The 127662-nt window shown below is 37.4% G+C and overlaps 3 protein-coding genes and 1 pseudogene across 5 annotated transcripts; all 4 read left to right on the top strand.

The window, feature by feature from the left end:
* Positions 1–9044: 9044 nt before the first annotated feature.
* VN2R566 (vomeronasal 2 receptor 566) lies at positions 9045–24264 on the top strand. Of its 2 annotated transcripts, XM_056825078.1 has the most exons (6): positions 9045–9268; positions 11581–11872; positions 12417–13220; positions 17900–18127; positions 20531–20658; positions 23385–24264. In XM_056825078.1, exons 1-6 carry the CDS (start codon positions 9045–9047, stop codon positions 24262–24264), a joined length of 2556 nt encoding a protein of 851 aa, XP_056681056.1.
* Positions 24265–34421: 10157 nt separating this feature from the next.
* VN2R565 (vomeronasal 2 receptor 565) lies at positions 34422–45976 on the top strand. 2 transcript variants are annotated; one of them, XM_056825079.1, is made up of 6 exons: positions 34422–34645; positions 36585–36876; positions 37732–38535; positions 40895–41122; positions 43466–43593; positions 45076–45976. In XM_056825079.1, exons 1-6 carry the CDS (start codon positions 34422–34424, stop codon positions 45974–45976), a joined length of 2577 nt encoding a protein of 858 aa, XP_056681057.1.
* VN2R564P (vomeronasal 2 receptor 546 pseudogene) lies at positions 55820–80373 on the top strand (annotated as a pseudogene).
* On the top strand, positions 85668–98268 carry VN2R563 (vomeronasal 2 receptor 563). The gene is given in 6 exon segments (NM_001099555.1): positions 85668–85891; positions 87550–87841; positions 88374–89183; positions 91430–91642; positions 94101–94228; positions 97368–98268. Coding segments are annotated over 6 exon segments (2568 nt in total).
* Positions 98269–127662: the final 29394 nt, after the last annotated feature.

Here is a 127662-nt window from a genome sequence, read left to right as displayed (position 1 = left end):
CTTTGCTGTTCTTACTCTCATTTTCTGTCTCTCTTTCTCTGAATGATAAAGACAAGTGCAATAAGGTAGTGAAATGACAGAATGTAAACTTCAATTTAACAAGATAGAATTCACTAAGTATATATGTGTGTATCAAGTCCTACACAATTTCAAAAGCATAATTTCACAAATACACAGTTGAAGTAGAATATGTAAATGAATGAAATTAACTTTTATTTCTGGGTAAATTTCTGGAATAAATGATTAGAATTTTACTTCTAGAAAGCTAGACAGGGAATAGGAGATTAGAGAAGATTGAATAAAACTTGACTCCTCTCTGCTGACAGAGGTGATGTTCCCAAAGTTTCAACTGAGACATTCTATCTAGATGTGGCCATTGGAGATATTTATTATACTTCACTAGGCATATTTGTTACAAGAGTTTTATTTTCTCCCTTTCCATTTGGGAGAAACTTTCCATTAAGTGAAAAAATATGATTTAAATTTTTTTTAAGTGTCATTAAATTACATGGACCAGCACCAATATATCAAGAATAGGTCATATAAAACTGACTGTATTGCCCGTCTTAACCAGGTCTCTAAATAGGCATGTATTGAACAATCAGTCAACAATCTTTTGCTATTTGCTTTCTATGTGTTAAGTTCTATGATGAGTAGAGAATATACACCAAAAGTGAAAAGGATTTAGTATACTATAATGTAAATGTTTTCTGAATAGTTTCTTAAATTTTAGCCAAAAGAAGAGAATATTATGCACAGTAACAAAATTATAATGACAATAAATTGTGAAATACTTAGGTTCTCTGATTAATACAATGAACTACAATTCCAAAGAACTCATGATAGAAAATGCTATCCATTTTCACAGAGAACTGACGAACTCTGAGAGTATATTGGGGCAGATTTTTTCACTTTCTTTTTCTTGGTTTTGTTGACATCATTGTCAATGTGGAAAGATGTTTTGCATTATTTCTCCTGTATAATAGGTATTATAATGCTTGCCTTCTCAGTGAATACGTGTATTTTTTAAATCAGCAATAAAATTTTTAAATTAGAAAATATTTGATGAGGTATGGAAAGTTATTACTTTATGAAAAGTGTTGATATGTGTTACAATATGCTGCACTGAAATAGAATGGGAATTGATTGAATGGCTAAACTGAAAGAGAATCAAAAGTCTTAAATTTCAACTTGGAAAGAGATTATTAATGATTCTATAATTTACTCTAGTTTCTTTACATTTTCTTAGTGAATGAAGCACTGATTTAGTTGCTATCCTAAAAAGTTTGCAGAATGTAGAAAATTATAATTAATAAAACTTTCTCTGTCTTGCTTTCTCTGTGTCTCTATCTATCTATCTACCTATCTATCTATCTATCTATCTACCTATTTGTCTCTATCTCTGTCTCTCTCTCTGGCAGGAGCAAATAAGATCTTAAAAGGCCAGAATATTGAACTCAATAGACGATGATAGACTTCTATAATGATACATATAAAATCATATACAAACTCAAAAATTCAATTTCATAAATACTGGATTATGGCATAATATTAAATCAGTTAAATTAACTTTGATTCCTGGAAAATTCTGGAATAAATAATGAGAAAATTAGTTCTAGACACCTATAAAAGGAAAGGATGATTACGAAGGACTCATGATGAAACATACTGCAATGTTCCCTCACCTCTAGACACACAGGTGACAGAAAAAGAGTAAAAATTGAGCCATGTATTAGGGTACGGCCAATGGAGAGATTAGTATTGCTTCACTACACATACTTATTAGGAGTTTTGTTTTTCCCTCTTTTCTATTTTCAGGGAGAGTGCCTTTAGCAGTCTGTACCAAATATTTAGGGATTTACATGGACTGTCATTCAATATGGGTTGGCACAGTGTCATAACAGTCAAAAAATTCATTATTCTGGGCCAAATTAGGAGAGCATGACAGTGAGAAATAAGGTAATAGTCATATTCTGCTCTGCCCTTGAATGACAAAATCTGAATCAAGAAGTACAGTTCTTAATTACAGAGTTTAGATTGCATATTGATTAATTGGAGCAAATCAATAAGAGGCCTTGTAAGACCCTGAGGTGTTCTGAGAGCATGCCAAAATGGGATGGAACTAGAGTGGTAAATAAAAATTTACACAATGAACTAGTTATGATAAAAGATTGCTTTGGGCTTTTCAAAAGCTGGAAAATGAAAATGTTGCCAACTAGAATTCTCTCAACAACTCCCACTGTGGACCCATTCAAAATGATGGAATAGCAGCCAAATAACTGAATTCTCAGAATCTTAGTTAAAGTCTTCACATTCTACTCAGGAATTTTGCTCAGAAAGTTCTCCACTAGAAAAAAGATCTACACTAAATTAATTAACTGAGTTCAACTTTCATCAGAAATTCAATCAATTCAACTCTATTTCAGCAAGGAAATGCAGTTCCCAGTAGAATGATAGCTAAATTGAGTTGACTCAAAGAATTTCTTTGTTAAGACTGAGTTAAGTTAAAATAAGTTAAGATAAGTTAAGATTGAGGCCCTCTGGAGTCAAGGCTGGTTTAGAATTAATCAAAGTCCTTAATTCTTGGTCAGTGTACCATAAAGCACTAAATGATATCATTGACAGGTTATGGTGTCTGGTGGGGAAAATACTGAACTTGCAATCCACATACTCATGATGGTATTCTAGCTTGGAATACTTACTATATGATCATGCTAATTTTTTCTTTCATCTATGCCTTAGTTCCTTCATGATTTTAAAATGACAGTAATAAATACAAGTGAAGTTACAAAATTGTTAGACAGAAATTCCACTCTAAAAGGGAGAAGAACTGTATAAAAGTGAATCATTTCTTCAAATACTTTGTCTTCCCTTTTTCCTTTATACTTCCCATATGTTTCCCTTTCCTTATTCTTCTTTATGCTTCTCTGAAATTTGGATCTCATCTTCATCATCATCTGTTGCTCATTTTTTCACTGGTAGTCTTCTTCTCTCCACCTTTTTGTTCTACATATCTTTCCTTCCTTTTTCCTCAGCTCTCCTCATTCTTCACCCTCCTCTGCTTCTTCTCAACTTTCTTTTACCTCTCCTCAACCTTCTATTGAATTTCTTTCCCCTTTCTTCTCCACAATTTTCTTCACTTTTCCCTGATTCTTCACAGTTAGTTTTATCATCAGAGGAGTTATCCCATCAGGCTCTGTAAATGGTATTTTTGACTTCAAGGGGATACAAGATCCAAACTATGTAGAGTCATGACTAACTAGTCTATATATCTTTGCACATCTCAGACCTTTTATAGGAGAGAATGCCACACTCAATGTAATGGGAAGAGTTATGAAACAACTCAGTGTGTCCCTGCTATCACAGTGGCATTAGGCTTAAAGTATCATCACAGATCCAAGCAGAGAAGTATCTCTTCTCACAGCTCTATGCACAGTAGAACGAAAACTCCCTTAGTTCCTGGACTATTTTCCCCAGATCCCTGTGTATAAAGCAGAGAATTAGCCTGGACCCCTAATTGTATTGCCATAAAGAACTCTCCATTGAAAAAGTTCCTTCTGCCATTACAGTTCTAGGTTGTTAATAAATCTTTAGTGTATTGGATTCCTGTTCTAAGTGTAAATTGGACATTTCATGATATCACTGAATCTTTAACATTTAAAAAGATAGAAATTAGAAGATGGCAGCTTAGCAAGCAGCAAAGTGCAGACCTCGTGGAAGACCCTTCCTTACCGATACAGACTGAATGCTCCTAGGGCACCAAAATTCAATCTGAACAACAGGACAGAAGCGGGGAACCCTCCTTCTGGACTCAAATCAAAAGGTACGCTCCCCCAAAAGCCAGAATCCGAGAATACTCAGGGCTAAGGGGAAGGCAGAGGGAAGGTCCCACGACCCCTCCCCCACAACCCAGAGGGCTGAGCCCCCAGCAGCAGTGGGGACCTCTGAGCGGGCAAAGGTGCTGGTTTGCAGGGTCTACCTTGGGAGCAGCGGGGCGCCGGGCTAGGAACATCCAAGTTGGACAGCAGGGAGGAAGCCAGGGAGAAACAGGCCATGGCTGGGTCCCTCCATTGGGCTCCTGTCTCACCCTTGCCTCAGGCACATCCAGACCAATCCAGTTGAACTAATCCCATCAGAACTCCTCAGAGTTTAGGGAGGTGGGCAAAGGCACCTGTGGACAGCTGAGAAGCAGCTGGAGAGAACTGGAGAGAGCCTGGGCGGCCCAGCCTTCCAGGAGTCTTCAGAGCCTCAGAGCTTCATACCACATACAACCCAACCCACCTGAACTCAATCCAATCAAAAGCCTCCAGAGGACAGGGAAGCTAACATTCCTCCCCTAGAGACTGTACCAAGAGATCTGACAAAGCTCCAAGAGGGGAGACTGACAGCCCCAAAACCAAAACAAAATGAAAGGAGCAAGAGCACAGACAAATACAGGGAGCAAAGAAGGGGTAAACTCAAGCAAACAACAGAAAAAGAAGAAAGAAATTACAATAGACAGCTTCTGCACAGGTAATGAGCAAACAGCGAATGAAACAGAGGGGGAGGGATCAGCAAAGGAAAAATCAGAAATCCCAGCGAATTGGATACAGGCTTTGGAAGAACTCAAAATGCAATTCAAAACACAATTAAGAGAGGCTGAAGACAATTGGAAAAAGAACTCAAAACCTAAGATAAGTCATCTGGAAACAGAAAATAGTGTCTTGAAAGCCAAAATCAACCAGCTGGAAAATGAGGCAAAGGAGATGAAAGATGAGGAAAAGCAGATGAAAGATGAGGTGAAGAAGATGAAAGATGACCTCCAAAGAAAATCAGACCAAAAGGAAAAGGACGACCAAAAAACTAAGAATGAAATCCAGTCTTTAAGAACCAGAATACAACTTGAATCAAGCGACCTCACAAGGCAACAAGACACTATAAAACAAAACCAAAAGAATGAAAACATTGAGGAAAATATGAAGCATCTCATTCACAAAACAGAGGATTTAGAAAATCATTCAAGGAGAGACAATTTAAGAATTATTGGCCTACTAGAAGACCATGACAAAAGAAAAAGGCTGGACATTATATTACAGGAAATTATTAAAGAAAACTGCCCCGAAATCCTTGAACAAGAGGGAAAAGTGGAGATTGATAGAATCCACAGATCACCTCCTGTACTTAATCCCCAACTGACAACACCCAGGAATGTTATAGCCAAATTCAAGAACTATAAGACCAAAGAAAAGGCATTACAAGCTGCCAAGAAGAAATCATTCAGATACCAAGGAACCACAGTGAGGATAACTCAGGATCTGGCTGCATCCACACTGAAAAAAAGAAAAGCATGGAATACGATATTCTGGAAAGCAAGGGGACTAGGTCTACAACCAAGAATCAACTACCCAGCAAAACTGACTATATTCTTACAGGGGAAAGTATGGTCATTCAACAAAATAGAAGAATTTCAAGAATTCATAAAGAAAAGACCAGACCTGAACAGAAAATTTGATGTCCAAGCACAGAACTCAAGAGAATCATCAAAACGTAATTTAAAAAGAGGGGGGAAAAGAAAAACAAAAAAAAATTTTTTAAGAGACTCAATAAGTTAAAATGATATGTATCCCTATAAGAAAAGAGGTCATTGGTAACTCTTAAAAACTGTTGTTATTAGCTGGGCAGCAAAAAGAAGTATACTTAGAGGGAACAGCAACAAACTGTATAGGATGAAAGGACAAGACATAAATAGGTATATAGATATATACATGCAAAAATACATACACATAAGTATGCATATATATAACTAGAGCTTAAAATAGGTTAATATTAAAAGAAATGGGAAAAGAAATAAATGGGGGCAAATTTATATGTCATAAAGAAGCTCATGGTGGGAGGGGGAGAACAATACACTAGAAGGGTAAAGAGGTCAGAGACAGGAAATATTCAACTTTTACATGCTTTGAAAGTGACTCAAAGAGGGAAAAACAATCCAATCCATTGGGGGTAGAGAATAGATTTGTACCCTATAGGGGAGTAGAAGGGTAACAAATGGTCTGATGGGGAGGGAAGCACTACAAGAGAGGGAGGGAGCAGGGGTTTAATTTTAGAAAGACTACAGGGGAACAAAGGGGGGGGATAAATAGAAGGGGGGTAGAAAGGGAAGTAAAATAAGGGTGGGAACAAGGGGGACTGTTCAAAAGCAAACATTGGTGTAGAAGGAAATAGTGAAAGAAGAAAAGGCAGGTAAAGGAGCAGAAATCAAAATGCTGGGAAATACATAGCTAGTAATCATAACTCTGAATGTGAATGGAATGAACTCACCCATAAAATGCATGCGAATAGCAGAGTGGATTAGAATCCAAAACCCTACCATATGCTGTCTACAAGAAATGCATATGAGAAAGGTAGATACACATAGGGTGAAAGTAAGAGGGTGGAGCCAAATCTATTGGGCATCAACTGACAAAAAGAAGGAAAAAATGCAAAGGAAGGAGGACTTGTAGTCCCAGATCTCAAACTATACTATAAAGCAGTGGTTATCAAAACAATTTGGTACTGGCTAAGAGACAGAAAGGAGGATCAGTGGAATAGACTTGGCGTAAATGATCTCAGCAAGACAGTTTATGACAAACCCAAAGAATTTGGGGACAAAAGTCCATTATTTGATAAAAACCGCTGGGAAAATTAGAAGACAGTGTGGGAGAGATTAGGTTTGGATCAACACCTCACACCCTACACAAAGATAAATTCAGAATGGGTGAATGACTTGAACATAAAGAAGGAAACTATAAGTAAATTAGGTGAACACAGAATAGTATCCATGTCAGATCTTTGGGAAGGGAAAGGTTTTAAAACCAAGCAAGACTTAGAAAGAGTCACAAAATATAAAATAAATAATTTTGACTACATCAAATTAAAAAGTTTTTGTACAAACAAAACCAATGTAACTAAAATCAGAAGGGTAGCAATAAATTGGGAAACAATCTTCATAAAAACATCTGACAAAGGTTTAATTACTCAAATTTACAAAGAGCTAAATCAATTGTACAAAAAAATCAAGCCATTCTCCAATTGATAAATGGGCAAGGGAAATGAACAGGGAGTTCTCAGCCAAAGAAATCAAAATTATTAGTAAGCACATGAAAAAGTGTTCTACATCTCTTATAATCAGAGAGATGCAAATCAAAACAACTCTGAGGTATCACCTCACACCTAGCAGACTGGCTAACATAACAGCTATGGAAAGTATTGAATGCTGGAGGGGATGTGGCAAAGTAGGGACACTAATTCATTGCTGGTGGAGTTGTGAATTAATCCAGCCATTCTGGAGGGCAATTTGGAACTATGCCCAAAGGGCGATAAAAGACTGTCTGCCCTTTGATCCAGCTATAGCACTGCTGGGCTTGTACCCCAAAGAGATAATAAGGAAAAAGACATGTACAAGAATATTCATAGCTGCACTCTTTGTGGTGGCAAAACATTGGAAAACGAGGGGATGCCCTTCCATTGGGGAATGGCTGAACAAATTGTGGTATATGTTGGTGATGGAATACTATTGTGCTAAAAGGAATAATAAACTGGAGGAATTCCATGGAGACTGGAACAACCTCCAGGAAGTGATGCAGAGCGAAAGGAGCAGAACCAGGAAAACATGGTACACAGAGACTGATAACTGTGGTACAATCGAAGGTAATGGACTTCTCCATTAGGGACAATGCAATGTTCCTGAACAATCAGCAGGGATCTAAAAAACACTATCCACAAGCAGAGGATAAACTGTGGGAGTAAAAACACCGATGAGATAAGCAACTGCTTGACTACAGGGGCTGAGAGGAAATGACTGAGGAGAGACTCTAAATGAACACTCTAATGCAAATACCAACAATATGGAAATGGGTTTGAGTCAAGAACACATGTGATACCCAGTGGAATTGCGTGTGGGCTATGGGAGAGGTGGTGGGAGGGGGGAGAGGGAAGAAAAGAAAATGATCTTTGTTTCCAATAAATAATGTTTGGAAATGACCAAATAAAAAGGAAAAAAAAGGGGAAAAAGATAGAAATTACGTTACAGGAGAGACACTATGTGGTCCTTTGTCTGAGAGACAGAAGTAAAATAATGTGACTGAATTAATGCAAGCAGACAGCAGAGGGGCTGGTTAGTGGAGTGATTATGGTAAACAAAGATCATTTTCTCTGCAGCAGGACTTGATACAAATCCCCATTCCAAACATCAGTGTTGAGTCTTCGTCAAGCAATAACTGCTGGAAATATCTCTATATACTGAATGAGCAACAAGATAGTCTTTACCAGACTCATATATGAGAAAAATACACTGAGAGTGAATCCAAGCTGCAGGACTCTCATTTAGAATTGGGGACAGAGAAGGCTGAGATCACAGAACTCCTAACCACTCAGTTCCAATCTCTTTCTGACCTTGTCACCTCTCACAAAATATTTTCTGATGAAACTCCCCCAAGACCAGAGTCACTGTGTAAGCCAGATGCCTACATAGATTCTCACATGCTAAGAAGTTTCCCTGTTCTGAAAAGCGCATGGGACTCCAACTCACTTTGTCCCAGTTGGCCTTGCTGAGGACCCAGAAGTTGGGAGGATCAAGTGAGAAAACAAGATTTTACTCAGACACAGGGACACAGGTGCAGAGCCCCCAGCAGTTGTGGTCCCCAGAGAGCCTCACTGATTGAGCTCTCTCTGTCTGCAGAAGGGGAAGCAAACAGAAGATCCTGTCCTTATCCAATAACAAGGCCATTTGTTTATAATTACCTCAGCCCAAGTTCTTCATAAATACATGTTGGTCAGCACTGCCTCAGTCCTGATTGTCACCCAGAATTGTATTGCATTGTGTGTGCATGACTGTCAGGGGCCAAACCAAGCTGGAACTACTGCTCAGGAAAGAGACCTCTGCTAGAGGTCCTCTGCTAGAGTGTCCCATTCCGAGGCACCTGAATCTGCTACAGGTACTGTTTCCCAGCTTCCCCCAAAGCATATCACAAATTTCTTGTGAAAGCAGGTGGACTTTGGCTGAGAGCTAAAGGGTAGCCTACTTGATGTTCTTCCAACTTTATTTCTTCCTGTTCCTGCAGCTGCCACTCTCTATGGGCAGGGAAGAAGGGACCCCCTGCCATGCAGAAAGAACTTTCAGCCCCACATACTATAGAGATGGGGATCTTGTTATTGGAGGATTTTTCCCTTTACTTTTACATAAATTGAACAAATTCCCACATTGGAAATGGTTTATGCATCACCCTAAGGATATAGTAAAACAGCATCAGTAAGTACTTATTCTATTTTATTGTAGTTACTTTTTTAACTTGCCAACCATTTATTTTCTTCCTTGATCACCTACAATCTCCCATTGGAAAGAAAAGGAAAGGCAGGGGGAAAATTTGTAAAAAATAAGTTTAATCAAGCAAACATTTCTAATTTAAATTTCTAAATTTATTTCTATTAAAAAATTACTATTTTAGCTACATCCAAGAATGAATGTCTTAATGTGGAGAGATACTCATCACATTTCTGTAAGGAAGTGTATATGTTCTTCATAATCAATCCTCTGTGATCATTGCTGGTCCCTGCATTGCTCAGAGATCTTCAGATTCTCAGATTATTTGCTTTTATAATTATATGCATTTTTCTAAGTTCTTCTGTCTTTCTACATCTCAGTATGTGCAAGTCTTCTGCCATTTCTGTGAAATCACCTTTCTCTTTTTTCTACAGCTCAAATATATTCCATTATTTCCACATATCAAAATTTGTTCAGCCATTCCCTAATCAATGTATATCCTCTTAATGCTCAGATATTGGCCATTACAAAATGAATATATAAACATATGTCTATATACACACACATACATACATATACATTAAACACCAAGATCTTTATATTTTCTTTACATTCTTTAAGGTATTGATTGGTCAAAAGATGTCTACAATTCAGTGACATTTTGAAAATAGATACAAATTGCTATCCAGAATGTCAGCACTATGACTATTACATTAAATTCCTCTCGTGTTTGTTTCTTTTTTCCAACTTTACCAATATGATGGATATGTAAACCTAAAAATTTCTTAGACTTATAAATGTTGGAAATTTCACCATTGGGAAATTTCATACTTGAAAAATTTCCTATTGATAGTCTATTGGAATGTGAACCCCATTGGCATGGGAGGTTCCTCCTCCTCCCTTCTTAAGATTACTTTAGGACAGAAACCTTTTGCTGAACAATGGAAAGGGCTTTGACCTATGCTTAAGCATAGAACAGGAATTTCTTTGAGTCATGATTGATTTTAGAATTGATACAATAGAGATACTTGGAATGACAGAACCAGGTCTTGGAACTTACAATCTCCACCCTACTCAGTCCTAACAGGATTAAGGAAGGGCTGCAGCATAGATCAAAATTTAATTATTCCAATCTCTACCCTACTCAGGGTAACAGGATTTAGGAAGGGCTGTAGCAAAGGATCAAGATTTAATTATTTGAGAATATGACCTTCAACAGACATGTGCAAAGCCAAGACCTCTGGGCAGTCCTCGGTAAAGCTAGAGCCACCATTGGCACAGGGAAGACATGGACAGTGATTGGTAGATGTGAGAACTGAGGGGAGGGAACTTGGATGGTTTGCTTAAAGAGAGAGGGGTCTGAGGACTGAGGGATAGTTGGTTGGAGAGTTTTTTGGCTCTGAGAGATTGTGCTTGCTCTGAAGGAAGCTGGAGGTGGAGGCCCCTGAGAATGTTTCTCCATTTTGGTCACATGAGTAATAGGGACTGATCTCCTTTCTTTGCCCCAGCTATCTAAGGACTTGGGCCTTTTGGCCCAGCCTAAACAGAAGGGGTATTTAAGCCCTATTCCCTTCTCTCCCCCTTTCCCTCTCCCTCTCTCTATCTCTAATGCCTTTCTTCATCCTGTTTGTAATTAAACTCCATAAAAGGTTGACTGCTGACTTGAGTTTTCATTTAGGAATTACATAGCTGAATTCCTTGGCGACCTTAAATTAATATATATCAGTCTTCTAAAGTGATTTCCTTGTCACAGATATGAAGGAGAAATTCAGAGTTGCTATTACTTCCATTTTGCTGATCATTAGTCATTTGTAAAAATTTTAATAACTTTAGATTGTTTGGAATTCTGATCTTCAGACCTACCTGTTTAAATCCTTTGAAATGCATCAATTGGGGAATGGCTCTTGTTTTACATACTTCATTCAATTCCTTAAATATCTTGTAAATGACGTTTAATGATGTACTGTATGTATTTTTGCAGTGAAAATTTTCCCTTGTTATATTAGCTACAGTGGTTTTGTTTGTGAGGAAAAGAATCACAGTTGCTGGATATAATGATAATTTTCAATCTTGTCATCTTAGTCCCTGACAGTAATAGAATAAAATTTTCAGAATATAACACTGAGGCTACACAAGAGACTCAAAAAGAAGTAATTGCCCTTCACTGAGTGAATGTGACCTCAGAATTGTACCTTCATAAGATGGAAAAAATTCTCCATTTAAAAATTTCTGTTCCTTTAGAGGGGAAAGAGTAGGACTAAAAATAGTTCTTGTTCCTAACAATCTCCTTAATCCCGCAGGTGGAAACACAAACACTACTATCAGGTCCTGGCCTTGATATTTGCTGTAGAAGAGATCAACAGGAACAGCAAACTGTTACCCAATATAACCCTGGGATTCCACATCTTCAATGCTTATCACAAGGATGAGACAACCTTGGAGAGCTCCCTGCTGTGGCTGTCAGGCCAGGGACAGACCATTCCAAATTACAGCTGTGAGAGGCAGGGCAAGTCTATAGTGGTCATTGGAGGAGCCACTTCTGAATTGACTATTTCCATGGGATCCCTACTTGAGCTCTATAGGATCCCACAGGTAGGGATGTATAGGTTCAATTCAGCCTATACTGCTTTGAGGACACAGAAAGGATTTGATGGCTCGGCTACTTGAAATTTAGACTCCAAAAGTATGGGGGAACCCTAATGTCTAATATGCCTGTCAGGTGCCTCCCAGAGAAGGGAAAGGAAACTCTTCATATAAGAGAAAAAATTCTTCACTTCATCAATTCTTGTAGGAAGCAGCAAATTGTCACCTTCAGAATTTGTGAAACAACGCAATTAAATGCAAATACTTGTTAATCAAATATTTTCAACTCTCTGTGCACAGTATTACAGATTCAAAAAGGTTTAAAAAGTCAGAAAGCACTACCTTTATATCAGTTTGAGCTAGGTCAGGTTTTATGAAGGACATGATCCCCTAGGTGGAGCCCTGAATTATCAGGAGTTTTTTAATAGCTAGAGATGAAGAATTAATCCATTCTGGGATAAAAAGGATGAAGATAATGGGTTGAGAAGGGAGGGTGAAAAAAAAATACATTCTGAGAATGAATTTACTAAGCTCATGTTTTGTTCCTATTTAGGTCACCTATGGTCTCTTTGATCCATTCTTGAGTGATCCAGTTCAGTTTCCTTCTGTCTATCAGATGGCCCCCAGGGACACCTCTCTTCCTCTTGCCATGGTTCGATTAATGGTGCATTTCAAATGGACCTGGGTGGGATTGGTTGCTTCAGATGATCCAAGAAGTGAGAAATTCCTCAGGGATCTTCAAGAAGAAATGGTCAGAAATGATGTCTGTGTTGCTTTTATACACAAGGTCTTTACTGGTTTGACAGAGGATAATCAGTATCTTTTTTATTTTCTCAACGAACTATTTTTTTCTACAGCCAGGGTGATTGTAATTTATGGAAATACAGATTCACTATTGACCCTGAGGTTTAGAGAAGTTCCTCATGCCCTTGTATACAGAATGTGGATCACCAGCAGTCACTGGGATATTGCCAAAAAACCAAGTTATGTCTATTTTGATCATTTCCATGGAGCTTTGATATTCGCAGATCAGACAAGTAAGATTCCTGGTTTCAAACATTTTCTGAAAACCATTCACCCTGCCAAAGACCCAGAGAATATCTTCCTTCAGGACTTCTGGAATTCAGCTTTTGGATGTACATCTAAAGTAGGAAAAGGAGATGGAGCTGTCTGTTCACCAAATGCTTCCTTGGACACACTTAGATTGAGCTATTTAGACATAACTATGTCTGACCAGAGTTACACTGTTTACAGTGCTGTGTATGCTGTAGCCTGGGCCCTTCATGAAATGTTCTTGGTGAGATCAGAAATGAAATCCAATAGCAATGGGAACAACTCAGGTGCTTATCCCTGGAAGGTAAGATCTCCCCTTAGCTACTGATTTTCAAATATTGGACTGTGGGCACTGTTGACTTCAGGATAGAAAAAGCAGATTAATAACTCAGGTCTCCTCATTTGTCAGTGAGTAACTCTATAGATTCAAGGTCTAATATGCTATAACTAGCCATTTTAGAGTTATGATCATTTTGTTTACTGTTATAAGCTATACGAATGAGAATTAAACTCAACTGGTCTCTTAAAGTTTTGGGGAAGTTTTGTAGGTTGTCATTTCCTTCTTTAATTCATTTTATGAATGAGGAATCTGAGGTAAACAACATTTAAGAGAGTTCTTTAAGGTCTCACTGCTAACTAATAAGCGTCTGAGGCCAAATACAAAAGTATGAAAATGACACTTCCTGACACCTGAACCTGACACCTGAACCAAACCTGGTACTTCATCCATTCTTCCACCTAACTGCCCACTGAAGGTTTTCACAGGTAGATTGTGACCAGCAACACTTCATGCTCCATTCCTCCATCAGTATAAGGAAGTCAAAGACAGGTATCTTTCCTTTCCCTAGCAACCTTAGTTACTCCAGAGCATCTGGTACAACAGATAGAACCTTTGTTTTGAAGTCAGAAAACCTAGGTTCAAAACTTCCCTCTGATATTTATTCACCAGGTATCAATAAAGAATCCCATGACCTCCCTAGATTTCATCTTTAAATTAACAAGGTTGGATTAAAGGACACTAAGGGACTTTCCAACTGGAGATCTAGATCTTAACAAGAGATGTTGTCTTAAAACAAAGATTTCTGTATTGACTTTTCAGAATAAAAACAGGACAATAGAAATATCTTTTAGATTTGTCTTTCCTCTCCTGCACTAGCCTAATGACTAAACTATGTTGTAAAGCCCTTAATAGACATTTGTTGAATTAAAAAAACCTCTTTAACTATAATCTTAGATTCCTGTTTCCCCCTTCTCTGATTCATCCTTTAGAAAGTTGACAAAAAATCAGCCAACAATTTAAAATGTTCTTTTATGTGACACTAAATATACTACACAATGGAGATCTAAAAACAAAAATGAAAAAATCCCTACTCTGATGAACCTAACTATAGTGAACCAGGTATGAACTAACCTTGAAAGTATTGTTGATGTATACAAAAACTGACTCTTGTGAACAATATGCTCATGTACCAAACTTAAGCCTTGTAACAAAGTGTAATTATGAGCTTATTGTATGCTGACCTCTCCATAAGCCTTCAGTCCAAAAGTCAATTGGGTCTATGGGTGGGGCACTGAGACCTAAATTATCTTAGCCAACACCTCTTTGATCTTTTGGTTGTTAACTGAGCCAGTGTTAAATTCTCTGCCATGTCACATGTTCATCAACTACCTACCATCACCCATTCCTTGATTCTCCAATAAAAGATTGGGGACACTTGTACCTCTCCCTTTCCACCATCAGAGGAGCATGTACATTGGAGCCCATATTGTCTTTCTTCCTTTGTTGTGTTCCTTCTCTCTTAAAACACCTCCACTCACTTTCTCTCAATCTCCAGTTTCCCTTCTCAGGTGTTCACCCATGAATATATTAATTTGTGGATGCTGGACAGCTACCCTAACAATGGAGAGGACCACATAAAAATATATCTGTGTGTATGTACGTGTGTGTGCATACATACACCCATATGTACATACATCTACAAGTTTATATACACATTTATATTCTTGAATGGGTATGGATTATGTTTAAATTCAAGAGAAATATAGAAAATATAAAAATAGAGAATATATTTTCTATAAATATATATGCAAAATAAGAAATGTAAATAAAAGCAAATACAAATACATTCAAAGGTATTCATGAATGAAGACAGATTGGCAAAATAATCTTCCTAAATTCTAATCATGCCACTCTCCTAATCCAATATGATATTATACTTTTGCTCAAGATCCATCAATGACTCCATAGAGCCTTTTAAAAAAATTAAATTAGAATTGAAAGTGTTTTCTCTCTACTTTTAGCTTACCATGCTGATTTCAAAGTATACTGAATTTTTGAAAAATCAATTACAGAGTATGCATTTTAACACAATGTGTTCTATCAAAAATAAACTACTGAAGATGCTAAATGATCACACTATTGCAAATATTAATAATATGGTGTCACGGGAAAAGTCCACCCTTGCCCAAAACTGCAGGGTATCCCGACTGGGTGAAAGATCAGTCAACAAAAATAACAAACAGAAAACAGCTTAATCATAGCAGCCATGGGATTGCTTTGCATCTGACAGCTTCTCCACTTTCCTGATGTCTGATCTTTATTTTTATACCCATTCTCTTGGCACACATATACATAAAATCAAAGAGAGATAATTGGAAAAGTGATAAATCAACTTTTAACAAATCACTTGATTAATATTCTATATTTTTGTATTGTGACTACAGAAAGTATAAAGGTTGCACACAAGATAAATGATTTTTGTCACAGGTGGCTTAATTTTCTCATTACCCTGTGAGAAGTTTTGAGCTTACAAGCAATCAAGGAAAATTGTGTATTACTTTTAATAAAATGGAATAATTAATCAGCAGTTCTTAGAAGACAACTAAACAATCATATCATGGAGGCTGAGGGGTCTGGGAACACAATTCAAATTTAGACAGGTGGCTTCTAGGGAGTTACTGATTTGTGTGATTGAGTCACTGAGGCATACTGAAGCTGGAAGTTCTTGTACTTATCGCTTGGGCCCCTATGATTGATTTGTGTGCTGCCTTCATGAGAAGAGGCTTCTGTACGTGGGAAAGTTTTTGGCTTGGCCTGTAGCTGTGGTTTTTCTGGGAATTATGTACGTAAGTAAAAGTTAACCCATGATAGTCTTTTTGGGATTGGATTTGAGGGTCTGCTCTTTTGTTGATGTTTTGTAGAATTAGAGAACAGGTGTTTTGCTCTTGCATTATTTCTTTTGTGACTTGGGGGAACAATAATCATGTCAATTCATAGGTAAGGGGCATTGATGAAAGAGGTCATGCAAAAGGGGGTTGGGTGGGCAGTCACATCTCTCCAAGGACACTCTGTGGTCTCCTCAGCTACCACTATTAGAGGAGAGGAGACGAAAAATCCAAATCATGTAACCATGGAATAATATTCTAAATTAATCAATTAAATAAATAAATTTTAAAAAGAAAAGAAGAGACTATAGTGTATTCTCTAAATTTAGGCTTGCATCCCCCAATCCATGCCTTTGGAAAGGCCCTTAAGTTAAGGCTAAGATGTACTTCTACTTCACAATTGCTTCCTAAAATCTCTAGCTTCCTTACAGACTCAACTTATATTCTTGATATTTGCAAATTCTTTCTTCATTTGCTGATCATATGAGATATTATATTTAAAAAGAACTTAGCAGTGCCTGGCACATGCAAGGTGATATATAAATGCTTCCTCCTTCCCTCTCTATTTGATATTTTTTTCTTACTTCTGGATGTTATTGTAATAATTTAAATGGGTTTGATAAATAAAAGAATTTTTAAAATTTTTGTGTAGCTGCTTATAAAAATTAACTCTCAAGTCACAAAGCTCTTAGTAGCTTTATTACAGCAAGGTATAAATAGTAAAGGGAGATATGTCAAAAGGAGATAGAAAATATTGCCTTGCTAAATTCCCTAAGTCTACCTCAGAGTGCCTCACTGAAGAGAGCATTCCACTGATAAGACAGGAGAAAAGCAGAAAGGCCAGTGTCTCTGACCAGTAGTTAGTCATCAAAGCCAAATTCCTTGACTCACCAATATTGAAGTGCTCCAGTTCAGAAGAAGTCCAACACAAAGACACCCACCCAGCAGAATCCCTCTTTAAACAAGAGCCACCAACACAGCAGAATGAATCAGAATACCCTGGGCTGAACTTTATAAGCAGTTTTCTCCACAACACTTTCTGACTCTCTGTTTTCCTTTAACTGTGGGCTGGTGTATCTCATCTCAGGAACCATTCAGAGTTTCTTAATTTGCCTGAAGAGGGCAGTGCCTGTGGGATCCACCTCCCAACATCTGAGGGTGTAAACTTTTATCAAAAGAATGCTCAAATTCCTGGCTGATTGAGAGTGGAGCATTCCAAGTACTTCATTGATTAAGTTAAGATAATTAAAAAAAAACTCCCTTTCACAGTATTTACTTTTCTGTTTCAATGTGGTTGCCTTCAGTAGAATGTAAGCTCCTTTAATGAAGATACTTTTGATTTTCTTTTAATAATTCCAGGACCAATTTATTGGCTTTTAAATAGTGGGTAATGAATAAATGGATATGAACATTTGGTAGACTGCCTGGCAAGGGGACTCACAAAACAAAGGAGGACATTCTGCAGCACATCCAATACTATGCACCAGCATTGCAAGCTCTTTTTCTGTGCATCCTTTCCCATTTCTGCTCTCATTCAATTCAGAGGACCTTTATAGCCTTTTTCTCTCTTTTCAACTATTGCTACCAAGACCTTGTGATTTGACCAAACCTTCTAATCAAGTGAGGCTTATTTAGATCCTGCTTCTATTATTCAATTTATTAGGGATCCATCAGTTTCATGACAATTGAAAAGTCTAAAGATGGACTAATCCAGCTTTTATCCAACTATTCAATAAAAAAAATATTTAGGCAGCCTAGACTCTAGTACCCATCCCTCAGAGACTCACCTACATAATTTTTCATCTTTTTCACTTTTAGCTCCACTCCTTCCTGAAGAATGTCCAGTTTAACAATAGTGCTGGGAACCATTTAGTCTTGGATAAGAAGATGAACTCTGTGGCAAACTATGATATTCTCAACTATGTGACCTTTCGTAATGACAGTGAAGTTCTGGTCAAAGTGGGAGAGTTTATTTCTGAGGCTCCAGTTGATCAAGAGTTCATTATCCAGCAGAAGGCAATAGTGTGGCCCAGAAAATGGGGAGAGGTAAAGAATGATTGAAATGTTTATTTAATGAAAGATGTAAACCAAAGCAAATAGCACACCAGAATTGTCACTAGCATTTTTCACACCTGGTTCAAATGGCACAAAATTTTTTTGCAGGAAGCAGCTTGAAAATCAAGTTTTTACGCCAAATTTAGCTGAGATAATGTTGAGAAAACAGTACCAAGATTAATTCCTCTTTATTTGGAGAGCCTGCAAGACAATAAGATTATTCCACTGTACAGCTGTGGAAGGGGGAAGCAAGAGAATCTACCTGGTTCATAGCAGTCACAGAAAAAGGAAGTAGACTCATTCAGAAACTTCTTATTAGACCTAATGATTCTTGATCAATTGCTGCTATACCCAGCAAAATTTCTATGGTACCGTAGTGCTCTAAGGAATAGCAGACATATAATATTTAGGATTACTGGGTGAAAACCCTATTTTATCAAAATTCAATTAGAGCTCCCATTAATGGGGATAATATTTCCATTTTTATGTTGATCCACATACCACACTTAGAAATCTAACAGCTACCTTTACTATCTAAATTCCTTCTTCCACAGGCCACTAAATGATGAACTATATAGTCATCAAATCAAAAGATGACAAATCTAGGTCCATAGTATCATGGAAAAGGCCAAAATCCCTGCTTAAATCAGTATAAAGTACTCAGTCACTTGGAAGTTTTACGTGGTTGAAACAAAATTATTCAGAGAGTGGAAGTTTGTCTAAAATTATATGATCTATAGGGCTGAGAGAGGGATTTATCATTGTTATTACACAACACAATTCCTTAATCACTCATCCACTCCACTATGTATTCATTCAAAAACTATTTGTTAAGGATACTATTTGAGTAGAGTCCTGGGTTGGATGTCTGAAAAGTTACAAGGATAATACAAGTATCTTCCATGAATGGTTTCTTACTATTTCACCTTAGAATTTGCATTTTAGAGAAAATTACAATTGTTCTGAAATCCTGGCTAGAAAAAATTCGCACTTTAGGCTTAGGTTTAGGTCGCCATATTACCTGACTTTCGTTTGTCTGCCTTCTTGTTCATGATCAAGGCTTAATTCATGTTCCTAGTAATATTTGGTTCAGCAAACAGCATATGAAATTGTACACTTTCAAATACACACCAAGGAAAAGTGTATTAAAAACTGGCATTTACCTTAGACAGCCTTCTATCTAGGACATGTGCTGCAAAATGTGTATAGAGCTGGGGATCCCTATGGATTCTCTCCTCTCTGCCATGTTGACTCACGTCTAACTATAGTCCTCAGTGATATAATGGAAAAACCAAATTTACTCTAAACATTTCACTTCCAGACAATTAGAATCTTTGGTTTGAAGAACTACTTTGTTTTATTCAAATCATGGCTTTTTTTTAACTGATTTTTAATAGTTTATAAAGCTCATTCATATTTGATTCTGATTGAATCAATTGAACAGGGTTCCCACTTTAGATATGTGATCACTTTTAAGTAGAAGTAATACAAATGTAAGTGCTACTCTTACCGTACACACTCAAATACACACACACATGCAGCATGAGACACAGAGAGAGAGTCAGAAAGAGAGAGAAAAGGAAGAGATAGATATGGAGGTCGGGAGACAGAGACAGAGACAGAGATAGACAAAGAGAAAAGTTTACTGTCTCATACTAAGTCACTGGAGTCTCAAATCTCAAATAGTTCTTCTTTGTGGAGGTAGTATCTACATTATCTTTTTTAAATACATCCCCAATACTTTGTATGTTAGTTAGGTAGTTCGATAAGTAGAGTGACAGTCAAGAAATCAGAAATATTGGATTTTAAATCATTTCTCTGATATTAAATATATAAATCCTGCCACACCACTTAACCATTTTCCACTTAGTTTCCTCATTTACAAAATGAGAAAGACAAGGAAATTCAAAACCCCTCCATTGTCTTTGCCTAGAAAATCACAAATAGCATCACAAAGAGTCAAATACAACAGAAATGAATAACAAATACTTGTATTAAAGAATCTTAGAAAAAGGCTCAATTGATAATAAATTCTAGTCACTAAGATTATTCCTTCTCCAAAAGTTTTCATATGCCAGTGTAGTAGGGGGTTTGGGGAAGGACAGACTCCACACCTCAATTCATATCCTAAAAACTTTTTCTCCTCCATAAAAGGAAAGAAATAGAGCTACTTTGATCTTTAGCAAATTGCATCTTTTTTTCATGGAAACTGATGCAAGCTTTTGAAGATAGGAATGTTATATCCCTGAAAAAAGAGCATTGGTAGCCTTTACAGAAAAGGACGATTGTGTGCCTGTAGCTAAAACCAAACTAAAATTAGATAACAAAGCACATTAACACATGCATATGCTGACTCCAAACAACATCAGTATGACTTGGATGATTTTTGTGTAGCCTCTTCCCTCCAGATGCAGCAAAGTCTGTAGCCCAGGATTCCACATAAAAGCCCAGGAGGGAAAGCCTGTCTGCTGTTTTGACTGTGCACCCTGCCCACAGGGGCAGATTTCCAACCAGACAGGTAAGTCTATGGACTCATAGCAAACACATATTCAGAGAAATGAAATAAAGCTGGATGCCACACAGATCAAAATGGAATAATGGAGAACCCAATTCCTATGGAACATGACATGAGTGGAAACCTAGGAGAAAACTCAGAAAGATCAAACAGATTAGAGTCAAGAGTGATCAAAGTTAGTGACAGTTGATGTATTTGAAGTCCACCAGATTGGAAATTTCTTACCCAGCTTTTCTGTGGCACAATTATTGGGGAATAAATGTTTGAAATCTCTATTGACAGTGATCATTACACTACATCACCATTACATTAATAGAGGGCTTTGGGATTTTCAGGGGCTCTTTTCTCTCAAGACCCCAATGACATAATAGTTGTATTGAAGAGTAAGAAAGTGACCAACTGCAGTAATACAGTTATTAAGAAGAGTTCAGAATCAAACCCAGAACACTGCACAGAAGTCCACCACATTTTGAAATTCATCTCAACTGTTTCTCCTGGATGCTTACGTGTATGTTGTACTATGCATGCCAAAAAGGCACATTTCTGTTGCTCTTTGACCTCATTCAGGTCCAAGTTTCTCCTGTTTCACCATAAGGTTTGGATCTCTGAGATGAAACATGAATACTTTGAAGAGTATATTGAGGTAACAAAGCTGAGTAAGCAGCCAGAAATTTAGAAAATCAATGTGAGCATAAGGAAAATGGGAAGTAATGTAGACTATGGAAATAATCTGACCTAGAGCAATGTCTCAGGGGGAGAAACTCTGTGAAGGAAGTTCTTTCAATATTCTTAGGAATGGAAAGTGTTTGGGAGGATGCCCCTCTTCAGCAATAGATCAATACAAGTGTTAGCTTTCAAAGGGGTGTCTCCTGATCATGGCTGGAAGATACACAGAATCTTGTTTTATAACCTGAAATGGCAGGAATTGAGCCATGACATGCCCATATACCCTTTCCATTGGGGGAGGGATTACTTTTTTCTTGTAAGTTAATGGACTGGACAATAATATTAATAATTATATATTAATATTAATAATAAAAAAATAAATATTATAAATATTATGAATTTAATTATTATTTCATATGAAAAGTGGATGGACCCAAACTTCCATTAGATTCCCAGTATATCATACTGTAAGGGGGGAAATGAAAGGGTTTGATCTAAATTTAAGAGTGTAGTCCCCAGGAATTATTAGTCACTTCCAAATTACTTTTATAGTAGTTTATTTACAAAAGAAGAAAAAATGTAAGCAAGAAAATGAGAGAGAGTAGATATTTACTTGGCCTGTTCTAAACCAGGTAGGGCTTGAGGGGGCACTGACAAAGAAGGTTCAGAGGTAAATTAAACAAGGGTTTTAGCCATAAGGTATTCTCTGAGACAAGGGGACTCTCCAGAGGCTAGTACATCCAGAACAAACCAGGGAAAGGAGTCAGCATTTTTTCTCTCACCCACGTGGTAGTCCTAATAGAAAATAGAAAGTAGTCCTCAGCCAGAGCTCTTCTAAGGACCGTGAAGTAAAGTCCCAAGGCAAAAGACCTCCTCACAGGAAGTTCTTGCCACTTGTAAAAACCATTACTTTAATCACTTCCTGTGACTGCCTTCCATTTTTACAATGGCCAATTACAGCTAGATCTTTGTTTAGGACTGTCCAGTGTACAGTCAGTCGATTCTTATTCATTACATACTATAACACACATGGGTTGCAGACCTCCCCATATTTTAGGATCTGTGTGATGTGTACACTTCTGGTGATTACATCTAAAATTCAGAAGGGAAAAGTTTAATCCCATCTTCACAGTACTCAAGTGGCCATCCACTTTCTGCTAAAAGATCTACAAGAAGGGGATAGCCAATACTCTCAATGCAGTTCACTAAATTTTTAGAACACTCTCATTATTAATATCTCCTTCACACAGAATTTCTCTGTTCTCTAAATTTCTCTGTTTTCAATTTCTGGGCTGAATTGTATGTTGCCCTCTAGCAAAGTCCTCTAGATAGCCCTCTCCCATCAAATGGAGTAAATATAGTCCTTCCTCTAATATTAATTCTTTGAATATGAAGTATCACCTATCCTCTCATCTGAATTTTTCCCCAACCTAAACATGCACAGTTCCTTCCTTCAATATTCTTAGAATACTCAGAGTTGAGGTCCAGGCAAGGAATTTAAGAATCACATTAGTAAAACCCAAAAGACATCTTGTCATCAGCTAATGCCATCTAAGTATATCATCATAGATGAACTCACCATCAACAGGAAAGGCAACAGAATCAAGACCTTTAAAAATTATAGGTACTGCATCCCCGCAGACAGTTCCAGAAGAGCTCTAGAAAGACTAACTTAATGAGTATAATTGAATCATTTTCCTGAGGGAAAAGTCTATAAAGAACAGATAGATACAGGATGAGGAGATGGACACTGAAAAGAGAGATTATCAACATTCATTAAATCATTTCAACAATAAACTCGATTTCTTTACTTTGTGATATATTAACTCATTTAATCCTCATAACAACTGGGTAAGGAAAGGGCCACTATTATCCTCATTTTAGAAGGGATGAAATTCTGAAGAAAGTTAAATTGACTTCTGGGATCACAAATTACAGATTATGAGAGGCAAGAATCAATAGAATCAAATGGAGAAATTTGTAGTATTACAATATACATTTGGGACTCACTGATAGGGAAGGTATGCACGCCTGCCATTCTAAGACCTTATTGTTCTCTTCAGACAGAGATCAATGCATGAAGTGCCCTGAGGACCAATATCCCAATAGGGAGAGGATTCAATGCCTCCCCAAAAGGGTGACTTTCCTGGCCTATGAAGAAACCTTGGGCATGGCCTTGGCCTCCATAGCTGCTTCCTTCTCTCTTCTCACAGCTCTGGTTCTCTGGGTCATTGTGAATCAAAAAGATACCCCCATAGTCAAAGCAAACAATCGGGATCTCAGCTACATTCTCCTCCTCTCCCTTTCCTTATGCTTCCTTTGTTCCCTGTTCTTCATTGGCCGCCCCACTGCAATAAATTGCCTCCTCAGACAAACAACATTTGGAGTCTTGTTCACGGTGGCCATCTCCTCTATTCTGGCCAAAACCATCACTGTGGTTCTGGCCTTTAGAGCCACAAGACCTGGCAGCAGGAGCAGAAGATGGGTGGGCTCCAGAGGTCCTATTTCTCTTGTTGTCTTCTGTACCTTCATTCAAGTCATGCTCTGTGCAATCTGGCTCTTGCTCTCTCCTCCATTCCCTGATGCAGACACACACTCTGACCCTGAGCACATCATCCTTGAGTGCAATGAGGGCTCTCTCATTGCCTTCTACTCTGTCCTGGGCTACATAGCACTCTTGGCCCTAGGGAGCTTCACTGTGGCTTTTCTAGCCAGAAATCTCCCTGATACCTTCAATGAAGCCAAGTTCATCACCTTCAGCATGCTTGTGTTCTGCAGTGTCTGGATTTCCTTCCTGCCCACATACCAGAGCACCAAGGGGAAGATGATGGTGGCTGTGGAGGTCTTCTCCATCTTGAGTTCCAGTGCTGGCTTACTAGGCTGCATCTTCATCCCTAAGTGCTATATAATCCTTCTACAGCCACAGAAGAACACCAAGAAATTTTAAAAGAAAAATCCCATTTCCTGAGACAAGAAGCTTTCAGAAAATGTCTTCATTACTCACACAAATAACAAGATGTTTAAAAAAATTAATTAATCTTGCTTGAAAATCTCTCAATTTTTCCCCAGCTGAAAATATTTATAGCAACTTTCTTTGCAGTGTCAATGAACTGAGAATAGGGGGGATAGTCATCAATTGGGTAATGGGTATAGAATTTGTGGCATATGTTTGTAATGAAATACAACTGGACAATAAAAATGGCAAATCAGTTATTTTTTTAAAAACACATAAAGACCAAAATTAAATGAAGAATGAAATAAACACAACCAAAAGAACATTATAGAGAGCAACTGAGACATTATTTAAAGAATAACTTAATGCTCTCCTCAAGAGAAAAAACTGTTAAACAGAAACATGATAGAGATAGTACATACACACACACACACACACACACATATACATATATATGATTAAAAATTCCAAGAGATTGAGTTACATATAGGAGAATAAAATTATTGGTCAGGCTAACAATAACTAGTAAATTACTTGGTCGGTTATCTCTCAGTGATCAAAGAAAAAGATATGTAGCATCTTAAGTCATAAAATATAATTTTGGAAGCTTGTTATAAAGCCCTCCTCTAACTATCTTCTCTTGGTGAATATCTAATGAGAAGGAGGACTGATTTTCCCTCAGTTCCTCCATGATTGCTTCATGACATTGACAGGAGCCATGCCTGGTCATAAGATTCTAATTGCCTTTAGTGTTCTGGACAGGAAGATCAACTTGGGGCTGAATAAGTTTTAATCTCCATAGCTCATTTCAATCGGGAACTCAAGGATGATGTCTTCCTGCCTGCACACATTATCAACTTGAACCAGTCTTGTTTAACAGGCAACATATCTTCAATTTCAATCACCCCAATTTGTAAGATGCTCTGAGGCGTGGAATATAAAAGCATTTCTTGGCTTTCTTAGGAACAAAGAGATAGCAAAAGAGGTTTGGAAGACAGACTCAAGACTCAATTTCAAACTTAGAAATAAAAAATTATCACATTTATATATGTATAAATACATATGCTATGTCTATTTCTCATTCTGTCTCTTGAGCTCTCTGTGTCTTTTATCCATCTCTATCTCTATCTCATCTCTGTGTTTCTATATGACTTTCCTGTTCTTACTCTCATTTTCTGTCTCTCTTTCTCTGAATGATAAAGACAAGTGCAATAAGGTAGTGAAATGACAGAATATAAACTTCAATTTAACAAGATAGAATTCACTAAGTATATATGTGTGTATCAAGTCCTACACAATTTCAAAAGCATAATTTCACAAATACACAGTTGAAGTAGAATATGTAAATGAATGAAATTAACTTTTATTTCTGGGGAATTTTCTGGAGTAAATGATTAGAATTTTACTTCTAGAAAGCTAGACAGGGAATAGAAGATTAGAGAAGATTGAATAAAACTTGACTCCTCTCTGCTGACAAAGGTGATGTTCCCAAAGTTTCAACTGAGACATTCTATCTAGATGTGGCCATTGGAGATATTTATTATACTTCACTAGGCATATTCGTTACAAGAGTTTTATTTTCTCCCTTTCCATTTGGGAGAAACTTTCCATTAAGTGAAAAAATATGATTTAAATTTTTTTAAGTGTCATTAAATTACATGTACCGGCACCAATATATCAAGAATAGGTCATATAAAACTGACTGTATTGGCCGTCTTAACAAGGTCTCTAAATAGGCATGTATTGAACAATCAGTCAACAATCTTTTGCTATTTGCTTCCTATGTGTTAAGTTCTATGATCAGTAGAGAATATACACCAAAAGTGAAAAGGATCTAGTATACTATAGTGTAAATGTTCTGAATGGTTTCTTAAATTTTAGCCAAAAGAAGAGAATATTATGCACAGTAACAAAATCATAATGACAATAAATTGTGAAATACTTAGGTTCTCTGATTAATACAATGAACTACAATTCCAAAGAACTCATGATAGAAAATGCTATCCATTTTCACAGAGAACTGACGAACTCTGAGAATATATTGGGGCAGATTTTTTCACTTTCTTTTTCTTGGTTTTGTTGACATCATTGTCAATGTGGAAAGATGTTTTGCATTATTTCTCCTGTATAATAGGTATTATAATGCTTGCCTTCTCAGTGAATACGTGTATTTTTTAAATCAGCAATAAAATTTTTAAATTAGAAAATATTTGATAAGGTATGGAAAGTTATTACTTTATGAAAAGTGTTGATATGTGTTACAATATGCTGCACTGAAATAGAATGGGAATTGATTGAATGGCTAAACTGAAAGAGAACCAAAAGTCTTAAATTTCAACTTGGAAAGAGATTATTAATGATTCTATAATTTACTCTAGTTTCTTAACATTTTCTTAGTGAATGAAGCACTGATTTAGTTGCTATCCTAAAAAGTTTGCAGAATGTAGAAAATTATAATTAATAAAACTTTCTCTGTCTTGCTTTCTCTGTGTCTCTATCTATCTATCTACCTATCTATCTACCTATTTGTCTCTATCTCTGTCTCTCTCTCTGGCAGGAGCAAATAAGATCTTAAAAGGCCAGAATATTGAACTCAATAGACGATGATAGACTTCTATAATGATACATATAAAATCATATACAAACTCAAAATTTCAATTTCATAAATACTGGATTATGGCACAATATTAAATCAGTTAGATTAACTTTGATTGCTGGAAAATTCTGGAATAAATAATGAGAAAATTAGTTCTAGACACCTCTAAAAGGAAAGGATGATTACGAAGGACTCATGATGAAACATACTGCAATGTTCCCTCACCTCTAGACACACAGGTGACAGAAAAAGAGTAAAAATTGAGCCATGTATTAGGGTACGGCCAATGGAGAGATTAGTATTGCTTCACTACACATACTTATTAGGAGTTTTGTTTTTCCCTCTTTTCTATTTTCAGGGAGAGTGTCTTTAGCAGTCTGTACCAAATATTTAGGGATTTACATGGACTGTCATTCAATATGGGTTGGCACAGTGTCATAACAGTCAGAAAATTCATTATTCTGTGCCAAATTAAGAGGGCATGACAGTGAGAAATAAGGTAATAGTCATATTCTGCTCTGCCCTTGAATGACAAAATCTGAATCAAGAAGTACAGTTCTTAATTACAGAGTTTAGATTGCATATTGATTAATTGGAGCAAATCAATAAGAGGCCTTGTAAGACCCTGAGGTGTTCTGAGAGCATGCCAAAATGGGGTGGAACTAGAGTGGTAAATAAAAATTTACACAATGAACTAGTTATGATAAAAGATTGCTTTGGGGCTTTTCAAAAGCTGGAAAATGAAAATGTTGCCAACTAGAATTCTCTCAACAACTCCCACTGTGGACCCATTCAAAATGATGGAATAGCAGCCAAATAACTGAATTCTCAGAATCTTAGTTAAAGTCTTCACATTCTACTCAGGAATTTTGCTCAGAAAGTTCTCCACTAGAAAAAAGATCTACACTAAATTAATTAACTGAGTTCAACTTTCATCAGAAATTCAATCAATTCAACTCTATTTCAGCAAGGAAATGCAGTTCCCAGTAGAATGATAGCTAAATTGAGTTGACTCAAAGAATTTCTTTGTTAAGACTGAGTTAAGTTAAAATAAGTTAAGATAAGTTAAGATTGAGGCCCTCTGGAGTCAAGGCTGGTTTAGAATTCATCAAAGTCCTTAATTCTTGGTCAGTGTACCATAAAGCACTAAATGATATCATTGACAGGTTATGGTGTCTGGTGGGGAAAATACTGAACTTGCAATCCACATACTCATCATGGTATTCTAGCTTGGAATACTTACTATATGATCATGCTAATTTTTTCTTTCATCTATGCCTTAGTTCCTTCATGATTTTAAAATGACAGTAATAAATACAAGTGAAGTTACAAAATTGTTAGACAGAAATTCCACTCTAAAAGGGAGAAGAACTGTATAAAAGTGAATCATTTCTTCAAATACTTTGTCTTCCCTTTTTCCTTTATACTTCCCATATGTTTCCCTTTCCTTATTCTTCTTTATGCTTCTCTGAAATTTGGATCTCATCTTCATCATCATCTGTTGCTCATTTTTTCACTGGTAGTCTTCTTCTCTCCACCTTTTTGTTCTACATATCTTTCCTTCCTTTTTCCTCAGCTCTCCTCATTCTTCACCCTCCTCTGCTTCTTCTCAACTTTCTTTTACCTCTCCTCAACCTTCTATTGAATTTCTTTCCCCTTTCTTCTCCACAATTTTCTTCACTTTTCCCTGATTCTTCACAGTTAGTTTTATCATCAGAGGAGTTATCCCATCAGGCTCTGTAAATGGTATTTTCGACTTCAAGGGGATACAAGATCCAAACTATGTAGAGTCATGACTAACTAGTCTATATATCTTTGCACATCTCAGACCTTTTATAGGAGAGAATGCCACACTCAATGTAATGGGAAGAGTTATAAAACAACTCAGTGTGTCCCTGCTATCACAGTGGCATTAGGCTTAAAGTATCGTCACAGATCCAAGCAGAGAAGCATCTCTTCTCACAGCTCTATGCACAGTAGAACGAAAACTCCCTTAGTTCCTGGACTATTTTCCCCAGATCCCTGTGTATAAAGCAGAGAATTAGCCTGGACCCATAATTGTATTGCCATAAAGAAGTCTCCATTGAAAAAGTTCCTTCTGCCATTACAGTTCTAGGTTGTTAATAAATCTTTAGTGTATTGGATTCCTGTTCTAAGTGTAAATTGGACATTTCATGATATCACTGAATCTTTAACATTTAAAAAGATAGAAATTAGAAGATGGCAGCTTAGCAAGCAGCAAAGTGCAGACCTCGTGGAAGACCCTTCCTTACCGATACAGACTGAATGCTCCTAGGGCATCAAAATTCAATCTGAACAACAGGACAGAAGTGGGGAACCCTCCTTCTGGACTCAAATCAAAAGGTACGCTCCCCCAAAAGCCAGAATCCGAGAATACTCAGGGCTAAGGGGAAGGCAGAGGGAAGGTCCCACGACCCCTCCCCCACAACCCAGAGGGCTGAGCCCCCAGCAGCAGTGGGGACCTCTGAGCGGGCAAAGGTGCTGGTTTGCAGGGTCTACCTTGGGAGCAGCGGGGCGCCGGGCTAGGAACATCCAAGTTGGACAGCAGGGAGGAAGCCAGGGAGAAACAGGCCATGGCTGGGTCCCTCCATTGGGCTCCTGTCTCACCCTTGCCTCAGGCACATCCAGACCAATCCAGTTGAACTAATCCCATCAGAACTCCTCAGAGTTTAGGGAGGTGGGCAAAGGCACCTGTGGACAGCTGAGAAGCAGCTGGAGAGAACTGGAGAGAGCCTGGGCGGCCCAGCCTTCCAGGAGTCTTCAGAGCCTCAGAGCTTCATACCACATACAACCCAACCCACCTGAACTCAATCCAATCAAAAGCCTCCAGAGGACAGGGAAGCTAACATTCCTCCCCTAGAGACTGTACCAAGAGATCTGACAAAGCTCCAAGAGGGGAGACTGACAGCCCCAAAACCAAAACAAAATGAAAGGAGCAAGAGCACAGACAAATACAGGGAGCAAAGAAGGGGTAAACTCGAGCAAACAACAGAAAAAGAAGAAAGAAATTACAATAGACAGCTTCTGCACAGGTAATGAGCAAAGAGCGAATGAAACAGAAGGGGAGGACCCAGCAAAGGAAAAATCAGAAATCCCAGTGAATTGGATACAGGCTTTGGAAGAACTCAAAATGCAATTCAAAACACAATTAAGAGAGGCTGAAGACAATTGGGAAAAGAACTCAAAAACTAAGATAAGTCATCTGGAAACAGAAAATAGTGTCTTGAAAGCCAAAATCAACCAGCTGGAAAATGAGGCAAAGGAGATGAAAGATGAGGTGAAGAAGATGAAAGATGACCTCCAAAGAAAATCAGACCAAAATGAAAAGGATGACCAAAAAACTAAGAATGAAATCCAGTCTTTAAGAACCAGAATACAACTTGAATCAAGAGACCTCACAAGGCAACAAGACACTATAAAACAAAACCAAAAGAATGAAAAAATTGAGGAAAATATGAAGCATCTCATTCACAAAACAGAGGACTTAGAAAATCATTCAAGGAGAGACAATTTAAGAATTATTGGCCTACCAGAAGACCATGACAAAAGAAAAAGGCTGGACATTATATTACAGGAAATTATTAAAGAAAACTGCCCCGAAATCCTTGAACAAGAGGGAAAAGTGGAGATTGATAGAATCCACAGATCACCTCCTGTACTTAATCCCCAACTGACAACACCCAGGAATGTTATAGCCAAATTCAAGAACTATAAGACCAAAGAAAAGACATTACAAGCTGCCAAGAAGAAGTCATTCAGATACCAAAGAACCACAGTGAGGATAACTCAGGATCTGGCTGCATCCACACTGAAAAAAAGAAAGGCATGGAATACGATATTCTGGAAAGCAAGGGGACTAGGTCTACAACCAAGAATCAACTACCCAGCAAAACTGACTATATTCTTACAGGGGAAAGTATGGTCATTCAACAAAATAGAAGAATTTCAAGAATTCATAAAGAAAAGACCAGACCTGAACAGAAAATTTGATGTCCAAGCACAGAACTCAAGAGAATCATCAAAAGGTAATTAAAAAAGAGGGGGGAAAAGAAAAACAAAAAAAAATTTTTTAAGAGACTCAATAAGTTAAAATGATATGTATCCCTATAAGAAAAGAGGTCATTGGTAACTCTTAAAAACTGTTGTTATTAGCTGGGCAGCAAAAAGAAGTATACTTAGAGGGAACAGCAACAAACTGTATAGGATGAAAGGACAAGACATAAATAGGTATATAGATATATACATGCAAAAATACATACACATAAGTATGCATATATATAACTAGAGCTTAAAATAGGTTAATATTAAAAGAAATGGGAAAAGAAATAAATGGGGGCAAATTTATATGTCATAAAGAAGCTCATGGTGGGAGGGGGAGAACAATACACTAGAAGGGTAAAGAGGTCAGAGACAGGAAATACTCAACTTTTACGTGCTTTGAAAGTGACTCAAAGAGGGAAAAACAATCCAATCCATTGGGGATAGAGAATAGATTTGTACCCTATAGGGGAGTAGAAGGGTAACAAATGGTCTGGTGGGGAGGGAAGCAGTACAAGAGAGGGAGGGAGCGGGGGTTTAATTTTAGAAAGACTACAGGGGAACAAAGGGGGGGATAAACAGGAAGGGGGGTAGAAAGGGAAGTAAAATAAGGGTGGGAACAAGGGGGACTGTTCAAAAGCAAACATTGGTGTAGAAGGAAATAGTGAAAGAAGAAAAGGCAGGTAAAGGAGCAGAAATCAAAATGCTGGGAAATACATAGCTAATAATCATAACTCTGAATGTGAATGGAATGAACTCACCCATAAAACGCATGCGAATAGCAGAGTGGATTCGAAACCAAAACCCTACCATATGCTGTCTACAAGAAACACATATGAGAAAGGTAGATACACATAGGGTGAAAGTAAGAGGGTGGAGCCAAATCTATTGGGCATCAACTGACAAAAAGAAGGAAAAAATGCAAAGGAAGGAGGACTTGTAGTCCCAGATCTCAAACTATACTATAAAGCAGTGGTTATCAAAACAATTTGGTACTGGCTAAGAGACAGAAAGGAGGATCAGTGGAATAGACTTGGCGTAAATGATCTCAGCAAGACAGTTTATGACAAACCCAAAGACCCCAGCTTTTGGGACAAAAGTCCATTATTTGATAAAAACTGCTGGGAAAATTGGAAGACAGTGTGGGAGAGATTAGGTTTGGATCAACACCTCACACCCTACACCAAGATAAATTCAGAATGGGTGAATGACTTGAACATAAAGAAGGAAACTATAAGTAAATTAGGTGAACACAGAACAGTATACATGTCAGATCTTTCGGAAGGGAAAGATTTTAAAACCAAGCAAGACTTAGAAAGAGTCACAAAATGTAAAATAAAAAATAATTTTGACTACATCAAATTAAAAAGTTTTTGTACAAACAAAACCAATGTAACTAAAATCAGAAGGGTAGCAATAAATTGGGAAACAATCTTCATAAAAACCTCTGACAAAGGTTTAATTACTCAAATTTACAAAGAGCTAAATCAATTGTACAAAAAATCAAGCCATTCTCCAATTGATAAATGGGCAAGGGACATGAACAGGCAGTTCTCAGCCAAAGAAATCAAAATTATTAGTAAGCACATGAAAAAGTGTTCTACATCTCTTATAATCAGAGAGATGCAAATCAAAACAACTCTGAGGTATCACCTCACACCTAGCAGACTGGCTAACATAACAGCTATGGAAAGTAATGAATGCTGGAGGGGATGTGGCAAAGTAGGGACACTAATTCATTGCTGGTGGAGTTGTGAATTAATCCAGCCATTCTGGAGGGCAATTTGGAACTATGCCCAAAGGGCGATAAAAGACTGTCTGCCCTTTGATCCAGCTATAGCACTGCTGGGCTTGTACCCCAAAGAGATAATAAGGAAAAAGACATGTACAAGAATATTCATAGCTGCACTCTTTGTGGTGGCAAAACATTGGAAAACGAGGGGATGCCCTTAATTGGGGAATGGCTGAACAAATTGTGGTATATGTTGGTGATGGAATACTATTGTGCTAAAAGGAATAATAAACTGGAGGAATTCCATGGGGACTGGAACAACCTCCAGGAAGTGATGCAGAGCGAAAGGAGCAGAACCAGGAAAACATGGTACACAGAGACTGATACACTGTGGTACAATCGAAGGTAATGGACTTCTCCATTAGGGACAATGCAATGACCCTGAAAATCAGCAGGGATCTAAAAAACACTATGCACAAGCAGAGGATAAACTGTGGGAGTAAAAAGACTGAGGAAAAGCAACTGCTTGACGACAGGGGTGGAGGGGATATGACTGAGGAGAGACTCTAAATGAACACTCTAATGCAAATACCAACAACATGGAAATGGGTTTGAGTCAAGAACACATGTGATACCCAGTGGAATTGTGTGTGGGCTATGGGAGAGGTGGTGGGAGGGGGGAGAGGAAAGAAAAGAAAATGATCTTTGTTTCCAATAAATAATGTTTGGAAATGACCAAATAAAAAGGAAAAAAAAGGAAAAAAGATAAAAATTACATTACAGGAGAGACACTATGTGGTCCTTTGTCTGAGAGACAGAAGTGAAATAATGTGACTGAATTAATGCAAGCAGACAGCAGAGGGGCTGGTTAGTGGAGTGATTATGGTAAACAAAGATCATTTTCTCTGCAGCAGGACTTGATACAAATCCCCATTCCAAACATCAGTGTTGAGTCTTCGTCAAGCAATAACTGCTGAAAATATCTCTATATACTGATTGAGCAACAAGATAGTCTGTACCAGACTCATATATGAGAAAAATACACTGAGAGTGAACCCAAGCTGCAGGACTCTCATGTAGAATTGGGGACAGAGAAGGCTGAGATCATTGAACTCCTAACGACTTGGTTGCTAACTCTTTCTCGCCTTGTCACCTTTCACAAATTTTTTTTTGATCAAACTCACCCAAGACCAGAATCACTGTGTAAGCCAGATGCCTACATAGATTCTCACATGCTAAGAAGTTTCCCTATTCTGAAAAGCTCATGGGACTCCAACTCACTTTGCCCCAATTGGCCTTACTGAGGACCCAGAAGTTGGAAAGGAGTGAGAAAAACAAGAGTTTTACTCAGACGCAGGGACACAGGTGCAGAGCTCCCAGCAGTTGTGGTCCCCAGAGTGCCTCACTGATTGAGCTCTCTCTGTCTGCAGAGGGGGAAGCAAACAGAAGATCATGTCCTTATCCAATAACAAGGCCATTTGTTTATAATTACCTTAGCCCAAGTTCTTCATAAATACATGCTGGTCAGCAATGCCTCTATCATGATCATCACCCAGAATTGTATTGCATTGTGTGTGCATGACTGTCAGGGGTCAAACCAAGCTGGAACAAGTGCTCAGGAAAGAGACCTCTGCAGGAGACTGTCCCATCCCAGGGCACCTGAACCTGCTACAAGTGCTATTGGCTTGCTTCCGCCAAAGCACATCACAATTTTTTTGAGAAAGCAGGTGGACTTTGGCTGTGATCTAAAGAAGAGGCTACTTGATGTTCTTCCAACTTTTCTTCTTCCTGCTCCTGCAGCTGCCACTCTCTGTGGGCAGGGAAGAAGGGAACCACTGCCATGCAGAAAGGACTTTCAGCCCCACATACTATAGAGATGGGGATCTGGTTATTGGAGGATTTTTTCCTTTACTTTTACATAAATTGGACAAATTTCCATATTGGAAATGGTTTTGGCTTCACCCTAAGGATATTGTAAAATATCATCAGTAAGTACCTATTCTGCTTTATTTTAGTTACTTTTTTCACTTTCCAACCAGTCATTATTTTTCCTCTACCAACTACAATCTCCCATTGGAAAGAAAAGGAAAGATAGGGGAAAGACTTGTGACAAATATGTATAATCAAGCAAACAAATTTCTATTTTAGCTACATCCAAGAATGAATGTCTGAATTTGGGAAGATATTAATCACCTTTCTGTAAGGAAATGTGTATATTCTTCAAAATCAATCCTCTGCAATCATTATTAATCACTGCATTACACAAGGTTCTTAAGATTCTCAGATCATTTGCTTTTATAATAATGCAGTTAAATTATATGCTATTTTCTAGGTTCTTCTGTCTTTGTACTATCTCAGTATGTACAAGTCTTTGGCCATTTCTGTGAATTCATCTTTCTACTCACATATATTCCATCATATACACATATCAAAATTTGTTCAGCCATTCCCTATTCAATGTATATCCTCTTAATGCTCAGATATTTGCCACTATAAAAAGAATATATAAATGTGTGTATGTATACACACATGCATACATATATTTTTAATACCAAGGTACTTTTCATTTTCTTTACATTCTTTTAGGTATTGATTTGTCAAAAGATGTCTACAATTCAGTAATATTTTGGTGATAAATATAAATTGCAATCCAGAAGGTCAATACTGAAGCTTATTACATTAAACTTCTCTCATGTGTGTTTCTTTTTTCCAACTTTACAAATATGATGGATATGAAGTAAAAATTCAGAGTTGCTATTACTTCCATTTTGCTGATCACTAGTCATTTGTAAAATGTTTAATAACTTTAGTTTTTGGAATTCAGATCTTAAGATCTACCTGTTTAAATGCTTTGAAATGCATCAATTGAGGAATGGCTCTTCTTTTTACAAACTAGGATCAATTCCTTACATATCTTGGAAATGAGACTTTTAAGAATATACTGTATGTATTTTTCCATTTACATTTTTCCCTTGTTATCTTAGCTACATTGGATTTGTTTGTGAAAAAAAGAATCTTGGGGGGGGCAGCTGGGTAGCTCAGTGGATTGAGAGCCAGGCCTAGAGATGGGAGGTCCTAGGTTCAAATCTGGCCTCAGCCACTTCCTAGCTGTGTGACCCTGGGCAAGTCACTTGACCCCCATTGCCTAGCCCTTACCACTCTTCTGCCTTGGAAAACAAGGGTTAAAAAAAAAAGAATCTTAGTTGCTTGATGCTTGATGTAATCAAAATGTTCTATCTTGTTATCTTTGATCCTCTGTGCCTCTTGTTTGGTCATGAACTATTCTCCTGCAGACAAATTTTAAAATGAATCTACTCTATGTTTCTCTCATTCAATTGTAATATTATTTTTAATACCTAGCTTAAGTATCCCACTGGTGGGTATATGGGGATATAATTTGAGATGAGGGGCTTTACCATATTTCTAAAAAATTATTCTTTAATATTCACAATAGTATTGTCTTATTTTTCTTTATTAATCATTGAATTCAATTCCTCCAATTTCTAAAATTCATTTCATGACTTTGCAAAGAATTCAGGTCATTCTCACAATAGTTTTTGGATATCACATGGTAGTTGATAGAGAACTGCTACCGTGATCTTTGTGTAATAATAAAAGCTGGTTTGGGGTAGAAAGAGAGTCTCCAGTGCTGGTCCTGAGTCCTTGAGCCCAGATAGGTAGTAAGATGGTCAAAGCTCTGGTATCTGAATCCCTGACAGTAATAGAATAACATTCTCAAAATAGAACACTAAGGCTACAGGAGAGGCTCAAAAACAAGTAATTGCCCTTCAATAAGTGAATGTGCACTCAGAATTGAACCTTGATCAGAAGGAAAAAATTCTCCATTTAAAAATTTCAGTTCCTTTTGAGGAGAAAGAGTAGGACTAAAACTATTTCTTATTCCAAACAATGTCCTTTCTCCCGCAGGTGGAAGCCCAAACACTACTATCAGGTCCTGGCCTTGATGTTTGCTGTAGAAGAGATCAACAGGAACAGCAAACTGTTACCCAATATAACCCTGGGATTCCACATCTTCAATGCCTATCACAATGATGAGAGGACCTTGGAGAGCTCCCTGGTGTGGTTGTCAGGCCAGGGACCAACCATTCCAAATTACAGCTGTGAGAAGCAGAGCAAGTCTATAGTGGTCATTGGAGGAGCCACTTCTGAATTGACTGTTTCCATGGGAACCCTACTTGAGCTCTATAGGATTCCACAGGTAGAGATCCATAACCTCAGTTCTGCCTATAATGGTTAGATGGCATAGAGGGTATCCTTGGAGGATCTGCTACTTGAAAATTAGGACCCAAGAAACTTTGGGGAATTTTGGTGTCTAATTTATTTTGCCTCTCAGAGAAGAAAAGAAAAACTCAGATATCAAGAAGATCAAAATTCTTCCCTCCATCAGTTCTTGTAGGAAGCAGCATATTGTGACCTACAGAATTTGTAAAATAATACAATTAAATCTTACAAATATTTATAAACATCAAATATTTGAAGATCTCTGTGTGCAGTAGTAGCGATACAAAGAAGTTAAAAATTCAGAAAGCACTGACTTTATATCTGTTTGAGCTAGGTCAGATTTTATGAAGGACATGATCCCCTAGGTGGAGGCCTGAATGATCAGGAGTATTTTAATAGGTAGAGATGAGTAATTACTCCATTCCAGTGTAGATGGAATTTGCTCCCCAGAACTATCTTGCCCAGCATCCCATTTATGTTCTTACCTTATGTGTGTATGCTACATATGAACACACTGAAGATAATTTTTTTGGTTTAACTGCACCCCTCTCTCTCTCTTCTTCTGGGCACATGGCTGTGGAGGATGGAGGGAAGGTTTAGCAGGAATGTATAATCAAGTGGCCATATTTAAGCTTTGTATTTCTATTTTTTATCTCTTCTACTTCAAGTGATCACTAATAAATGTTATAAACTATAATACTTGGGGTTATTGATATTAATTACACCAGGTAAAGGAAAATTAAAAGAGTGAGTTAAGAAAAGAGGGTAAAACAAAAGCTATTCATAGAATGCACTCACTAACTCACTCATCTCCTGTTTGGTTCCTATTCAGGTCACCTATGGTCTCTTTGATCCACTCTTGAATGACCCACTCCAGTTTCCTTCTGTCTATCAGATGGCCCCCAGGGACACCTCTCTTCCTCTTGCCATGGTTCGATTAATGGTGCATTTCAAATGGACCTGGGTGGGATTGGTTGCTTCAGATGATTCAAGAAGTGAGAATTTCCTCAGGGACCTTCAAGAAGAAATGGTCAGAAATGATGTCTGTGTCGCTTTTATACATCAGATCTTTACTGGGTGGACAGAGGATGAACGCTTTCATTCTTATTTTCTCGAAAAGCTATCTGATTCTACAGCCAGAGTGATTGTAATTTATGGCAATACAGATACACTACTGACCCTAAGGTTTAGCGAGGTTCCTCATATCCTTCTATACAGAATGTGGATCACCAGCAGTCACTGGGATATTGCCAAAAAACCAGGTCATGTCTATTTTGACAATTTCCATGGAGCTCTGATATTCGCAGATCAGACAAGTAAGATTCCTGGTTTCAAACATTTTCTGAAATCCATTAATCCTGCCAAAGACCCAGAGAATATCTTCCTTCAGAACTTCTGGAACTCAGCTTTTGGATGTACATCTGAAATTGGAAAAGGAGATGGAGCTGTCTGTTCACCAAATGCTTCCTTGGACACACTGAGATTGAGCTATGTAGACATGACTATGTCTGACCAGAGTTACACTGTTTACAGTGCTGTGTATGCTGTAGCCTGGGCCCTTCATGAAATGTTCATGGTGAGATCAGAAATGGGATCCAATAGCAATGGGAACAACTCAGGTGCTTATCCCTGGAAGGTAAGATCTCCCCTTACATACTGATTTTCAAATATTGGACTGTGGGCACTGTTGACTCCAGGAAAGAGAGACGAGATTAAGAACTCAGCTCTCCTCATTTGTCAGTGAGTAACTCTGTAAATTCAAGGCCTAATATGTCATTTCTGGTCATTTCAGAGTTATGATCATTTCATTTACCTGTTATAAGCAATAGGAGTGAAAATCAAACTCAGTTAGTCCCTCAGAGTTTTGGGGAGATTTGGGGGTTTGTCAATTCCTTCTCTAATTCATTTTACAAATGAGGAATCTGAGGTAAATAAGGTTAAATTACTTGTTTAAGGTAACACTGCTAGATAATGTGTCTGAGGCCAAATACAGAAGTATGAAAATGACTCTTCCTGACACCTGAACTCCAGACCTGGTACTTCCTCCATTTTTTCCTCCTAGCTGCCCATTGAAGGTTTTCACAGGGAGATTGTGACCAGCAACACTTCATACTCCATTCCTCCATCAGTCTAAGGAAGTCAAAGCCAGGTATCTTTCCTTACCCTAACAGCCTTAGTTACACCAGAGCAACAAGGTACAACAGATGGAGCCTTTGTTTTGAAATCAGAAAATGTGGGTTCAAAACTTCTCTGAAATTTGTTTGCCAGGTATCAATAAAGAATCCCATGACCTCCCTAGCTTTCATCTTTTAAAAAAAAGGTTAGATTGAATGACTCTAAGGGCATTACAACTGAATATCTATATCTTAACAAGAGATATCTCAAAACAAAGATTTCTGTATTGACTTTTCAAAATAAAAACAGGACAATAGGAATTTTTTTTAGATTTTTCTTTCCTCTCCTGCACTGACTAGATGAATAAACTACCCTGTAAAGCAGATGTTTGTTGAATTAAGAAGCCTCTTTAATTATAATCTTAGATTCCTGTTTCCCCTTTCTCTAATTCATCCTATAGAGAGTTGACAATAAATCAACTGGCAATTTAAAATTCTCTAATATATGACAGTGAATATACTACACAATGGAGATCTGAAATCCTGATGAACCTAACAATGGAGAGGACAACATGAATATATATCAGTGTTATTTATATGTGTGTGTGTGTGTGCGTGCATACACACACATATGGACCTACATGTATATGTTTATATACACTTTTGTATTATTGAATGGGTATGTATCATGTATATATTCAAAAGAAATATGGAGAATATATTTTCTATAAGTATACATGTAAAATAAATGTAAATAATATAAGGGGAACTACAAATTTATTGAAGAGTTAGGGAAGGAAGACAAAGACTACCAAAATAATCTTCCTAAAGAACATCTAAGCATGCCACTCTCCTGATCCAATATAATATTTTACACTTGCTCAAGAACTATCAATGCCTCCATGGAAACTTTTTTAAAAAATTAAAATACCAAACTTGCAATTCAAAGTTTTCTCTCTACTTCTAGCTTCCCAAGCTGATTTCACACTATGCCTCTATTTTGAAAAAATTGTACATACTATATATCTTAACACATTGGATGTTCTATCAAAAATAGCCTTCTGGGTGTACTCTAATTTAGAATTGCATCCCCCAATTCCAAGCCATTGCAAAGGCCCTTAAATTAAGCCTACAATGTACTTTTAGAATCTTTAGCTTCCTTACAGACTCAGCTTATATTCTTATACTTGCAAATTCTTTCTTCATTTCCTAATCAATTGAGATGTTATATTTTAAAAGTATATAGCACAGTGCCTGGCACATGAGAGGTGATGTATAAATGATTCTTCCTTCTCTATTTGATAGTATTTTCTTCCTTCTGGAATCATACGGTATTTACTTTTCTGTTTCAATGTGGTTGCCTTCAGTAGAATGTAACATCCTTTAGTGAAGATACTTTTGATTTCCCTCTACTACTTCTAGGACCCAATCTATTGCCTTTTAAATGGTGGCAATGAATAAATGGTTATGAATGTTTATTAGTCTGCATTGGAAGGACACTCAAAAACCATAGGAGAACACTCCACAGCACCTCAAATGTGATGAACCAACATTGCAAGATTTCTTTCTGTGAATCTTTCCCAGCTCTACTCTTATCCAACTGAGAGAACTCTTCTGGCCTTTTTTTCTCTTTTCAAATATTTCTACCACAACCTTGTGATTTGGCCCAACCTTCTAATCTAGGGAAGCCTTTTAATATCATGCTTCTGTTATCCAATTTATTAGGAATCCATCAGTTTTGTGACAATTGAAAAGTCTAAGGATGGACTAATCCAGCTTTTATCCAACTATTCATTAAAAAAAAAAATTTAGACAGCCTAGAGTCTAGTACTCATCCCTGAAATACTCACCTGCAAAACTTTTCATGTTTTTCATTTTTAGCTCCACTCTTTCCTGAAAAACATCCAGTTTAACAACAGTGCTGAGAACCATGTGGTCTTGGCTAAGAAGATGAACTCTGTGGCAAACTATGATATTCTCAACTATGTGACCTTTCGTAATGACACTGAAGTTCTGGTCAAAGTGGGAGAGTTTATTTCTGAGGCTCCAGCTGGTCAAGAGTTCATTATCCAGCAGAAGACAATAGTTTGGCCCAGAACATGGGGAGAGGTGAAGAACGATTGAAATGTTTGTTTAATTGAAGATGTAAACCTAAGAACATAGCACACCAGAATAGTCACTAGCACTTTTCACACCTGGTTCAAATGGCACAAAAATTCCTTGCAGAAAGCAGCTTGAAAATCAAGTTTTTGTGCCAAAATCAGCTAAGATGATATTGAGGCAAGTGTACCGACAAATTCCTCTTTAGGGGGAGAGCCCAAAGATAGTGAGATTATTCCACTGCACAGTTGTGGAAGGGGAAGCAAGAGAATCTGCCTAGTCTATAGCAATCACAGGAAAAGGAAGTAGGCTCTTTCAGAAACTTCTTATTAGAGCTAATGATTCTTGATCAATTGCTGCTATACTCAGCATAGTTTCTATGGTACTGTAATGCTCTAAGTGATATCGGGCATCTAAATATTTAGGATTCTGAGAAGATAGCCCTGTGTTATCCAAATTATAGTTCTAAATCCCATTAATGGGAATATTTTTTCCCTTTTTATATTGATCCATGTCCCACACTTAGAAATAAAACCATTATCTTACTATCTAAATACCTTACTTCCACAGGCCAATAAAAGATGGACTACATAGTCATCAAGTCAAAAGGTGACAAATCTAGGATTTGTCATATCATGGAGATGGCCAAAATCCCTGCTTAAGTCAGTACAAAGTACTCAATCATTGGAAGTTTTATGTTGGTGAAGCAAAACTATTGAGAGAATGGAAGTTTGTCAAAAAGTATATGATCTGTAGGGCATAGGGAGGGATTTATCATTTTTATTACATGACACAATCCCTTGTTCATTCATACATTCTACTATATATTCATTCAAAATCTATTTGTTAAGGATATTATTTGAGTTGAGTCCTGGGTTGGATGTCTGAGAAGTTACAAAGATAATACAAGCAACTTCCATGTGTGATTTTTTCCTCTTTGACTTTCAAGATTGCATTTTAGACAAAATTACAATTGCTCTGAAATCCTGTCCAGAAAAAAAATTCACACTTTAGGCTTAGGTTTAGGTCCCCACTCCACCTGACTTTCTTTTGCCTACCTTGCTTTTTCATGATTGGGGCTTAATTCATGTTCCTAGTAATATTTGTTTCACAAAACAGTATATGGAATTATAAACTTTGTAAATAGACAGGCAAGGAAAAGTGGATTAAAAATCTGGAGTTTTCTTGAGACTGCCTTTGATCTAAGACATCTGCTGCAAATGTGTGTAGAGCTGGGGATCCCTATGGATTCTCTCTTCTTTGCCACATTGACTCAGGTCTAACTTTAGCCCTCAGTGATATGCTGGAAAAACCAAGTTTACTCTAAACTTTCCACTTCCAGACAATTAGACTTTGGTTCTAAGAACTTCTTCCTTTTATTCAAATGTGTCTTTTTAAGTGATTCAGGACAGCTTATAGACTGTATTTATATTTGATTTTCATTGAATCAAATGAACAGTGTTCCTGCTTCATAAATATGATCACTTTTAAATGGAAGTAATAAAAATTGAACACTACCCTTCAACCACGGGGAGAGAGAGAGAGAGAGAAAGAGAGAGAGAGAGAGAGAAAGAAAGAGAGAGAGAGAGAGAGAGAGAAGATACAGAAAGAAAAAGAGAGAGAAATAAGAGACAGAAAGAAAGATACAGAGACAAAGAGAGGGAGAGGGAGATATGGAGGGAGGGAAACAGAGACATAGACAGACTTTCAGTATGTATCATTCTGAAGAAATCCACTGGAGTCTCAAACCTCAAACAGTTCTTCAGTGTGTTGGATACTATCTGTATTATCCTTTTAAAAATATTCCCAATAATTTTTATGATGGGTAGTCCACTAGGTAACCATTTTCTCCTTAGTTTCCTCATTTACAGAATGAGAAAGCGAAGGAAATTGAAAACCACTCCATTGTCTTTGACAAGGAAAACTCAAATGGGGTCACAAAGAGTCAGACACAACAGAAATGACTAAACAGAAATACTTGTAATAAAGAGTCTTAGGAAAAGTCTCTATTGATAATAAATTCTAGTCACTAACATTATTCCCTCTCCAAAACCTTTCATATGCCAGTGTAGTGGAGGGAAAACTGCATACCCCAATTCATATCCTTAGAGCTTCTTCTACATTATAGAAGGAATGAAATACAGCTACTTGGATTTTAGCAACTTAGTCTTTTTTCAAGGTAACTGCTCCAAGCTTTTGCAGATATGAATGTTAAATACATGAAAAAAATAGCATGAGTAGGCTTTCCAGAATAAAAAGAGTGTGTGCTTGTAGCTAACAACAAACTAAAATTACATAACAAAGCACAGTAAGACAAACAACATCATTATGACTTGGATGCTTTTTGTGTAGCCTCTTCCCTCCAGATGCCACAAAGTCTGTAGCCCAGGATTCCACATAAAAGCCCAGGAGGGAAAGCCTGTCTGCTGTTTTGACTGTGCACCCTGCCCACAGGGGCAGATTTCCAACCAGACAGGTAAGTCTGTGGAGAAACTCATAGCAAACACATATCCAGGGAAACAAAATAAAGCTGGGTGACACTCAGATCATATTTGACAATGGAAAACATGATGCCTATGGGTTGTCATATCTAGTGACAAAGTGAAACCTAGGATAAAACTCAGAAAGATCAAACAGATTGGGGGTCAACAGTGATCAAAGTGAGTGAGAGTTAGTGTATTAGAAGTCTACCAGATTAGAAATTTCTCACCCAGTTTTTGTGTGGCACAATTACGCAAGGATAAACTTCTAGAAAGAATTTCTATTGACACTCATCACTACATTACATTACCATTACATCGCCATTAACATTAACTTTACATTAACATAGTGATTCATCATTTTCAGGGACCCTTTTCTCACAAGACTCCAGTGAGAAAATATAAATACTTTTGTCCTAGTAGAATAGGAGAGAAAGAAAAAGTGAGCAGCCCTAGTCACACAGCACACACACCCACAATTTTTTGACCACTGTCATTAAAAGCTTTCCCTCATACAGAACCTAAATTTGTCTCTGCTTGGATTCTGGGCTGCATCTGGTGTTGCTCCTCTAGCTAGCCCACAAATATAGTCCTTCCTCTAGTATCAGCCTTTTGAATAGAGTACCACTTATCATCTCTAATGAATCTTCTTTCCCCCAAGTTAAACATGCATATTTCCTTCCACAGTATTCTTAGAACACTCAGTTGAGGTCTATGTGAGGAATTTAAGTCATGTTGGTAAAGTCCAAAAGGCATCTCGTCAACAGCTAATGGCATATAGATACACCATCATAGAAGAATTCACCATCAACAGGAAAGGCAAAGGAATCAAGACCTTTAAAAACTATACGGACTGAATCTCCACAGAGAGTTCCAGAAGAGCTCTAGAAAGACTAACTTATTGAGTACAATTGAATCATTTTCCTTTGGGAAAAGTCTATAAAGAACAGATAGCTACAAGCGAAGGAGCAAGACATTTTAAATATTTTCAAATTCCAGGAAACCATTTCAACAATAAACTGGATTTCTTTACTTTGTGACATACCGCTGTCAATTTTTTGTTGTTATGATTATTGGTAATAATAATAATGCCTTAATTTTATAAAGAACTCTAGGGATAATACTCATATAATAGCTAACTTGAATATAGCACTTTTAGAGGGGTTGCAAAACAGTTTGCATTTTTTAATTCATTTAGTCCTCATAACAACTGTGTAAGGAAGGTGCCATTATTACCCTCATTTTACAAGTGATGAAATTCAGAAAAAAGAAGTTACATGGACTTCTAGGATCACAAAACTATAGATTATATGAGGCAAGATTCAAACTCAAGTCTTCCAAATGCTGTGTTCCATGAATTGCCACCAGATTCTGATCCCCATGGAATCAATTCAAGCAATTTGTAATATTACCATTTGGGGCCCACTGAGGAAAGGTATGCAAACCCACCATACTAAGATCTTGTTTGTTCTCTTCAGACAGAGATCAATGCATGAAGTGCCCTGAGGACCAATATCCAAATAGGGAGAGGAATCACTGCCTCCCCAAAGGGGTGAATTTCCTGGCTTATAAAGAAACCTTGGGCATGGCCTTGGCCTCCATAGCTGCTTCCTTCTCTCTTCTCACAGCTCTGGTTTTCTGGGTCTTTGTGAAACACAAAGATACCCCCATAGTCAAAGCAAACAATCGGGATCTCAGCTACATTCTCCTCCTCTCCCTTTCCTTATGCTTCCTTTGTTCCCTGTTCTTCATTGGCCGCCCCAATGCAATAAATTGTCTCCTGAGACAAACAACATTTGGAGTCTTGTTCACGGTGGCCGTCTCCTCTATTCTGGCCAAAACCATCACTGTGGTTCTGGCCTTCAGAGCCACCAGACCAAGCAGCAAGAGCAGAAGATGGGTGGGCTCCAGAGGGCCTATTTCTCTTGTTTTCTTTTGTACTTTCATTCAAGTCGTGCTCTGTGCAATCTGGCTCCTGCTCTCTCCTCCATTCCCTGATGCAGACACACACTCTGACCCTGAGCACATCATCCTTGAGTGCAATGAGGGCTCTCTCATTGCCTTCTACTCTGTCCTGGGATACATAGCACTCTTGGCCCTGGGGAGCTTCACTGTGGCTTTTCTAGCCAGAAATCTCCCTGACACCTTCAATGAAACCAAATTCATCACCTTCAGCATGCTTGTGTTCTGCAGTGTCTGGATCTCCTTCCTGCCCACATACCAGAGCACCAAGGGGAAGATGATGGTGGCTGTGGAGGTCTTCTCCATCTTGAGTTCCAGTGCTGGCTTACTAGGCTGCATCTTCATTCCCAAGTGCTATATAATCCTTCTACAGCCACAGAAGAACACCAAGAAATTCTTAAAGAATAATACCATTTCCTGAGACAAGAAGCATTCAGAAAGTTTCTGCATTCCTCTCACTAATAACAAGATGTTTTTTTAAAAAATTAATTAGTCTTCCTTCAAATTGTCTCAGTTTATCCCAGCTGAACTCTATGTTCTGCTAAATAAGATCTTCTGGGTTGTTCCACACTGTTCAAAAATCTGCTGAGGCACAACCTTTATCAGATCCATAACTTAGTGAACCTGATGATATAACTTTTCATAGTTAGCTCTCCTTTTTCCCCTTTCAGTTCATCTTTGAGTTACCTAAATTCTTCCATGACTTTTGCATGAACAATTCCTTTTTCCCATTTCTTTAACCAGAACCAATGTTGAAAATATTCCTTTTCAAATGTGCCTTGATTTCTGAGAAAACCTATTTTTAGAGTTGTTTTTTTCCTGTTGTTCACTCTACTTTCTCTAGACTACCTAAAAAGAACATTTAAGATTTAGTTTTATGGAGTATATTTTGAAACATATAATTCATTTTCCTAATGCCCATGATTTTTAATGGTATCTTCTTGTATTCAGTGATATAAAGGGATTAGATCTCAAGATAAAGATTTAGATAGATATATACACATAAATAATGAGATGACACAAAGGGCTTAATGAAAATATTATTTGTAACCCTAAAATGCCAAACAAGAAAATAGCACTAACTAAATTTCTCTAGCCAGGGAGCAATCATAAACCCTCTTTTGCAGCAGACTGATAGTGGAAACCTTCATTGCCACGTAGATGCCCTGGGCAAAATGACCATCAAATATTTGAATACATGTACAGCAATGAAGGTGTGCAGAAATCATATCGGGTTTTCTTTGGCTTTGTGTGTCTGTACCAACTAGGAATTTTTATGAAAACAGAAAAGTCTTCATAAACATTCAATGATTTGAAATAAAATGAAAACAGAAATTCCTATGAATAGAATGCAGAACTTGGAGTCAGAAATTCCTAAGTCCACATCCTTCCTCAGATATACTAGCTATGTTACCCTGGACAAGTCATTTAACCTCTCCCAGTCCAACTTGCTCATGTGTAATATGAGCATTATAATAATGCCTCTGCCCCATGGTTGTTGTGAGGATACAAATGAGATATTTGTAACATGCTTTGAAACAGTAAAACATTATATCAATGCCAACTATTATTATTATTAATGTTTTAATAGCAATTAGTGCATAAAATAGTAGTACCCTGAACATAACCATTATAAAATTTATATAAGTATGATTAGGGTACAAATTAATTGTGATGAGAAGATGGAAGATTTTCTGACTGTGCTATAGGAAATAAGCTTGTCTATGGGAATATTATTCTTTTTTTATTCCACAACAGGCATCCCAGAGCCAAATTAAACTGGGGATAAACTGATCCCATTTGCCAAACAGGCCAGGAATTGGAACATCTTATGTTCACCTTAGTGGTTATGTGCTCCACATTGTTCCAGAAGGAGTAGCAGTAAAGTACCAAGCTTTCTAAGGCCATCAAATTGTGGAATATCCCCCAATTTTACTTAGAGCTAGTTGTACCCATCTCATTACTTTAAAGGGTATCAGTTTATATTCATGCAATTGGATAGCTCTGAGCTCCTCCTCATTACTGTACTCACACTGTCCTATCTTACTGTAATTCACCAAGATCTGCATATATAACTTTGACATCATGGCATTAGCTATACATGTAAATAGATGCACAGGCATGAATACTGTAAATGATTAATTATTCACTATTCTGGAATTAATAAAGGAACAAAACATTATGCAATGGAAAATCTACCATGCATCAATATGTCCTCCTAGTGGTAGACAGGCTTAATTAGTTTCTATCCCTGTGTTCCCTTGAGGAGATATGGTGCCAGTCACAGCTATCTTTTCATAACAGTGAGTAAATCAATTCAACTTTCTTTCTTCCAAGCTCAACTTCTTCAGTCATCCTCCTTGGAGGAAAATAAAATAACATAAGAAATAAATCACAGATCTCAACTGATATTTGATTTGTTCCTTCATCTAGTAGAAATAGTTATTAAATGAAGGCTTCAAAAGATTCAGAAACTACACTATTGGAGCTAGGTTCCTCTTTTTACCAAACAGTCAAGGATCTTGGAGATTTTCTTCCCCCTCCACACCAAACCTCCAAACTTTCCTGCCTTAACCTCTTCTTTACTATAATGACTCTAGCCTAAACACATCATGGTTACTGAAAAGCAGAACCAGAAGGAAAGACAAAGTAGAGCTTCTGCATTTTAGTTTCTACTTGCCTCCATCATCCCCACTGTCATTCTCACTAAACTCTCTCTCCTAGAAATCAAGTTTCCAAAAGTCAACCCCTATCTCATTTCCCCCAGATTCTTACACTCAAAAAGCATTCCAATGAGTCTGGCTACTCCCCACACAGAGGGAAAAGACAAAAAGTAGTGTGGTGCTTCAGTTATAACAGCACTGAATGTTTCCATAATTTCTTGAAATGCATAAGAAATTGAATTCAGTGAGTTTTTATTACAAGTCTACTTTGGTAGTCATTTGGAGAGATACAAAGTTTAGAGAATGTATAGCCAAAACTTCCTATATGCTATATTCTAGTAGCTCGATGAAAGCAAAAATCTGAGGGTATCTTGTCCATATTCATTGCAAAAACTGGAAACCGGAGTGTGGTAGGCCCCCTATTCCTCTCTTCACTCCATGTCCTTACTGGTTTGGCTCATTCAATGCACACAAATTAATAGATCAGAGTTTCTCCACAACAGTAGAAGCTGCAACTAGTAATTCTTTTGGGGTTTTAAGTGTAAACCTGATGGGTTACTATTCTTCTACTTCTGCACAATGTAGCTCTTGAGCCCTAGGTGATTTTATTAACTCGATTAAAATATTTATTAAAAAGAAGACCAAGTGGGGGTAATTATAATACTCTATCCATTGGTTCTCTCCCATCATTGCTCACCATATTTATGAATAGTGCATGCAAATTTAGTTTAGTGATGGTCATGTAGAAGAAACATGTGCCCAGGGTAACCCACAATTCTTGAACTTTCAGCCTTGATCTCCTTTCATTTCCTCAAAAACAGTCTTTACAAAAGTGTATTGATGAGTTATGTGTTGGCTTTGGTGGCTGGACTGCTAAGCTCGGGTACTCCTTAGCTTAGCCAGGTTGCTTGTCAAAAATGGTACACCCTTCTAATGGGAAGTCCAGCAGAGCTGACTATTTCATTCTTCTACTAAACCAGTCTACTTCTGCTAAATTAAAATTTCCATTTCTCCCAGAAAAGGGAGAGGACTCAGACCTAGAGTTTTCATAGTTTTTCCATTTCTACCCCATTGACTAGACTCTAAGGAATTTCAACCTCCGAGGATGCCTATGGCAATGCCATGAAAGATAATGCTTTTTTTTCAACAGTCTTTAAGTTTTATTCCAAACATTACATTCCTCATTCAAAAACTGGAGCCCACTCAGTGAAAGGTCTTACTTTTACATCATTATGATTGAACAAATCTTCATTTCTTCCAGCTAAGCAGTAATTGAGTAATATACAATTGCAAAATAATCTCAAAACAGTTCCAAGGTTCAAGACTTCCAACTCCAAAAGTTCTTCTGTTAGTTATTTGTAATTTAGATCCTGGGAAATCAGAAACCATGGGCATCTTTACTCTTAATCTGTAGGTTTCTATCTTTGTGGCTTTTTTTTCAAATATATCTCACCTTTATGATTTTGTCACTTTTAATTAGCAAAATTGTCAAAATATAAATATAAATAGGATATTTCTTTACCCAAACAATGGAGGCGATCTTATGAATAATATCCAGAGATTTGCCTTCAATCATTTTTTAAAACCCTTACCTTCTGTCTTAGAACCATTGGTTCTAAGGCAGAAGTGGTGAAAACTAAGCAATGGAAGTAAAATGGCTTGCTTAATCACACAGATAAGATGTATCTGAGGTCAGATTTGAACTCAGGGTCTCTTATCTCCCCATTGAGCCATGTAACTGCCCCCTTCACCTTCAATCTTAAGAAGCTGAGGAAAAAGTAAGATAGATGTTTCTTCCAGATAACCTCCATAATCTTTACTACTGCCACTTCAGTTTAATGGAGTAGATTGCTATTATGATGTTCAGATTGCTTTTGTCAAATGTTCCTTTCATTCCTTTATCATTGACCTGGTGTAGGCAGTTTTCACTTCACAGCTAAACTAATTCAATACTAATAGCCTACTGATTGGTATCCATGTCACAATCCCCACTCTAATCCATTCTCCAGCCAGCTATCGAACTGATCTTCCTAGAATACCAGATTGATAATGTCACCTGACTTTTTCAATAAATTTTGGTGACTATAGCCTCTGAAATCAAATAGAAAACTACTTCTGGCTTCTAAATCCCTTTATAACTTGGCACCTTCTCATCTCTCTATTCTTCTTACACCCCATCCTATAGATCAATACTGGCTTTCTTGGTGTTCCTAACACAAGACATTCCATCTCTCAACTACAGGTATTTCCAGTGGTTGTACTCTACAGTAGCCAGCCAGCAACCACTGCATAAAAAGGAAATCTAAAAGGAATATAATTTTGAGGAGGAGAACAGAAGCCGGAGAGAGGGTTGATAAACTGAGGCAAACACACAGTTCAGATTGCAGGGAGGAACAGCACAGATAAGTTCCTGTTATCTTCCTTTGTAGGGCATACAGTGAAGGAAGATAAAAATAACCAAGAATATGTGGAAAGTAGAATTCTTAGATAGGATCAGTAATTAGGTGTGAGGAAAGAATCAGTAGAAGAAAAAGTACCTCTTGCAGAATTGAGAGTCTAAGCTCTAAGTGCAGATTGCACTGGCCTGTGGTCAGATGAGAAGGAAATAAAAGATTAAAGAAAGAAGATCTTTAGAGAGTACAATGGGGCTCCATAGAGGGAGGGATTCCTTGGCATGCAGCCAAGTTCAAAGTGAGAGAGAGAAAAAGAAGATAAGAGGGTGGATATGGATGTTTCTCTCTATTTATTAAGATAATGAGGTAAGAGGTATGTAATGCATATGCAACAGCACATAGTGGATTTACATTGGCTAGACAAATTAATCACGTACAAGCTGGAGGCATGGTAAGTTCAGCCCACTCTTTTCAAACTCCCAGAACAAAGACCGCATGGCCTGCTCATAAATCATGCATTGGAATGCTGTCTGACCAGGCTAGAGCTGAGCCCTCTGTGGCTCAGGCCCAGAGATTCTTCTGGCCTCTGAGCTGTCTCATTAACTGCTCTGACCAAGTATAATATCATATCAATATATGAACCACATTTTCCATATGTATATGCCTGGAATCCTACATATTCCATGTCTGAAAATCTCACTCCTCTACTAGACTTCCTGGCTTCCTTCAACTTCCAACTACAATCTCACCTTCCCCAAGAAACTATTCCTGATCCACTTTAATCTTAGTGATCCCCTTCTGTTGATACTATCTCACTTATCCAGGGTGTTTTTGTCTTTATCTTGTAGTTGTTTGCATATGGTCTCATCCCTATTAAAGTATGAGCTCCTGGAGGGCAGGAATTCTGCTTTTTTTAATTTCTTTCTTTCTCCCAGAGTTTTAGCACAATGCCTGGTACATAGCAAGTGCCAACAAATGCTTGTTGATTTGACTTAGTGGCGAAAACTATGCAAAGCTGGAATGAGGGACATGGTAGGAGAGATATTTGATAGAGGTAGAATGTTTTTTGTGGTTAAGGTTTTGAAGAAGAAGGATCTCTGGAGAATTCATCAGGGTGGAAGAAGATTTATCTGTGGGCTCAGCAGAGTTAGTGAAGGGTGAATGGGTTAGTGGGGAAGGAAAGAAAAATGTTTTTACTAAATCATTACTATGTTCCAGGCACCATGCTAAGAACTTTACAAATATTACCTCCTTTAATCCTCACATCAACCCCAGTAGGTAGATGCTATATCCCAATTCCCAAATGGAATTGTTCATTTACATCACCAGAACACATCAGTTCATACAAGGCTTATGAGTTTTCTCTGAAATACTTCCTTCATTTTTTAAACATTATTTTATTTGGTCATTTCCAAATACTATTCATTGGAAACAAAGATCATTTTCTTTCCCCCCCCCCACCTCTCCCATAGCCGACACGCGATTCCACTGGGTATCACATGTGTCCTTGATTCGAACCTATTTCCATGTTGTTGGTATTTGCATTAGAGTGTTCATTTAGAGTCTCTCCTCAGTTGTATCCCCTTCCCCCCTGTAGTCAAGCAGTTGCTTTTACTCGGTGTTTTTACTCCCACAGTTTATCCTCTGCTTGTGGATAGTGATTTTTAGATCCCTGCAGAATGTTCAGGGACATTGCATTGACACTAATGGAGAAGTCCATTACATTCAATTGTACCACAATGTATCAGTCTCTGTGTACAATGTTTTCCTAGTTCTGCTCCTTTCGCTCTGCATCACTTCCTGGAGGTTGTTCCAGTCTCCATGGAACTCCTCCACTTTATTATTCCTTTGAGCACAATAGTATTCCATCACCAACATATACCACAATTTGTTCAGCCATTCCCCAATTGAAGGGCATCCCCTCATTTTCCAATTTTTGGCCACCACAAAGAGTGCAGCTATGAATATTCTTGTACAAGTCTACTTCCTTCATTTTTAACAGTATAAATATCTTTCATTTTGCATTCATATACCATAATTCATTCATTCATTTCCTAAACAATGAGAATCCTGATTACATCCAGATATTTGCCACTATAAAAAGACTAAGATACATTTATATGTACATGTGTATTACCTATAAGTCCCTTTTCTTTTTAGTTCTTTGAGGTATTATGTAGCATAATGAATGCATATCTACATATAAGTAACACTTGGAAAATAAATGCAAATAGATGTCCAGAATGTCTACATCAATTTACATTTCCATCAAGAATATAACAATGTGATGGTTACCTTACACACCATTCCATGTTTTTCTTTTTTTTCAGGTTTGCTTTTCTGAATTTCAAGGGAGATGGAAACACAGAGTGCTTTTCTTTGCATTTCTCCAATTAGTAGCTATTTGGGGCATTTTCTCATGTCTTTAGATAGCTTGGCATTATCACCTTGGGTACAACCTGTTCAAATCCTGTGGGAAGATATAAGGTTGACAATGGCTATTGTTGATGGAAATTTGAATCAATTTCTTAAATCATTTGAAATATTATTTTTAACAATGAAATGTATAGTAAAAATTTTCAGTTAGCTGTTTCCTTTGTAATACAAGTGGTTTTATTTATTTTACAGTGGCCGGCCAGCAACCGCTGCACTAAAGAAATTCCTAGTGGGTAGTAATTTGAGGAGGAGAACAGAAGTCTGGAGAAAGGGTTGATAAACTGAGACACACACAATTCAGAATATGGGAAGGAATGGCTCTAGTTCCTGATATCTTCCTTTGTAGGATATTCAGTAAAGGAAGATATAAATAACCAAGAATACATGAAATGTAAAATTCCTAGATAGGAATAGAAATCAGGTATGTGGATAGAAATCAGGTGAAGATAGAGTACAGCTGGCAGAACTGGGAGCCTGAGCTCCTAGTGCAAGAACACTGGAGAGCAGTCAGGTGAGAGGGGAACAAAAGAATAAAGGAAGAAGATACTTAGAGAACCAGAGTAAGGCTCCTGATAAGGAGAGGTCCAGAAAGCCATAGTCAGGGCTAGAGGGAAAGAGGGGTGGGAAGAAGTGCCTTCCTGTCTTTTATTATGGTCTTGACTGTGAGGTACATAACACATATGTAACAATGCATAGTGGATTTACATTGGGTTGACATGTCAATGACATACAAGCTAGAGGCGTGGGTAAAAGCCCACGATTTCCAAACTCCCAGAACAAAGACTGCATGGCCTACTCATAAATCATGCATTGGAATGCTGTTTGACCAGGCCAGAGCTAAGTCTTGTGTGGCTCAGGCCCAGAGATTCTTCTGGCCTCTGAGCTGTCTCATTAATTGCTCTGACCAAGTATAAGATCATATCAATACATCAACCATATTTTCCAGATGTATATGCCTGGAATCCTACATATTTGTAGGGAAAATAATCTTTTTTTTTTAATTATGTATAATCAGGTGGCTCAGTGAATTGAAAGTCTAATCAAGAAATGAGAGGTTCTGGGTTCAAATTTAGCCTCATACAGTTCCTAGCTGGACAAGTTACTTAACCCCCATTTCCTAGTCCTTACTGCAATTCCACTTTAGAACCAATACATAGTATTGATTCTATAAAAGAAAGTGAAGGTTTAAAAAATAAAAAATAAATAAATTGTGTGAAATCAAAATTTTCCATTTCATCATTTTCAACTTTTATCTACCTTGTTCCTTCATGAACTTTTATTCTCCAATTCATAAATGTGAAAACTAGTTTCTTTCTTACTACTCTCATTTGTATTTGATGTTATATTTTTATCTAGATTATATATCTCATTGGAGATTATGTTGAGATATGAGAGCAGGTGAGAATATCTACCTTAATTCTACCAAAATGATGTCCAGTATTTTCAACAATACATCTTCTTTTAATTATTGTACTAAATTGCTCCACTATTTGAAAAGTCAGTATTTGGTTAGGTAAAGAATTTTAGTATTTCTGGCAATGATTGCTTGTAATTTTGAGAGATGATCTCATAGCTGATAGAGAAGTGCTGCCATTTTCTAAATGTGGTGACAAAGCTGGATGGGGTGGTGAAAGAGTCTGTGGTATGCCCCTGAGCCCTGATGCCAGATGAAGGTAAGGTGGTGAAAACCCTGGTATCTGAGTCATTGATAGTTAAACAGTAAAATATTCAGAATAAAACAAAAAGGTTACAAGAGAGACTAAAAGGGACATGGGATGACACTGAGTCAGTAGCATTTTGGATACCAAAATGTACCTTCATATGACTAAAGAAATTCTCCTTCTGAAAATTTCAGTTTCTTTTAAGCAGGAAGGAAGGACCAAAAATATTTCTTCTCCTTGACAATCTCCCTCCCAGTGCAGGTGGCAGCCTAAACACTACTATCAGTTCCTGGCCTTAATGTTTGCTGTATAAGAGATCAACAGGAACCCTAATGTGTTACCCAATGTGACACTTGAATTCCACATCTACAGTGCCTATCACAATGAGGAGAGGACCTTGGAGAGTTCCCTAGTGTGACTGTCAGGCCAGGGACGGACCATTCCTAATTACAACTGTGAGAGACAGGGCAAGTCTATGGTGGTCATTGGAGGAGCCACTTCTGAAATGACTGTCTCCATGGGAACCCTCCTTGAGCTCTATAAGTTCCCATAGGTAGGGATCCATAACCTCATTTCTGCTCTACTGGTTGGAGGACAGAGGAAGAAATTGGAGCCTCTTCTACTTGAACTTCAGACCCAAAAGAACTTTGGGAATTCTGGTGTACAATTTAACTTTCAGAGAAGAAAAAGAATACTCAGGGATTGAAATCAAAGCAATTCCCTAAATTACTTTGTATATCAAGCAAAATATTTTGACCTATAGATTCAGAAATAATGTAATTAAATCCTGCAGATATGTATTAATATTGGCATTGCCTGTGAGCAGTGCTAAGTGTACAAAGAAGTAAAAAATCATAAGGCTCTTCTATCTGTTTAAGTTAAGGCATGTTTTATGAAGTAGATGATACCTGGGTAGAGGCCTGAATGATCAGAACTATGTTAAGAAGCAAAGATGAATGGGTTCATTCTAAGTACAGGGATGAAAATAGTGGTTGAGATAGGGAGGGGCAGGGACCATCACTACACAATGTTCATTGAACTCAAGTTGGCCCATGTTTGGTTCTTATTCAGGTCACCTATGGTCTCTATGATCCACTCTTGAGTGACCTCCATGGCCTCCAGGGACACCTCTCTTCCCCTTGCCATGGTCAGATTAATGGTGCATTTCAAGTGGACCTGGGTGGGATTGGCTGCCTCAGATGACACAAAAAGTGAAAAATTCCTCAGGGATCTTCAAGAAGAATGGTCAGAAATGATGTCTGTGTAGCCTTAATGTTTAAAATCAGAACTGGTAAGGAATGGAATAGGTTTTTTGCAAGGAGTATATTATTCTACAGCCAAAGTAATTGTCATTTATGGAGATATAGATTCACTCCTCAGCCAGATATTTAACAATAATGCTCATGCATTTATATACAAAATGTGGATCACCAGCAGCCACTGGGATATTGATAAAAGGCCTGGTTACATCTATGTTGACAATTTCCATGGGGCTCTGATATTTTCAGAACAGACAAATAAGAGAATATTTTCCTTAAAAACTTCTGGAAGTCAGCTTTTAAATGTATGTCTCAATATGGAGAGGGAGATGGTGCATCTGTTCACAAAACACTTCCTTGGACACATTACCTTTGAGCTATTTACGTGTGGCTATGTCTGGCCAGAGTTATATTGTCTACAGTGCTGTACATGCTGTGGCCCAGGCCCTTCATGAAATATTTGTGGAGAGATCAGAAATGGAATCCAGTGTAGATGGAGACATCTGGGTAACTTCCCCCTGGAAGGTAAGGTCTCCACTATAGGCACTGATGTCCCAAACTTTGACTGCAAGAATTTCCACCTCCAGAAAAGTAAAAAGGGGTTAGTAATTCAGATTTCCTCATGTAGAAGTGTGGGCCCCTGCTCAGCAAAGTTACAGATTCGGGGTAGCCTAATATGACATTTCTAGTAATCTCAGATCTCTGTGATGAAATTCAGGAGTGAGAATCCAATTCAACTAGTTTGTGAGTGTCGTGGACAGGGAGAATATGATGAGAGATTCCATTCCCATTACAGTTTCCATGCCTCCACCAAGCTCTGAGGAAGTCAGAGGTTAGCAGCTCACCTTAACTTGAAGTTTTAGTTACTTCATTGCAGCTTGGTACACTGGATAGAGTCCTTGTTTTGAAGTCAGAGGACCTGGGTTCAAATCCTCTCTCTGAAAGTTGCTCCCCAGGTTCCACTAAATGAGTTTGTTGGCTTTCCAAGGCTTCATCTGTAATTAAAGAAGGTTAGACTAAAGGTCTCTGAGGGCCCTTCCAGGTCAAGATACAGATTATAATGTGGGATATTCCATCTCAAAATCAGGATATCTATATTGGCTTTTCTAAAATATAATCTCCTTGATAGGAAGAATTTTTCTTGGTTTTTTTTTTAATTTAGTCTCTAGTACTAGCATTATGACTAGACTGCTCTGTAGACAATAGATACTTTTGAATTGGAAAGCATCTTAATTATAATCTTATATTAGTGTTTTTTCTTTTTCTACTTTTTTGGGTGTAGGTGCCTTTATTAGTAGAGTTGCTATTCATCCCGGGGCAAATTCTCTAGCACTGGTGCCTGCGTTGTTTGTTTTCCCTAGCTAGACCAGCAAGTTCATTGAACCTGATGCTTGTAGTAATTACCTTAATGGGGTACCAAATGAGATGGTGTTAGCATTTCCTATTATGAAACCAAAATCTTCATTACAAGCTTCCTAACTTAGCAAAATCTTACTTATTAATATATGAAACACTCTGTTTTTGCACTCATTCACAATGAAGTGACTAAACACACATAAATGTGACTTACTTGACCCTTATTAAGACATTAGAAAACATTTCAATCTGATCTGGAAGTATTTGACTGTTTCTTGGAATTTCAAAGACTATCCTCCTTGCCTGTATGATTAAGTCCATGGCCTTCATTCAGAATTTCAGTGTGTCATGCACATAGATGCAGAATTTTATACTTTTACCTTGGATTCTGTCATCTAAAACTGATTCTTCTATTTACCATTCGGGATAGTTTGTTTAGAATATTATCCATAATTAGATCTAACTTGTTAATAATTTTAATTTTCCTCAGCCTGAGAAAACCAGGAGTATAGATTTGCTTGAGAGTCATACCTGAGTAAATTCTTCCTACCTTATATAAGTTCCTTACTTATAGAAACAAGTCCTCATTTGATTGAGTTTCTCCAAGCTCCTACAATAGTACTTAAAAATTAAGCTAACAGTACCCGATACCTTTTGACCTTCCTAGGATTTTCCCCTACTGCCTTTAGGGCCTCCCCTTAAAATAGAATGTGAAGAGGGTAAATTGTCACAACCTTTGGAGTCTTGTGTTATTTTTTAAATTTAATTTAATTTCTTAATTTTTTAGCGTGGTTACATGGTTCTTGTCACTTCCTTCTCCTCTTCCCTCTCACTTCTTGTAACTGTCAAGCAATTCCCCTGGGTTATATATACATTATGACTCAAAATATATTTCCATATTACTCATGTTTGTAATAGAATAATCTTTTACAACCAAAATCCCAAATCATATATCCACATCAGCAAGTGATAAATTATGTGTTTTATTCTGGATTTCTACTTCCACAGTTCATTCTCTACATGTGGATAGCATTCTTTCTCATAAGTTGCTCAGAATTGTGCTGGATCATTGCATTGCTTTTAGTTCAATAGTTCTTTCACTTTTAATTTTATTAATTTCTCCCTTAATTTTTAGGATCTCTAATTTAGTTTTCTTCTGGGGATTTTTAATTTGTTTGCTTTTTAGTTTTTTTATTTACATGCCCAATTCATTGACCTCTGCCCTCTCTAATTTGTTAATATATGAACTCAAGGATATAAATTCTCCCCTGAGTACTGCTTTGGCTGCATCCCATAGATTTTGAAAGGATGTCTCATTATTGTCATTTTCTTCAATGAAATTGATAATTGTTTCTATGATTTGTTCTCTAACTAACCAATTTTGGAGAACCATATTATTTAATTTCCAATTAATTTTTGATTTGGCTCTCCATATACCCTTATTGATCATTATTTTTATTGTGTTATGATCTGAAAAGGTTGTATTTATTATTTCTGCTTTTCTGCATTTGTTTGCCATGTTTTTATGACCTAATACATGGTCAATCTTTGTGAATGTACCATGTACTGCTGAAAAGAAAGTGTATTCCTTTTTTACCCTATTTTTCTCCCTATATCTATTAACTATAATTTTTCTAAGATTTCATTCACATAATTTAAATACTTCTTATGTATTTTTTATTTGATTTATCTAAATTTGATAGTGGTAGGTTCAGGTCTCCACAGTTTTACTATCTATTTCCTCCTACAATCCCATTAGTTTCTCCTTTAGTAATTTTGATGCTATACTGTTTGGGGCATACATGTTAATTACTGATATTTCCTCATTGTCTATACTCCTTTTTATCAGAATGTATTTACCTTCCCTATCCCTTTTAATCAGATCTATTTTTACTTTGGTTTTGTCAGATATCATAATTACAACTCCTGCCTTCTTTCTATCAGTTGAGGCCCAATAGGTTGTGTTCCAATCTTTAATTCTAACATTTTGAGTATCTACCCACCTCAGGTGTGTTTCTTGTAGACAACATATGGTAGGGTTTTGAATTTTAATCCACTCTTCTATTTGTTTTCATTTTATGGGTGATTTCATCCCATTCACATTCAAGGTTATGATTCTCATTTTGATATCCTCTCTGAGTTCTGTCCTTACTTCTTTTGCTATATCCTTTTTTTAAACCAGTGGTTTACTTTTAATCAATCTCCCTAATCCCCTCCCTTAATATCCTTCCCTTTCTGGTCCCTTCCTTTTTGTTCCCTTCTTGTTTTTTTAGGGTCTGTTAAGTTCCCTCCCCCCTCTTTTCCTCCATTTTCATACTCCCTACCCCCTAAACCCCTTAGTTTTCCCTTATCACTTGTGATGATTAAAATAGTGGAAGACATAAACTGTGGCAGATAAAAGAGTTGGAGCCTTAAATTGAGACTGCAGAAAATATGGTTTCAAGACAATGTCTTGTTTTAAATCAAATATAAGGTGGTCGCCAGGGAAAAATTCCCAATTATTAAATATACCCAAGTCAGCTGGGTTTTATAGAGGTTTTAATTCATACAAATGAGGAATTAAAGAAAGAGAGAGAGAGAAAGGAAATAATGAGAAAAAGATAGGCCGGCCCAGGCCAGCCCTGGCCAACCCAGGCCTAAGCCTTAAGAGAAAGATCAATCAGTCTTTTATCCAGTCACCACAAGATTTGTCCAAGCAAAAATTCTAGTGTTCAGAGAGACACCAAGCCAGCTCCATCTTAGCTGACTCCACCAGCTGAATGTCCTGCTGAATCTCTCTCATCTCCTTTTATAAGAGAAATTTCTCCTATGTCACCTCCCCTATGTTCTTACATCTACCAATCACAGTAGACGTTTTCCAAAGGACAAACCATTCTTAATTCACACCTGAGTAGACTAATCTTTTGAGTCATTCACACCTCTTTGCTCCTTGTAAGTTCACAAGTTGCCTGACCTTTATAGGTACTTAGCACCCTTTTGTATTAGATCTAAAAATAGGCACAGCTTAAGAACTTTTGCCTTACTATAAGAATGGATTTAAGTATTTTTCATTGTTCAGCAAGGAGTTTCTTCCCTAAAGCAGGCTTAAGTAGGGGTGGAGCAGAGGTCTCACATTCCTGATCTAAGTTCCTTCATTGTTTAAAGTGGGGAATGGTCTTAACCAAATCTTATGAAGTAGGGTCTGAGAATTTTTAAGATTCACACACTTTCCCTGTAGGATAAGATAGAATTCAAGACCCCAATGGATCTAGATGGTCTTCCCTCTCAGAATTGATTTCACTGAGAGTAAGGTTTAAGTATTATCTATTAGCACTCTCTTCCTCTCCTTCTTATAAGAGTATTCTTCCCCTCCCCTTCCCATGTGTATCTTTGTGTGATAAAGATTATCCTATTTATTTTATTTCTTCAAGTATCTCTTGGTGCCACCTTTGATTCCCTCCTCCCTTTTTCTTTTTTTTGCATATTATCTTATAGCCCTTAATGCCCCAATCTCTTCCTGTGAATGATTCTTCTATTTACTCTGATAATGAATACAATTTTTGAGAGTTACAAATAACATTTTCCCATATACATATATATATATATAATTTGATCTAATTGTAGCCCTTAAAGAAGAGATTTTGAATTACAAAAAAACATTTCCCCTTTTCCCTCTCTTTCTTATTTACCTTTTCATGTATCTCTTGATCTTTGTATTTCAATATCAGACTTTCCACTTAGTTCTGGTCTTTTCTTTACAAATATTTGGAAATCTTCTATTTTGTTGAATGCCCATATTTTCCCCTGGAAGTATATAGTCAGTTTTGATGTATAGGTGATCCTTGGTTGAAGACCCAACTCTCTTGCCTTTCTGAATATCATGTTCCAGGCTTTGCGGTCCTTTAGTGTGGAAGCTGCCAGGTCTTGTGTGATCCTGATTGGTGCTCCTTGATATCTGAATTGTCTTTTTTTTTTTGGCTTCTTGTAGAATTTTCTCCTTAGCTTGAAAGCTCTGGAATTTGGCAATTCCATTCCTGGGAGTTTTCTTTTGAGGATTTAGTGTAGAGGGTGTTCTATGAACTCTTTCAATGTCTGTTTTTCCCCCTTGTTCAAGAACATCAGGGCAGTTTTCTTGGATGATTTCTTGTAGTATGATGTCAAGATTTCTATTTATTTCTGAGTTTTGTGACAAGGAAATCACTTTAAAAGACTGATATATATTAATTTAAGGTCGCCAAGGAATTCAGCTATGTAATTCCTAAGTGAAAACTCAAGTCAGCAGTCAACCTTTTATGGAGTTTAATTACAAACAGGAGGAAGAAAGGTATTAGAGATAGAGAGAGAGAGGGAGAGAGAAAGGGGAGAGAAGGGAATAGGGCTTAAATACCCCTTCTGTTTAGGCTGGGCCAAAAGGCCCAAGCCCTTAGATAGCTGGGGCAAAGAAAAGAGATCAGTCCCTATCACTCACGTGACCAAAATGGAGAAACAGTCTCAGGGGCCTCCACCTCCAGCTTCCTTCAGAGCAAGCTTCTCAGAGCACAACCTCTCAGAGCAAAAACCTCTCCAACCAACAACCTACTCCTCAGACCCCGCTATCTTTAAGGAAACCATCCAAGTTCCCTCCCCTCAGTTCTCACATCTACCAATCACTGTCCATGTCTTCCCTGTGCCAATGGTGGCTCTACCTTAACCCAGGATGGCCCAGAGGTCTGTGGCTTTGCACATGTCTGTTGAAGGTCATATTCTCAAATAATTAAATCTTGATCTATGCTGCAGCCCTTCCTAAATCCTGTTAGGACTGAGTAGGGTGGAAATTGTATTTTCCAAGACCTGGTTCTGTCATTCCAAGTATCTCTATTGTATCAATTCTAAAATCAATCATGACTCAAAGAAATTCCTGTTCTATGCTTAAGCATAGGTCAAAGCCCTTTCCATTGTTTAGCAAAAGGTTTCTGTCCTAAAGTAATCTTAAGAAGGGAGGAGGAGGAACCTCCCATGCCAATGGGGTTCACATTCCAATAGACTATCAGTAAGAAATTTTTCAAGTATGAAATTTCCCAATGGTGAAATTTCCAACATTTATAAGTCTAAGAAAATTTAAGGTTTACAGTTTTCAGGTAGACCAATGATTCTCATCATGACCTGTTTTCCTGATCTGTCACCTTGTCATTGAGATATTTTATGTTTTCTTATATTTTCTCAGTCTTTTCACTTTGCTTTATTAATTCTTGTTTTGCAAGATCATTGTCTTCCAGTTACCTAATTCTGGTCTTTAAGGACTGATTTTCAGGTAAAATCTTTTGATTTTCCTTTTCAGTTTGGTCTAACCTGCTTTTCATGGCTTCCATCTGTTTCTCCCAATTGGGAGTTCTTGTCCTTCAGACAGTTATTTTCTCTTTGAACTATTTCCCACTTTTCTTGCCAAAAGGCTTCCATCTTTTTGATGAGCTCCAACTTAAATTCTTCAAGAACTTGTGGACAATTTCCATTTTTTGGGGAATGTTTTGGGTTTATTTGAATTTCCTCATGTATTTCCTCTGTACCCTGAGTTTTCCCTCTGTAAAAATTTTCCAGGATCAATGCCTTTTTCTTGTTTTTTATTTTGGGGGAGGGAGTTTGAGGCTCCTGGGCACAATTCCTCCACAACTGTGGAGGTTTTTCCTTCCCTTTTTAGTCAGAAATCTGAGGGAAATGGGCAGGCTCTCTGTGTATGGAGTTAAGGAGCAAGGATTTTGCCTGAGGCAAGGTCTCAAATCTCCGCAGCTTCAGCTATTCCCTGCCCTTCTCTGTGCTACCTTCCTGAGAGCACCCACAGTCTGCACTCCCTAGCCCTCTGGGGTTTCAGGTGTAGCTTCTCTCAGAGGTAGGTCTTTGGTGGTCTTAGTCAGCTCCCAAGGACCTAAAGGTGCCACTTGCTCACTCTAGAGGTGATGCTTGCTCACTCGCTGATTCTGGTGCATGCTGGCTCTGACTCTGGTTCTGTAGGTGGGGTGGGGGAGGGTAGATAAGCTTACATTTGAGTGGGATATTTTTCACCCCCTTATAGTGTGGAAATGCCCAAATCCCACATACCTTCAATGCTGCACCCTACTGTAGGTTGGGTTCTTTCTTATGAATTTGGTTGGGTTTTTTTAAGTCTTTTGAGGTAGTCTATATTGATGGGTGCTGAGGAGAGGAAGCATACCTCATCTAGACTGCCGCCATGCTTACCCAGAAGTGCACTGCATTGCTTTTAGTAGCAGTCAATCACATTTGATCACCTCACAGTGTTTCAGTTACTGTGTATAATATCCTCCTGCATCAGTTTATCATTCCTTTTATAGCACAAGAATATTCCATTACCATCATATAGCACAATTTGTTCAGCCATTCCCCAATTGAGGGACATCCCCTAATTTTCTTTGACAGAGATAAATATTTTTGTACAAACAGATGTTTCCCATTTTAAAAAAAATCTCTTTGGAATACGAACCTAGTAATGGTATGGCTGCATCAAAGGACATTCATTCTTTTAAAGCCTTTGGGCAAAATTCCAAATTGCCTTCAAGAATGGTTGGATCAATTCACAACTACACCAGCAATGAATTAGTGTCCCAATTTTGCCCCATCTCCTTCAACACTTATTATTTTCCTTTACTGTCACATAGGCCACTCTGCTAGGTGTAAGGTGGTACCTTAGAGTTGTTTCTATTTGCATTTCCCTAATCAGGAGGGATTTCGAACATTTTTATAGGATTATTGATAGTTTTGATTTCTTCACACAAAAACAACCTAAGCATATCCCTTGATCATTCATCAATTGAGGAAGGATTTGATTTCTTATAAATTTGACTTAATTCTTTGTATATTTGAGAAATGAGACCTTTTTCAGAGAATTTTCTTATAAAAAAATATTCCTAGTTTGTTTCTTCCCTTCTCATTTTGGTTGCATTGTTTTTGTTTGTACAAAACCTTTTAAATTTAATATAATCAAAATTATTCATTTTGCCTCTTGAATGTTCTATATATCTTGCTTGGTCTTAGATTCTTCCCTTCCCCATAGATCTTATAGGTACACTATTCCATGTTTACCTAATTTATTTCTCATATCATTCTTTATGTTTAAGTCATATGTCCATTTTGAACTTATCTTAGTATAAGTTGTGAGATATTAATCTAAACCTAATTTTCCCATACTGTTTTTCAAATTTCCCAGCAGTTTTTGTCGAATACTGGATTCTTATCCCAAAAGCTGGGATGTTTAAATTTACTGAACACTAGATTGCTGACATCATATTCCCCTAGTCTATTCCATTGATCCACCCATTGATTGAGAACCCGAGCCCATCACATTGTCATCTCTTTTTGAAACTGAGCTTTGAATTTCTCCAAAAATGTGAATCTTCATCATTTTCAGAGCTGGGTGTAGCTCTCTTTCTTAATGCAAATAGCTGGTGCTTGGGGGCTTTGAAAGTAGTTTCCAGCTAGCAAAAAATTAGATTAAAACTTATTATTTCCAATTTTTCTAATAACTATTACTATTCCTTTGAAACAAATTTCTTACTTATTATTTCTTAGATCTAAATTAGTCTCCTAGATTCTGTGAGTATCAAATGCTATCATTGCTTTTCATGCTGATTTAATTCAAATATTATATCAGTGATAAGCTGGGACTAGCTCTCACTTAGGTAAATCATCAAAGTAATGACTGTCAGCTATTCCTAAGGTTTATGTATTTCATTTCTCTAATTCATCCTCTATGAAGCTGCCAATTTAATAAACAAAGGACAATTATAAACATTCTATTTAGTGATTAGTAAGAAACTAGGTAATAGTGAATCAAGATGGTGGTGCAGAGGCAGAGAAAATGCAGACCTCTGAAAACCCTTCCTTACCGATTACAAACTAAATCCTACTAGTGGGCTGAAACTAAAACCTAACAACAAGACAGAGCAAAGAAATCCAACTGCTGGACTCAACTTAAAAGGTATGCCCCCAAAATCTGGAATTCAAGAACACTTGGGTTTAAGTGGAAGGAAGAAGGAAGGTCCGGGGACCCCTCCCAAACCTAGAGCACTAAGCCTCCAGCAGAAGCTGGAACCTCTGGATGGGTGAGGGTGCTGGTCTGGAAGTACCTTGTAGGCAAAGTCGTGCCAGGTTCAGAGCATCAAACACAGGCAGTGGGGAAGCAGTTACAGAAGAAGCGCAGAGCACAGAGCAGGCAGCCTAGTTGCAGCACTGGAGACACTCCATATTGCCCCACCCCCTGCTCTGCAACTCATCTAGGTTTAATCTCATCAAAGTCTTTAGGGGGCAGAGAAGCTCAAGCTCTAACACCCCTCCCCCACAGATTGCTGGACTTAATCCTATCAAAGCCTCCAGAGGGCAGGGAAGATCAAGCTCCAACACTCCTCCCCCCAACAGACTGCAGTGAGAGATTTGCTGACAAAGCTCCAAAGGTGAAGGCTGATAGAAAATCGAAAACCCACTAAAAAATAAGAGGAGCAAAAGCACAGGCAACTGTGGGGAGTAGAGAAGGGGTAAATATGAGCAAACAACAGAAAAAAAAGAAAAAAAATTACAATCAACAGCCTCTATACAGACAATGAACAAAGAGCAAATGGAACAAAGAAGGATGAGGGAACACCAAACAAAAAATACAGAAACCCCAGAAAATTGAAGACAGACTTTGGAAGAACTCAAAATACAATTTAAAACACAATTAAGAGAAACTGAAGACAACTGTGAAAAGAACTTTAAAAGTAAGAAAAGTCATCTGGAAACAGAAAATAGTGACTTGAAAGCCAAAATTAATCATCTTGAAAATGAGGCAAAGCAGATGAAAGATGAGGCAAAGAAAATGAAAGATGAGGCAGAGAAGATGAAAGATGACCTCCAAAGAAAATAAGACCAGAGGGAAAAGGATGACCAAAAAGCCAAGGAAGAAATCCAGTCTTTAATACCAGAATACAACTAGAAGCATGTGACTTCACAAGGCAACAGGACACTATAAAACAAAATCAAAAGAATGAAAAAATTAAGGAAAATATGAAGCACCTAATTCACAAAACAGAAGATTTAAAAAATTGTTCCAGGAGAGACAACTTAAGAATCATTGGTCTACCAGAAGACCATGACAAAATAAAAAGCCTGGACACCATACTTCAGGAAATTATCCAAGAAAACTTCCCCAATATTCTAGAACAATAGGGAAAAGCAGAGATTGAAAGAATCCACAGATCACCTCCTGTACTTAATCCCCAACTGACAACACCCAGGAATGTTATAGTCAAAATCAATAACTATCAGACCAAGAAAAAAATATTATAAGCTGCTACGAAGAAGTAATTCAAACATCATGGAACCACAGTGAGGATAACTCAGGATCTGGCTGCATCTACATTGAAGGACCAAAAGGAATGGAATATGATATTCCAGAAAGCAAGGGAACTAGGTCTACAGCCATGAATCAACTACCCAGCAAAGCTGACTACATTCTTGCAGGGAAAAGTATGGTCATTCAAAGAATTCCAAGCATTTATAAAGGAAAGACCAGATCTGAACAGAAAATTTGATGCCCAAACACAGAACTCAAGAAAGTCATCAAAAGGTAATTAAGAACGGGGGGAGGGAGAAAAACAAAACTAAAAAAAAACCTTTTTAAAGAGACCCAATAAGTTAAAATGATATGAATCCCTATAAGAAAAGAGGACATTTGTAACTCTTAAAAAATGTTATTATCATCTGTGCATTTAGAAGAATTACACTTAGAGGTAACAGTGATAAACTGTATAGGATGAAATGCCAAAACATAAATATGTACATAGATATATGTATGCATAAATACATATATGTGTGTATATATATACATATATATATATAACTAGAGCTAAAAAAGAGGTTAATACTAAAATAAATGGGAAAAGAAAGAAAAGGGGGTAAGTTTATATGTCACAAAGAAACTCATGGTGGGAGGGAGGAGAACATCAATAAACTAGAAAGGTAAAGAGGTTGGAGATAGGAAATACTCAACACTTACATGCATTGAAATTGACTTAATGAGGGAAGAATAAGCAAATACATTGGGGCAGAGGATTGATGTGTGTTATATAAAGAAGTAGAAGGGTAACAAACAGACTGGTTGGGGAAGGAAGCAGTACAAAGGAGAGAGAGGGTAGGGCGTAGTATAAAAAGACTGTAAAGAAAATAAGAGGGGAATAAGAAGGGAGGGGTTAGAAAGGGAAGTAAAATAAGAGTGTTAGTTAGGAGAACTGATTGAAAACAAAACATTAGTGTAGAAGGAAATAGTGAAAGAAGAAAAAGCAGGACTAGAAGTGGAAATCCAAATTCTGGGAAAAACACAGCTGTTAATAGTAACTCTGAATGTGAATGGAATGAACTCACCCATAAAACGCAAGCAAATAGCAGAGTCGATTAGAAACCAAAACCCTACAATATTCTGTCTACAAGAAACACACATGAGGAAGGTAGACACACATAGGGTAAAAGTAAGAGGATGGAGCAAAATCTATTGGGCATCAACTGGTGAAAAGAAGGCAGGAGTCACAATCATAATATCTGACAAAGCCAAAATAAAAATAGATCTAGTTAAAAGAGATAGGGAAGGTAATTACATCCTGATAAAAGGCAGAATAGACAATGAGGAAATATCAGTACTCAACATGTATGCACCAAATGGCATAGCATCCAAATTTCTAAAGGAGAAACTAGTGGAGCTCAAGGATGCAATAGATAGAAAAACTATACTAGTGGGGGACCTGAATCTTCTCTATCTGAACTAGATAAATTAAACCAAAAAATAAATAAGAAAGAGGTAAGAGAAATGAATGAAATCTTAGAAAAATTAGAGTTAGTAGATATGTGGAGAAAAATAAATAGGGACAAAAAGAAATACACCTTCTTTTCAGCAGCACATGGTACATTCACAAAGATTGACCATGTACTAGGGTATAAAAACATTGCAAACAAGTACAAAGGAGCAGAAATAACATGTAACCTTCTCAGACCACAATGCAATGAAAATAATAATCAGTAAGGGTACATGGAGGGGGAAATAAAAAATTAATTGAAAATTAAACAATATGATCCTCCAGAATTGGTTAAAGAACAAATCATAGAAACAATTAATAATTTCATTGAAGAAAATGACAATGATGAGACATCCTTTCAAAATCTATGGGATGCAGCCAAAGCAGTATTCAGGGGGGAAATTCTATCCTTGCATTCATATATTAACAAATTAGAGAGGGCAGAGGTAAATTAATTGGGCATGCACATTAAAAAACTGGAAAGTGAACAAATTAAAAATCCTCAGATGAAGACTAAATTAGAGATCCTAAAAATCAAAGGAGAAATTAATAAAATTGCAAGTCAAAGAACTATTGATTTAATAAGACTAGAAGCTGGTACTTTGAAAAAACAAATAAAATAGACAAAGTACTGGTCAATCTAATTCAAAAAAGGAAAGAAGAAAACCAAATTGTCAGTATCCAAGATGAAAAGGGAGACCTTATCTCTGATGAAGAGGAAATTAAGGCAATAATTAAAAATTATTATGCCCAATTATATGGCAATAAATATGGCAATCTAGGTGACATGGATGAATCTTTACAAAAATATAAATTGCCTAAACTAACAGAGGAAAAAATAGACTAAACAACCCCATATCAGAAAAAGAAATTAAACAAGCCATCAAAGAATGCCCTAAGAAAAAATCCCCAGGTCCAGATGGATTCACAAATGAATTCTATCAAACATTCAAAGAACAACTAATCCCAATATTATGGAAACTATTTGACAGAATAAGCAAAGAAGGAGTTCTACCAAATTCCTTTTATAACACAAATATGGTACTGATTCCAAAGCCATGCAGGTCAAAAACAGAGAAAGAAAACTATAGACCAATCTCCTTAATGAATATAGATGCAAAAATCTTAAATAGGATACTAGCAAAAAGACTCCAGCAAGTGATCATGAGGGTTATCCACTATGACCAGGTAGGATTCATACCAGGAATGCAAGAATGGTTGAATATTAGGAAAACCATCCACATAATTGACCATATCAACCAGCAAAATGACAAAAAATCACATGATTATCTCAATAGATGCAGAAAAATCCTTTGACAAAATATAACACTCATTCCTATTGAAAACACTAGAAAACATAGGAATATAAGGGCCTTTCCTAAAAATAATAAACAGTATATATACATATATATAAAACCATCAACAAACATCATCTGCAATGGGGATAAACTAGAAGCCTTCCCAATAAGATGTAAACCTTAAAATTTCTTAGACTTATAAATGTTGGAAATTTCACCATTGGGAAATTTCATACTTGAAAAATTTCCTATTGAGAATGGGAACTCTATTGGAATGTGAACCCCATTGGCATGGGAGGTTCCTCCTCCTCCCTTCTTAAGATTACTTTAGGACAGAAACCTTTTGCTGAACAATGGAAAGGGCTTTGACCTATGCTTAAGCATAGAACAGGAATTTCTTTGAGTCATGATTGATTTTAGAATTGATACAATGGAGATACTTGGAATGACAGAACCAGGTCTTGGAAATTGCAATCTCTACCCTACTCAGTCCTAACAGGATTTAGGAAGGGCTGCAGCATAGATCAAAATTTAATTATTCCAATCTCTACCCTACTCAGGGTAACAGGATTTAGGAAGGGCCGTAGCAAAAGATCAAGATTTAATTATTTGAGAATATGACCTTCAACAGACATGTGCAAAGCCACAGACCTCTGGGCCATCCTGGGTTAAGGTAGAGCCACCATTGGCACAGGGAAGACATGGACAGTGATTGGTAGATGTGAGAACTGAGGGGAGGGAACTTGGATGGTTTCCTTAAAAATAGAGGGGTCTGAGGACTGAGGGGGGTGGTTAGAGAGTTTTGGCTCTGGTTGTTTGGAGAGTTTTTTGGCTCTGAGAGGTTGTGCTGCTCTGAAGGAAGCTGGAGGTGGAGACCGCTGAGACTGTTTCTCCATTTTGGTCATGTGAGTAATAGGGACTGATCTCCTTTCTTTGCCTCAGCTATCTAAGGGCTTGGGCCTTTTGGCCCAGCCTAAACAGAAGGGGTATTTAAGCCCTATTCCCTTCTCTCCCCTTTCTCTCTCCCTCTCTCTCTATATCTCTAATTCCTTTCTTCCTCCTGTTTGTAATTAAACTCTATAAAAGGTTGACGGCTGACTTGAGTTTTCATTTAGGAATTACATAGCTGAATTCCTTGGCGACCTTAAATTAATATATATCAGTCTTTTAAAGTGATTTCCTTGTCACAAAGATCAGAAGTGAAACAAGAATGCCCATTATCACCTCTATTTTTTAACATTGTACTAGAAACACTAGCTGTAGCAATTATAGAAGAAAAAGAAATTGAATGTATTAAACTAGGCAATGAGGAGACCAAGCTATCACTCTTTGCAGATGACACAATGGTCTATTTAAAGAATCCTAGAGAATCAACCAAAAAGCTAGTCAAAATAATCAATAATTTTAGCGAAGTTGCAGGATGCAAAATAAACCCACATAAGACATCAGCATTTCTATATATCTCCAACACATCTCAGCAGCAAGAATTAGAAAGAGAAATTCCATTTAAAATCATCCTAGACAATATAAAATACGTAGGAATTATCTGCTGAGACAAACACAGGAACTATATGAACACAACTACAAAACACTCTCCACACAATTAAAACTAGATCTAAACAATTGGAAAAACATTGATTGCTCATGGGTAGGATGAGCTAACATAATAAAAATGACAATCCTACCCAAATTCATTTACTTACTTAGTGCCATACCCACTGAACTACCAAAAAACTTTTTTACTGAATTAGAAAAAACTTTAACAAATTTCATTTGGAAGAACAAAAAATCAAGGATATACAGGGAAATCATGAAAAAAGAATGTGAAGGAAGGAGGCCTTGCAGTCCCAGATCTCAAACTATACTATAAAGCAGTGGTCATCAAAACAATTTGGCACTGGCTTAGAGACAGAAAGGAGAATCAGTGGGATAGACTTGGGGTAAGTGACCTCTGCCAGACAGTCTATAATAAGCCCAAAGATCCCATCTTTGGGGACCAAAATCCACTATTTGATGAAAACTTCTGGGAAAATTGGAAGACATTAATACATTGCTGGTAGAGAGATTAGATTTGGATCATCATCTCATACTCTACACCAAAATAAACTCAGAATGAGTGAATGACTTGAATATAAAGAAGGAAACTATAAGCAAATTACATGAACACAGAATAGTATGCTTGTCAGATATTTGGGAAAGGAAAGACTTTAAAACCAAGCAAGAGTTGAAAAAAAATCACAAAATGTAAAATCAATAATTTTGTATATATCAAATTATATTCAACCAAAATTAGAAGGGAAGCAACAAATTGGGAAACAATCTTCATAACAAAAACCTCTGACAAAGGTCTAATTACTCAAATTTATAAAGAGCTAAACCAATTACACAAAAAATGAAGCCATTCTCCAATTGATAAATGGTCAAGGGACATGAATAAGCAATTTTCAGTTAAAGAAATCAAAACTATTAATAAGCACATGAAAAAGTCTTCTAAATCTCTTATGATCAGAGAGATGCAAATCAAAACAACTCTGAGGTATCACCTCACACCTAGCAGATTGGCTAACATGGCAGCAATGGAAAGTTATGAATGCTGGAGGGAATGTGGCAAAGTCAGGATATTAATACATTGCTGGTGGAATTGTGAATTAATCCAACCATTCTGAAGGGCAATTTGGAACTATTCCCTAAGGGAGCTAAAAGACTGCCTGCCCTTTGAGCCAGCCATAGCACTGCTGGATTTGTACCCCAAAGAAATAATAAGGAAAAAGACTTATACAAGAATATTCATAGCTGCGCTCTTTGTGGTGGCAAAATATTGGAAAATGAGGGGATGCCCTTCAATTGGGGAATGGCTGAACAAATTGTGGTATATGTTGGTAATGGAATACTATTGTGCTCAAGTAATAAACTGGAGGAATTCCTTGTGAACTGGAACGACCTCCAGGAATTGATGCAAAGCAAAAGGAGCAGAAACAAGAGAACATTGTACACAGAGACTGATACACTGTGGTACAATCGAATGTAATGGACTTCTCCATTAGTGGCAATGCAGTGATCCTGAACAACTTGGAGGGACCTACAAGAAAAACCACTATCCACATTCAGAGGAAAAGCTGTGGGGGTAGAAATACAGAAGAAAAACAACTGCTTGAATACATGGGTCGAAGGGATATGATTGGGGATGTAGACCCTAAATGAGCAGCCTAATGCAAACACCAACCACATGGAAATAGGTTTCCATCAAGGACACATGTTAAAACCAATGAAATTGCATGTCAGCTATGTGAAGGGTTGGGAAAGGGGAGGGAGGGAAATAATATGATTCTTGTAACCAAGAAATAATGTTAACAATTACTAAATAAATGAATTTAAATTAAAAAAGAAACTAGGTAATAAGGATGTGAAAAAAGATGAAAAAAATTCTTACTCTCAAGAACTTAATGTTGGAGGAAGCAATATAAACATATTTTCCTATATATACATATATATATATATATGTATATATAGATGTGAACATATATAGATATAAACACAAACTTAATGCATATCAGAGGAGTAACTAGCATATATTTATATATACATGTTTTATTATATATATATAATAAATGTATAGTATATGATATATAAATGTTATGTGCATATATATGTTTCTATAGAAAACAAATATAAAGATAGATCATATAAAAATATTAATACTGATATATCTAAGGAAGTTAGGGAAGGAAAGCAAAGATTGCTAAAATCAACTCTATAAAGACATCTAACCATGCCATACCCCTAACTGGATATCATGTTATATTCTTGCTCAAACACCATCAATGGCACCAAACAGAGACTAAGAGAAAATGAAAATTCCTGAGCTTGGAATTGAAAGTCTTCACCCTCTGATTCCAGCTTTCCAGGTGAATTTCACAGTACATCTCTTAGCACATCCTTTATTCCAATAAAACTAGCCCACTGGACATTCTCTGAATTTAGCATGTCATCAACCAACTGCATGCCTTGGCAAAGAACTATTATACCTCTACTTTACCTCTGCCTCCTTGAATCTCTAACTTCCTTACAGGATTAATTTATATGCATCAATCTATAGAAATCTTTTCTTGATTCTTTAATCAAATGAGATATTCTTTGTGAAAAGTTCTTAGCATAGTGCTTCACACATGTTAGGAGCTATGTAAATGCTTATTCTTTCCCTACCTTTTTAGTAGGTGTTTTTTTTTTCTTCCTTCAGAAATCACACTTTACTTTTCTTTCTCAATATTTTATCTTTCAGGAGAATTTAAACACCTTGAGGGCAGAATTTTTTTTTATTTTCATTTACAACCTCAAGGTTGACCAAGCAAGTAGAAGGCATTTAATAAATGGGTGGGTTGAATTGAAAGTAATCTGATTGCAAAATAAGAGTGAGCTCTGCAACAGCCCATTTCCTATCACCCACCATTGCAAACTTTCTTTTTCTGTCTCTTTTCTCAACTCCACTTGCAGGCAACTAAGAGCACCTTTCTGGTCTTTTCTTCAGGTTCAAAAATTCCTACATCCACATTGTGATTTGGCCTTCAAGTGTGCTAAGACTTTTTTGGATCCTGATTCTATTCTCCAACATTAGCAATCCATCCCAGTTTTATGCCACATGAAAAATCTTGGGATTCCAGTCATTAATAAAAGTATTAGACAGAACAAAGTCCAGCATACTTCCCTGAGAGATTCAACTACAAAATAGCCCACTAACTTTCTCCACTTTTAGATCCACTCCTTCCTTTTTTTTTTCTTTTTTTTAAACCCTTACCTTCTGTCTTGGAGTCAACCCTGTGTATTGGCTCCAAGGCAGAAGAACGGTAAGGGCTAGGCAATGGGGGTCAAGTGACTTGCCCGGGGTCACACAGCTGGGAAGTGTCTGAAGCCAGATTTGAACCTAGGACCTCCCATCTCTAGGCCTGGCTCTCAGTCCACTGAGTCACCCAGCTGCCCCCATCCACTCCTTCCTGAAGAACATCCGGTTTAACAACAGTACTGGGAAACAGGTGATCTTGGATAAGAAGAGGAACTCTATGGCAAACTATGATATTCTCAACTGTGTGGCCTTTAATAATGACACCGAAGTTCTGGTGAAAGTGGGAGAATTTCTTTCTTGGCCACATGGCCAAGATTTCACTATCCAGGAGAAGGCAATAGTGTGGCCCAAATTAGAAGAAAAGGTAAAGAATGATTGAAATGGTGGTTGGATGGAAGATATAAGCATAAACATATGGCATATCAGAGGAGTAACTAGCACTTTCATGCCTGGGGCAAATATCACAAAACCTGCCTGGAAAAAGCAGCTTGCAAATCAAGTTTTTGTGCCAAATTCAGTTCAGGTGCAGTAAAAAGAAGGGGACCAAGTCACATGTCCCCTTTGGGAAAAGATCTCAAGAGACAGAGAAACTGCCCCTCTACACAACTGGGATAAGCAGGAGGAACCACCTTGTCCATGATAGCCAGAGGACAAGGAAGTGGGACCATTCAGACATTTCCTACTAGAACTAATGATACCTGGTAATTTTCTGCTAAGTCCAGGAAGTTTCTAAGATAGTGTAGAAGTCTAGGTAAAATGAGGGTTCAAAGAAGTTTGGTGACCTGGAAGGAAACCCTGGACTAACCAAATCTGAGCTCCCACTCTCATTAATGGGAATAATGCTTCCTTCTTTATGGCAATCCATGTCATATATTAAAAATACAATAGCTCCCTCCACTCTATGGATCCTTTTATTTCTTTAGGCAAAATTAGAATTAGAAAAGTGAAGAGAGTCAACAACACTAACGCTGACAAATCTAGGATTTTAATACCGTGGAATAGACCAAAAAGCTTATCAAATCAGCACAAAGGGCTTCATCACTTGAAGAGTTTATATTCATGCAACTGAACAATTCAAGAAATGCATGTTTTGCTAAAACTGGATGATCTATAGGGTTGAGTGAGGGATTGACCTTTTTGATTATAATGCACATCACTTAGTCTTTTATTCATCTAATCACTCAAAAAGAATTTGTGGAGCTGAGCACTGGTCTAGATAGCTGGGGACATACAAAGATAATAATAATAGGGTTCCTATAGGACAATAGAAGATGTACTTTAGGCAAACTGTTAATGAGTTCAATTATATCTGCTCTGAACTTCTGGTAAGAAAAACTTCAAACTTGAAGCTCTGTCTAACTTCACTTTGCCTCCCTAGCTTCTTCATGACTCAGGCTAGATTCAGGTTCCTAGAACTGTTTGAGTAATGAAACAGCATGTAAAATTATACTCTCTGTATGGAGATAGAGAGGAAAGGTAGGGAAAATGGGGGAAAGAGCTACCATTTTCTCAGTTTAGGTGTTATGCTCTAAAATGTGTGCAAAGTTGGTTATCCTCATGTCTTCTTCTGCCACAGCTCAGTCATAACTTTGCTCCTTAGTGGCATGCTAGGATGCAAACCTTGTCCCAAGCTCTCCACTTCCAGACCCTCAGAGTTATCATTTCTGAGACAGCTGCTGAATTTTATAGGCTCTTTACCAAGGCTCTCAAACAATTGTTTTAACTCACTCAAGGAAATAAATGGGCCCTACATATAAAGGGTTCTTACTGGATCAATTAAGAAGTGCACCTGCTTAATAAAGGTGATGATCACTTTTCAGTTTCAGAAATAATCAATAGGTCACTACCATTGAGGGGAGAAATTCAGAGACAGAGACAGACAGATACAGAAAAACAGAGAAATTCAGATCGAAAGAGAGAGACAGACAGAGAGAGAGTAATTTAATATTTTTTGTCCTGAGGGAGTCCAGTAAACTATTTTTGGCAAAGTTGATACTCCAAATGATGATAGCTCTTTGGTGATTTAGGGAGGGTCTACACTATCCATTTTTAGTACTGTCCCAATACATTATACTAAAGACTTTTATGGAAAGTCTCATTGGGTAATAAATTCTTATAATTAACATTCAGAAATTCTGAAATCATACTTTAGTTAAAATAAAATTCACCATTACATCTCATCTCAATAGCTTACTTTCTTCTGCAACTGGGAAGAAATAAAATAGTTTGGGGCTTTTTGCTATTGGGGTTCTTTTGGCAAGGAAACTGATCCAAGCCTTGGCAGAATGCTTGTTATATTCATGTTGAAACACCTTTGGAAGCCTCTGCACAAGACAACAGAGCATGGGTACCAGCTACACTACGACATGCATGATGCTACCTCCAAATGGCATCATTAAGCCTTTGGACACTTCCCTGTGTAGCCTCCTCACTCCAGATGCAGTGCAATATGTGGTCCAGGATTCCATATAAAAGCCCAGGAGGGAAAGCCAGTCTGCTGTTTTGAATGTGTCCCTTGCCCAGAGGGGCAGATTTCCAACCTCACAGGTAAGTCTGTGAAGACACTCTCTTTCTCCTTTAGACACAGTTGCAGAAAAAAAAAATCAAAGCTGGGTAAGTCCCTCAGCTTGAATTTAGGAAATGAAAATTCAAGAGACCATGAGAAGCCTAGAGGAAAGGTGGAAAATAGATTTTTTAAAAAAAGATTGAGAGCCGAGTGGTCAACATCAATGAATGACTGGAGTTGAGGTCCACTTAACTTCGAAATTCTGTCCCAGTTTCTTTGTGGTCCACTTGCCAAGAACCGACTTCTGGGGAAAGTGCCTATTGTCAATGACCACTTTCATTTACCTGGGGCTCTATAGTTTGGGGCAGCTCTTTCCTTGCAGGACACTAGTGGTAACATACAAGTAATATTTTCCAAGTTTTGTAGAAGAGAACAATAAAGTGACCAGTCATGATCACACAGCTGTTAAGGGAAAATATGAAACCCAGTCTCTGGACTGGCATCCATTGCATTTTTTCAGTCTTCTCACCTATTTCTCCTGGACATTTACATGTGTGTGGCATGATGGGTGCCAAGAAAGCAGTTATCTTTCACTATCACTCACTCACAAAATTTCTACCTCTTTTTGCTGACCCATAATAACCTGATTGAGATCCAGACTTCTCCTCAGTCAACTTAAAGCTTTCATTTCTAGAAAGATATAATTACACTTTAAAGAGGCAAGAATTTAAAATAACAAAGTTGAAAGTGTAGACAGAAAACTAGTAAATCAAAATTAATGTGAGGAAAGGGGAAATAATGAATTCTATGAAAATGATCTCACCAAGTCCAATATTCCTAGTGGAACAAAACCTCTGGGAAGGAAGGTCATGCAATATTGTCTTGGATCAGTAAAGGAAATATTTTTGCAAGATATTCCCTCTTCTACCAATGGTTAGTGAAAGCTGGAGATTGGAAGGAATTTCTCCTGAGCAGAGCTCAAAGTTGTGGAGTGTGTATGTTTATTAAAGTTTAAGTGTGCTGGTTTCAGCCTTCAATTGGATTTCATAAAACCAGCATCCTTTGGTCTTGTGAGGAATACTGTCCCGTAGTCTTCAAATGGGCATCAATATTTTGGGGATAGAGTTGTTTAGTTTAAAGACCTTTTGTTGTAAAAAGGTGGGTTTGAGGGCAACCTATCTTACAGGCCACACTCAACTCTGTGTGTCCTCACCCAAAAGTTGCTAGTTTAGCACACATCCCCCTCACTGCCTTCTCTTTGTTTGTAGCCTTGTAGTTTGTGTATATGAAATCGTATCTCACTGGGTAAAACGGTTCAGACGATTTGTTTAAATTTATAATCTTAATAAAGTCAATTATTAAAAAAAAAACATTCTTATCACCTAAAATGGAAGGAAGTGAGCAGAGTCCTGCCCAACACACAGCAGAAAGGAAGTTTTCCTCCAAAAGATAAAAAAAGATCCCTGGACCACCAACATTGCTCGTTTGGTAACTTCCTGGGGAAATTATCTCATTAAAAATGCCCACTTCACTAAGGGAAGTATTGCTGAACACTTATAAGTTAACGAGCTCTGAGGGGCATTAAGGTAGAAAAAGGGAAGGACCTCAGCAACCAGAAGTATAGCATATCCATCATGTCATCCAATTTCTGCTTAAAGACTCAAGGTAGACACCCACCATCTCTCAATGCAGTCTATTTCATTTCTAGACACATTCAAAGGATTAAAAACCCATCTTTGATAGGAAACCCAAGATTCACTCTTCTCAATTTCTAGATACTTCTGCTTGGCCCTTTAGCAACAAACATAACAAGTCTAGCTAGACCCATCTCCATAAATAAGCCCTTTGAATGCAAAGTACCAGTCATCATGACCTTCCAAATTTTCCCTTGTCTAGGCTAAACAAGTCTAGTCCCTGCCACAACTATACAATAGAGCACTGAGTTGTGGTCCATCCAAGGAATTTAAGGGTCATTTTGGCAAATGCCAAAAGACATGACATCAACAGCTAGTTGTATACCAAAAGGTCATCACTGGCAAATTCAATATCATTAGGAAAGACAAAAAAGATCTTTAAATGTTGTAAAGGCTATATCTGCACTCAAGATTCCTGAAGAGATTTTAAAAAGCCTCATATATTCAAGGCAATAAAATCATTTTCCTGTATGAAAAAAATAGGAAAAAAACACATAGCTCCACAGTGAGGAGAAGGAATCTTGCTATAACTTTGATCCAGTTCTAGGAAATCAAGTCAAAAATAAACTGAATTTCTTTATTTTGTGACATATTGACATATTTCTGTGGCATTTCTTAATGGTTTGACAATATTACATTTAATATTACATATGACTCATATTGATAAAATAATCTAAAAATCTAAATCTAAAAATATATAAAATAATTAAAATCAAATGTACATGTCACTTTAAGATTTGCAAAACACTTTATATTTATCATTTGATTTGCAATTATTATCAGAATTTTACACATGATGAAATTAAAGCAGAAAGAAATAAAATCAACTTATGCCAAGTCAAAAGTACACAGTATATGAGGCAGAATTCAAACTCAGGTCTTCCATGTCCTGTGTTTTATCCACCTGCTAATACATATTCAGATTGCCATGGAATCAGTTGGAATAATTTATATTATTATTATTAATAACCATTTTTGATCCTCTGAAAGGGAATGTTTCCAAACTTGCTATAGTAAGACCTTGCTTGTTCTCTTCAGATAGAGATAAATGCATAAAATGCCCTGAAGATCAATATCTAAATAGGGAGAAGATTCACTGCCTCCCCAAAGGGGTGAACTTCCTGGCCTATGAAGATCCTTTGGGGATAACCTTGACCTCTACAGCTGTTTGCTTCTCTCTCCTCACAGTTCTGGTTCTCTGGGTCTTTGTGAAACATCAAGATACCCCCATCATCAAAGCCAATAATCAGGATCTCAGCTACATTCTCCTCCTCTCCCTTTCCTTATGCTTCCTTTGCTCCCTGCTCTTCATTGGCCCTCCCACTCCAACAAATTGTCTCCTCAGACAAACAACATTTGGAGTCATGTTCACGGTGGCCATCTCCTCTATTCTAGCCAAAACCATCACTGTGGTTCTGGCCTTCAGAGCCACAAGACCTGGCAGCAGGAGCAGGAGATGGGTGGGCTCCAGAGCACCCATCTCTCTTGTTGTTTTCTGTACCTTCATTCAAGTCATGCTCTGTGCAATCTGGCTCCTGCTCTCTCCCCCATTCCCTGATGCAGACACACACTCTGACCCTGAGCACATCATCCTTGAGTGCAATGAGGGCTCTCTCATTGCCTTCTACTCTGTCCTGGGCTACATAGCACTCTTGGCCCTGGGGAGCTTCACTGTGGCTTTTCTAGCCAGAAATCTCCCTGATACCTTCAATGAAGCCAAGTTCATCATCTTCAGCATGCTTGTGTTCTGCAGTGTCTGGATCTCCTTCCTGCCCACATACCAGAGCACCAAGGGGAAGATGATGGTGGCTGTGGAGGTCTTCTCCATCTTGAGTTCCAGTGCTGGCTTACTAGGCTGCATCTTCATCCCCAAATGCTATGTAATCCTTCTACAGCCTCAAAGGAACACCAATAAATTTTTAAAGAATAATCCCATTTCCTGAGACAAGAAGCATTCAGAAAATTTCTGCATTTCTCCCACTAATAACAAGATGTTTTTAAAATTAATTAATCTTCCTTCAAATTGTCTGTTTATCCAAGCTGAACTCTATGCTCTGCTAAATAAGGTCTTCTGGACTGTTCCACACTGTTCAAAAACCTGCTGAGGCACCACATCCCAATTTCATGGACCTGATGATGCCATTTTTCATAGGTATCTCTCCTTCTTTCCCAATCAATCTTTGAGTTATAGAAATTATTCCCTTTCTTAAACCATAGCTTTCATGATACTCCTCTGCACCATGTGCCTTAGTTACAGAAAACCCCTTTCTGTTTTTTCATTTTTTTCTCCACCTTCTCTAGTCTACCTAAAAAGATTACAGATTTCTTTTCACTGAATATATTTTACAACATACAGTTCATTTGCCCCACATCCATGACTGTTTTATATTGTCTGTTTTTACCCAGTGGCATCAGAGCAACTGTTCTCAAGAGGTGGGCATGCATACATGAATTTGTGTATATATGTGTGAACATGCGTGGATTTCTGAAAGTCTAGGACCTTATTTTTACCCCACCCAAGGGAAACAAAAAACTATAAATAACTAAATTCTCTTACTTTTATGGGAATCGGAATCTCTCCTTTAAACCAGTTTTGTAATGGAAACCTTTGTCTTCACGTATATACACTCAGTGAAATCATTGTCAAATATTTGAATATGTGTTCATCGATCACTGTGTCCAGAAATCATGTCAGGCTTTCTTTGGTGCTGTGTCTTTAAATATGAGGAATTTTTGTGAAAATAGAAAAGCCTTTGTGAACAGTTAATGAGTTTAAAAAGAAAAGAAAAAACTGAAATTTGTATGGATTGAGTTCATGACTTAAAGTTAGGAAAACTCAAGTTAAAATCTTGCCTCTGACATACTAGCTAGGTGACTCGGGACAAGAATTCACTTCCATTTTTTTCATATTTTCTTTTCCACCCCATATGAAGTATGCTTTTTAATAATCATATTTCATATTTTGTAATACATTTTCTCTCCCTCAATGTCTCCCTGACACAGCAGGTAATATGATGCATGTGTTATTATACAATACCTATTTCCATGGATGTCACATTGTAAAGGAAAAAATGTCACATACACAAGAAAAAATCTCATAAATGTGATAGAGTGAAAATAATGTATTTCATTCTGTATTCATACTCCAGTTTTTCTTCAATAGCAGTGGATAATCTTTTTAGTCATGAGTTTCTTGGGACTGCTTTGGGTCCTTTGGGCATTGCCCCTAAGTATTACATCAATCACAATTTATCACTGTACGTCATTACTGTTACTATGTGATGGCAAGGTCTAACTATGTTCAGCAAAGCTGTGGAGAAAGTAGACCCTCAGAAACACTGAGGCCATAGCTCAGCTAAAGTCAGGCACAAAGCTCATGCTTTCTTTATATCCCCCAGAGCTTAGCACAATGCCTGGCATGTGCCAACTTGTGCCAACAAATGTTTGTGGACAAAATGTGCTACATAAAATTCTCCAGAGCTAGAATGAGGGAAAGGTGGTAGGAAAAGTCTTTGTAAAAGGGAAATTTTGGGTGGGGATTCCTTCAGAAAGATATGTGATGAGCTTGTTAAGTTGGAAGGAGGGTTGTATGCAAACTCAACAAAAATAGGGAAAGGGGAGTGGGTTTTTGGTGAAGGGAAATAAATAAGCATTTATTAAACAGTTACTGCATGCCAAATTACTTTACTAAACACTTTACAAATATTATCTTATTTGTTCTTCATAATAATCCTGGGAGGGAGGTACTCTTATTATTTCAAATTTATAATTCAGAAAAACTGAGTTATAGAGATTTTAGATGACTTGGTCAAGGTCACACCGATATTGTCTGAAGCAAACTAGGAATTCTGGTCTTCTTTGTTACAAGCTCAGCACTTTATCAGAGTTGCCATCTCAGCAAGGGAAGGAGTGGCATGGGTAAGATTATAGAGAGAAGGGTACAATACTCTACTCCTGGTGGCAGAAAAGTTGGTGGGCAGGGGAATGGGCAAAATGGGTTAGGAGACCAATTAGGCTATGCATAAGAGAAGGTAGATGGGTATGTCTCTCTTGGGGTTGAAGGCAAAATGATATTAAAAGCCTAAAAGAAGCCATGAAGAGATAATGTATTAGGGGTAGGAGAACTCTACTGGATGAGAGGTATAGGGGAAAATAGGGGGTATATGTGAGGAGGATAAAGCTCTGCACATAAAATGTACATCTGTTGGGGATAGGAGATGGATGGGGGAGAGACAGTTACTCTGCAGGACTGGAGGAGGGAGAACTGGGGTTAGCAGCTGGGATTAAGGAAGGCATATGAAGAATCAAGTTCCCCAGCAAAATCTAAATGACTTCTAAAAATGTGGTTGCACAGTACCCAAAGTTCTTCCCATCCGCATCCTTCTAACCACAGAATCCCATCCCATAATAGTTTTTGTAATCTCTTTATTCTTCATCTTCCATTGCTTAATGATCAGGGTGGGTTATCTGCTGGCCTTCATATGTCATCTTTGGCTTCCACAAAACTCTCCAAAAATTCCCATTTAATATCTTAAACTGACTCAATATATGTGATGGGAAAAGTCATAATGTTGAAAGGATACTTATACATACTTTTTACAAAAGTTTTGTTTTTCTCTCTTTTCCATTTTTGGAAGAAAAAGACTTCAGTCATCTGAACAAAAGATAAAGAGATTTAAATAGGTTGCATTTCAACATAGATCAACAGAGTTATGATCAACAAAAAATCCATGTGATCCTGGCCATATAAATTAAGAAAAATATAACAATGAATAATAAGATGAGAGGCTCATTGAACTCAGCCCTTGTCAGAAAAAAAAATTAAAAGTGCTGAGTTCACTTCTCAATGCCACAGTTGAGATTGGACATTGATAAGTTGGATAGAATCCATAACAGGACATATAGGAGTTTGGAGTGTCAAGAGTCCATGCCAAAATATGATATAAAGACATTGGTAAAGAAAGTAAGGAAGTAAGGGGAAATCATCCTTGTGCTCTTCAAAAGCAGGAAAATGAAGACATAGCCAACTAGAATTCTCTTGTCAATAACTCTCACTGTGGGCCCATTGAATAAAACAGAACATCCCAACAATACACTTCTCTAAAGTCCCTCCATTGCCCTCAGAAATTATCCTCAGAAAAAGTATACAGATTTTTAAATAACTTAGTTCAACTATTGCTGAAAATGAAATATAATTCAACTATATTTCAGGAATGAAATACAGTTCCCTGCAGAATGGCAGCTAAATTGAATTAACTCAAAGTGTCTCTTCAGAGCATAACAAAGAAAAAGGTTAAACCTGAGGCCCTCTGGAATCACAGTTGGCCCTCCAAGTGATCAGATCTCTTAATTAACTCTTTGTTGACAAACCATCAAAATCCAAATTACCTCATTGACCAGCAATACTTGAAAAAGTACTGAAATGATAGTCAAAACACTCCAATTTATAATGTCTTTGTACAACTACTACTTAATTATAGCAAGTTCTTCCATCTCTCTGTGCCTTAGTTTCTTCCTCTCTAAAATGAAACTAATAATAATCAAGTTAAGTTATAGGTTTTCTGAGGAGAAATCATATTGTGAAAATGAAGGTCTGTATCACAGTGAATCATTCCTTCATAACATTCCTTCCTTTTCCCCTTTTTTCTTCTCAACTTTTCCCATTTCTTTCTCTTTCTTTTGTCTTCTCCACACTATTGATCCCATCTTTAGCATCATCTTTTTCTCAATCACCATTATTCCTCTTGTTGCCGTCTTTCACTTTGTATTATATATATTTCCTTCCTTTTTCCCCTTTCTCATACTTCACCTACCTCTACTTATTCTCTTCCATCTTCTTCTCTTCCTTTCTTTTATTTTTCTTCACTTGCCTTTACTTCTTCTCTTTCCCATCATCTTTAGGGTTATATTACTTTTTCCATCTGACACCATAACACCGTTTCTGGCTGCAAGAAACACAAGATCCCCCACTCAAACTATGCTGACATATCATACGCACATATAAAACTTATAGTAGAATAGAATGCTGAACTCAACATGGTGGGAAGAGATATGAAAAAACTCATTGTGGCCTTGCTACCCCACTGGCATAAGGCTGAAAGCATCATCAGAGATTCAAGCACAGAAGCATATGTTTCTTCTTACACATTTATTCCTAATACAATGAAAACTCCGAGGGGCAGGTACTATTTAAAATTTGGTGTGGGATCTCCAAAGCCCCACAGTGCAGCAGAGAATTAGAGACAAAATCCATCATTTTATTGGTATAAAGTACTCTCCGTGAAGAAAATTCATTCTGCACTGATGGTTGGCTGATAAATAGTTAAATCTTTTTTTTCAATTCCTATTCTAAGGTTAAATGACTTATTTCAACATTTCACTGATATTTAAAAGATGACATTTTGTAACTAGAGACAGATGTTCCTGTTTTATTGACAGAATTGAGATATGATGTGCCTGGTAAAGAATTAGGAAAGCAGAGAACTTAACAGTCAATAACTGCTTGAAAAAGCTCTATTTTCCTAAAAGGAAGAACTATGGAAAAGATATACTGCCCTGGAAGCACAGGAGAGAACATCCCTCACATAGTAACACCAGGCTACAAAGCTTCCTTGGTGATGATATGTGGGACAGGCAGCCAAGGTAATTGAACCTTTGTCCTCTGAGTCACCACCACTTTCAGACTTTGTCACCTCTCATGAGCACTACTCTGATGCAACTCACTCAAGCCCAGAGTCACTGTAGAAATCCATGCTCCTACATAGGTTTTCTCATGACAGGAGGATCTGCTGCCTCTGGAGAGATCACTGGGGCTTCCAAGCACTTCATCCCAGTTGAGGAAACAGAAGTTTGGAAGGCAGAGTGATCAAAATAAGGTTTTCACAGAAACACAGGGACCCAGGTGCACAGCCTCAAGCAGTGATGGCTCCCCAGAGTCCTTACCTGACTAACAGGGACACTTACAGTGATCTCTTAGGCAGAGTAAATCCTCTTAAATACACCCTGGTCTGACCAGCAGTGCCTCTGTCTTGGACCAGAATCATACTGCATTGTCTCTCCATAAACTGCTCAGGAGAGACACAGTTCATCTGCTGGAGAATTTTCCCATCCCAAGGCACAGAAGGTGCTCTAGTTGCTGTTGCATTGCTTCCTCCACAGCCCATCACAAACTTGGCTAGAAGGCAGGTGAACCTTGGCTGGGAGTCAAAAAGCAGTCTCCCTGATGTTCTTCCTGCTTTTCTTCTTTCTTCTCCTGCACCTACCAGTATTTGTAGGCAGAGAGGAAAGGATCCCCTGCTGCCTACAAATGACTTTCAGCTCCTCATCCTACAAAGATGGGGATCTTATTCTTGGAGGATTTTTTCCTCTATTTATGTATAAATTCAGCCAATATACAACTTGGAAGATGTTTCAGAGGCACCCTCAGTATATTTTAAAAGGTTATCTGTAAGTATTTATTCCATTTTATTTTAATTTTTTATTTAGCATTTTTTATCATTTCCAATCTCCCACTGGGGAAAAAAAATCCATGCGACAATTAAGCATAATCAAGCAAAACAAATTCCCATATTGGTCATATAGAGAAATGAATGTCTTATTTTGAATGTCACTCTATCACTTTTCTATAAAGAAATTAGTATATTCTTCATAATCAATCCTCTAGAATCATTGTAGATCAGGGCATTCCTCAGAATCCTCAAGTCTTTAAGAGTTGTTTGTTTTTACAATATGGCATTACAGTATAACTTGCTCTTCTAGTTCTTCTACCTTCACATTACAGCAATTCCTACATTTCTGTGAAATCATCTTTCTTCATTTTTAACAGCATGGCAGCAGTCCATTATATCTGTACATCATAATTTGTTCAGCCATTCTCTAATCAAAGGACATTCTCTTAATGTCCAGAAATTTGCTGCTACAAAAAAAGCCTGAAAATATGTTTATATGTAAGAGTGGATATATATGTGCATGTACATTTATGTGTATTGCATATAGGTCCTTATCTTTTTCTTTTAACACTTTGAGGTATTTTTTGTCAAAAGCTGAGCACATTTATAGCCGAACACAATTGGTTTTCCAGAATGTCTAGATCAATTCATAATTCCACCAAGAATACATCCCTGTGACTATAAATTAAAACTCCTTCCACATTTACCTATTTTTTTTCCATCTTTGCCAATTTGTTGGTTGTGAGGTGAAAACTCAGAGTTCATTTTATTTTCATTTCTTAAGTTATTAACCATTTGGAGTAGTTTTCATAAATCTTTAGATAGCTTACCTTTCTTATACCGAAAACTCCCCCCCTTCAAATCCTTTGATAATTCATCAATTAGGGAATGGCTCCTATTGTTACAAACTAGAATCTATCCTTATATATCTTGGATATTGAACTTTTCAGAAGAGAAATGTACTGCAAATACATTTTGATGGTTAAACTGTTGCTCCTGTAATCTTAGTTGCTTTTGAAGTTGTGTGGGAGAAAAAAAAATATTCCTTTTAATGTGTGATCACAAATTTCCATTTCCTCATCTTTTACTCTCTGTATCATTATTTTGGTCATGAATAATTGTCTAACTCATAAATCTGAAAAGTAGTTGCTTCCTCCGTCCTCTCATTTGTGATGCTTTTTTTTAATTTATGGAGCATGTATTTTGTTGGAAAATATGTTGGAATGAGATTTGAGGTGATGGTCTATATTTTGTGCCATATTGATATCTGCTTTTCTCAAAAGGGCTTATCTTATATTTTTAATCATTGTGCCAAATCATTGTACTTTATGAAAATCCATTTATTGACCATCAAAAAAATTTGGGTTGTTCTTGCAGAATAGCTGTTCTTGGAAATGACTTTGTAGCTGGTAAAGAACTGAGGCCATGTTCTAACTGGTGATAAAGTTTGATGGGATTGGAGAGAAAATCTCTGATATTCCCCCTGAGCCCTTAAGGCCAGATCAGGAAAAGATGGCAAAATCCCTAGTGCTGGGATCATTGCTAGCAATACAGTAAAATATTCAGAATATAAAAATGTAGTTATAGAAGAGAATACAAAGGTAATAGAAACCATATGTTGAGTAAGTAGCACTATGAATCTCCCTTCCACTGCAGGAGGCTGCCTAAACACTACTATCAGGTCCTGGCCTTAATGTTTGCTGTAGAAGAGATCAACAAGAACCCTAATCTGCTACCCAATGTGACTCTGGGATTCCACATCTACAATGTCTGTCACAATGATGAGGGGACCTTGGAGAGTTCCCTAATGTGGCTTTCGGGCAAGGGACCGACCATTCCTAATTACAACTGTGAGAGGCAGGACAAGTCTGTGGTGGTCATTGGAGGAGGCACTTCTGAAATGACTGTTTCCATGGGAACCCTACTTGAGCTCTATAAGTTCCCTCAGGTAGGGAAGCATAGGCTCAATTCAGCCTATACTGTATGGAGGATGGAGACAGGCTTTGGAGGGTCTGCCCTTTTCAAATTCAGACCCCAAATACCATTGGATAATTCTAGTGTCTAATTCACCTTCCTGGTAACTCTCAAAGAAAAAACAAAACATTGAGAGATTGAGATCTGAATGTCTCTCCCTTCATTTTTATTGTAGCAAAGAGCATATTCCTACCTAAAGAAATTTTGAAATGATGAAATTATCTCATAAAAGTTTATTAAGCATCTTTGCATTCCCTACAATCATTGCTAGGGATACGAGGAATAAAAAAAATCAGAAAGCACTTACATCTGGTTCACGTAGGGCAGGTTTTATGAAAGAGATAATACCTTGTTGGAGACTGAATGTTCAGAAGGCAGAGATGAAGATTGAATTCATTCTAGGCATAAGAAGATAAAAATTGAGATAGACAGGTTAAACAAAAATGCAAAGATTGCCACAATACACTCATTAAACTCAAGAAGCCTCATGTTTGGTTCCTATTCAGGTCACCTATGGTCTCTTTGATCCACTGTTGAGTGACCCAGTCCAGTTTCCTTCTGTCTATCAAATGGCCCCCAGGGACACCTCTCTTCCTCTTGCCATGGTTCGATTAATGTTGTATTTCAAATGGACCTGGGTGGGATTGGTTGCCTCAGATGATTCAAGAAGTGAGAAATTCCTCAGGGACCTTCAAGAAGAAATGGTCAGAAATGATGTCTGTGTAGCGTTTATGTTGAAATTTGCAACTGGTGACAAAATGAGTATTCCTTCATTTGACAATTTTTTGCAGAAAATATATTCTTCTACAGCCAAGATAATTGTCATTTATATAGATTCAGATTCATTCCAAAGCCAGGTGTTTGATAGTGATGCTCATAAACATATTCTTATACACAAAATGTGGATCACCAACAGTTATTGGAATATTGCTAGAAGTCCTAGTCGCATCTATTCTAACAATTTCCATGGGGCTCTGATATTTTCAGATCAGACAAGTAAGACTTTTGGGTTCAAACCTTTTCTGAAACCCATTAACCCTGCCAAATACCCAGAGGATATCCTCCATCAGAACTTGTGGGACTCAGTTTTTAAATGTACTTCTAATAAGAAAAAGGGAGTTGGAGATGTCTGTTCTACAAATGTTTCCTTGGATGAATCCCATTGGAGCTATTTAGATATGACTATGTCTGACCAGAGTTACACTGTCTACAAAGCTGTGTATGCAGTAGCCTGGGCCCTTCATGAAATGTTTTTGAGGAGATCAGAAATGGAATCCAATATACAAGAAGACACCTGGGCAACTTACCCAAGGAAGGTAAAGTCCTCCCTTTAAGCACTGATGTCCAAGTCTCTAATCATGAGAACTGCTACCTCCATGGAGGAGAAAAGGACTTAGTAACTTAGTTAGGCACATCTTCCAGTGGGGAAACTTCACACAGCAGACCTGTAGATTCAGGGGCTAATATGTCATTTCTAGTCATTTCATATCCCTGTGACAGGATGCAGGAGTGAGAATCCCTCTAAACTGGCTCCTGAGGGTCATGGACAGGGAGGATATGATGGGAAAGGGATGACTATCCACACTATAGGCTGCATGCCCCATTAGGACCTGAGAAAGTCAAGGACAAGCATCAATCCTGTCCCTGGAAAACTTAGTTACTATACAGTAGCAAGGTACAGTAGATAGAGCTTTTGTTTTCAAGTCAGATTGGTTTCAAATCTTGCCTCTGAAATGCATTCTCCATATTTGATTAAACAAGTACCTTAATCTCCCTAATCTTCATCAGTAAAGAAGACTGTAATAAAGGGGTTCTGAGAGCCCTTCCTGCTCAAAATTTAGATCTTTTGAACCACTTTCTATCTTAAAATCAATACTAATTATCATCTCCAAGCAGAGGAGAGGTAAGGGTAGGCAAGGAGGGATTAGGTGACTTGTCCAGGGTTACACAACTAAAGAAGTATCTGAGGACAGATTTGAACCCATGGCCTCCAAACTCCAGACCTGACTCTCTATTGACTAAGCCATCTAGTTGGCTCTGAGACATGGATCTTAATATGGGATGTTGTCTTTTAAAAAAAAGGATTTTAATATTGGCATTTTTAGAATATAATCTCCAACAGAGCAGGAATTTCTCTCATTTTTCTCTTTACTCTCTAGCATTACACTACTTTGTAGGCACTTAATAGGAGTGTATTGAATTTCAAAGCATCTTAATTCTACCCTTGGATTTTGTTTCCCTTTTTCCAACTCATCCTTTACAGAGCTATCAATCAATCAATCAACAAGTATTTATAAAGGGTCTGCTAGTGACAACATGCTATGCAATGGAGATATTTAAAAAAGATGAAGAAACATCTTCATTATCAACAACCTGTCAAGAGATAGCATGAAAGAGATAGCATAAGTATATGTGTATCTATATACATACATTATATGCCTATTTATGTATATATACATGTGATAATATAAATATTTTATATATCATGTATATATACAAAATCATATGTATTATATGTGTATACATGCAAATATACACTGGCATATATACCAAATATGTATAAAATATATAATATAAATATATTCAAGGTAATTAGGGAAGGAAGACAAAGATTACCAACATAATATTCCTATAGACATCTAGACATACCACTCCTCTGACCCAAAATGAAGTTATACTCTTGGTTGAGAACCATCTATGGCTCAATATAGTCTTGAAAAAACATTCCTGGTCTTGGAATTAAAAGCGCTTCATTCTGTGTTTCCAGCTTTCCAAATAAATTTCACTCTAGATCACAACAAATTATATGATGCAGCAAAAATCAGAGCTGTTCTCTGAATTTCGGAGCCATGCCTTGGCACATGCCCTCACGTAGGAGATGTCTACTACCTCACCTCTTCCTCCTGATCTCTCTAGCTTCCTTACAAACTCAGTTTTATGCTGTCACTAACAAAAATTGTTTCTTAATTCCTTTATCAAACCAGATTTCATTTATAAAACATATTTAATACAATACCTTCCACGTGCTAGCTGCTATGTACATGCTTGTTCCCTCTCTATTTGGTATTATTCTTCCTCTTGGAATCAAACCGTATCTACTTTTCTGTTTCAGTCTTCCTTGAGGGCTGGTATCTTTTCCATTTCATTTTATAATTCTAGGACCTATCACACTGCTTGCAAAACTAGACAGGGAGTAATAGCTATAAATGCTTGTTGGATTATATTGGGAACTCTGAAACGCCCTATCGACCAGCACTGCAAGCTTTCTCTGCCTCCCTTCCCAATTCTCCTTTCATCCAACCGAGGATACCTTTCTGGTCTTTCCTTTCATGTTCAGATTCCCTACTTCCACCTTGATATTTGACACAACCTTCTAGCCTGACAAGACATTTTTAGTCCTTGGTTCTGTTATTCAATTTATTAGGAATCCATATATTTTCATGGCAATTAAAAAAATCTTAGGATTGTTCTATCCCAACTTTTCTTCAAGTAATCATTAAAGATGTTAGCATTCCTGAGAGACTCTACTGGAAAGCTGTCAAATAATTTTCTCTCCTTTTAGCTCCACTCCTTTCTAAAGAATATCCAATTTAACAACAGTGATGGGAAACAGAGACAGAACTCTATGGCAAACTACGATATTCTCAACCATGTGACCTTTGCTAATAAAACTGAAGTTCTGGTGAAAGTGGGAGAGTTTATTCATCAGGCTCCCCTTGGCCAAGATTTCACCATCCACGAGAAGGCAATGGTGTGGCCCAAGTCATGGGGAAAGGTAAAGAATGAATGAAATGCTGGTTTCATGAAAGATTTGTAAACACAAGCGTACTAGCATTTTCACTCCTGAGGAATACATAAAAGAAAAAAAAAAACCTGCCTGGTGAAAGCCACTTGCAAGTCATGTTTTTGTGCAAAATCATTTCTATGAATGGAGTACCCAGAAGACAGTGAAGTTGCCCCAATGCATAGCTGGAGGAAACAGGAGAATCCACTTGGTCCATGGCAGTCAGGAAAGAAGGAATTGGGAGCTTTCAGGGACTTCCTTTTGGAACTAATGATTCCTGGTTATTTGTTACTAAGCCCAGTAAAGCTGCTAGGCTACTGTAGGGGTCTGACTGATTTCAGGCCCCTAAATATTTTGTTGTCCTGGAAGAAGACCCCAGATTATCCACAATTCTAGTTCTAGATGCCATTAATGGAAGTAATGTTTCTCCTTTTACACCAATCCATGTCACAAATTTGGAAATACAACAGCTCCATCTACTGTGTGGATCTAGCACTAACCCTTGATTTCTACCTGCAATATCACAATTAAAAGACAAAATATACAAATAAAAACGTGTTTAAAATATCTAGGATTTTCATATCATAGAACAGACCAAAGGACATGATCAGGTCAGTACAAATAGCTTGATCACCTGAAGGTTTTATGTCGATGAAGCTAAAAAAATTCAGGAAATGAGAGTTTTGCTAAATCTGGATGATCTGTAAGGTAGAGGGAGGAACTGATCATTTTTTTTTATAATATACAATCATTTTCTAATTTACTCATGTAATCATTCAAATAGAATTTAAGGATTTTATATGAGCTGAGTGCTTGGCTTGATGTTTTTGGAGACACAAAGACAACAACAATACCTTTCATATATCAGTCCTTCCTCTTTGACTTTAGTGCCTGTATTTTAGACAAATAGTCAAGCAATTGACTCCAATTGCTCTGAACCCCTAGTTGGGAAAATTTCAAAATTTTAGGCTAAGGTTGGACTTCCTACCTAACTTTCCTTTCCATCCATAGCCTCTTCATGGTTGAGGCAAAATTCAGATTCCAGGAAACATTTGGGTAAGCAAACAGCATGTGAAATTATACTCTAAATGGACAAAAAAGGGTATGAGAAATTGGAGGAAGAAGTGACATTTTCCCTGGACTTCCCTCAGTCTAGATTTTCTGCTCCAAGACTACATTGAACTGATGATATTCATGGTTTTTCCCTTCACTACCACAGCTTAGCCTTGGTGGTTCTCCTGAGATGGAAGCTGGAATACAACCTTTGCTCCAAACTCTCCACTTCCACACCCTTAGAATCTTTGGTTCTGAGACAATTGCTTCCTTTTTTACAAATTCCTTTGGTTTACCAAGTTTCTCGATCAATGGTTTTTACACATTTGGATCTGACTGAATCAGTTGAGGTGTTCTTACTTAATAAAGGTGATCACTACACACACACACACACACACACACACCCATCGAGTTTTAATCATTGTGGTCCTGGGGAGATCCACTGGAATGTGTTTGGCAAAGTCCATCATCTTAAATCTCAGATTGTTCGTTAATTACTTGGGGGAAATTGTCTGAATTATCCCTTCTTAATACTTTCCTATTATGTGTATTTAAGGAATATTAGAAAAAAATCTCCTTGGTAATAAATTCTGAAACATTCTTTCCTCTCCAAATGAATTTAAAATCCCACAGATCATCCAGTTTTAGCAAAATTTCCATTCCCTGAATTGTTTAGTCTAATCAATATAAAATCAAGTGACTAAACTGTACTGACTTGATCAGGTGGTTTAGTCTGTTCTAAGATACATTTTGTGTTGTATATTTTGTCTTTTAACTGAAATATTGCAAATAGAAACCAAGCATTAGTTTTAGGACCACACAGTAGATGGAGCTGTTATATTTACAAATTTTTATATGGATTAGCATAATATTATATTTATAATAATAAATATTTTCCCATTAATGGGGATCTAGAAATCCACTCTCTAGTTCTGATCCTAATGATTTATTCTCTTCAGCAAATAGAAAGAAATTCAACCCTTAGGGCAGTGTTGGTGAAAGTTTTCAAGTTTACATGCCCAAACTGCAACTTCAAGCTGCCTGTGAGCCCCCACATTACCCCAGAGAGCAGCAGGAGGAAGTGCTCACTTTGGACAGCTAGACAGAGGGATGGGGTATGTGAAAAATGTCCTTGGGCACTGGGAAGAGGGAGAACAGAGCAGTTCCCTGTGCTGGCTCTGCAGGCCTGTCAATACTTTGCCAATGCTTCCTTAGGATCTCTAGTTAATTAAGCCCTTTTTGAAAAGAAATACATACAAACCTTGGCAAAAAAAAAATTATCATACTCTGTGAATATAAACAAAAAGAAATTAAGCATGGGCAAAAACTACAATAAGACATGCATGATGCAGCCTCAAAACCATATCATTAAGCCATTGGATACTTTCCTGTATAGCTTCTTCCCTCCAGATGTAGTCCAATCTGTGGCCCAGGATTCAGGATAAAAGCCCAGGAGGGAAAACCAATTTGCTGTTTTGACTGTGTCCCTTGCCCACAGGGGCAGATTTCCAACAAGACAGGTAAGTCTGTGTAGATACTCTCTTCACTCAACAAACACAGATCCACAGAAACAAAACTAAGATGGGTGAATCTCTTAGGTCACATTCAGGCAATGGAAGCTCATTACCTATGGGACAACATGTCCACAGCCCAAGGGAAGCTTTGGTCAGAAAGAACTTTAAATGGGACAACTAAGTAGTTCAAGGTGCCTCAGTAAATAATACTCCAGATCTGGAGTGAGGAAAACTTGGACTCAAATTTGGTTTCAGATACTTCTTAGCTGTGAGATCCTGGGCAAGTCACTTTACCACATTAGCCTAAAAGAAAAAGAAAGTTAAACATATTGAGGGCTGAGAGTCAGCAATGTTAGTGAGGGTTTGTGCATTTGATGTCAAGAAAATTGGAAATTGCTAGCCCATTTTCTCTGTGGCCCACTTGCCAAGAGTCAGACTTCTGGAGAGTGCCTACTGGCGATGATCACTTGTATTTCCATAGATATTTATACTTTTCAGGAGCTTTCTCCTCACATTTTGTCACTAGTTCTACAAAAGAGAAAGAGAAAGAGATCAGCCCTAGTCACACTGCTATTAAAGAGAATCAGAACTCAAACCCAGGTCACTGGGCTGAAATCCATTGCATTTTTCAATTTCTCTCAACTGTCTCTGCCAGATCTTTACATTTATGTTGCATAATGGAAACCAAGAAGCCACAAACTTCACTAGCCCATCATGCCTTCTGAAAAGTCCTTCCTTTCTGTTAAGCAATGACCATCTTAAAGCCCATATTACTCTTCATTCAATGTAAGGCTTTGATCTCTGGGAAGATACAAATATACTTTATTTTTTATTTCATTTAATTAGATGATTTAGAATAATTTTCCATGGTTAGAAGACTCATGTTCCTTCTCTCCCCTGCCCCCACCCTCTCCCATATCTGACGCACAATTCCACTGGGTTTAACATGTTCCATTGATCAAGACCCATTTCCTTATTATTAATATTTGCACTAGGGTGATCTTTTAGAGTCCACTTTCCTAGTCATAGTCCCACCAACCCATGTGATCAAGCGATTGTTTTTCTTCTGTGTTTCTACTCCCACAGTTCTTTCTCTGGATGTAGATAGCATCTTTCTCTTAAGTCCCTCAGAATTGTCCTGGGTCATTGCACTGCTACTACTAGAGAATTCCATTACATTTGATTGTACCATAGTGTATTAGTCTCTATGTACAATGTTTTCCTGGTTCTGCTCCTCTCGCTCTGCATCACTTCTTGGAGGTTGCTCCAGTCTCCATGGAATTCCTCCACTTTATTATTCCTTTGAGTACAATAGTATTCCATCACCAACATATACCACAGTTTGTTCAGCCATTCCCCAATTGATGGGCATCCCCTCGTTTTCCAATTTTTGGCCACCACAAAGAGCGCAGCTATGAATATTCTTGTACACGTCTTTTTCCTTATTATCTCTTTGGGGTATAAACCCAGCAGTGCTATGACTGGATCAAAGGGACAAATATACTTTAAAGAGGCAATCATTTAATGCAACAAAGATTTAACAAATCAATATCAATGTGAGAAAAGGGAAAAGTAATGTATTCTATGGAAATAATGTGACATTAATCAATGCCTCCAGGAACAACAGTTCTGCAATGGAAGTCCTTGCAATAGTCATAGATGAGTAAAGGAAAGTGTTGGGGAGAACATTCTCTCCCTAGCAGTGAATCAGAGAAAGTGGTAGTTAGGAGGGATATGTCCTGAAGAGGGCTTAATGGTATCTAGGACATTGTTGCCATCACTTGCAATGGTAGGACGTGAAGAAGGGACCTTCCCAAGACACAGCAAGAAGAAATTTTTATTATAAACTAGAACACACCCCTGTACCTCTTACATGGTTCTTTGAATAATTTTCCAGAAACATCCTCATTAGAATTTCCATTAAGGGAAGTATTCCTAGGTGATTATAAGTTAATGGACAAAAAAATAAATTAGTGGGCTCTGAGAATTATTAAATTTTCAACATGAAAAGAGCACAGCAACCATCTGGTCCCCAGTATGACATACCCAACAAGTGGTCAAATAAAGTCTGTTTAAAGACCCCTTAGGAGGGAATACCTACCACTTCTCAATGTAGACCATTCCATGTTTACTCTGCTCTCATTATTTAGAAGCTGTCCTTGACATGAAATCTAAATTTGTCTCCTCCAAATTTCCAACCTCCTTCTAGTTTTGCTCTCTAGCACCAAGCAGAGTATATCTATGCCCTCCCCCCATATATAAGCCCTTTGTATACATGGTCCTGGCTATCAAATCCCTTCTGAATCACCTCTTATTCAGGCTAGACATGTCTAGGTTCTTCCACCAATATTCCAAGAGTCCTCAGAGTTGAATTGAGCTACATCCAAAGAATGTAAGAGTCATGTTGGCAAAGCCAAAAAGTCATGATGTCAAAAGCCAGTTTTTATGAGACATGTAATCATCGATATATTAAGAATCAACAGGACAGGCAAGGGAACCAAGATTTTTTTGAAGCTGTAGGGTCTATCTCTTCACACACAATTCCACTGAGGTCTAGAAAGCCAAACAATCAGAGCAAGAAGAATTATTTTCCTAAAAGAAGAGTCTACAAAACACAAATAGCACCAAGCTGAGGAAATGGACCCTTAAAAGGACTATGGTCAAAGCCCAGGAAATCAAGTCAGCAATAAATTGGATTTCCTTCGTTTGTGATATGGTCACATTAATTATTATAATGATTATTATTAATATTTATGCTTCATGCTTATAAAGTAGACTAAGAATAATAATCAGATAATACATAGCATTTAAATAGCACTTAAAGATGACAAAACACTTTCCATTTATAAATTCATTTATCCTCATGACAACTCTGTTAGGAGGTATAACTCTCCATTTCAGAAATGAAGAATTTAAAGCAGAAAATTAAATTGACTTTCTCACCCAGGAACACAAAGCCATTTTATCTGAGGTAGGATTCAAATTCAAGTCTTCAAAGTCCTGTGTTCTGTCCACTACCACCAGATTCTGATTTTCATGTAACATGATGGAACAATTTATATTGCTGTGATAACCATTTTGCCCTCTCATATGGAAAGTAAGATGAAGCTGACACATTATATATAGCCTTGTTTGTTCTCTTCAGACAGGGATCAATGCATGAAATGCTCTGAAGATCAATATCCAAATAGGGAGAAGATTCACTGCCTCCCCAAAGGGGTGACTTTTCTGGCCTATGAAGATCCGTTGGGGATGACCTTGACCTCCACAGCTGTTTGCTTCTCACTCCTCACAGCTCTGGTTCTCTGGGTCTTTGTGAAGCACAAAGATACCCCTATTGTCAAAGCCAACAATCGGGATCTCACCTACATTCTCCTTTTCTCCCTTTCCCTTTGTTTCCTTTGCTTCCTGCTCTTCATTGGCCCTCCCAATACAATAAATTGTCTCCTCAGACAAACAACATTTGGAGTCATGTTCACGGTGGCCATCTCCTCTATTCTGGCCAAAACCATCACTGTGGTTCTGGCCTTCAGAGCCACAAGACCAGGCAGTAGGAGCAGGAGATGGATGGGATCCAGAGCACCTATTTGTCTCATTCTCTTTTGCACCTTCATTCAAGCCATGCTCTGTGCAATCTGGCTGCTGCTCTCTCCCCCATTCCCAGATGCAGACACACACTCTGACCCTGAGCACATCATCCTTGAGTGCAATGAGGGCTCTCTCATTGCCTTCTACTCTGTCCTGGGCTACATAGCATTTTTGGCCCTGGGGAGCTTCACTGTGGCTTTTTTGGCCAGAAATCTCCCTGATACCTTCAATGAAGCCAAGTTCATCACCTTCAGCATGCTTGTGTTCTGCAGTGTCTGGATCTCCTTCCTGCCCACATACCAGAGCACCAAGGGGAAGATGATGGTGGCTGTGGAGGTCTTCTCCATCTTGAGTTCCAGTGCTGGCTTACTAGGCTGCATCTTCATCCCCAAATGCTATGTAATCCTTCTACAGCCACAGAGGAACACCAAAGAAAATTTAAAGAATAATCCCAATAGTTGAGTCAAGAATCATTCTCAGATTTTTCTGCATGACCCCACTTTTAGCAGAAGATTGTTTAAAATTAACAATAATTAGTTTAGCTTCCAAATATCTCAGTGAAAACCATCTGAACTCTACATTTTGCTGAATGAGAGCTTCTTACCTGTTCCACTCTGTTCTAAAACCTACTGAGGAACAAACTTTATCAGTCAAGTCCCCAACTTCATGAACCTTATCATGCCATCTTTCAATGTTATCTCTTTTTCCCCCATTCAATCTATTCCTAGGTTATATGAGTTCTACCATGATTTCTGTATGGAAAACTCCTTCCTTTTAATTGTTCTTATTAATATTTATTTATATTTCTCATAGCCATCCTCAATTTGTGCCTTGGATACTGCAACTCCTCCCTTTTTGTCTTCCCTGCTTTTGTTTCCTAGACATTCTCTAGCCTACCTAAAAGGAACATTAAAGATTTATGTTCATCAAATATAGTTTGCATCACAATTAATTTACCCAATAAATAATCCTTTTATTTCCAGTGGTATTGAGACCAAATCTCAGTATGTATATATACATATGTTTATATTTGTTTATATATTTATATGAAGGAGATAATGACAGAAAGGGCTTATAGAAAATCTCTGACTTTATCTATAACCCAAAAAAAGCAATCAATTAAATACAACTAATTACTGATCCCTATCTAGGTCACACAGTGAATAGAGCACTGGGACTGGAGGGTAGGATACCCAATATCAAATCTGGCTGCAAACACTCACTGGCTGTGTGACCCTACACAAGTCACTCAACCTTGTTTGCCTCAGTTTCCTGATCTGTAAAATGAGCTGGAGACAGAAATAGCAAACCACTTATTAGGATAAAAAGGGGTATGTGTTTTATTTCATAATTGCTTTTAGAGAGAAAATAAATGGATGGCAAAACATAAATCAAACTTTCATGTCTTATTTTTGGGGAAACATTTTCATTTACCAAATAGAATAAAGTATTACCTTTATTTCCAAACCAATAGGAGAAAAACAATAATCCACACATGTATCTGTAATAAAGATATGAAAAAGAATCTGTTAAAAAAGACATTTGTTTTATAATTATAAAATAGGCAGAATTTCACTTCCTAAAACTTTTATAGAATAACATATCTTTATACTCATTTAATTAACTGAATGATATATGGAATATAAGGTCATAATATATTTATTTGTTACCTGTTCAAAAGAATTTAATTCAATAGAACAAGACAGCCCTTTAATAACTCAACTACCAAAAGGTGCCTATCTATATATTTTTTAAAATCTTACAAAATTCCTTAAGAGATTGTAAGGGGGAAAGGGGTTAATTTTGAAAGGGTTGAATTTTATTTTTTAAGAGTGTGGTCACCAGGAATTTAATTAATTCCAAAGAGATTTTATTTACAATTTATTACAAAATGTAAAAAGAGTGAAGCAAGAAATAGGAGAGAGGAGAAGGTAAGATATCTAGCCGGAGCACTAAGTAATTTATCTCCAGCCCCCCAGGCAGGGAGATTTCATTTCAGCCAGCCTCAGCAAAGCTGAGGACCTGGGGAAGCCTCTCTCAAGAGTAGGTCTTTTCCTGAGGCCAGTCTCTTCAGAGAAAAGCCAGCAGTTAAGAGTCGGCCTTTAACTCATCATATGTCAGTCCAGTCAGCAGATTCTTTATCAGGCTCACCAGGAAACAGGGTCTCCAATCCAGTCAGCCTGGAGAATTTCAAAGAACTTCAAAGAATGAAGAATTGTCCTTTCACAGGAAGTAACTGTAAACACCAAAACTGTAAGGATAAATTTTAGTGTTTTGACTTAAAATCTAAATTAAGTGGTCACCATGGGAAATTCCCAAATATGAAAATACCCAAGTCAGCTGGGATTTATGGAGATTTTAATTAATATAAATGAAGGAATTACAGGAAGGAGAGAAAGAGAGAGAGAAAGAGAATTAATTTAAACTGCTCTGGCTCAGGTTGAGCTAAGCAGTAGTTAAAGGCCTAGGCCAAAGCTCAAGTCCTCCACTGAATCTCCAGAACTCCAATTACCCTGAACTGACTTTTTACCCTTGCTTTTAAAGAAAATTTTCTCTTATGTAACCTCCCCTAAATTTTCACTTCTACCAATCATAGTAGATGCTTTTTTCCAGGACTGCCCATTCCTAGTTTTCACTACTCTTTAGTTTCACCTTCTCTGGTTAGATTATATCTTCTGAGTACTTCACACCTCTTTGTTAAGCTCGCCTTTTGTAAGTTACTTGACCCTTTTGTGATTAATTTAACCTTTACAGGTACTTAACACCTTTTTGTATTAGATCTAAAAATAAACCTATCTTAAGTTTTTAGCTTTACTATAAGGTATGAGTTAGGGACTTTCCTTGTTCAATCAGGAGTTTACAACTTTATCTTCCCCTAAGGCACTATCTGAGTAGGGTGGAGTAATTTCCAAGTTCACAATACATTCCTGATTCTTGTTAGACCAAGTATCTCCATTGTTATAATAAGAAAATAGCTAAACCAAATTTTCTAAGGTATAGTCTGAGTAGTTGTTTTTTTTTTAAGATTCACATAACAGCTCCTTCCTGTGTCTTCCCCTAATTGTACACCTACCAACCACAGCTGACACTCTGCTCTAGGACTGCCCAGAAGGCAGTCAGTCGATTCTGATTCATCACCCACTATTGCACACGTGGGCAACAGACCTCCCCCACTCAAGTGTGAATTGGGGTGTATAAACCTTTGGTTATTAAATCTAAAATAGGCATATCTCCTACTCAACTTTAAGTCACAATCAGGGGAGAATTAAGTATTTTCATTGTTATAATCAGGGGAGAGTTAATTTTAATCTTCACAAGATGTAGTAACCTCATCTAGAATGTTGTATCATGACCTTTTGATTCATCAATTAGGAGGCCTCTAAGAAATGAAAGTGATTGATTCTAGTAGCATGTACTTAATATTCCCCAGATGTAGATACTGTTATACTCCAAAATTCAAGGAATTGTGGTGATAAAAAAATGTTTTATAAAGATATTTTCTTTTACCATTTATATGTAATAGTAATATTACACAAAAGTTTTCTGAATTTATGTGATCTAAATTGTCTATTCCCTACCCCTTCCCTTTACTACTTCCTATTCTACAGGTCATGTTATCAGGCAATTGGAAATGACCCTAACAATGTCTCTGTTCAAGATTTTAATTTAAAATATGAAAAATCCTGAACCATTCAGTCAGAGAGTTTGCACAAAGTCTCGCAGTGAACAGGACAGGAGTGGGACAGGAAGAAGCAGAGATGGGGGGTTAGATTAAGGACTGAAGACACATGGGAGCTGCCTCATGCTGGCCAACAAGAGTCCTAAAGCAGACGTGGCCCCATGGCCAGGCCCGAGATCTAACAGCGGAGGAGAAACGGCTTCATCCTCAGAGCAGAGTCCTGGAAGTCAGACCCTGGTGTCGGGACTACTCCAGTGACTGATGACCAAAAAGTGTGATGGAAAGCCAATCAAAGGGAAGAGTCCAAAGGCCCAGGTCCAAATCCTGCCTGTTACACTCACCTCCTGAATAGCCATGAAGAAGCCACCATACTTTTTTTTTTAAGCCCTCACATTCCCTTTTAGAATCAATACTGTGTGTTGGTTCTAAGGCAGAAGAGCAATAAGGGCTAAGCAATTAGGGTTCAATGACTTGTCCAGAGTCACCCAACTGAGAAGTGTCTGAGGCCAGACTTGAACCCAGGACTTCCCTCTCTGTATCTGGCTCTCCATCAACTGAGCCACCCAGCTGACACAAGCATTATTCTTAAAAAACATTCCCGGGGTACCTTGAAGCCTCACCACCAAGATGAAAGGAGACCACGAGTGTGAAAAAACACAAAATCTGTAAAGAGATACTGTATTTTAATAAAAATCCAAGATTTTTGATTTTTTGTTAAAGAAAAAGAAGCTTGCTAACTCCTAAATCCAGAGAATGAATTATTGCGGAAAGATGCCAGAAAATCCACACTACATCAAGAAGAACCAGAACTAACATTGGGTGTAGAAGATTGAACTGAAGTTTGATTGAACATTTATTTGTAAATGTACACTTTTATGTCAAGGTGACTGCCCCTAATTTGGCTTTCTGTCAATGTGTCTAGCGAAACATTGGTTTTGCTTTCTCTCTTTTCTATTCCTCCCTCACTACTGTAATTTCCTCTTAGAAAATTGAATATTGTATACACCTGTAGTTAAAAGTGCTTTAGGACTACAAGATGATTATGTTAAATGATCAATGGGGAGACTAGTCTCCCAATGATCATCAGGGGGGATTGTGAATCTTAAAACTACTCAGACTCTACTTTAGAAGATTTGATTAAGCTATTTCCCATTTTTAACGGTGAAGATACTTAATCTGGAATGTATTGGGAACTTTTAAAATTACTCCACCCTACTCAGACAGTTCCTTAGGGGAAGATAAAGTTATAAACTCCTGACTGAACAATGAAAGTCCCCAACTCACACCTTATAGTAAAGCTAAAACCTTAAGCTAAAACCTTAAGACAATTCAACCGGGATTATGCATGTATTATCCTGTAAAACGTATTTCCATATTGTTCATTTTTGTAAGAGAATACTTATATAAAAACAAAGCCTCAAAACAAGAACCTAAATAAACTAAATGGAAAAATAGTATACTTTGATCTGCATTGCATTCTTTACTCCAACAGTTCCCTCTCTGGAGGTGAATAACTTTTTTTTAACATTAGTCCATCAGAATTATCCTGGCTCATTGTATTGCTGAGAGTAACTAAGTCTTTCACCATTGATCACCCCACAATAATGCTTTTACCGTTTACAAAGTTCTCTTGGTTCTGCGTATTTCACTCTGTATCAGTTCATGTAGATATTGCCAACTCTTTCTGACATCATCTTATTCATCATTTATTACAGCACAATAGAAAATAAATTATCTAAAATAAAGTATATTCAATTATTAACCATGTTCAAATGAACTAGGTATTACAGACACATAGACTATTGGTCTTGGAACATATCCAAACCCTTATGTAATTAACTTACATTATACAATATATCCTATAAGCAAGTGTTACTTTTATAACAAATCTTAAGTAGAAATAGATGTCTACTACAGGTAATAAAAGACTACAAATAGTTTTTCTCAAAGATAAGTAATTGCATAAAATTTCTTTTAACAGAACAGAAGGTTTTTTTGGAACTTCGCTACATAATGCAATTAAATACTAGTTTTACATTAAAATTTTTATTACATTTATTATTATTTTTAAATTATTTTTATTTTTATTATTTTATTTATTTATTATTAAATTACAAATTATTTTATTTTATTATTATTTTTTTTACAATTTTTTACAAATTTTACAAAAATTTACATTAAATACATAAATATATATCATTGTCTAATTGTTCCTATTCCACTCTGAAAAAAATTGAAGGACTTCCTTGTATATGAATATATAATTAATAACAAATAGCAAATTCAAATACTCATCCACTTAGTTTTTTTCTAGGATATGGAAATGACCTCAGTTTCAGGCTTGCTAGCTTAAATGTCACAAGCTAGTAGCTTAGATTTGTTTCAGCCTTAGTCTAGTAGATGAAGATTGAATACTGAGTTGATACATTATATTGATCATTTGCCCTGACTATAGAAAGTTGCTATAAAAGAGAAGAGGGATGTAACTATAGTAAAGCAGAAATGTTATCCTAGTCTGGTGTCAATTCCAGTAGAGACTCTTAGAGCTAGCCAACTGCACTGACAAAACATTTCAAAGCCAGGTTCAGAAGGTGGGAATAGTTCACATTTAAAAGGAAATGTCATACTTATGGAAATCAGAGCAGGAGCAACCTACCTTAGCTCATGCCAAAGTCACTCTCCCAGCTTCTCCTTGGAGACAAAATTCCACCTATGGTTCACAGCTGTCTCCTGACCTTCACCCCCATTAAGGCTATTGGTACTAAAAAGCATTGGCTTAGTAGCACTTCTTGATGTTCATAACTGGAATCAGACTTCAAATATACACATATATATATATATATATATATATATATATAATATATAATATAGTTTTATAACATATCACCTCAAATACCAGGTTTAACTAACTATAGCTTAGGACTAAATTATTATTTCTCTGCTGGTGTATGTTGTGTTATGATTTAAATTATTTTGAAAGACTAATTTATGGGTAAGAATATCAATGTATTCATTAGGCTATGATTGACAGGTCAATGGCCCTCTTGGTGAACAAAGACCCTTACAAACTTCAGAGCCCATCTATAAATAGAGTTTTAGGAGCTCATTATTCAGCCCCTCCCTTGAACATCTGAAGACATCTATAATCAATAAATAGAAAATTAGGAGGTGGTCTGTAAAAAAAAAACAACAACAGGAAATGGTTGTCATGTACACAGGAAAAGTATCCTTGTCTCTCCTTTCTATTAAGCAAATTCTGTTCAAAGGGAAGGCATTTATTGGTTTCCCGAAGGACCAAGAAATTGTAAAAAGCAGTAGAATGGATGGTATGCTCTGACCCAGACCCCAGACACAGAAATATTCAGAAATTCTCACTGAGTTTTATGTAGGAATTAATACAGTATATAAAATAAATTCTAGTCCCCCTCTGCTTCTTGGTGAGACTTTTTTTGAAGTCCCCCCAAAAGCACTTTCAATATGATGACTATGCATACTATATAATGATCTGCTAAGGGATCTTATCCTAAACAGAAGCCATAGAGAACAATACTTTTTTGAATATGTGGCTTCCATGCCTAAACTTGATGGCTACGTAGATGAATTTACCAAAAAAAATTGCCCTTTTTATTATAACAGACAAGAAGAGACTCATGAAAAGTTGGCAAATTCTTCTACATTATATCAGATAAGTTATCAATAGTCAAATATAATCAGTTTCTAACCATTTTCAAATAAACTAGATATCATACTCACAGAATACTGCTCTAAGATCTTCTCCAAATTCTTGTGAACTCTGCTTGCATTACACCAGGTATCCTATACCCACGTGTCAGTTTTACAACAACAAATATTAAGTAGAATAACTTACAAATAACAAAATATAGGCCAAAAAAGACATTTCTCTCTAAGATAGATAATTGCACAAAATTCTCTTAACCCAAAAATTTTGTTTCTGATGTAACATTATTAAGCAATGTTATATATTATACATTATTTATATATATAATATATAATAATTAATTATTATACTAATAATTAATTAATTAATATTGATATTAATAATTAAACAATATATTGTGTTTGGGATGTTCCTGGATCCTCAACTAATTGTCTAGTCACTCCTGTAACACTCCAAGACAACAGAACGTCTTTATATAATTAATGGCAGATTAAAAAGCCAAATATTTCTCTATTTAATGTTTCCAAGGGTAATAAAATAAATACAATTTCAGGTTGAACAGTTTTTCTCTTACAAAATAATAGCTCATAAACTTTTCAGCTTAGACTATTAGATAAAGATTTAATATACTGTTCATATGTTTTACTGATCAATTGCCCTGAGTAAGAGGAATTTTCTATGAAAGGAAGCAGAGACATAATGAAAAAAGCATCAAAAGTGGCCCTTCAGGTCTGTTGGAATTCAGGGAAGAGTGACAGCTAATGTCCATGCAAAGTCTCACTTCCATTTCGACCATAGGGTGCCAAAGCCAGACTCAAGATCTAACCAGGTGAGAAGCATTCATATTCACAATAGAGAAACTGAGTAAAGGAAATTCTACCTTCCCCTTCACAAGATGCTCCCTCAGCCTTCCCAGTGGCAGTCCTCAGACTGTAGGAACCCATGGCAGATCTCTTTAAGGGAGGAATGATAACTTTAATGGAGGATCAGACTCATGTCTAAAATTTTAAAATAAAAATAGATTTTAAAGGTCCAAAAATCTTTTCCTCTAAAGCAAAGTCTTCATCATTTCTATATTAGGGTTAGATTATTGTTATTTTCTTCATGTCTTAATATCCGTCAGGGTTTACTACTGATCTTTCATAAGTATAACTACAATCTAAACATACAGAATAAATTGTAGATTCAAAAACGCAACTCCACTCTATTCCAGTTTTTAACAAATAGTTACCATGAATTTCCTAATGATCTGAAATAAAAAATCACTTATCGTGTAAATATTAATTTATAAATTTCCTTACTTTAACAGGGAGGGAAAAAATGTTCTTCTTTTAGGATCATACAAAGTTTCAAAACAGTGCCAGAAGCCTGATCAGCAGACCTAACAAAGAAAGACCTGGGAGAAGTTATTATGCTTTTTTTTTAACAGTCACTCATTAAATATGTTTAACATTTCTTTGATTTCAAACAAAATATATCCAATTGATTAGTAGTTATCAAACACAGAATACACTCTAACACCATTTGGATTACAAAAGAAATAACCTAATAGCCAATCTCAAGCATTAGAATATAAGAGGAAATTTAATATTTATTTTTTTAATTCCTAATTAACCCCCCTCTGTTAATACCTGTCCCTCTAATTAAGGAGTGGCTATAATGGAGATGGGGATAAGAATTTTCCATTGCTATTATAGATCTCAAGCAAACAAGGAGATTTATAAACTTCACTTCAATTTCTCCATTAAAATATATAGCCACTTGATATGATAATTTTAATAAATTAGTTATTTTAACAAATAAAAAATACCCAAACAATTTCAGAATATAGCCTAATGCTTCAAAATTAGAATTCAGAATAAAAATGCTTTAGAATATCTAAACACATTACCAATAGGGCTGATAAAATAGCATCGGATCTTTACAATGTCTCTGTGTGACTTCCTTTAAAAGCTTAGTTCATAACTAAGTTCACAACATCCAGCTTGACAAAATGTGACTTTTTAATAGTTTCACCTTATCATGAACAGTATTTAAGAATTTAAAATATGAAACAGAAATTATTACCAAATTTCAAAATTGTCCTTATACAGAATTACTTAAGTTGATTGTTGTATCCAATATCAAGAAATCAAATTCCATGAAAGAATAAGAATAAGATCACAGACTGGAGTTCAATTCAGACCTCTTTTCACATAAGCAATCTCACCTCCTCTGCCTCCAAGCCAGCCTAAAGAATTTGATCTCAGACTGTTGGTGTGTGGCCCGCCTTCTGCCTGTTAATTTCTTCACCCCAAGATTTATTCAGGAAAAAGAAAATAACAAATGTAAACTGAGGCAAATTTTAATTCAGGTGGGTTTTTGAATTTCTAAAGTGAACAAAACCATCCATAGAGGCCAATTTCCCTGCAGACTAACTTCCCTACAAGCAGCTGGTCATCCCTTTTGACACATAATTTGAAGATTTCACACCCTCCTTTGTAGTCTCTGTTACTCCTATCTCCAAAGGGAGTGGAAATCAGGGCACACTGTTATAAGGAAAATGAAGCTTGCAGAGGACAGAGGCATGAGACCAAGAGGGAAATATTCTGGAATGCTGTAGGGGGGGGGGGGTAAAGCTGAAAACTCAGAGACTGTTGGGGCTGTCTGTCTCCCTCTGGATTTGAACCTGAAAGGAGTGGATGCCAAGTCCTGAGGTTTGACCCTAACCTTGTCACTACCTGTGTTGCTGTCCTTGTGCTGTGTGTCCTGAAGAAGATCTGAAGAAGCTGTCTCTGTCCTGTGTCAACATCAAGCTGTCAGTAAGCTGAGGTTCAGGTCCATTTGGGCTTGGGACCTTTCCCTAGATCCCTGCCTGATGTGCTATTGACCAGTATCTCTAATAACAACCAGGAGAAGGTTTAGTGCAGGATAGATAGACAGAGACTGCATTTACAGCTGAGCAGGACAGGGAAATAGAGTAGGAAAATCAACTCATGAAGGCTTTAGATTTGGGGGTAAAATTAGTATTATGAATTTTTCCCTTTCCCTTTTTTTTATAAACCTTTACCTTCTGTCTTGGAATAATACTCTGTATTGGTTCCAAGGCAGAACAGTGGCAAGGGCTAGGCAATGGGGATTAAGTGACTTGTCCAAGGTCATACAGCTAAGAGTGTCTGAGGACAGATTTGAACCCAGGACCTCACATCTCTGGACCTGGCTCTCAATCCACTGAGCCACCCAACCCAGTATAGCACAATATCTCTTAATGCCATGAATCATTACATTTGTATTAGGTTGACAAGTTGGCAAACTCACATGATTTTGACCCAGTACCTTGCCTTTAATGCAAAAGAGCAGAGAAATTTGACTTATCCTAAATACATCACTAAAATCAATCTAACACAACCTAGATCAAATGGAATTACAGACTACTCAAGTAACAATACCTAGAATTAGCACTCATTTTTACAATGGCCAATCACTTTAGAACCAATCTCAGCCACTCTAAGCACAGGAATTTAAGACAGTTGTTAACCAAATCAAATCTAGGTTTTGTAACTGCTAACATAACTTTCTCCTCTGTTTATATTGGAATCCCTGGCCCAAAATTCTGATATAATTTAGAAATTTTTCCACAGGAAATGTTTTACTAACACATTTAAGTCTCTAATTAATTTTCTATATTCATCTCATTCTCAATAATATCCAAATATTGGCCACTATTGGGGGAAACAAGAGGAGGAAAAAAAGAAAAATAGTTTGCCTTTTTCAGATCATTAAACAAAATTCAAAAAAGATTTTACTACATTTTACAAAGAAACCAAACACACACACACACACACACACACACACACACACACACACACACACACAATTAGACATAGAACAATAGAATTTTTCTGACTAGTCATGAATAATAACTTTTTCTATAATGTACAATAATGGTAAGGGCCAAATTAACAAATTATTGCATATTTATTAGTTTAAGCCTTATCAGTTTCAAAAATAACCAGAACAGGGGGCAGCTGGGCAGCTGGGTAGCTCAGTGGATTGAGAACCAGGCCTAGAGACGGGAGGTCCTAGGTTCAAATCCGGTCTCAGCCACTTCCTAGCTGTGTGACCCTGGGCAAGTCACTTGACCCCCATTGCCTAGCCCTTACCACTCTTCTGCCTTGGAGCCAATACACAGTATTGACTCCAAGACAGAAGGTAAGGGTTTTATAAAAAAAAAATAACCAGAACAAATTCTCAGCTGAAGTTATTGTAGATTTTATGTTAGATGTTATAATGTAATACCAGGTATTAATAAAAATGGAAATTTTATTTTAATTTTTATTAATATATAATTTATTATTTATATTACTATATTATATCTGTTATTAATAATTTATTGATTTATTAATTGAATGTATTAATAAATATTGATATTTAAAATAACTTAAATATATCCCTAAAAGAGATTATTTCCCCCAAAATGAGTGTTGTTACTTGAATCCACATCAAAAGCTGATAGGAATGGAGAAACAAAAAAAATTCTCTCCCTCCTCATCTTGATCAAGTTCCAAATACATTCTCACCTGGGAAGTACAGTGTGTTTGGGAAAGATTGGTACCTCTGGTGTGAGGGCTTGTTGAAACCTTTTCAGGATAACTTCTTCCTTTGGTGTTCATTTGTCACCCATCTCTCACTCAGAGTGAATTTGGAGGTGGGGTGGGGAGGTGTCATGACAAACCTGGAAGGTAGGTGTTATTATTATGCCAGTTTCACAGTTGCAGAAACTGAGGCACAGGGGGAAGCTGGGTGGCTCAGTGGATTGAGAGTCAGGACTAGAGATGGGAGGTCCTAGGTTCAAATTTGACCTCAGACATTTCCCAGTTGTGCTACCCTGGGCAAGTCACTTGACCCCCCATTGCCTAGCCCTTACCACTCTTCTGCCTTGGAACCAATACACAGTTATTTATTCCAAGACAGAAGGTAAGGGTTTATAAAAAACTGAGGCATAGAGAAGTTAGGTCACTTGCCCAGGATCACACAGCTAGTGTCTGAGACAGATTTTGAACCTCCTGATTACAGGCTGAGAACTTTATTCACTTTGCCACTTATCTGGGAGTGGGAAAGCAGTAATACTACTGGTGGAGGGGCACAATATATTACTCCTGGTGATGGAAAAATAGGTGAGCAGGCTTTTTCAGGATTAGGGGTAAGCAAAGGGGGATAGGAGGCCAAGTGGGGACTTCTGTGGTGAGGGCAGGGGAGGATATATCTATTTTGGTGTAGAGGGTGGACAGATTTTAAGGAGCTCAAAGAGACTGTAAAGATAGTGTATTAGGGGGGAAGGATCTCTACTAAATGAGAATTGTGAGAAAGAGAAGGGGTATCTGTGAGGAGCAGGAAGCCCTGCACATTCATTCAGAGTATATTTGTGGGAGGTGGGGTGGGAGCTAGGAGAAGAAGCGGTGGCAGCTTGGATTAGGGAAGGCATCAGAGGAAACAGGTACCCCAACAAAGTGCAGATGACTTCTGGGAATGTTGCCGTACAGGACCCAAAGTCCCTCCCACCAGCATCCTTGTAACCAGAGACTCCCATCCCATAATAGTTGTTTACAGTTTCATTATCCTTTGTCTTCCAGTGCCTAATGATTAAAGGGTAGGAGGGGGTCCTTTTTTAAGAGGGCGATGAGGAGGGAGCTGGGCTGGAGCCGGTCTACAGCATCTTAACTTCTCTCACAATGCCTCTGCACTCCTGGGCTCTGTCCATGTCCAATTCCGGAGTGCTGACCTCTGCTTTCTCAATGTCCGTCCTGATGCCCTTCCCCAATTGAAAATGCCCAGCTTTGCAGGACTTTTCTCCCTTTTCTATGTCTTTGTCCATGCCTTTGCCTAAGGAAAAGTCCCCTGTAATTATTATCCCCCCAATTCTAGCAGTCTAGAGGGTATTGGTAGTTGAGGAGGCCAGAATGGCCCAACTAAACTGGGAGTGGAAAAAGCCAGCCTGTGACAGAGATGGACAAGGACTGGGCTGGGCGGAATGGGGAGGAGGGGAAAGGTGGTTCTAGCTCCTGCCAGAATGGAACTAGGGTTCCATAGGGTACATAAATAATCCAGGCACCCACTCTTTAAAAAGGGAGGAAACTCAGACCAGATATACAGGAGAGGATGCGGACCCAGAAATGGAGGAGAGGATGTGGTACTACTAGAGATGGGCGAACTGGGGTGGGAGGCAATATCTGAGAGTCCCAGTGGAAGCTGGGAGCATGGTGGGTGGGGTGAAGTACATGGAACTAGCTCTAAAGAAAACAGCATATGAGAGAAGCAAAAGGCTTTGCAGGAGGTGGGAAATTTGGAAAGTATACGTGGATGAATGTGTGTGTCTGTGTCTGTGTCCGTGTCTCTGTGTGAGTATGTATAAAAAGAATGTGCTGTGAATCAGGGTACTGGGCAGCAGGAAGGGGCTCAGAGAAGAGAATTGTGGGTGCCACAAGGGAGATTGTACACGTCTAGGGATTTGAGGAGAGGTTAGGATTGGGTTTGAGTTGTAGAATTAGAAATGGGGAAGGGATGAGGATGAGGATGGGTGGGTTGAAAGGGCCTCGTAAAGAGATGGGTGGGAAGCCTCTGGGGTCCTTGGAAGGCAACCAAGAGGCAAATGCTTGTCCTGGGGATTGCATGACCTGAGAAGATAGAAGTGATTATATATATATATATATATATATATATATATAAAATATATATATATATATAAGTAACTGAGTAGGACTGTGAAAAAGGCAAGTGGGGGATGGGATGAAAAGAGGTCTTTTGTAGAGGACTAGGTGAGGGGCAAATGGGGCAATGCCTCTTAGGCAGGTACATGAGTTCTGAAGAATCTGCTGGGCTAAGAATTGAAGGTTGTGGAGGATTGGAAGGGATATTTGCAAGGTTTTCTTGAAGTGTGGGAGAGAGAAGTGTACAATCTCCTGTGTGTGGCATTTAAAGCCCTTTACAAACTGGCTCCAATCTCCTTTTTCAGTCTTCTTCTTAGATTTTGACCTCCTTGAGGGCAAGAACTATTTTGTCTTTCTTTGTATCCCCCAGCACTAAGGACAGCACCTGTCACATGGTAGGTGCTTAATAAATTCTAGTTGCTTCGTTTTGATTTCTTGACAAAGAAGGTCAATTAACTTGAAATACAGTTATTAAAAGATTTTTTAATAAGCTCACAAATCTAGCTTAAGATCCTGTGCAGGACTAACACAATATCTGGTAAATAGAAGGACTTCATAAATCCTAATTGATTGATAAATGGTAGGGCACAGAGGTAAATGGTAGAGTAGAGGGTCATAGTACCCTGGAGGGCTTCTTTAACAGCCAATCTATTGAAATCTATAGACTCCTGCTCAAACTGTTTTCAAATTAATAAAATAAAATATATGGGTGCAAAAGGAAAAAAATAAATCAAAATCAAGATGTCATTTTTCTTTCCCATCCCAGTTCACAAATCCCTTGGGCAAGAATCTCTGTGCTACAGAATGAAAGAATCAGAAGGGAAGAGAGACTCAGTTGCCCTGAAAGCTGTTTTAGGGACTCTGAAAGGGATGTTCCCCAATCCTAGGCTTCATTGGGATGAATCTATTGGCCTCAATCCTTCCTGCCATAGCAAAAACTATGGCCTGTAACCACTTAACCTCAAAAGGAAAGGAGAAGCCTGTACCAGAAAGGCTGACAAATTCCAGACCCAAAATTCCTGTCCTAGCTGGACAGTGTTGTTTCCTCCACATTTCTCCTTCTATTCCTGATGCCTCACCCCCTTAGCTTCCATGGGAGTCATAATAATAATCTTAATAAATAAATCAAGTGAAAGGCATTTTGTACTCCGCCCCCCTCAACATCCTACTTCTAACCTGTAATAGTGAAATTATAGAGATGCATTTTGGTAACAAAATTAAGAGAAAATGTAAGTTGTCTCCAAAAGGCTAATGCAAACTTATGCCAAGAACCCTGAAGAAGATTCTGAAATGCAGACAGCTGAGGGGGAAGTTGCTGGAGGAGCAACAGGACACTTCCTGTCCGAGCAGGGAGAGGAAGAGCTGTTTCTGTGAGCTTTCCTACCTCAAACCTTTGGTGGACAAAAGGAAACCTTCAAACCATTTTCCTGAGGTTCCTGTTTAGCTGGTGAGCATCCTGAAGAAGAATTAGTTATCCCTGGTGTGTGTGTGTGTGTCAACTTGCCTGACAATTTTACCTTGAAATCCTGACTCTTGGGCTGTGAGGATTTTCCTCAGGATTCAGATCCATCTGAGTGGACTCAGTCATCTTGGGGCCACTCTTAGCACAATTTGGAGAAAGAACTGAATAAGAGTCTGAGGATTATAGTCAGGTAGATAGTCAGATTTGGGGAACATTTAGACAGATATAGGGAGTTGATGAGGAGCCTGAAGACCAGAAGCATTCATTTGCAATGAACTTAGTTTTGGGGGGGCGGGGTGAGTTGAGAAAATCAGAGCTAGGAAAACCCTCTTCCTAACCCTCACTTCCTAACCTTGATCTACAATAAAATAGATGCTGTTTCTCCCTATAACGTTGTCTCTAGGAGTTATGTGCACCACTGGCCCAGTGAGGGAAACCTGCTTTCCTCTCACAGATTGGGAGCTGAGATACCCAGAGACAATTGGGTATCTAGGCAGCTCTCTAAGGTGGATTACACCATCTATCCGCCTTGGTTTCTCTATTAGGGACCTGTTTTTTCAAACCCCTCCAGTTAAAAGGCCTTGCTGAGATCTTTTCAGGGCTGCTCATCCACCTTTGATGTCCACTTTGCACTTAATCACTCACCTATGGCTCCAAGAAGCTGGAGCATGCGTAGTGGCCATTCCTTGATACATCATCTCTACAAATGGGCCAAACCAGGTTGAGGGTAACTGATGGGCCACAAACCCATCAATGAGTTAGTGGAGTGTCTCCCCCAAGAATGTGAAGACTTCCCCCTGGTGGAATAGGCAAATGAGAATGATTTGTTCCAACAGCCAAGAAAATAGGTGAAGCGGGCCCTGTATCACGCTGAAGAGTTTGGTCAGACATCAAACAAAGCCAAGTCATCTGCTACATCTGAGCGATCACCAGTCATCTTGACTTTTGTCTTGACACTGGACTTCAATGACTCTGGAAGGGAGAGTTCAGCAGGCAATTTGTACGACTCAGTCTCACTTAAATCCAATTTGTGCACAAGTCAAAGCATCATCCTGTGATGCTATGGGTCCTCTTCAAAAACAAAAGACAAACAAAAACAACCTTTACAGTTAGGTTTCACATCAATGTCCTTTCCCTGTCACCACAACTCAATTAAAATGACCTGAGTTTCAGATACTAGTTGTATGACCCAGAACAAGTTAGCTGCCTCTGTTTCCTCATCTGTAAAATGGGCATAATAATAATAGCATTTATTTCCCAGGGTTGTAGTAAGAACGAAATAAGATAATTGCAAAGTTCTCTGAAAACCTTAAAGTAATATATAAGTTCTAGTCATTATCATTATTCTTCTTCTTCCTCTTCATTTCATTCTCAATCTCATTCTAGCCTAAGACACACTGTCCTCCACATCTTGATTTTCCTCACCCTTTGATCTTCTCTGGTCTATTCCTCTGCCATTTTCCTTCACTAAGTTTCCTTGCTCTCTTCCCCATAGGCTCTCTCCTCCACTTTGTCCTTTTTCGTTTTTTGACTACTGCTCAGTGCCAGGCATCATAATACTAGGCACAGGAGATACAGAGAGAAATCTGAGATAGTTTGTACTCTCAATAAATCTTCCTTGGTACTATGCTCAACCAGTTCTTAGGCAGGTGATGTACAGATTCATTAATCTAAAGGCTAAATGAGTTTAGACTGTGTAAAGAATGTGGGTTATCTACTCTTGTGGATGACTGTACTGCCTCCCCTGAGAGCACGGCTGATGGGTTTAGAGTGCCCTTCTTCCCACCTCTTCCAAACCCAAGTTCCCCTTGGGGCCTCACCCCATCACCTCTAATCTAATTGTCTATCTTTTCTGTCTACTTGTAGGGGCAGGTGGTGTTTCCTTCAGTGGAGCATGATCTCCTGGAGACCAGGACTACTTTTTTGGCATCTTTGTGTCCCCAGAATTTAGTGCTCCCGAAGCCTGCTACACAGTAGGTGATTAATAAGTACGCTGGGACCGATTGAGCCCCTGAGATGAATAATAACTGTCCCCTGACAGGCACTTCTAGTCCCCGTGCTGGATATACAGCTCTTCACCACCGGGAAGAACCAGCCACTTGGGAACCCCGGTCCTGACCCAAACTCTTTGTAAGATGGATTGGGAGGCAGCGAACCTTTGTGTGGCGCCATCGTGTCAGAATCCAACCCGTCTAAGCCCTTCCTGGTGAGATTCATTGATGAATCATTATGGTTCATTAAGTGGGGTTGTGATCCACAAAGTCACTGTAGAGACAGACTCTAACGCAGGTGGAAATTTTCTCTTGTTATTAACAGGGAAGGTAACTCCAGTGACAAGTGATCATCAAGGGTATTTTATTGTGCTATCCCAGGAGAGTTTGAGGTAATACAGAAAGGAAAGGGAGGAGGAGGCCTATTAACGGGAACAGAAACAGTTCTGGGCTTGGCAAATTACTGCCGCACCCCACGGGAGATATTAATCTATAATGAAAGGTAATCACTTCCTAAGGGGGTAGAAGTCAGGCTTCAAAGGTAAACCCAATTAAATATTCCCTCTCCAAGGTTCTGGGCAAGAGATGAGGAATCCCTCCAGACCCGGCAAAGTGGAGCTAGAGGGAAAAGGAAGATAGAAACTGAGATGCTCTGCCTGCCTCCACCAATCATCTGCCTATGTTCTCACGACCACTAGCCTGCCCTCCTCCTATCGCCCACTGCAGCTAGCCCAGAGCATTCTGGGGCTTGTAGTTCTCCAGCTTCTGTGCAGGCAGTGTTTAAGGGGGCAGAGATAGACACCATGCCTATTTAGTTTAGCATTCAAGGGGAAATCCCCTACTTCCTTCCCCTACACCAATTTATGCTCTTCATGACATCCGTTTCCTAAGCCTCTTTGATAGGACTCTAACCTTGTTGCAATTAAAATTCTCTGGAGATTGTATATGAACTTATAATCATTTATTATTAAAGGTTAGAGAGAAAACACATGATCACCTGACCAAACCTAATTAATCCTTTTGTCACGCCATCTCAGTTCATCTGCCAAAAGTAATTGCCACCAGCAAGAGTCTCTAGTCCCTGCTTGCCAAGAGCTAAATGCCCTGAAAGAGCCCAAGATTCCTCCATCACCTTTCTTCTAAATCCATTTGTTGCCACTCTTCCTGGGACTCTATGGTTGGACAGACTTCACTTCAGTCCAGGTCCAGGTCTTGTCTTTCAGATGCCACAAGTCACCTGGGAACTTAAATCAGCTCTTTCCAAATGGCCAAGGAGGCAGGAGGTGCACAGTCAAAGGATGGACTTGCTGCCAACCAAAAAAATGGGTTTTCAAGTAGAATAAGAGAGTACAATTTATATTAAATACAGACTCAAGAGATTAGTCTTCTGGACAATGTTCAGAATGGCCACACACCATGCATGTCCACTTTTCTCTGCCTAACTTTGCCAAAGTGATTTAGTTGTTTCACCATTCAAGAAGTTTATTTATAGATAAACAAAGAATTTATTACTACCTTCATTCAGCACTTTGTAGCTTGAATTTTAAGATTCAACTTCTTCTTTAAAATCCTAAGGTTGTCTTGGGATGCCAAAAAAAAGGATACTGTTTAATATTAAATTTCCATGGAGGGAAAGTAAAAAATACAAATACACATTGATTCTATGGGAACATTTTATGGGAATTAATCTTTTACTAGAGATATCTGGGTTATAGATATAGCTTTCCTTCTCAATGGGTATGGAAGGGACCAGAGGGAGAGGAAGAATTTGGAAGTGAAAATAATTTTTATGAGCAATAAAAAACAAAAATTAGCAATATGTTTAATAAAGCATATAATTTTATTATTATGAAAAAGGAGTTTATGTGTTTGTTAGAATACACTACAACACGATGGAATTAGAATTAGCAAAATGACTAAATTGTAAGGGAAATCATAAATGGTTTTAAATAAATAGAAAGCAATTGCAAATGGGAGCTAAAATGGCATACTGAGGGACACTCAGCTCACCTAAATTATCCAAACACACAAAAATAGAAAATGAATTGCCCCAAAACTAATAAAAAGAGTAGGGACATGTTTCACTGGGATGAGACAGGAGAAGGGAAAGAGGAGAGTTAGCCAATGTGTGCAGTTTCAAGGAGAACTGGTAGAACACAGAACAGCCCAAAGTTACTTCCACATGGACTGAGGCAACAAAAAAGCAAAGCTGGGAGCAGCCTAACATAAATATCATGTGGCCTGAGGCAATGAACTGGCAAAGAGGGGGAAAGCCCAGCATAGGACACAACAAAAGGACTGGCAGCAGGGGAAGTGGAATCCAGCTGGGCAAAACAACTACAAGCCTCCCCACAAGAAACCAGCTAGTCCTCTCCCTCAAAGTGTACACTGAAGGACCCAAAGACAACTTGGCCTATTCCAAACACCAAAAGAAGCCACACTGCAAATGTGGAACAATGCTTCCTCTAACCTAGAAGAAGAACAGAACCTCTGCAAATAGACAAGGCAACAAGAGAAAAAATAATACCTTAAAAAATGAGCAAAAGACAAAGGAAAAAACTAAACTTAGAAAAATGCTTTAGTGACAAAGAATATTAAAATACAAACTCAGAAGACAACAATATTAAAATACAAACTCTGAAGACAACAATGGCAAAAAGCATGTGGCACCCCCAAAGGAAAGTGAGAAAGGATGTCATGCCCCAAATTTGAAAGGCTGTTTTTAAAGAATAAAAGAATAAAAGAAATGATGGAAAGATTCAACAACTTGGGAAAATTCATTGAGGAAAATAACTATCTAAAAAACTAGAATGGGTCAAATGGAAAGGAAGGTCAAGAACACTGAAGGAAAAACTCCCTAAAGACTAGAATAGGCCAAATAGATGGGAAGGCCAAAAAATAAACTTGAAGAAAACAACTCCTTAAATACTAGAATTAGCCAAATATAAAAGGAACCACAAGACTCATGCGTCGGCTATGGGAGAGGGAAAGGGGGGGGGGGGGGGAGGAAAAGAAAACAATCTTTGTTTCCAGTGAATAATGTATGAAAATGACCAAATAAAATAATGTTTAAATTAAAAAAAGAAAAGGAACCACAAAAAAAAAACTTAAGAAAAAAATAACTTTTTTAAAAATTAGAATTGAGCAAATGGAAGATAATGACTCTATAAGGCACTAGGAAACTATAAGGCAAAATCAAAAGAATGAAAAAAAAATAGTAGAAAATCTGAAGTTCCTCACTGGAGAAACAACTGATCTAGAAAATAGGTCTAGGAAAGACAATTTAAGGGTCATTGGAATACTTGGTAGTTATAATAATAAAAAAAAAAATCAAGAGCCTTGTTAACATATTACAAGAAATCATCACTGAAAATTGTCCTGATATCCTTAAACAAGAGAGGAAAATAGAAATTCAAAAACTCCATTGATCACCTCCTGAAAGAGACCATAAAATAAAACATTCCAGGATTATTATAGCAAAATTCAAAACTCCCATGCTGATGAAAATGTACAACAAGAAGTCAGAAAAAAAATTCAAATATTTTAGAGCCACAGTCAGGATAACCAAAAAATGTGACAGCTTCTACAATTAAAAGACCAAAAAGCATGGAATATGATTTTCCAAAAGGCACAGGATCTAGGCCTACAAGCAAGAATCACATATCCAGCAAAACTGAGCATAATGCTCTGGGGGGAGGGAGGTGATATTTAATGAAATAGAGGACTTTTAGACATTACTGACAAAAAATATGAAAAGAAAATTTGGTGAAGAAATTCAACACTCAAGAAAAAGCATAAAAAGGTAAACATAAAAGTGAAAACTTAAAAGTTTCAGTATGGTTGAATTGAGTACATTCATATCTAGGAAGGTAATAATTGAGATACTTAAAATATCTATGATACTTGAGGTACTTAAAGTACTCAAAATATCTAAAGTACTTAAGAACTTTATCACTATTAGGATAGTAAAAAGGAGAAGTACACATAAAAAAGAAAGGATTGATATTCAAAAACAAAAACAAAAAAAAGGGACAGGAAGGAGGAATAGGTGGGGAGAAGAGAAAAGGAAAGATAGAAGGCTGTAAATTATCTCCCATTAAGAGACTCATAAAAATCAATACAGTGGAAGAAAAGAGGGGGTGCAGTGGGCATGGAAAGGCTAAAAAGAGAAAGAAAGATAAATGGGGAAAATAAGATGGAAGGAAACTCATAGTAATCACAACTGGGACTGTGAATATGATAAATTCACCTATAAAACCATGAGGTTAGCAGAGTAGATTAAAAACCAAAATCCTACAATATGCTATCTAAAAGGAATGCACTGAGGGTGGAGCTAATATGGCAGCATAGTAGCAGAAGTCTTCTCAATATCCTTCCAACATATCATTACAAAGCATCTCAAAAGGACAGAAATCAAAATTGTACAAGTAAAGGGACCCTCCCAATGGACATAGCGTAAAAGGTAGAGAGTGATAATTCCCATGCTATGAGGGGGGAAAATGCACTAATCAAAGTGCAAGCTAACCATCCCTCCTACAAACCACCTACAGTGGCAATTAAAGCAAAAGCCAGGCCAATCTCCATATTCTCGGGGGCTGGCTGTAAGCATCACAGACTTACCCCTAAGGGCAGTGCCAGGCCTCAACAGCAAGACTCAAGGCTAAAAAACACAGAGTTTGGGAAGCAATGCAGCTGGCCACAATCAAGGAATCAGGGGTTGGGGAGATAGGCTCAAGGCAAAACATACAGTGCAGCTGTATCCAATCTGCAGTAGCTGAGGAAGATAGCCTCAGGGCAAAACACTACACAAAGAACATCACAGATCTGCCTGCCCTCACTCAGGTTTCTAACAGGGAAATAAAGATAATACCAAGGCAAAGCCCTGAGAGACAGAAGCTAAGAAAGCAATGACCACCAACATGCAGGAACTCCAGCCATGTAGCAACAAAAGGAAAAAGTAAAAACAAAAAAAGTTCTTTATCCTAGGAAATTTCTGTGGAAAAAAAGAGCATAATACAGGAGTAATAGCAGAGAGAGAGAAATAAGCAAACAACCAAACTTTCCAGAAAAAAAACTTGAAAATGATCACAAGCTCTGGAGGAACTCAAAAAGGAATTCAAGAGTGAAATAAGAAAGATAGAAGAAAATGGAAAGAAAAGTGGAGGAAAGAATTGATCAGAATTGACCTGTTGGAAGTCATTAAAAGCAGAATAGACCAAACTGAAAAGGAAAATCAAAAGATTATGGATGAAAATCAGTCTTTAAAGACTAGAATTGGGCAAGTAGAAGCTAACAATCTCATGAGATAGCAAGAATTAATAAAGCAAAATCAAAAGAATGAAAAAAATAGAAGGAAATGTGAAATATCCCATTGAAAAGAAAATTGACCTGGAAAACAGAACCAGGAGAGATAATTTGAGAATTACTGGACTACCTGAAAGCCTGGAAGGAAAAAAAAAAGCTTGACATCATATTACAAGAAATTTTCCAAGAAAATTGCCCTGATATTCCTGAACAAGAGGGAAAAATAGACATTGAAAGAATCTATAGACCACGCTGTTGTGTAATCTTTTTTCTAACCACTGGTACACAAATTATAAACAAAGTCTCCAAGCCATTAAAAAAATAGGTTTATTGTGGGGTGGGGGATCCACAATAAAGCCAGACCCCTGGTCATGACCAGAGGACCCGAAGCACTTGAGAACTCTTCTTTTATATCCCCAAATAATTAGACAACTTTTATACCAGTAAAAAAATGGTCATGCCCCTCAAAGAATAGAGAAAACCAGAAGCAATATTCATTGGTTAGGTCAGCTAGGAAACACTCCTTGTTTGTAGGTTAGGTCAACTGGGAAGCACCCCTTATTTGGTAAAAGAAATCTTTTGGCCATGTTTTAAGAGTCACTTGATAGAAAGGGGAGAAACCATAATGTTTGGGCTAAGATCGGGTAATGATAAGTGATACCAGATTCTGAACTAAAGGTCAGGCATCCTGACGTGTAATGGATCACAAGTTAGGGTGCCTGATATAGCAACCTTAAAGGGTAGGACTGACACTAAGGTCTATGCAAAAGCATTTATTTCCTTAATACTTATACCGGAATATTCATAAAAGCCTGCTAAAATCATGGCTTATGCTAACTATCTTAGAATTACAATTATGATTATCTCAAGACTACTGATAACATTAAAATCTAATCTTCATATAAGGAGACAAGGGAGTTTTTCTCTTACAACCCCCTACATTAAATCCCCAAAAGACAACTCCTAGGAATATTATAGCCAAATTCAAGAGCTTCCAGGCCAAGGAGAAAATACTGCAAATGGCCAGAAAGATACAATTCAGATATCAAGGAACCTCAATCAGGATTACACAAGATCTGGCAGTATCCATACTAAAGAACCAAAAGGCTTGGAATATTCAGAAATAATAGTAATGTATTCCATTCAGGCACAGTGTTCTCACCACAAGATATGGCAGCTTCCACACCAAAGAGGTGTGGAAGAACCAAAAGGCCCTTGCACATCTTGATGTTTGAAAAAAAGATTCTCCATGTGTTCAAGCAGAGATTATTCAGGCTCTAGTAGAAACAGTGGTCATTGCTGCTAAAGGATCTCTAGGTCCCACAGTACTGGAAGTATTCAATACCTTATTGAAGCATTTACATCTTAGGGTTGAATTTGAGGCTGGTGAAAGATGGGGCTCCATGGGTAGTGTCAATGTAAGCACAAGCACCACAGATAATGATGAGGAGATTGTCCAGAATGCTATTAATCAAACAATAGGCTTTTTTGGAAGTAATTTACCAGATTATCAGAGATGTAATGGTTAATGTTCCTGATGGACTCAGGGGAGGATGTATGGTGAGCTCCAGGTATTGAATACTTCCAGTACTGTGGGACCAGTACCAATCTGTCCCAGTTTATGAGATGAAGTTTCCAGATCTTGTGTGTGAGTTTTATGGAGTCTGCTGAATCATATTTAGTATAAAGTTGAAAATCAAGGCTAAAATAGTTTTTAGGGTTAATTTGCTTCATCCTAGTTAAAATATTTATTCAAAATAATTATGAAACTAAAGTTGAACCAAATGATTGATTGCCAGAGCAAATTGGACATTTTAAAACTGTATTCTCTCAAGTACATTGGAGTATACAGATTTGTCATGCCAATTTGTTTTTCCATTTGAATATTGGTTTTAGAGGTTGAGCAAGTACAGTTTTTACATGTTTTATAGCACATTTTAAACTTTTCAGAAATGCTTGTTTCAAATGCAAGTTATTTTTTCAAATCCTTAAAGGAAATTTACTAACATAGAGAATATATATGATGTATTTCTTAAGCTTATAAAGAACTGTTTTAGTAAGAATGGCTTTGGCTTCCTGTCATATAGAATAGTAAAGTGGTATATTTGCTCACAAACTTGGAGGCTTGTGTTTGGTGACTTATTCTCCTCTGCTTTAGAATAAGTTGTAAAAAGCCACCAATGCTTATTTACAGTTACAAATTACATTTGAGTGATAGCACAAAGGCTCTAAACTGTAAAATATACTTTTACAAATCTGGTACTGCTCTATTGTTTTTTGCTAAAAATGGAACTGTTCTTGGGAAGTGTAAAGCAACTTCTTAGAGCACCAAATTGAGCAATATTTTCCACATCATAGATGTATATATAGTTGATGGGCCATGCTTTGAAATTGCAATTGTATTTTGCTGTGGCTCCATTAATTGACAGATAGATAATTAGCATAGAAATACATTTTAAGAAGTTAATTGTTCACCTGTGAATTCATAAATACAAAAAGTGAGAAGTCTACACATCTCTCTTCATAGTATATCAATTTAAATTTTCAGTAACATTTTACATATTGATTATTTTTAATGTCCCACAGTTTCAACATTCCCTAATGTTGATTTAAAATTTGTTTTGTAAGATTTGAACCAAATGTACTGACATACATCTGCTTTCTTTAGACGTACTTTAGACTACCCTGTGGTTTTAGAGAACAAGGGTGCTGAAGTTCATAGGTTTATATGACTGCTAATATCAATGTTACAGTATATGCATGCTGACATGCTTCTGAAAATATTTAAAATGGGTATGTATTTTTGGTGAATTTCTTGGTACTGAGTCTTAATAAATACTTTTTTCTTAAAAAAAAATAAAAAATAAAAATAAAATAGAAGCTTTCCAAGCATTCCTAAAGAAAAGACCAGAATTAATGGAAAATTTTATGTCCAAATACAAAATTCAAAATAAAAAGGTAAACAAGAAAGAGGGGGGGGAATGTAAGGGCTTCAGTAAGATCAAATTTATTATATTCCTATATGGAAAAATGATATCTGTAACTCTTAAAAATTGTTTTCATTATCAGAGTAGATAAAAGAAATCTTCATAGGCAGAGGTTGTGATATTAAGCTATTTAAGATGACAGGTAAAAAATTGGGGGGGGGTACAAAAAAGAGGATGGTATTAAGAGAAACTTGAAGGAAGAGCTAAAATTGGATAAATTATGCCACAAAAATAGGCACATGGGGAGAGGGAAGAATAGTATTATAAGAAGGAGAGGAAGAGAATAGCAGGTAATTCTTAAACTTTACTCTCAGTGGAATCAGTTCTGAGAGGGAAGAACAGCCATCTCTACTAAGGTATAGAATTCTATCCTACCCTACAGAGAAGTTGAAAGGTAATAAAGAAGAGGGTGTGAGGGGTGGGGAGTATTAAAAGGGAGAGAAAGGTTGGGGATGGGGAATTGATAGACCTTAAAGGGAAATGGGAGGGGAATAAGAAGGGAGGGGAGGGGAAAGCAAGTAAAATAAGGGTAGGGAAAAGGGGGACCAATTAAAAGCAAAACACTGGCATGGAAGGAAATAGTGAAAGAAGAAAGGGCATGATTAAAAGAGGAAATAAAAATGATGTGGAATGAACAGGTGGTATTCATAACTCTGAATGAGAATGGGATGAAGAGTGGATTAAAAACCAAAATCCTACCATCTACTGTCTACAAGAAACACACATGAGGCAGATAGACACACACAGGATAAAGGTAAGAGGCTGGAGCAGAATTTTGGGGGCATTAACTGAGAAAAATAAGGCAAGAGTTGCAATTATATTATCTGACAAAGTCAAAGTAAAAATAGATCTGATTAAAAGAGATTGGACAGGTAATTACATTCTGATAAAAGGCAGTATAGACAATGAATGAATATCAGTACTCAATATGTATGCACCAAATAGTATAGTATCCAGATTTTTAAAGGAGAAACTATTGGAGCTTAAGGAGGACATATATAGTAAAACTATGTTTGTGGGAGACATCCATGTTCCTTTATCAGGCCTAGATAAATCAAACCAAAAAATGAATAAGAAAGAAATAAAATATGTGAATGAACTCTTAGAAAAATTAGAGTTAATAGATATATGGAGAAAAGTAAATAGAGATACACATTTTAACATTTTGTTTTCTTCCTACATGTGTCATATAGTATTTTATTTTTTCCTTATTTTCTCATTTTTTGCCTTTAAAACACATCACTAGTATTGAAAGGATTTTTTAACTATTTTTACTTTTTGCAATAGAATAAGCTAAGATGTCTGTTTACCTAACCTATAAAATGCATACCCAAAGGGCTTTGGACTATGGCAAACTGCCACTAATAATTTAAATATTATGAGACTTTTGCTCAATGACTATGTCAAATTCAAGGAGAAATGGACCGCAAAGGAGAACAGAACTTTACCTGCAAATTGCCAAAGGAGCACAAAAAGGTAAAAGAAACTAAACCAATCCTACAGGGATTGATGACATTCTACACAAAAAGTAATATGACTTGATCATGTGTGAAACTCAAAGTTGTGGCTATTTAACATGTGTTAAATGCAGGACTTCCTTGTACCACACTCTATATCAAGCATATAACATTGCTTGTTCTGGCTCCATTATCCCGAAAAAGCAAAGAAAATGTTTGAATCAAGGAATTCTATTTCCCATTTGTCTCGAGATCTAGTCTCTTTTTCTATTTTCTCTCATGATGTGACAACTTACTGTAGTCCAGACTGCTAAATTGGGTTAATGACTGATTGTTGTTGAATTCTCATGAGACATGGATTGCTACAAGAACCTGTTGTGAGTTGTGATATTTTTTTTCTTTTTATGCTTCTTCCCAGAATTTTTTTCAAATTTTCTTTCTATATTTTATATCTTACTCAGAGGCTATTTTTAAAATTTCTTTGACTTCTTTTTTGATACTTGATTCATATGCCTTATAACTCAACCATATAGCCCTGTGTAATTCCTACACGTATCCCTGTATCCTTCTCAGGAGGATTGTTATTTTCCTGGGGGGGAGGGCGGGCTATATTATTGTTGTGAACTTTGACTTGAATTTGAGCCCAATTTAGAACAAGAGACTACCTCCCAGAATCTAGAAGGTGCCGTGAAGATGCCTGCAGAGACCACATGCTGCACCAGAAGATCCAGATTGAACTTTGAGATATGGCAAATTTGAATTTTGGGAGGGTTAAATGCTTTTGTTTTGAATGTACACTTTTATGCCAAAGGGGACTTCCCCCTAATTGGCTTTTTAATGCACATATTATTGGTTTGGTTCCTTTTCCCTTTTATTTTCCTCCTATCCCCAAATTATTGTCATTTCTCCTTTAAAACTGTAATATTTGTATATGCCTCTAGTTCAAGTTATGTTAGTTATGTTTTCATGATCCATTAGGGAGACTGGTATTCCAAAGGATCACAGGGGGTAATGTATTGATTTAGAATCTTGAACCCTAGTGACTACATTTCCCACAATCCCCTTTTCCTTTTCCTATTTGTGCATCTCCTTATGTGGATTGAGGTTTTGAGTTTCTAGTTCTACCCATGCAGTGTCTCTGGCTGCTATCAATGTGGAGGAGGGAATGGTTTTTTGGCTTTCTCTAGTTTTTTTTTTAATTTCTCTCTGCTCTAAGTGGATTTTAATAAATAGTATTAAAATAATACTTGGAGTATTGAATATTATTTTTAGTCATTACAGGTGTAGCCATGAGTAGAGGCAATGGGGCAATACCAGTCACTCAGCTGTTAGCAATATAGGGGAAATATATAAATGTTACCGTCTCCACAGAGCTCAGGGACAGCAGCCAGGAGCAGCTCACAGCAAGGACACAGGGCAGGTGCAGATGCCAGTCCCTGCTCTCATGGTGGGCAGGTCTCCACCACTGGGAAAACTATCTTTACTCAAAGGATATCTGAGTAAAAAGAACAGAATTATTTTTCCAACTTCACTGGTTGCCAGAAGTGTAAGTTTAAAATTAATATATAATAACTCCAAGTATTATATTTTATAAGATTTATTAATAATCACTTGAAGTAGAGGAAATGAAAAGAACCTGAGTAAAGAGAAGTTTTCCCAACCATGGTAGAGGAAGAAGAGAGAGAGGGTGGGGTTACAGAAACTTTATCTCCAAAACATAAGGATATAACGTGAGGATGAAAGTGGTATGCTGGGAATTGTAGTTCAAGGGTACAGAAATTAATTAATAGCACAGTATATATACAAAAATACTATTTTATATTAAGTATATTTGCACAATAAATGTAAACATATACAACATAAGAATATAAATATAAATACATTCAAGGTAGTTTGATAAATATTACCAAAATAACCTTCTTAAAGACATCTGACCATACTATTCCCCTGACAAAATATGATACTATGTCCTAGCTTAAGAACTATAAAATTTAAATTAATATCCAATAGCCACAAATATTATATTTTGTAAGATTTATTAATAATCACTTGAAGTAGAAGAAATAAAAGGACCAAAGTAAAAGTCTGAGTAAAGAAAGCTTTCCTAGCCATGTTCATGGGAAAAGAGAGGGTGGAGTCACCCACACTCCAAAACACAAGGATTTAACATGAGAATAAAAGTGGGATGCTAGGATTTAGAGTCCTGAGGAGCAGATTCTAATTAAACAATGTATGATTGAAAATCTGTTACCCTAAAAAAAGAACTACATATCCCAAGAGCCCACTGACTTCCTGTCATTATGTACTTCCTGTAGACAGAGGATAAAGGGCATGGGCTTTGGAGGCTCCCTCTCTCTGATATAGAATCAGCAGTGATGGTGTTGAGTGGGCTAAAAATGGCTAACCAGCCATGGGCACGTGGTCTTTATTTTGTATCTTCTTTATTCCCTCATTTCTAATGATCATTAATAAATATCTTAAAATATAATATTACTATTGAGATTTAATTTTAACTTTTACATTGATGGCAATCACTAGTCAGAGAAGAATTTCTCGAATTTTAAGATAGCCTGGATAAATTTTTTAAGCCACATTTCTCCTGCCAAAGCTT

This window comes from Monodelphis domestica, chromosome 4 (assembly GCF_027887165.1).
Source record: "Monodelphis domestica isolate mMonDom1 chromosome 4, mMonDom1.pri, whole genome shotgun sequence".
NCBI classification, from domain to species: Eukaryota; Metazoa; Chordata; class Mammalia; order Didelphimorphia; family Didelphidae; genus Monodelphis; species Monodelphis domestica.
Note: the sequence above shows the minus strand (reverse complement) of the source record. Positions and strands in the feature narration are given on the sequence as shown.

Coding starts and splice junctions, on each gene's coding strand:
- VN2R565 (XM_056825079.1), top strand. CDS start 34,422: ATGTTCTTCCAACTTTTCTTCTTCCTGCTCCTGCAGCTGCCACTCTCT. Junction 36,877..37,731: donor AGCTCTATAGGATTCCACAG/GTAGAGATCCAT, acceptor GTTCCTATTCAG/GTCACCTATGGTCTCTTTGA. Junction 41,123..43,465: donor GGCCCAGAACATGGGGAGAG/GTGAAGAACGAT, acceptor CTTTTTGTGTAG/CCTCTTCCCTCCAGATGCCA.
- VN2R566 (XM_056825078.1), top strand. CDS start 9,045: ATGTTCTTCCAACTTTATTTCTTCCTGTTCCTGCAGCTGCCACTCTCT. Junction 13,221..17,899: donor CAGGTGCTTATCCCTGGAAG/GTAAGATCTCCC, acceptor TTTCACTTTTAG/CTCCACTCCTTCCTGAAGAA. Junction 20,659..23,384: donor ATTTCCAACCAGACAGGTAA/GTCTATGGACTC, acceptor CTCTTCAGACAG/AGATCAATGCATGAAGTGCC.